General features: G+C 37.3%; 7 protein-coding genes across 8 annotated transcripts in view; 4 read left to right on the top strand and 3 right to left on the bottom strand.

The window, feature by feature from the left end:
* LOC121368987 (NACHT domain- and WD repeat-containing protein 1-like) overlaps positions 1-10,696 on the top strand; it is a 17,307-nt gene extending 6,611 nt beyond the window's left edge. Inside the window, exons 8-18 of one of the 2 annotated variants that reach the window (XR_005957535.1) lie at positions 411-647; positions 1,402-1,759; positions 2,242-2,371; positions 2,871-3,054; positions 3,922-4,034; positions 5,151-5,367; positions 6,186-6,341; positions 6,693-6,859; positions 7,618-7,771; positions 7,878-8,099; positions 8,938-9,069. Coding sequence is in view for 1 of the 2 variants with exons in the window: in XM_041493772.1 (XP_041349706.1) it covers positions 411-647; positions 1,402-1,759; positions 2,242-2,371; positions 2,871-3,054; positions 3,922-4,034; positions 5,151-5,367; positions 6,186-6,341; positions 6,693-6,859; positions 7,618-7,771; positions 8,938-9,233 (2,012 nt within the window). In the remaining variant the exon portion in view is untranslated. Of the gene's footprint in view, positions 1-410; positions 648-1,401; positions 1,760-2,241; positions 2,372-2,870; positions 3,055-3,921; positions 4,035-5,150; positions 5,368-6,185; positions 6,342-6,692; positions 6,860-7,617; positions 7,772-7,877; positions 8,100-8,937 lie in introns of both variants that reach the window. The other variant, XM_041493772.1, reaches the window with a different exon arrangement.
* Positions 10,697-25,217: 14,521 nt separating this feature from the next.
* Positions 25,218-30,893, top strand: LOC121392082 (G protein-activated inward rectifier potassium channel 4-like). The gene is made up of 2 exons (XM_041523466.1): positions 25,218-26,671; positions 29,949-30,893. The coding sequence occupies exon 1, from the start codon at positions 25,358-25,360 to the stop codon at positions 26,657-26,659; it is 1,302 nt and encodes a 433-aa protein (XP_041379400.1). The 5' UTR covers positions 25,218-25,357; the 3' UTR covers positions 26,660-26,671; positions 29,949-30,893.
* Positions 30,894-36,063: 5,170 nt separating this feature from the next.
* Positions 36,064-39,861, bottom strand: LOC121392093 (G protein-activated inward rectifier potassium channel 3-like). The gene is made up of 2 exons (XM_041523468.1): positions 38,163-39,861; positions 36,064-36,245 (listed from the first exon to the last, which is right to left on the bottom strand). The coding sequence occupies exon 1, from the start codon at positions 39,644-39,646 to the stop codon at positions 38,165-38,167; it is 1,482 nt and encodes a 493-aa protein (XP_041379402.1). The 5' UTR covers positions 39,647-39,861; the 3' UTR covers positions 36,064-36,245; positions 38,163-38,164.
* A 2,780-nt stretch (positions 39,862-42,641) lies between these two features.
* On the top strand, positions 42,642-45,423 carry LOC121392105 (G protein-activated inward rectifier potassium channel 3-like). The gene is made up of 2 exons (XM_041523474.1): positions 42,642-44,005; positions 45,262-45,423. The coding sequence occupies exons 1-2, from the start codon at positions 42,720-42,722 to the stop codon at positions 45,284-45,286; spliced, it is 1,311 nt and encodes a 436-aa protein (XP_041379408.1). The 5' UTR covers positions 42,642-42,719; the 3' UTR covers positions 45,287-45,423.
* A 14,311-nt stretch (positions 45,424-59,734) lies between these two features.
* On the bottom strand, positions 59,735-94,844 carry LOC121392117 (protein UBASH3A homolog). Its single transcript, XM_041523481.1, has 12 exons — positions 94,713-94,844; positions 85,597-85,650; positions 81,525-81,711; positions 78,021-78,219; positions 73,704-73,873; positions 72,699-72,907; positions 71,409-71,511; positions 70,044-70,182; positions 67,885-68,001; positions 66,856-66,948; positions 63,908-64,150; positions 59,735-60,859 (listed from the first exon to the last, which is right to left on the bottom strand). The coding sequence occupies exons 1-12, from the start codon at positions 94,826-94,828 to the stop codon at positions 60,624-60,626; spliced, it is 1,866 nt and encodes a 621-aa protein (XP_041379415.1). The 5' UTR covers positions 94,829-94,844; the 3' UTR covers positions 59,735-60,623.
* A 183-nt stretch (positions 94,845-95,027) lies between these two features.
* LOC121392127 (kinesin-like protein KIF22) lies at positions 95,028-121,647 on the top strand. The gene is made up of 16 exons (XM_041523489.1): positions 95,028-95,073; positions 100,742-100,892; positions 101,265-101,392; positions 105,521-105,675; positions 106,560-106,705; positions 108,898-109,071; positions 111,400-111,475; positions 112,622-112,666; positions 113,091-113,247; positions 114,917-115,091; positions 116,072-116,295; positions 117,049-117,195; positions 117,661-117,729; positions 118,683-118,807; positions 120,324-120,383; positions 120,903-121,647. Exons 2-16 carry the CDS (start codon positions 100,750-100,752, stop codon positions 120,927-120,929), a joined length of 1,851 nt encoding a protein of 616 aa, XP_041379423.1. The 5' UTR covers positions 95,028-95,073; positions 100,742-100,749; the 3' UTR covers positions 120,930-121,647.
* A 4,805-nt stretch (positions 121,648-126,452) lies between these two features.
* Positions 126,453-135,594, bottom strand: part of LOC121368988 (coiled-coil-helix-coiled-coil-helix domain-containing protein 10, mitochondrial-like) — a 10,807-nt gene continuing 1,665 nt past the window's right edge. The window contains exons 2-4 of the mRNA XM_041493773.1: positions 133,696-133,840; positions 129,590-129,812; positions 126,453-127,197 (exon numbers count right to left, since the gene is read on the bottom strand). Of these exons, the coding sequence (XP_041349707.1) occupies positions 127,181-127,197; positions 129,590-129,812; positions 133,696-133,840 (385 nt within the window). The 3' untranslated portion in view covers positions 126,453-127,180. The remainder of the gene's footprint in view (positions 127,198-129,589; positions 129,813-133,695; positions 133,841-135,594) is intronic.

Raw genomic sequence — 135,594 nt, forward strand, 5'->3', positions numbered from 1 at the left:
TTTATTATTATTATTATTTTCTTGATAGATTGAAGACATTCCATTTAAAATTAAGGGCGGATTTAGGATTGGACAAGTGGGAAGAATGTCAGGCTGGGGTTTTTTTTTTTTTTTTTTTTTTTTAAGTATTTTTTTTTTTTTTGCTTTTTTTTTTGTGTGTTTTTTTTTTTTTTTTTTTTTTTTTTTTTTGCTTTTTTTTTTTTTTGGGGGGGGGATTGGGGGAGTTTGGGTGATTGTAGGTGTGGGTGTGTGCACGTTTTGGGGTTTGTTTTAACTGGACTTGAAATGGTTTATTCATAACTAGTAGTTAAAGCAAATCTGTGCAACAAAACAGGGGGTTGTGTGCGTCCCTACGCCTGCAGTTGTTCTTTCCCTGTATCTGAGATGTTTTAATTTTCCATTTTGTTTAGGATGTAACACAATAATAGCCATTTCGGTGGGCAGCAGAGTTATCCTGTACGACTTGCCAGCGACCCAGTTCTACGAGGACACGATTCACATTCCTGAAGTGGACGAGACTATTAAGGATCTAGTGACCTGCATGGCGTTCTGTGCGTCTGACAAGCGCATTGTCATTGGGTGCGGAGTCTCCGTGACCTTTTACGTCATTGATCTTGCAGACAAAACCATTATACAGTCACTTCCAGGTATGTGGAAATAACTTGAAAAGAGTTAGTTTGATTTTGGGGGGGGGGGGGGGGGGGTGTAAGTTTTACTGTATAATCAATCAGTCAATCAACAATTTGACATGAGCTTACATTTACTGATGGTTCAATATGTCCAAGACAGGAACTAGTTAGTCAGTCTCAGCATAACGCCTGCGGTACCAGAGATCGCGATTACCTGGTTGTTACCCCCGTCCCAATCAATGTGTCAGTTGGCAATTCAAAGGCTGTATTATGGGAAGATGTGTCATACAGATTAATTTCTTAGGATTAATATCACGACTGATATATCAAAGGCCGTGGTATGTACTAAACTGTCTATGGAAAAGTTGGTATAAAAGATCACTTGCTGGTTTATCGGTAGGAGTCGCTTATATGACGGCATCGGGTTCTCTCTCATTCTTTCTATGTCTATATATAGCTGTTTCTCTCTCTCTCTCTCTCTCTCTCTCTCTCTCTCTCTCTCTCTCTCTCTCTCTCTCTCTCTCTCTCTCTCTCTCTCTCTAACTCTCTCTCTCTCTCTGTCTGTCTATGCCTCCCCCCCCCAACTCTCTCTCTCTCTCTCCTCTCTCTCTCTCTCTCTCTCTCTCTCTCTCTCTCTCTCTCTCTCTCTCTCTCTCTCTCTCTCTCTTTGTCTGTCTGTCTGTCTGTCTGTCTGTGCGTGTGTCACCAAATAGCCATAGTTTAAAATGTGCTGACTGATCGTTAAACAAACATTCCTTTCCTTTCCTTTCAGGAGTAAAACATGACCGCATGGCATCCTTTGTACGCGTGACCAACGACGACCGGTACCTGATAACGGCTAGCTGGGAGAAAATCGTCATCTGGGATTTAAAGACGTCATCTCGCTACCCGGTCCTCAAACACCCGACTCGGGCCGTCACCAACGTGGCGTCGGTCGACGGCAACATCATGGCCACCATAGCGAGCGACGCCGTGGTCAGACTGTGGGATCTCTCGCGCGATGACGCATCCATTCATCCAGGCAACAACGGCTTCATAACTCCACGTGACGAAAAAAGACATTCCGCAAGCCCCATTGATAGTCAGCTAGTTACGCCGATTCAAGAGATAGATGACGATTTCCATATTAGGTGAGTCAGTCGTCTTTGTATCGTGTAAATTTGTCTACTAATTCAGGCGCGTGTGTAAGAATTTATGCCGGGTGGGGTCTGGACTGTGGCGAGTGAAGTTTCTGAGGATTGAGTCATGCTCCCTTTCATCAGGGAGGTCGGCCCCCCGAACACCTTCCCCCTGCACACGCCCCTGCAAATACCTGTTGAATTTAAACCTACATTGTCACAAGGCTATTTGACTTATTATGAAAGCATTTAAAGGTATCCTGTAATAACATTTCAGAAGCTAAAGTTAATATTAAACATTTTGTGTCATAGTCATTCAAACACCATCACTTATTGAGCCTAAAGGTAGCACTGACCCTTGGTTGGTGGTGATGACATAGGCGTCGGGTGATACTAGCAACGGAGAAGGTGGGGGGGGGGGCTTTTTTTTCTATCTAGATCCTAAAATATTAATGTTTGCAAATATTAATGGTCGCATTTGTTTTCCTTTTTAGTGAGATCTACGTCACCACAAACCCGAGATATGTTCTACTCTATGGTAAGGTCGATCGTGATGGCGTAAAGACACAGATTCTACGAGTTTACGATTTGGGAACATGCAGACCTATAAGACAGCTGAAACTGGTGAGATTAATAGTTTTAAAAATACTCTGCTTCACCGTAAGCAAAATTTGTCAGATCCGTAGAAAGCGTATTTAAAACCGAGCTCATTCCGGGGGCATACGGTATACATTAAGCAGCTGCATCATGTAATTTGTAGTTCCTTCACAAGTCCCTTAAGCAAAAGAGTGTTACATAATACTGACAGATTTATTATCATTGTCAGGCATGGGGCGAGACGTACCCCAGTGGTAAAGCGTTCGCATGATGCGCGGTCGGTCTGGAATGGTGCATATAAAAGATCCCTTGCTGCTAATCGAAAACAGTAGCCCATGAAGTGACGACAGCGGGGTTCCTTTCTCAATATCTGCGTGGTCCTTAACCATATGTCCGACGCCATATATAACTGTAAATAAAATGTGTTAAGAGCGTTGTTAAATAAAACATTTCCTTCCTTCCTTCCTTGTCAGGCATAGCTAATTATCCTTAACAAAACCAATGTCTGCCTTACATTGTATTCCAGGACGAAGGTAAATCCAGCTACCAGGTTGTCATGGTTGGAGACAGACAGACGCTGGTGGTGGAGTGGACGGGAAGAGTCCGACTCCTCGATCTTTTTATTGCCAAATATGTGGGTCAGCTTTCAGAATACATTCCACAAAACTCCACCTTGCCTCAGGACTTGGTTGTCCTTACAAATACTTCAGGTTAGTTACATCTCTACAAAAATGTAAATTATTAGTTACTAGTTATAGCAAAAACTATTGACACACGTGGATTCATGAAAGGTAGGACATAGATTCAACTCTCCTGTGGGTTAGGCTATGTTCACCTTTTCGTAAAAACCTAATACCATCATTATGATTAATGAGTTTATTATCCACATAGTTCAAGATATACAGGGAAATATAACCAATATGATACACGTATGTCATAATGATTTGACGTGCACAACGAATGACGTAATTTTCGGAAGCGACGTCATAACTTAGTACAGCTTCCCCAGTCTTAACTTTGAGTAATCGCTTACCAACATGACGTCATTTCGTCGTCGTCTTATAGTGTGAATCGCACTGATTTTTCGAAATGAGTGTCAGGATTCGTGTATTACTTTCGCTCTCGCTTGCGCAATACAAGAATCCTGACACGAGTTTTGTAAAATCGGTACAACACACATAAGCTCGTGTATGTTATCACAATTATTTAAATGTCCGGTGATCTCTGTCTTATACAGGTTTAGTTTATCAAAAAGGCATAGGAACAATCATGGCACCGTGAAAAACGATTTTGAATGATGTAATGGTTTTTCTTTCAGATGTATCAGTATAATATGAATTGTGAACACATACGATGGTAACACTAAAACTCCAGAAAGTATTTTTCTTTACGTTTTAGTACCAGTCCTTTCTCTGGCAGACGGATCAAGGGTTCTTTCAACTGGGAAATAAGAGGGTTTACGAATTTAGCATTCATTGTATTTTTTAGTACATCTTTCAAAGCTTAATTGGAAACGTCTGGTCTGGTAACATGCAAACTGTTAGAATAAAATCAAGATGTTTTTGTTGCTATTGTAGAAGTTCTGAGTTTATCTGAAAACCGGCTTAGCATCAAGATCTTCTGTCTGAAAACATGCAAATGTACTGATACAATCGATGCTGGGAAACCAAAGAAAATAACCGGATTTGTTGTAAGTATTCATATGTTAATTGAAGACAGCGTGCTTAACTTGGCACGACAGTAACAGTAACTGTTCTTTATGAGACCGGCCTCGGTGGCGTAGTGGTTAGGCCATCGGTCTACAGGCTGGTAGGTACTGGGTTCGGATCCCAGTCGAGGCATGGGATTTTTAATCCAGATACCGACTCCAAACCCTGAGTGAGTGCTCCGCAAGGCTCAATGGGTAGGTGTAAACCACTTGCACTGACCAGTGATCCATAACTGGTTCAACAAAGGCCATGGTTTGTGCTATCCTATCTGTGGGAAGCGCAAATAAAAGATCCCTTGCTGCTAATCGGAAAGAGTAGCCCATGTAGTGGCGACAGCGGGTTTCCTCTCAAAATCTGTGTGGTCCGTAACCATATGTCTGACGCCATATAACCGTAAATAAAATGTGTTGAGTGCGTCGTTAAATAAAACATTCTGTTCTTTATGAAATGATGTCAGTTTGTGTTGTGGACTTCTTTTTTAATGGTATGTCTGTTTCGCGATTTTTTACTAGGCATAGGCGCCTGTACGGGCTCCCATTTGTGGGACGCGGGGGGGGGGGGGGGGTCAGACTGGTTTTTGCCCGAATTAAACGAAAAAACATTAATCTGGATTTTAAAAAAAAGCATGTATTCATACTAGCATTACCACCAAACAATTATATAGGGTTGCTAACGAATCACTACGCATTTCTGTATGGATTATAAATAATTGTGCGGGTAGAATGATGGAAATACATGATAAAAAGGTCTTAGGTTAGCATATTTTGTCCGAATATCTCGATAACTTTTGCACGAATTTAAGGATTTGCCAAATGTCATGCGAATCGGTGCAGTAGGTTCGAATCCTGCCAATTGACACTTTGTGTTTGTAAATATTAAGACACTAATGCTGTTTCCTGACTGAATTAGGCCTATAAAGGTGTCCCTATTTTTTTGCAATGTAATATAAACAAAAAACACCACAACTAAAATCCCCACCTTCCGACTCACTGCAGGAATGATGTGTAATAAACTACCATTTTGTAAGGATGGTCTAGGCTCCAATCAAATTGAACTGTATTTAATTTTAGTGTAACTTCTGATTATAATTTATGCAGAAAAACGCCGCCGAGAGCACTCTAGTGGCAGCCACGTTGAAGGGCCCCTATCTAGTGTTCGACTTGACGTCACGACGGTTCATCTACCATTTCGATTCAGCCAGCATGAACGTGAAGAACTTTAACGAGTCCAAATTGACAGATGACGACAGGTATCTGGTGTGTCGTGAACAGTCTGGGGACGCCTCACAGCTCGTCGTCTGGGAACTCAAAACACGTGGGTGGTAACTGAAATCCTTACTTTAGGACCTTTACACTTGAATTTCAAATCACAGACTTGAATATTATGCGTTTAAATGTTTGTGTGATACAGAAGACACTAATTAGGTAAAGGGCTAAGGTGCCCGAGCCCTCTGTTTCTATCAGTCTTTATAAAGAAAAAAGGAAAAACATGATGCACTTAACACAATTTTCTTTACCGTTATATGACAACGGACATACAAAGGACTAAGGGCTACTGGGTTTTTGTTTTCGATAAGCAGCAATGAATGTTTTATATAGCATCCCACAAATATGATAAAAACATCCGTTGTGGATCACTGGCTGGACGAGAAATCGTCCAATGCGCCCAACGACGGGTGGCGATCCTAGACAGATCTTGCATCGAGCGAGCGCTTTAAATATCACTGAGCTACGTCCCAACACGTCTTTGTATAAAGTGATGAGTCTTGTCTATCAACGTCCCCTATTGAAAACTCTAGATTCACGTATGTAGTTTTAAAAACCCACAATGTTTTAAAACATCATTATGTTCAATGCTGGAGAGAGAAATTTTATTGAAATAGATTGTATAACTGGGCTGTTCTTAGCTAAAACGACGTATGGTGACACTATAACAACAGTTAGGACAAAGTAATAGATACTTTTATCCAGGTAGACAAAACGGGCACTTCTAAACTAAAAAGGGAATTGTTTATATTGTTTTTGGTGGTGCAATTGTCATCCTTGCTCCCACATACTAGATATGGCCCTAAATCAGTCTCAAATATTGCATACCTTGTCATGACTACTACATGTTACCTGTCTTTGTTGTAGGTCGTGTCCACGTTAGGCTAGCCACAGACGCCTATGAGTTGGACAATAACAACATATCAAATACGATTAGTCTAAGAAAGTTTGTCATCGTTGATAACAGAACCGTGCTGGCATCTTACAGTGACGACTCGCTACGATCACATGACTTGAGATCAGGTTTGGAATGTTTAATTACGGGAACAACAGAGCCATTTAGTCTAGAAGGCCTCAGATGTTTCAGTTGTTTCTGTAGTAAATGTTTTGTATTTTGTAAACCAGTAAACAATAAATTGTGAAAATGCATAAACATATGTAAAAAAACACACACTCTCTCTCTCTCTCTCTCTCTCTCTCTCTCTCTCTCTCTCTCTCTCTCTCTCTCTCTCTCCCCCCCCCCCCCCCCCCCCCATTTTCGCACATTTTATTTCCTTCTCTCTGCCTCTGTTTTACTTTCCTTTTCTATCACTTACTGTCATCCCCTCTTTGTTTGTTTTCATTATAGTTACCTTTTTAATGCATATTTCCTAGGACAACTGTTGCAAGAGGTAAAGATTCGAGGTGGTGTCTTGTGGGTCAGTCTGCGGCCAGACAGTCAGTACGTCTTTACCTACAACAACGTCATCGACGACAACGTCATGAGGATCTGGGATAAGACCACACTTCAGTGTCTCGCTTCATATTCTCCTGACTTCAGGGTAAGTACAACCAACTCAAAATTGTATTTCGGCACTATACGTCCGAGGGAGATTTTACAAATAAAAGCTTTAATCCTAATGTTCTGTGCATATATAGTAATTGGTGCTCCTCATAAACTTGCTCTGGGTTTTGGCGGATGATCTGCTGCCAGAGATAGCGCGTGCTCAGTTTGGCTTTGAGCTATAACTCCTACCAGCCAGTGCATCACGGCTGGTGTCTCAAAGATCGTCGTATGTGCTATCCTGTCTGTGGGATGGTGCCCTTGCTACTAATGGAAAAATGTAGCAGCTTTCCTCTCTAAGACCATATATCAAAATTACCAAATGTTTGACATCCAATAACCGATGATTACTAAATCAGTGTGCTGTAGTCGTTTCGTTAAACAAAACAAACTTTAACTTGAGCTGTAACTGTATATAGTGTTTTAGTTCAAAATTGTAATTATATTTGTTTATTCCATCTCGTTTTGTTCAACTATTTATTCCGTTGGTCAGATTGCCATATGATATGATAAGACGACAAGTCAGATTGTTCTCGAGCCCTTGACTTCCAGCTCCTGAAAACACCAATTGCTTTAGATCTACTGACAGATACCTAAAACTAGAGTGGCCCACAGGGTCAGGATCCGTAGTTTTGAAACTAGTCGTGATGTCATTAATGGACTTAAAAATGTGTGTAAACCTATGTCCATACTTTAAAAACATTTTGTACGTACGGCACGTGATAACTATAATGAGTTGTTCACTTTCTCTTGCAGCCTGTCGCGATCACCATGAGTCAAGATGGACACTGCGTGCTGGCCAGTTTCCGGCAGATGTCCACTCCGATCATCTGGCGCATGTACTCCATGCCACGTCACACATACAAGGCGGTAGACTGGATGAAATACCCAGAGATTTATGGGACCACTGGTACGAGTTTAGCAAATGGTTGGGATAAATTTATCAGACATACTAAAACATATAAATATGTTACAGACTACCCACGTGTACTCTCGATTGCTCTTTTGGTTTTTAGATCGGGCTGCCAGTGCTCTCTTGCGCTTTTCGGTTTGAGTATGCGAACAGTGGTCTCCCCCCTCCAAACTTTCCTCCTGTCTTGGAATGTGGAACTGTCCCACGCCAGAACTTGCGCTCAAGAGAGGCGTGTGCTACAACAGCTTTCTCTGAACGACCATGTTAAATCATTTTCCTCATCCTCATTATCATCATCATCATCATCATCATCCCACTATGTCGGGTAATATAGATAACTTTGTAGGGTTATTCTTATTATAATGTGTTTCTTCCTTTCGTGAACCTAAGGCTTTTATAGTAGCCTAGAAATATCAAAGTTGCTTACAGCCAACACTATTTTTTTGTTTAGAAAAATATATATTACCTGCTGAACTGTATGTCCATAAAGCATTGCAATCAGATAATTTCATTTTAAAATAGAAACAAATTATAGTTAAATGACTATTTTTAGCGGGCGACCAATAACTTAAATGTGTATGTGTTTTGCACACAATCCTTTCCATGTGTGCAGTAGCCTAAACATTTCAGCAGGGCTATACAATAATTAGGAGGTCAGGAAGGTAGCAGTGATGTAAATAATCTTGATTTTCTTCTGACATTTCTAGGACAAACAAGAACGATCTCCACGGCTGTTTGGGGCTAGTATTCATGGTTCCCTGTAACCAATCAACTGGTCATTTCCCTTTCTTATTAGAATTTTGAGTACAATATTATTTTTGTTCCATTCATGTTCACTTAATTTTTGCTTTATCCAATTACTAGTCAAGCACGCTGTCCTGGAAAGACACAGCTTTTCTGGGCAGTCTGTACGGGACAGTGGTTTTTAAAAAGGACAACGAGAGAGAAATCGATGTAGTGGACATTGTTGTATTATCGTCATAATTTATGCAGGCGCGTATGCAGGAAATTATACAGGGGTACTAAACAATCGAAGTTTCTAGGAGGGTTCAGTTATGTTCCTCTGGAAAACTATATCAAAAAAGGAAATTTTCTGTAAACAAGGGGGTTCGACCCCCAAAATCGTCACCCTGCACATGCGCCTGTTTATGTTATAATTTCAGACATAGAGACTAATTTGAGTGCGTCGGAAGTGGAAACCACAGTTACAACACCCGTGTCTTCAGTAACTGACGTGTCTTCCCAACAGACGGAAGCTACAACATTGGTCGCTGAAGATACCGATGCGGAGACGGAACCCAAAACACCACTTCCTGATGACAATATTACCCAGACAGAGACCAAATCGACGACTACTGATGAACGTAACACAAAGACAGAAACCAAACCAGTTGCTGACGAACCTACCGAACAGCCAGAAGTTGGTGCTAATAAGCCAACTGACTGTAAAGCTGAATAGACAAAGAGTCGTGTTCAAAAATTTGAGCGCCAGCAGACATTCGCTAGTCTGGTTTAGGTCGCAAGTGCTCGCCCTCTTGAACAGTGCACAGGCAATCGATTGCTAAACTGGTTTTGTTGTTCATGTTAAATCGAATGACTGCATAGACAACTAGTCAAATCTGTCACTAACGTTAGCGTTGCTCCTTATAAGTGCCTACAGGTCTGATAAAGATATTATGATAAATGATATTAAACGTCCTTTAATATTAGTCATTAAAAGGACTAATGGGTGTTGATATATACATATGTAAATATTTTTTCTTTACTTCTGATAGAATTGTTCGCTTTAGTGACAGTTAACCATTGAAAATATGAATAACTTGTGTATTTATTTACACAGTTTTTCAACTGAAGGTGGTGCTTCACAAGTATCAGGTTTTGGGTCTCATGGTGAAAATAGAACACCAACAATGTTGGCCACATAAATATGTATATACGACTTTATTAAAACAGCTTTTGTTTGTAGTTTACATTACCAAACGATGTTATAGCATGATGAAGCGATCCAGTAGTTTTATAAAGCTGAAATGAAATTAGTATGCATATAGTGTAAATGTTTAGTCGAATTCAGTATTTGTAACACTAAAACTGAACAGCTTTTACAGCTTACTGAAGCACTTTTGATTTAAATATATTGTTTTGGTGTATTCGTGCGCCAGCTCCTCTTATAGTCAATGAGACAGTTGTGATAATACGGGTGTATTTTAAAACAGTTTGCTGTGATGTACTTGGTTATGAAGGTACTTATAACTTGTGCCAATTTTTAAATACTTGAGTGATACTTTTCTCGAGGAAAAGAAACTGTTACTTTCATTCTGTACGTATTGTAAATACCAGTATTTATCTTTTATATTGTACAAAATATGATGTACAAATATATATTTTTAATATTAGTATATATAGATTGTATTAATATAATGATCAGGAAATATATGTGATTTACTTCTATATTCTGCTGCACGTGTCATATCTAATATAATGGATAAGGTCTGGCGGCAGGGGCGGATCCGGAGAGGGTGTTGGGGTTCACTTCTCTGTCGGAGCTTTGAAATACTCCCAAAATCTAGTGAGTAATGGTCGAGTATAATGAATTTATTTCTTTTCAGTAGGGACGATGTAAAATGTTGGTCGGCTAGGTGTTAGCTTGGAACGCAAAACCAAATTGTTTTAAGCTATCGCCCAACCCACCCCGATTGGTCCTATTGTCATTTATGCCATATTACTTAATGTTTATTCTTGTTCTTTTATTTCCGACGCCATATAACCGTAAATAAAATGTGTCGAGTGCGTCGTTAAATAAAACATTTCCTTCCTTGTTCTTTTTATTAGTGGTAAGCAAAACTGTGATAACTTGTTAATTTATAATCAGTTAGTTTACATGTATGTTGTTTTCACTGATAATAAAATTCATATTTTATCTTTCGTGTCTTCTTCTTTCGTTTTGTTTTGAGGGGGTTGGGGGTAAAAAAAACAATCGAGGGGGTCTTTAATCAGTTATTAGCCTTGTCTATCAGGTTAAGTTATGTCTGAAAAATGATAACATTTTTCTGACAAGATGCTAAGACATGGGTCATAACGTATGTCGTCTTGATATATACTGAGAATAACTGAAAGCGCTCGAGCTATTTTTACTATGTGTTTTGTTCTTTCTGTGGTTTTATATTTTATATATATATATATTTATTTATTTATTTATATATATATACTGTGTATATATATATATATATATATATATATATATATATATATATATATATATATATATATATATATATTGTGTGTGTGTGTACATACATACACATACATACATACATACATACATATATACATTGTATGTATGACTTTTTTAATTATTCTGAATAGTTAAAAAGTTAAAGGGTTTTTTTTTTTTTTTTAACGACAAGATAGCCTTTGATATGCCAGTTGTGCACTGGCTGGAGCGAGAAATAGCTCAATGAGCACACCGACGGGGATCGATCCTAGACCGACCGCGAATCAGGCGAGCGGTTTACCACTGGACAAATTCCCGCTATCAGGTGTATAAAATGAATAGCTTCTAAAACTGAAACATGATCTAAAAGGATACGTATAAAGCGATTCTAGTGTTCTAATAAAAATACAATAAATTTTTTTATGTTCGTGTATTTTTGAAACGCGTTTCTCGGTAATGTATTATAATATTCTTTCACTAAGGCTAGCAGTTGTATAAACTAAGGAACATTGTTGGATAGTCGAGAGTTGTGATCAAAATTAAATGGTTTAATATACAGTGCCGGATCCCGAAAATCCATTTAGAGTGGAGGGCAATGATACGAGGCGGAATGCCAACGGAACTTTGTGGGAAGTTTGGAGGGGGATTGAAAATTAATATAGGGCCGCTTCTGATATCATTTGTCCTCTCTGGGAAAATACTGAATACTGAATCCTGAATATCAAAAATCCATTTCTTCAAATCCTTCCATATCAGTTTTACATTTTACGTGTTCTATGGTTTCTTCATCAACTTCATCACGTAATCCAGTTGTATATAGATAGATGTTTGTAGGATCAGACTGTCAACTGTTACGACGAAGTTTGCCAACTCGACGGTTACGATGTAATTTTCCCCCAACTCCCAACTTAAGACGGGCGCGCTCAGATTAACTAACAACTAATGAGCTATACGACGAGAATCGAGTTGTAAGAGTGCTCAGACAGTCGTTAAAGTCGTGACAGTAGAAAGTTGGTCAATTTTGTGCTGGCAGTTGGTAGTCTGGATCTAGCATTATGTTTTTATTTTCCATTCAGCATAGTTAGATTGCAATATGTTGTCCTGAGCAGGAATCGTAATTCAATGAACGCATTTATATGTCCTTTTGTTTACGGAAGCTGAAAAAAAGGTTAAGGGCGCCTGTACTGGCAGTTCTCCTACAGACAGCATTGGCACCATACACCTTTGTCAAGATCAGCTCTCTTCTGTAGATAAAGCACCTGACAGTGAGTCACGGCTTCCGTCATAACTTCTTTTGGTGTCCGTCTTGTGTAGAGAAGAAGGAAAGAAGGAAATATTTTATTTAACGACGCACTCAACACATTTTATTTTACGGTTATATGGCGTCAGACATATGGTTAAGGACCACACAGATATTGAGAGAGGAAACCTGCTGTCGCCACTTCATGGGCTACTCTTTTCGATTAGCAGCAAGGGATCTTTTATATGCACCATCCTACAGACAGGGTAGTACATACCACAGCCTTTGATATACCAGTCGTGGTGCACTGGCTGGAACGAGAAATAGCCCAATGGGCCCACCGATGGGGATCGATCCTAAACCGACCGCGCATCGAGCGGGCACTTTACCACTGGGCTACGTCCCGCCCCCGTCTTGTGTAGAGATACAATACTGAGTTTTTAATGGAAGATCCATAAGATTCGTCATATTAGGTTACAACGTGATCTTGCCCAGTCGGTGGAACGTTTGGGTCGAAGGATCAAATCCCCTTGGTGGATCCATGCTCAGATTGGGTTTACCCGTCTCAGCCAGTGCCCCACGACCTGTAAATCAGAGGTCGTGGTACGTGCTGTCCTGTCTGAGGTAAAGTGCATATGAAATACTCCATGCTGTTAATGGAAACATGTTGCTGGTTTTCCTCTGAAAACGTGTTGCAATTATCAAATGTTTGACATCAAACAAACAATGCTTAAGTAATCAATGTTCTCCAGTGGTGTCGATAAACAAAACAAATTGTGATTCTACAACACATATAACTGACGAAATCAGATATGACGTTAAATAAAACAAAGTTTTTAATTCAGATATGGGTCCCAGAGGTCCTGTGATCCCCACCCCGCCTGCTTGAAAGTGCCCTTCTTTATTTTTTTTATTTTTTTTTTAAGGGGGAGGGGAATTCACAGTCCACAATATACTCATTTGACTTCGACAATCTCAAATTGCCGTTTTTAGAATTTTGTGACGCCCAGTTTAAAAAAAAAAATGTTTAACGCAACCACTAGAGCACATTGATTTGTTGATCATCGGCTATTGGATGTTAAACATTTGGGTATTTTGACATATAGTCTCAGAGAGAAAGCCCGCTACATTTTTTCATTAGTAACGAGGGATCTTTTATATGTACCATCCCACAGACAGGATAGCACATACCATGGCCTTTGATATACCAGTCGTGGTGCACTGACTGGAACGAGAAATAACCCAATGGGCCCACCGACAGGGACCGATCCGAGATCGACCGCGCATTATGCGATAGCTTTACCACTGGGCTACATCCCGCCCCCCCCCCCCCCCCCACCCCTTTACAAATTCCTGGATCCACCCTTGCTATTTAAAAAAGATATATATTGTTTTGGTGTCTAACTGGTAAGTAGATTATAGCACATTATCGTAAATTTTCTCAGAAAAACAAATACCTTGGGAAAATCGTTAAACTGTCATTCTATCATAATTTTTCTTAATTTAATAAATGAATGATGCTGGGCTGTCCCAAGTGATAGGTAGTTTGGCTTTTTAAAATGTCATCAACACACAACAGACAATTGTACTTTAGACAAATCGGATTTATATACATGTAGGTGGGGTTTATTCTTTGTTCTGTCGTTTTTCTTTTTCGTATAATCTGGTCTCTTTTTTCGGTGGAGGATGTTTTTTATTGGTTTTAATTTTTATTTAATTATACTAGTCCTGGCTCTGGAGGGTAGTTCGCATACATTTTTCTTTTAGAGAGTTAACTGAAATTTCCTTGTTCTATATGCCAAGGCCTTCAGAAAAAGTTTGGGTAACAGGTTAAGTACGTTTTCTCAGCAGAGCTCAAATGTTGTTTTTGGCTGGCCACCAAAAGGCTATAATGATGATATTGGAGTTTCATGCAATAAATAATTATTTGACACCATTAGCTGATTCATTTTAATTTATTTCAATTGTTTGTGTGTTACTAACTATGTTTTAGCATTATTCATTGCCATAAACGTGGGTTGGGGGTACAAAATTACCATATTGTACACAATTTTACTCGGAAATCGCTTTCAATTTGAAAGTAGCTCTAAGTCCACCAATACTGAAAATAGAGTTCCACAAATTGGCCAAAAGTTTCTTCATTAAATGCTCAGAGCAATACTGTTTTCATTTTGAGACCTAGGCTTACTGGATGATACCCATGGGACCCACAGTTTTATGGCATTTCGTCAAATAACCATATCTTTTGAAGTAAGTGTCATAGGAAGTTAATATTTGTGTCTATAAATATGTTTTTGACACCAAAGAACTGATTGGTACCATTACTGTGATTTGTTGGAGTTGACTTAATTAGCATAATTCCAAGATGGCGTCCAAAATGGCAGCATAATACTGAATTAGACATCTTCGCATACAAAAAAAAAACCCAAACATTTCAAATAACTCTAAAACAAAAATCAAATACACAAACTTTCCACTCCTCATCCTGCCCGTCATACCCCAAATAATAATGTTTAAAACCCCATCCAATCAAAAGTCTACGTTAATAAAGAATGATGTTCATTCATTGAAAACATCAGGCCTATACATGGTGTTTAATATAGTACCGATGAACTCATCATAAATTATCACTATTTATCGTTAATAACTCTCCTAAATTCTACTATTTAAAGATTACTACACTATGAGTACAAAAGTTTCAAACATACCAAACTACTGCAGAACTCAAGTTCACCTTATTAGTTGATTACATTTTTACAGGAATTGGGTGATGTTTTCTTACACCGGCAAAATTTGCAACATTTGACCTTAGCTTTCCTGCAAATGCGAGATGACCTGGTACACTTATCACATGAGCATATGACTGACCTCGAGGGTTTTCCACGATGTTGCAGGCATTAACTGACCTTGGTTGTGCTCATAGCCATACTCTTGAGGCTTCAGTAATTCGACAGTTTCAGGGTCGAGGTGGCTCTCCAAGGCATGCATGGTGGTATGGGCATTATAGAATGCACGCTGGATATGAGGCAGGATACCCTGGCTGGTCGGAGGCAGGTTGTGGAGAGAGCTGCCTTTACTGAAGTGAAAAACCTCTGCTCGAAGTTCACAGAAATTGGTGGTATCACTTCCTCTTCTCAGCACCTTAACCAAAAAATGCTCAGCGTTGCGAACCATGGCTGTAGAGAGGGCTGAATATCTTCCAAAGTTTTTGAGAAAATTATCTGGTTCCGCTTTCAAAGCTGCCTTCTTCGTTCCAACTTTGCTGGTGATGTCACACCCTGTAAGGCTGTGCAAAGCTGGCAATACTGCACAGAGCTGATGGCCCGGCGTTGAAACAGAGTATGAAGGGGCACATACCGAGTGGTATCTCCCACTCCAGCTCGTACCCACAGCTCCTCAAGGTGGTGTTGCAAAAATACGGGGATGTGGTAGAGCAGGGCGACAATTATATATGTATCATTGGAAATAACGATACATACTTTGTGTCCTGCTTCAAGAGAATCCATGACATGAATGGATATATGAAGGTCAGCTTCTTCAAATGATGACTGAAGGTGGGCAAGATCTTTTTCTTTGCCTTTGTAAACCATTTTACACTGCCAGTTCTCATCTTTTCGTGTTACCTGGCCGATTACAGTGGGGTATTGACGAGATTCACAAGTATTACCACGAAGATGGTGATAGATTAGTTTCTCCAGAAGACGTTTGTTGTTGTTTGAAGACCAGAACGTTTCCATCTGTTTTGGTAGAGGTGTTCCTGATTCGATGGAACTGTGTTCGATTGGTACAGTATTGGTCTGCCTCCTACTCTCATTATCATTTACTGATGGGGCATCCGAGTACATGTCAAACACATAGTCACATCGGCCAAACTGATGACAGACATCAGAAAATGACATGAAAACTGAGAGGAGATCCTGAAAGTTGGAAAGGCCAGTAACACGAACCTTACGAACAGTAGCCATGGTGTCTATGACAAATGACGAGTTTCTTCGATGTGTATATTCATAGTCCTCAGGCTTGAGATGAGTCTCTAACTTTTTGAGTAGCTGGCTTTTCTCTGGGCTGGTCATCATCCCGTTGTCACTGAACAGGAGAGGGGATGGTGCAACATCATATTCCAAAAGATCCTTTGTTGTGAGGCTACGATCACGGGCGATTTCAATTGTTTTCTCAACAATATTCATCTCCTTCACTATCTTCTTGATTGTTTGCTGTGGCTTGTTTCTGATAGTTTTCATTGTTTTGATATTCATTCTGGGAATACTTTCACCGAGTCTTGAACTTTTCTGAACAAATATTTTGAGCCGAAATGACAGGTACTTTTCTTCTCCTTTGGCAAAGGCATTCAGAATATCATTTCCAATGTTCTGTATCATGATCTCTTTTTTCACAAACTTTTGCAGTGTTGTGGAAACATTCAGAGACAGGGGTGAGCCCTTCTCCTCGATGAATTTGATCATTGCCTGGATATAGGACGCTTTGCGAATTGTAGTGGCGTGGGATGACTCATGGTGGTTATATGAATCATGTGTGCTCTCCAGCATGCCAGCGTATTCACGATGCAGATTCTTCACTGCCATCTTTGCATGGTAAATCGGGTCCCATTGAGCAACAAACTGCTTCTGCCTGGCGTGTCCGATTACTCCGTCACTGCATTTAGATGAAAGTTTGATGCTCTGCTCTAATTTCTGGTCACCACCTACAGCAGTAAAGCGGCCAGTTTTGTTTTTGATAGAAACATTCCCATTAGAGAAGTTCTCATAGACAGATGATGCAGTTTGAGGCAGGCGTCGCATGTCTTCTAGATATACAGAGCACCAGATCAGGTAGTTGGTACAATCAAATGCAGCAAACCGATAAAGAGCACGTTGCACAGCATCAAGATGGAGCTCCCATATCCCTTCGCGATCAGCTCTCAACAGATCGTGTACCACATCCATCATACGTAGGAATTCAGTCCAGAATTTGAAGTTCTCATTTGAAGCTGACCGCGTTTCGATGAAGCTATTCAGATCTGCAGTCAGTTTGCTGGATTCAGTTGCAAACTTTGCCATATACTTCTGACTGTCACTTACCTTGTTATCTATGACACTTGATTTGAGCTTTGTCATGATGGCAAGCTCTGATGCATATGACTCGATACCTTTCTCAGTAAAGAATTCTTTGTAAAGAAGACGTTTGAATGTTTCAGCAAGATATTGCATGCCTTCTAGAGAACGGCTATAATGACCTCCATTGAGAATTGAGTTTTGGATGATGGTTGGACCAAAGACACCAGCCTGCAACCAAATGATGTCAGCTCCACTTCCATCTAGTGCTTTTCCGTTGCATTTAGAACAGTTTTGAGTAAGTGAAATGTTCCCATAACTGGGACTAAATTGCATAATGTTTGAGGTAGCATCATTTGAATTTCCCTGACAATACAGTATACTGCCTCGTCGCAATACATTGGAATTTCTGTTTGAATTAACTGTGAACCAATTGCCATAACATTCTTCATTGCAGAATAAACTGTTGCATATTCAGTGACAGGATAAGGCAGAACAGGCAAGAATGCAAGAATCTTCACTGGAATGTTCTCTTCAGTCCAAACAGAATTGCTTGCACCCAAAAATGGAATCATTTGTGATTGAGGATAAATGGTGACTTCATTTTGCGTGAGATCTAGGCGGGTCAGGGACCAGGTGGTATCCTTTAACTTAGCTGTATCAGCTTTTACAGATTTGTAGGAGTGGTCATTCACTTTGTATGATGCAGCGATGTCAGGATGACGTGCTGATCTGTGGAAATCTGAGAGCATTTGACAAGGTAGGATTTCCTTAAAAGACTGTGACCCATGTGAGACATTTGTTTCAGATATCTTGGGTTTTCATGTCACTGAAGGGGGTTTATCTTGGTAAAGCACAGTCACTGTATCATGTATTGAGACACTTGACCCCTCATGATCCCAGTTGTCAATGGCACCAGAGGTGAACTGCTCAGGATCGAAGTGACTTGGTAGTGCAACACGATTTTGATTGTGCTGTACTGTGAAAGATGCGAGGTCATGTTGGTATCTACGCAGCTCTGTATAGCTGAGTGCAAGTCCTTCGTGGTTTAATATTGTGGTAACAATTTTGCCTCCACGTCCAAGACGATGAATAGATTCGGCATTCATAATGTGCATGGGTGTTCTCTTTTTCCCACAGTGGTGCATATAATACATGACTTGTTAAATAGACTGTACCTTTCTGCAACGTCGTGTAGAGAGGTTTCCATTTGCTTCTCTGTAGTCAATTCCATCTTCATCATCATCTTCTTCTTCCCGGTGAGCAGCAAGCATGCTCTTTGTTATAACTGCTTCTGCTGCTTTTTTATAGCTTTCAGGATTGAAATTGTACAAAAACCCAAAAAACGTAAGTACAGGATCAGGGATATTCATAGAATTACATGCAAGTTTTAGATCTTGAGCATCACAAAAGCTATCTTCAAGACCAAAATTATAATCATCAAGGGACATCCTAATCAAGCTAGCACATACTTGTACAGGGTCAACAGAGCGAATACCATCAGCTAACACATTTGCAGCATTACTGACACTCTGAATACCATCATTGATTTGCGCGAAACATCAGGATATGTGAAATCAATCTCACTACCAAACTGGTTAATAAAACATATTTTCACATCTCTGTGGCGGAAGTTACACTGAGCATCAATACTATTCAACTTGTCAGCTCATAACACCTTGGCATTTTTCAGTCCTTCCTCCAGCTCTGGCATACTTTTACTCCAAGCCAGCTGTTTGACGGACACTTGGAGCGTGACTCATATTTATAGATGTATTTAATCATGCATTCATTGTGGTAATATAGATTTGCTCCAAACACAGAATGTGGATCTTTAAGGTCACATGTTCGGATGAAGACATCATCTTGAAAGAAGTTAGTTGCAGCAAGAAACGTTGAAGCACGTTTGAATTCACTGATGCGAAATTTGGTATACCGTTGTTTATGTGATTTGTTATGACAGATAATGCAGTTCATATCTCGCAGTGCCGTTGCTGTCATACTAATAACCTGTATTAGGGAGATGGCGGACAGCATGGAAACGAGTGCTTCTATTATCTGTTTTGTTCTGCAATCTACAATTTTCTTAATTTTGTAATTTCTTCAATTATTGTATTTCGGTGGCCATTTTGGCAGCCATCTTGGAATTATGTTAATTAGGCCAAATCCCAAAATTAAAAACAAATGGTGCTAATCAATTCTTGAGATCAAAAGCATATTTATAGACAAAAAGATTAACTTCCTATGACACTTATTTCAAAAGATATGTTCATTTGATCAAATGCCATAAAAAAATGTGTATTTTAGGGGGTAGGGATACTATGGGCCCCATGGGTATCATCCAGTAAGCCTAGGTGTCAAAATGAAAACAGTAATGCTCACAACACTTAATGAAGAAACTTTTGGCCAATTTGTGGAACTTTATTTACAATATTGGTGGACTGAGAAGCGATTGGACTTTGAGCTACTTTCAAATCGAAAGCGATTTCCGAGTAAAATTATGTAAAATATGGTAATTTTGTACCCTCAACCCAGGTTTATGGCAATGAATCATGCTAAAACATAATTAGTAACACCCAAACAATTGAAATAAATCAAAATTAATCATCTAATGGTGTCAGATAATTATTTATTGCATAAAACCTCAATATCGTCATTGTAGCCTTTTGGCGGCCAACCAAACACCATATTTGGGCTCTGCTGAGAAAACGTACTTAACCTGGAAGTGTTACCCAAACTTTTTCTGAAGGCCTTGGCATATAGAACAAGGAAATTTTAGTTAACTCTCTAAAAGAAAAATGTACGCGAACAACCCCCCAGAGCCTATACTATACTATTTTCCCCTTTCTTTTATTGTTTTCTTTCTTTTTGTTTGTTTGTTTGTTTGTTTGTTTGTTTGTTTTGTTTTGTTTGTAAACACACTGTTTTGGAGGGTTTTTTAATTCATTTGAAGCAAGTTTGTATTCACAAACATTTTTAACTCCTAGCGAACAATTTACAGAATCGAATTGAGAGAGGAAACCCGCTGTCGCCACTTCATGGGCTACTCTTTTCGATAAGCAGCAAGTGTTCTTTTATATGCACCATCCCACAGACAGGGTAGTACAGCCTTTGATATACCAGTCGTGGTGCACTGGCTGGAACAAAAAATAGCCCAATGGGCCCACCGACGGGTGTTTTGGATGGGAAAATGTTTGTGTACATTTAATACTGGTTCTAAGTAGAGCTTTATACTAATATTTTAATATGACGTAGTTGTGAAATAATGTAGGACTACGTCACTAGCGACCACTCATAGTAATAATTAAGTTTGATAAGTCACTTAAAATGTCCACTCCACTCTACTGCACTCTTAATCCCATCCCCACGCAAAATAAAACCCTCTAAATCCTTAATGTGAATGTTATTTTTGTTTGGCCTTTCGGAAATAAAACAAACACTGAAATTCAAAGCATGGCTGGGGTTTACTTGATTGAGATTAACCTGTCGTCGCGATTGGTGATTTCCAAGTTCTTAGCCTAAAACATATGTGCGAGATTAACTACCACGTGAGTGTCCAACCAATCAAAACACGCATGTCATTAGACTTATTTCCTGTGCCAGAAACTTGAAAGGGAAAGTAAACAAGACACGCTTAACTGTGACGATGTAGAGATAGCATGTTACTGCAGTTTGCAGACCTAGCTCAAGTGGATTATTATTATATACTGATTGCGTTGTTGATATTATTCGATGACAAACGTCACAATCAAATTTATTAAACGGGCTAGTGGTTTTGCATTTCTCACTAGCCCGAACTTAAAAACCACTAGCCACGGGCGTCGGGCTAGCGGATTTGTCGAACTCTGCCTTTCCCAAAATTCACGTTAGCAGTCACACAATATGAAACGGATATGAAACAGTATTACTGTCCATTTCTAAAATGCATATTGCAATGATATAATGATATGTCACTAAAACAGAAAAAAGAAAGAAAGACGCACTCAGCACATATTAATTGCGATTATATGAAGTCGGACATATGGTTAAGGATCACAAAGGTAACTAGAGAGGAAACCCGCTGCTGCTACTCCACGGGATACTCTTTTTTATTAATTAGCAGCAAGTGAACTTTTATACGCACTATCCCACAGACAGGATAGTACACACCACGGCCAATGGTACGGCAATTGTGAAGCAGTTGCCGAAACTATCAATAACCCAATGTGCCCACTACAGGAATCGATCATAAACAGACCACGTATCAAGGCAGCGCTTTACCACTGGACCCAATAAAACGGGAGTGAAGCAACACAAATATATGAACACATTAAAAACTTCTAAAACAAACTGCAGTGAGACATTTAGAAGCAGATGGCTTTAATTAACAAAACGGATAGAGGGCAGTGGCGGATCCAGAAAATATATATATATTTTTTTTTTTTAATGTTTTTTTTTTTTTTTTTTTGGGGGGGGGGGGCAATGACATGAGGCCAAGAGAACTTCGGGGGGAGTCTAGAGGGTGATCCTAAAAAAAAACTGAAAATGAATATATAATCATATTAGGGGGCGTGGCCCTCCCCCCCCCCCCCCCCCCCCCCCCCCCCCCGATCCGCCTCTGTAAATATAACACACGCAAATAACTTCAATACAAGATGTCAGCAGCGTGTATATTAATGATCTTATCTGCATTTAACACTGCAGTACATATCTTCGTAGAGAAAATATTAATCACGTGACGACAGCCTGGGAAAATTGATATCATATCTTCTGTCAAAGGAACCCATATTAATGAAGATTACTGTGTGATGTTTTAGCGAAAAGCTTCTTTCGCCTTTTATTCCAGATACCTCCATGACAGGTCAAGACAGAAATAATCTTGGTAGGACATAGAGAGTACTATATGAGTGGTCATTCAATACCACTTAATTATCTTTATAACGAGTTGTTTCAAAAACACACATCTAACGAGCAAAAGTGAGTTGGTTATGTTTCTACACTGCCAGTTGTATGAGACATCCATGGTATTTAACGGACACGAGTGAAGTATTGTTATTCCTGCATAGCTTCAAAAACCAGGTTCAATTAGGAGATAAACATATCTCATTTCATTTTTGAGGTAGGTTAACGTGCATTTAATAACGCTAATTGTCATTTAAAACCGAACGCGTTCCATATCGTCCTCAAACCATTCGGGGTGGATCCCCTATATATGAATAGAAAATTCCATTAGCGTTCTAATGTCAAACGTAGCTGTTACCGTTGTTCACAAACAGATTCATATTCCTAACGCGAGTAAAGCGAACTAATTAAATTAGAGGTAGGTTAACGTAGGTTTAATAGAGCAATCAGGATCGAGTATTTTTTAAAGTCATGGTAGAATATCTTTTAAACGTCTTTGCCATCTTATTTAGGTTGCATTCGTGCTTGAACAATTAAGTTATATGTCATAGAAATACTTGGTTTCGGTTGCATTCATTTCATTGGTCCGTGTGGATTTGGCGTCCGGAACATCGCCGTGAGGCAACTAATCGGAAGTTCTTACCTTAAACACCTACATGTGTGATATTGCTATGTTGTATAAAAAAAATAACACCGTGTTCTCTCCAACGAATGTGTAACATACAAAAGGCTTTCTGCTATATAGAGTTCGTACTTTCAGACTGTGTTGAACAGTATAGGGTTGTATTTTGCAACGTGTGGCGACGTTGATATCCATAATGTAATGTATGGGTTGTAACACAAAGAAAACGGGTGGAGGCTCGGTGTTCTGTCGTGAATACTAATCCCTCCCCACTCATATAACACTTCTGCCACGCCAGACGGTAATTTGCTGAAAACAGTAATCAGCGTAACATTCTCCACGTGAACGCTTAAACAGATATCCGCAAACTACTTTTGAAACCATATTTCTATGTTAAACCAAGTACATTAAAGTATAATAAATTAATGAATACCCACAGAATTAGTTATTTAAAAAATACATGCAAACTAATAAAAGAAATCATGAATAGATTTAACAAGCCGTAAGTTTATATGTAACAAACATATAACATATTATTTATTACATCATAAGCTATATTTATATACCATTGATAAAATATCACATTTACTGATTTTCGCATTTGTATTATATCTCTACTACTACAATTTTTGCTCCTGTAAACCATGTCCTACCATTGAACACATGTCCTCATATGCCGTAAAGTCCGGCCTGAGTGTAATAAATTCTTGTCTTGTCTTGATATCAACTCTGCCCTCTGCTCGATCCCCGTCGGTGAGCCCATTGAGCTATTTCTCGTTCCAGCCAATGCACCACGACTGGCATATCAAGGCCGTGGTATGTGCTATCCTGTCTGTGGGATGGTGCATATGAAAGATCCCTTGCTACGAATGGAAAAGTGTAGCGGGTTTCCTCTCCACGACTAAATTTCTAAATTACCAAATTTTTGACATCCAATAGCCGATGATAAATAAATCAATGTGCTCTAGTGGTTTTGTTAAACAAAACAAACTTTAACTTTACTTTCGTCACTATGCCCTTCGCCATTGCCATATCAATATCTGTGTAAATATTGGATCAATGTTTTTGTAATCATCGATTCCTTAATCGACGTTGTATGTTTTTTCGGACTGTTGAATCATGGGCGTACGACCCCCTCCCCCCCCCCCCCCCCCCCAAATTCGGGCAAAACAGTGGGAAAACAGTGGGGGAAAATTCGGGCAGTTTTTATCTGTGTAGAATTTCGGGCAAATCAACCCCTCCAGCCCCTCTAAATCAAAGAGTCCCCATACGCCCATATGTTGAATTCCCTTGTTCCACGAATGGTGGCTTGTGTTCATATTACTGGATGGAAACTTTCCGCCAAACGTATCAGGTATATATGATGACAATGAATAGCGGTCGAAACACATGGTCTCACGTTAGTTGCCAATTTGCTGAAAGCGTTCTGACAATCTGACAATGGTGGAAGTGTGGCAATTACATGTGAATGTTTTGGCCACTTGGCGTGTGGACAATTCATCATTGAGAGATCCTGTTCCTTTTAGCTGTGAATAACGCGTAATTGTGGCGTATGAAACTTGAAGCAGCTACTTCAAATCAAGAAGAGTGATTTTGAAATGTAATCTATTGCAAAATATATACCAAATCGTGATTTTGACAAATGCAGAAGGAAGGAAGGATTGTTTTATTTAGCAACGTACTCAACACATTTTATCTACAGTTGTATTGCTTCGGATATATGGTTACGGCCCACACAGATAATGAATCGCAATAGGCTACTCTTTCCTGTTGGCAGCAATGGATTTTTCATATGCACCATCCCACAGGTAGGATACCATGGCCATTGTTACACCAGTTGTGGAGCATTGACTGGAACGAGAAATACACCATATTATATCACGTTCTGATGTCACCGGTCTCATATTTTCAGTACAGTTCAGGCACGGCAGAGCTGGGGGGCTCTATCCTCCCCCTCCCCTCAATAATTCTGAATAAAAAATATTATTGGTATCAAATATTAAGGCAGAGATGCATTTTACTTGTAGAATGCAGGAAATTGCATTTTAAGACATCTAATTTCAAAATTTTACGAGGGAGCATACCCCTGAACCCTCTAGAAACTTTGCTTTGCGCTCTCGATCTCAGTTAGCCCCCTCCCCCGAATACATACATCATCACATATAGCCAGGGGATAATGCGTTTCTAATGGCTGTTAACATTTTGCCCCAGGATCTGTATCGTGTCTGTTTAGCGTGAACAATGGCTCGATCAATCAAGGAGCGAATAGGCGGCTCATCATCACGTCCAATTGGTGGTACACGATGATCTAAGATATGTTCACAGGTAAAATATAATCAGTCATTATGTATTATTTTGTGACACGTTTTGTGTCTCAATTTGAAACGCCGGAAGCCATTTTCTCAATCACTCCAGAAAAGCAGACGACATCTGGACACGTTAATCGGCTGCATGTATTTCCTTTACGGAAATTAGGTCGAAAACAAAATCTAGTTTTAGCAATATCGTTCAGTGATGATGAAGCAACAGTAGAAAAGTAGTTTAGACAGACGATAAGAATAGCTGTAAAAAAAACAAAATGAATGTGGAATTTGCAACAGAACCTACGCACGTGTTATCAAAAATTAAGGCTGAGCGCCAACAAAGCAAATTCATGAACTGTTTTAAGAATGTTTTGTGCTGTCGTGGAGATGAGAAAGAAGACAAACGAAATGCGTTGATGAAGAAGGCAGGAGGCTATCGCGTAGATTACCGGGGTCTTAGCGAATACAGACAGAGGTACTTTGCAGATATTTACATCTCTCTCGTTGATCTACCATGGCGGTATGCGGTAGCTGTGCTTTTCAACGTTTTCCTTGTCTGCTACTTGATATTCGCCTTCCTGTGGTGGTGGATGGCTTACAACAATGGCGATTTCGACAACATTGGCAACCCTCACCACGAGCCGTGTCTGATGGGCATCGATTCCTTCCCAGCCGCTCTTCTCTTCTCCATAGAAACGCAGACGACCATCGGGTACGGATTCGCGTACCCAAACGCGGAGTGCGTGGGGAGTCTTCCCCTCATCTATCTCCAAGTCACCATAGGCTTCTTCTTAGAGACTCTGCTTCTCGGGTTCATCTTTGTCAAGTTGGCTCGACCGAAGTACCGCGCCAACACTATCATGTTCAGCAAGCAGGCCATCATCTGCAAAGAAGATGGCGGGCTGTGCTTGCAGGTGCGTATTGGCGACCTCAGAAAGAGTCATCTCGTGGACGCTCACATCACGGCGATGCTAATCCGGAGGCACAGGACCGAAGAAGGATACACATATCCTTTGTATCAGCATGAACTAGAATTTGAAGCCAATGGAATGGGTGATAGGATCTTCCTGCTTTGGCCGTTGATTCTGACCCACAGGATCACGGAGGAGAGTCCTCTCTGGGACGTGAAACCAGCGGACATGTGTTCTGAGAACTACGAGATCCTCGTCTTCTTGGAGGGAACTGTAGAAGCCACTGGCGAGTGTTGCCAGGCCCGGACATCGTACACGCCGAAGGAAATCCTCTGGGGACACAGGTTCGAGAGGGTGGAGGAGTATGATATTGGACTAAGGCGCTGGCATATTGATTTCTCGGGCTTCAATGATGTCATTTATTGCCAGAATTTACGCCACAGTGGCCTGGAACTATCAAAGTTGGAAAACGGTGAGACGGAACCTGACAATCCCGACAAAGTTCGAGCTGAAGCGAAAATTAGGCAGGCATTGACGCCAAACCCGAGATATGACCTGCATTTTAATCAGTCTGCTGAAGAGGGAGCCACGACCACCCATCGTCTGCCAGACAGCACGAGCGGAGCTGCACTTTTAGCAAACGAGGAAACAGAGGAGGAGGTCTAGATACGAGGCTATGTAAGTTTAAAGTTTTACTTTTTAGCGTTGCGGTATTTGTTCAAGCGCGAGTGCAAGGAAGGGTGCAGGGGCTCTAGACAATGACGAGCGACTTTTTTAAGGGGGGTCTGGCTATGCTCCTCCGAAAAAATATATTGAATAAAAGGAAAATTCGATGGGAGTAGGGGGATTTCGTTCCCATCCTCCCCAACCCATATGCGCCTGTTATTTGCTGCTTTGTTTCATCAACTGATGCTGTGTATCATTTAAAGGAAGTACTTTGAGCTTGTGGTCATTGAAGTAGACAATGGATTAATTACTTGTAATCCATATATGTAAAGAAAATTGTTAAATATTTTATATTTAAATACAAAACATTATAGCGATAAATACATTTGGAATTAATTTTGACACATTTTTTATCAAATAAACTGATATGTTCGAAATCATTACAAGCAAAATAAACCAATTATCTACTGGAAATATAGAATGACATTAAGATTAAAAGAAACATCAGAAATACAATGAACATATTACTATTCTAAGCAAGAAATGTAAATGTGTTGTAATTTTAATAATTATTTGCAAAAACATATGTTACCATGGCTACAAACTCGGAATAGTCCCAACAACTTGGGTTTTTTTTGACAAGAGTTCTGAACATGAGTGGGGTAACTGTATTATACTTTGCATGAACCCGTCGTGGCATTTTTATATAACTGTACTATTCATGGCGAAAATTTAATATTTATTATCCCTACAGCAATATATCACCTGCTGAAATCTAAAGGAATCTTAATAATAAGAATAGGCTAATAATGAGCAGCGGATTTCTAATCGCATGCTCTAGTTTGGTTTGTTTATCAACACCACTAGAGCACATCGATTAATTAATCATCGTCTGTTGGATACCAAACATTTGATAATTCCGACACGTAGTTCAGATGTAATAGCAAGACAAGACAAGACAAGACTTTATTTACACTCGGGCCGTTACACAACGGCATAGGAGGAATATATACATAAACATTTTGTTATATACACGTGACAAGATGGTTGACAGTAAATACATTAATAACAATACATACACAAACACATATACAAACATATACAATCACGCACATCAATATATTATGTAATAATACAGATATTTAATACAAATATACGGGTATTCAAGTACTTATAAACGAATAGATTGTTAAACTTATATATGGTGCAGTGGATAATGATAGTATTTTGTTAATTATGTTTGGTTTTGATGGTGTTTGTAGTCAAGGGCGTTTGAATTCATTAGTTATTATATTTATGAAATATGATAATTTCTTTAGGGTACTAATTCGTTTATTCTCCATTAGTTCTCTAAATTTATAAGTACTTGGTCGCGTATAATAATATGGGTGTAGCAACTGGACTCTTGAATTATGGAAAAAATGGCAAATAAAAAGATAATGGAACTCGTCGCCAATGTCTATTACATTACATAATGTGCAAATTCTATCTTCTATGAGTATATTATTCCAACGTTGAATTTCAACGGGTAGGTAATGGTTAGACGTTCTAAATTTTAAGAGTGCTGTCCACAGTTTTTCTGGTAGTTTATTGATATAGCTTTCGAGAAATAGTTGTTCTTTGTATAATCGGTAAGTGTTGCCTCTCGATGACAGTGATATGTTATTTTTCCATGTTTGTAAATACTGATCGCATTGTCTTTGTTTAATTTGTTGTGAGAGACAATTTACTGATATGAAAGATTGTCTTATCCAGATATCACCCATTCCCAAGTTATTCAGTGTGTTTTTAACAGTATTAATCCAGTTTAGTTAGTTCCGTTAGTACGGTGGTCATTTAACATAATTTTGTATAAAAGAGTAGACAATTTTGATTGTTTTCCTGATATCAGTCGCGCCCAGTAACATACCATTCTTCTATATATAATTAACTCGACAGGCGTTCTCCCTAACTCTCCATAAAGCATAAATATTGGTGTTGCGTTCTTAACGGGTATGATGTGTCTTAGAAAGTTTATTTGTACAGAACTAAATAAATCAACTTTTTTATATCCCCATATTTCACATCCATATAATAAAACTGGCAGAACCATTGAGTCAAACATTTTAAGTTTACATTCGGTTGATAGATAGTTGTCCTTTGATTTTGATAGTACCATGGCCTTTGATACCAAAATACCAATGACGGGGGGGGGGGGGGGGGGGGGTGATAAAAGAAAGGGTGCGCTGAGTGGGCTCGATCCTTCGACCCAAACACCGTGAGCGAACACTCTACCAATTGAGCTAGATCTTGTCCCTACCTATTGCAAATACCATGTGTCAGATATAAAAAAATATAAAAATTAAAAAGGTTTTTTGTTTAACGACACCACTAGAGCACATTGATTATTAATCATCGGCTACTGGATGTCAAACATATGGTAATTTTGACAAATAGTCTTAGAGAGGAAACCCGCTACATTTTTCCATTAGTAGCAAGAGATATTTTATATGCATCATCCCACAGACAGAATAGCACATACCACGGCCTTTTATGTGCCAGTCGTGGGTTAGATATAAATAATGTGATGGTACCGGCGACTCATAGGGTAGGTATAAGGCCACTGCGCCGACTTTTCGCTCACTAATAACTAACAAATAATCACTAACCCACTGCCCTGGACAGACAGCCCAGATAGCTGAGGTGTGTGCCCAGAACAGCGTGCTTAAAACTTAATTGGATGCAAGCACGAAAATAAATATAAATAAACCAATGAAGTACACATCCCTACCTATATAGATACCGTTGGGATCAGTGATTTTTTTTTTAAGACGTCTAATTTCTAAATTTATTGTTCAGTATTTTCTTGACGAGTTTGCATTTAAAGTTAAATTTTAAGTGATATCATAAAACTGTTCTTTTATCTCACTACTTCGTTTTCCTGTAATATTAGAATACCGCTGTTTCATTTTTTATTTTTTTATTTTTTTTATGTATTTGTTTGTTTGTTCTTTTGTTTGTTTTTTAATGTTTTGTTTGTTTGTTTTGTTTTATTTTGGGAGATGGGGGTAGGCATTTTTCTTATTTATTTTCTTTTAAATCCTTTTTTAATTTTCTTTCTTTCTTTTCCTTTTTTATTTTTTTTATTTTGTTTGTGGTCAGCATATATGTTTATCTTCTCATTAAAAACAGACGCCATATAACCGTAAAATAAAATGTGTTGAGTGCGTCGTTAAATAAAACCTGTCCGTCTCATTAAAAACAGCGAAAGTACACATTATGAAATTAAAATATGTTTTCTTCTTTACAGGTCATGAAGAGCATGAAGAGATTATAACTGGATTTTGCCGACGCGGATATCTGAAGATAGTAACCAAACCCTAGATATCTGAAGATAGTAACCAAACCCTAGATATCTGAAGATAGTAACCAAACCCTAGATATCTGAAGATAGTAACCAAACCCTAGATAGCTAAAAGCAATCATGATTTTATGCACGATTTTTGGAGCCGGTATTCGAACACGAAACCAGTACACTGTCATCTTCCTATCCCCTCCCCCCCCCCCCCCCCCTCGCTCCCTCCCTAGCCTTAAGTCAGGTGGTTTACCCAATGTGTCTGCCACTACATATTTAACGTATTCTTATACAGGATGTCAGTATTATGCAATATTCATTACTCACTTTCTTCAAACAACTCATCTGTTATGTCTATCAATGTGCATTAGTATATACTCAACAACGAAAGTTTAGCAAATATTTCTTATGACGTCTAAATGTGCCATGGTTGAATAAACTTAAAAGAAAACCAGGTCCTCCTGTTGTGTTAAGGCAAAGGTTGATGAGTTTATGTTGTTTGTAAATGGTAAACATTTCAGAATACTAATTAATAAAAATAGGTTAATTTATAAATGCTATGCCATTTCTTTTAACATTAGCTAAACTTTCGTTGTTGAGTATATATGTGGCGGTGGATTTAGACCTTCTTTTGCTGGCGAATTACATTTTACCATCTTGGCCTATCGCGTATTTTACTACCAATATTCCAGTCAGCACACGGTTTGCGTCATTCCCTTTCCTTGTACCGCCCTCCTTTTTTACAAAACACTACATCCATGTTAATTATTAAAAAATAAATATTACTTTTAATTAAGTAGGATGATTCTAAATTGTTCAGTAAATAGGTTAAGTTTGGTTTGTTAATATGTATGATGTGTTAAATGTATGAAATATTATGAATAAAGCCAATTAACAGATTCTTGTTGTTTTGCCTTCCTCTCTACAGCAAGAAACATAAGCGTACTAGACAGGGGGACAGGGGGACAGGGAGACAGGGAGACAGGGGGACAGGGGTTGAGGACAACTGCCTCCTAGTGCTGGAGCAAAACCTCAAAGTCGGGCAACAACATTTTGACAAAATTGATTACTCTTATCATTACTGTATGATTTTCTTAACTCTAACCCTAAACTTAACCCATTTTCTTTCTAGGGGAGGTCCTCCATACTCCCTGTTGACTGTGATTGCATTCAATTCCATAGCGCCATACCCAAACATTTCTTTCTGGCAGAAACACTGGTTTACACTAGAATGTGTGGGTACGGGATTCTGGATTTTACAAATGTCCAATTCCCATGCCACTTTGATCAAATCTTCCCCAGCTCTAATGAGTCTACTCATCAAATCTGCCGAAAGGTCTTGCTCAACAGTCTTGAATTTCGGACTGCTCTACGCAACTGCCCAATTACTAATACCTAAAGTTTGTTTTGTTTAACGACACCACTAGAGCATATTGATTGATTTATTAGTCATCATCTATTGGATGTTAAATACTTGGTAATTTTTACATATAGTCTTAGAGAGGAAACCCGCTACATTTTCCCATTAGTAACAAAGGATCTGTTATATGTACAATTCCACAGATAGGATAGCACACACGACGGTCTTTGATATTTACCAGTCGTGGTGCACTGGCTAAAATAAGAAATAGCCCAATAGGGCCACCGACGGGGATTGATCCTATACGGATCGCGCATCAAACGAGCATTTTACCACTGAACTGCGGCCCGCCCCGTTCTGCTACCTAAAGTTAGTCGTTCAAAACTGATTTCCCAGTCTGGAGCTCCATGCGGTAAGACGTGTTTGTTTCGCGTGTGTACACTGCACATGCTTTCGTGTGCTCGACTTGGGGGTCCTTCATTTTGTTGTTTTTGTCAGCGAAATGAAGTTTTGTACTGGGATGTATGCGGCCATTGGAACTGATCGAACGCTGGAACGCTTCTCGTTTCGACAGCCTGCACCACCAGCTTGGATTCTTTTTTAGCGAGATTCCTTGCCTCCACGTCATTTCTCCGTCTGACTGTCGACTTGGGGTTTTTTCGTGACTCGTATGACGGCCATTCTGCAGAACGCCACGGTTGTTCGCGTTTAGTCTCTACATGCCCGAGCCTGTCCTAGCAGCACTGGAAGATTGACCGCCCCACTCAAAGAAGAAATAGGAAGCGGGGTCGGCCCCTACTACTCTTTTTCTAGACTTTACCTTGCTTTATAGTGATACCATCTCGTATCCTCCGGAGTCAGGCCCATCCGCACCACTATACCAAACCATGACGACTGGACTATACCCTAGTCTGATACTCTCTCTCGTTCAGACGGATCCGGCTTATCAAGATCTGTATTTCAGCACAGCACTACACCTTCAACGTCTATCGACTGTCAATCTAGGGGTTTTCTTGACGGGATGCAACCCATCTCGTCCCTTTAAGCTGTGCACCCAAACGGCCTTAACGAGGCCACTCGCGTGGACATATCGATCGGACTTTAAACTTTTAGATCTGCGTTCAAAATTTTATGTCGAAATTACTTCTTTTTTTTAAATATTATTAAATAGTCCGATCCTCTCTTCTTTCTCTTATTTAATTTTGGACTGTCCTTCTAAAATGCTCCAAATTATATAAATATTCGGCCGAGCAGTCAATTCTTTTTATTTTTGGCTTGTAACCTTTTTATTTTTTTATTTATTCTATTAACTTTTTTACTAATTGCTATTTTAAAAATTCTGCCCATTTTCACACACACACACACACACCTTTAATGCGTTGCACCCCATCCTGAAAAACCCTGCATCCACTCCTATTAAGCGTACTCGGATCGAATACGATTTAAAATACTTGAATATGCTGCTTTCGTGCCCTCAATGTTCGATTGAACTGACGCATCGAGATATCATCAAAGAATGTAGCTTGAGCAAACATATTTTGTTTGACCAAGAACTAATTTTACACAAAGCAAATAATGAAGGAAATATTATTTCGTGTGATGTAAGTTTGCCTATTGGCATTTTCGTTCTGCGGCGTATTTCTACCAAGCACAATAATGGACAGGCAAACCATTAAAGGGGCCATTCTGAGTTTGTAACCATTGTTAAAAAGAAAGAAAGAAATGTTTTATTTAACGACGCACTCAACACATTTTATTTACGGTTATATGGCGTCAAACATATGGTTAAGGACCACACAGATTTTGAGAGGAAACCCGCTATCGCCACTACATGGGCTACTTTTCTGATTAGCAGCAAGGGATCTTTTATTTGCGCTTCCCACAGGCAGGATAGCACAAACCATGGCCTTTGTTGAACCAGTTATGGATCACTGGTCGGTGCAAGTGGTTTACACCTACCCATTGAGCCTTGCGGAGCACTCACAGAGGGTTTGGAGTCGGTATCTGGATTAAAAATCCCATGTCTCGACTGGGATCCGAACCCAGTACCTACCAGCCTGTAGACCGATGGCCTGCCACGACGCCACCGAGGCCGGTCCGTAACCAAGTTCAGTTAATCTACAAACCTGTAACACATTTGGATAACGTTACAACGCAGTGAAACAAGAGTCTGTAACGTTGAAACGGTGTAATACACTTTGAAATAGATTAGAAATATATCCATAACCGTTGCTTCTCAGACGCACGTGCGTTTCTAAACATATGAAAAATGCATTTTGTGATATTAAAATCACCAGGATGACCATAAACACTTCGGATGTACGGAAATGGATAATCTAAACAATAAAATCTAAGTAACTTCTGATTTCAGTTGTCGAAAACGGATCTAATAGTGAAAAATATGCCTTAGTGTTTAAACACTAGGGTTTGTGACTTTAAAGGTTTTCGGAAAATAGAACGTTTTTACATGATTAAAATTGCAATTTACTTACATTCCGTTTCTTAGAATATGAATATCTTTATAACCAATGCAGTTTTGGGCGTCGTAATCTTTTGTAGTATTCATCATCGATGTTTGTGTAAAATATTTTTGCGGCCAAACGAAATTTGAAATAAATCGGCCAAAAGTCAATAAAAATGTATTTATCCGTATAATGCTTTAAATTTAAAACATGTTAAAGAAAGATAGTCTTTAAAAAATGACAGAAATAACCCAGGATCAGTGTTTATTTTGTTGTGGGGGAGACAAACGAAAATCTTGTTAATGCTGAAAAATTAGGATAGTCCCTTTAAAACGGAAGAATCTCGCTCAGAACGTTAAGAGCTGGAATCTGTGAATTCAACATGGCCGCTAAATTGACTCAAACTGATATGTATTGCGAATAAAATAGGGCAATATATTTATGTATGTGTGCTTTCGTAAAGCCCAGACCCATTAAGATAATCTTTCTTAGTCAATATTTCATTGCTTATCCAATTTAGTCTCCACATTAATCTTAAGAATGGCTGGACCGGTTTTTAAAACATGGCTTGACTATCTTTTTTTAACATAATTGTTTTTAGTTTCATTCCTAGGCGTATGAAATCGGAGGGGGTGTGGGGAGCTATTATCTCACACGTTTGTTTTTGTTGTTGTTGGTGTTTGTTGGGGGTTTCTCTGGGTTGGTCTTTTTTGTTCTTCTTTTTTTTTGTTCGTCTTTTTTAGGGGGTGGTGGTGTAAAATTATCAATTTGTCAAATTCTGGCCGAGTTCAGCCAGACCGAGCAGAAAAACCAAATGGCTACATCGGGAACTAATCAAATAGTTCGCGAATATTAGCAAAACGTTCGCTGGCTGAACTTGGGGCAGGTCATCCCGGTGTTTGTAATGGCTGAAAATATGTTTTATATGAAACAGAAAAGATATATACCCCTGAAATCAAGACCAACGACTTTGTATCTACATGTTCACTCCCCCAGTCTCGTTATTAAAACGACTCCCATGTTTAGTTTGTGTTTTATTTATCACTGTAAAGGTAGACCAAGCAGTTTGAGAAAACAAGATGTGATTGCGATATATGTATACAACATTTAAAAAACGAGACGTAATTTCGATATAAAACATTTAACAAATAATATTAGAATGTTACTAAAATTTCTAATCTAAATTAGGGACCGGATTTACCTCAGTCGGTTGAGTGCTCGACTGAGGTGCTTTCGTCGCAGGATCGAACCACCTTGGTCGATCCATCCAACCGATTGGAGTTTTTTTCGTGACAACCAATGCACCACAATTGGTCAAATATCGTGGTATGTGTTTTCTTGTCTCTGGGATGGTGCATATAAAAGATCCCTTGCTGCATTAGGAAATATGTAGCAGGTTTCCTCTAATGACTATGATTCAGAATTACCAAATGTTTGGCTTCCAATAGCCGATGATTAATTAATTAAAGCGCTGTCATTAAACAGCACAAACTTTAACTTTAATCTAAATTATACAGAACCATTTTCGGGAAAATCCACCGAAATGAGAACACGAAAACTGAATTACAATGATTTGCAGCGGTGTCTAATCGATATCATCAGTTTTATAGTGTTTCATACTGTCGGTGTTTGGACGTGTTATTTTTATCAGATTGACAATTTTTCATCAACAAACAGGTCACCTCAGTGGCGGATCCAGGGAAAATTTTGCGGGGGTTGAATAATGGGAAAACGGCACATGGACCAACTTGTCCAGTGGCGGATCCAGAAACTCCATTTAGGGGGGCCCCAGTGACATGAGGTGGAATGACAAGGTAACTTTGGGGGAGGTTTGGAGGGGGATCGTAAAAAAATTCAAATTAGTATATAATAAATTCATAACTATCGCAAAATTTAGGGGGGGCGGGCCCCTGCCCCTCCCCCTAGATCCGCCTGTGTTGTCAAACTTGAGTCCCAGCGAAAACAAAAATTAAAAGAGAAAAACATTTGGGCACTTGAATATTTTTAGCCTCCTACCCCCAACCCCCCATCCCCCACCCCCACCCCCACCCCCACCCCCAATCACACACACATACATACATACACTTGAATCCGCTTCTGCGTGTGTCTGATACTTATTGTTTGAATATAGCAACAGGTCATAGTAATGCTAAATTGTTTTTCTCTCTCTCATTTACTTCACCTTTTATTCTCTCTATTTACAATGAATCGGGTTCTTGTTGGAGCTTAAAAATAAATAATACTAATACAGTTTACAAGTTTTATTTTTTTATACGTTAATAACACATATTTAAAATGTCAAACATAAAACGACATTCACATTATAAATAATTATTAGTGTTCTGACATTTTAGTCACGTAGCTGGAGCTACAAGAGATTTTCGTCATCTTCAGCAGGTACCAAAAGTACAGCATGTCAAACGTGATTTCCTGGAACAGAAGAATAAACAACTCGTTAAATATATCTATAGAGAAGGTTTGAAAGAAAAAAATGTTTTATTTAACGACGAACTCAACACATTTTAATTACGGTTATATGGCGTCAGACACACAGATATTGAGAGAGGAAACCCGCTGTCGCCACTTCATGGACTACTCTTTTCGATTAGCAGCAAGAGATCTGTTATATGCATCATCCCACAAACAGGGTAGTACATACCACGACCTATGATATACCAGTCGTGGTGCACTGGCTGGAACGAGAAATAGCTCAATGGGCTCAACCGACGGGGATCGATCCCACGCCGACCCGCGCATCGAGCGAGCGCTGTATCACTGGGCTACGTCCCGCCCCAGAGAAGGTGGGAAGAAATGTTTTGTTTAACGGCGCATTCAGCATATCATGTTAAGAAAAAACAGTTCAGCAATTTGGCACTACTGCATTGTGCATGAACCTCCAAGCAACATTCAATGAAGTGACTGTTACGCATTTCATTTTTGTAGGATCCCCGTCAGTGGGCCCATTGGGCTATTTCTCGTTCCAACCACTGCACCACAACTGGCATATCACAGGCCGTGGTATGTGCTATCCTGTCCGTAGGATGCTGCATATAAAAGATCCCATGCTACTAATGGAATTTTTTTTAGCGGGTTTTCTCTCCAACACTACATGTCAAAATTATTAAATGTTTGACATCCAATAGCCGGACCGGCCTCGGTGGCGTCGTGGTAGGTCATCGGTCTACAGGCTGGTAGGTACTGGGTTCGGATCCCAGTCGAGGCATGGGATTTTTAACCCAGATACCGACTCCAAACCCTGAGTGAGTGCTCCGCAAAGCTCAATGGGTAGGTGTAAACCACTTGCACCGACCAGTGATCCATAACTGGTTCAACAAAGGCCATGGTTTGTGCTGTCCTGCCTGTGGGAAGCGCAAATAAAAGATCCCTTGCTGCTAATCGGAAGAGTAGCCCATGTAGTGGCGACAGCGGGTTTCCTCTCAAAATCTGGGTGGTCCTTAACCATATGTCTGACGCCATATAACCGTAAATAAAATGTGTTGAGTGCGTCGTTAAATAAAACATTTCTTTCTTTCTTTCCAATAGTCGATGATTAATAAATACATCAATGTGCTATAGTGGTGTCGTTAAAAAAAAAACTTTATTTTTATTTTGTATGGGCGGGATGTAGCACAGAAGTAAAGCGTTCACCTGTTGCGCGGTCAGTCTGGGATCGATCACTGTCGAGGAGCCCATTGGGCTATTTTCCAGCTTTAACTATAATTCATTCAACGATTCCATTTTTGACAGAAAAGGAGAGGAAAGGGGGTAAAACGTGTTTAACGATGGCTATTTGGTGTCATGTGGTAGTTTTGTCACTGTAGGTACAAATAATAATGAATGTATTCGTGAACAGTGAACGACCTTTTCCACCGACAGCGAATTCGTATGGCTTTTTGTTTTAGAATTCTAGGGAAATGTCTCCACTTCAAGAGGAAATGGGCATAACTGCTATATTTGTATATGCCGTGCTTAGATTACGGTCGCTTTAAACGTCAATAATGATCATATTAGACCTGTTTTTTCACGATACGAACCCAGCACCCAACATCCTTTAATTTAATGGCTTAACCACTAAGCCATCGGTAAAAATATATAACAATATCAAAGAATTTTAGAGTTATTAAATTCGTTGTTGGTTTTGGATACATTTTCTTTACTTCAACTCATCGCCTCTTTCTGTTTATATCTGAAATATTCCTCAAGTTTCGGGACAAGTGATATAACACTCTGATGAGAATACCTTTCTGGTTTAAACATATGTTTAAAATAAAATAATTGCACCAGATATATAGGGTTTGCTCTATATTATTTAAAATGACACATAGATTAGAAAGTTATAATGCATACCATTAGAAAACGTCTTCTCTCTCTAGTGGTAACGGTTTTCTTTTGCCACTCTTTGATTTCAGTCCCTCTGACTTTTTCCCTCTTTTTCCTCGTTCAGACTTCGTTGGTGGTTCTGTCGCAGTCGTTTCTTCTTTCCTTCCATCATCCTCAGTCGTAGTTATCTTAGAAAAGACTGTTTCCCGTTCCGGGATTCTTGCATCCTTCACGTCTGATGTTGATGCTCCTTTGTCAATGATCTCAAAGCCGTCCTTACTCGCCGTGCTTTCTCTTTTTTCGAATAAGGACCAGGATACACGTCTTTCGTTAAAACTGATGTTTTCTGGAGAGTGTAGTCGGATTGTGAATTTCTGTTCATCATCATGCCTCCTGGATTTGTTGTCGAAATAAAGCGAAAACTCTTTCGCGCTGTGGCGTATGTCCTGGCAGTGTCTGACGCTGTTGAATTTCGAAAAGTCGACTTGCCAGCGCTTTCTGTTGGGATCGAATCTCTCTATGCATTCAAATCTACGACCCCAAAGGATTTCGTCCGGGGTGAAGGCCGTTCTGGCTTGGCATACTTCTCCAGTGGCTTCTAAAATTCCTTCCACAAACACAATCAGCTGGTATTTCATTCTGGTCCTTTCCTTTGGCTTTATTTCCCACAAGGGACTGTCTTTTGTAATTTTATGAGTGAGAACGATTGGCCAAAGCATGAACATCTTGCTCCCCATACCATTGGATTCAAAGTCTATTTGGCTCTGATACATCGGGTATATGGCGCCTTCCTTCGTCGTGTGTCTGTGAATCAGCATCCCCGTGATGTGAGCCGCAACAAGATGTGTTTGTCTGATATCGCCCAGTCTGACCTGGAGACACAGCTCCCCGTTCTCCTGGCAGACGACCGCGTAACGAGACCATATCAGAGTTTTAGATCGATACTTCGGTCTGGAGATTTTCATGAAGATGAATCCAAGCAAAACGGTCTCCAGGAAAAAGCCGAGCACTATCTGAATGTACATGATCGGAATCGTGCCAAAGCAGTGGGCGTTGGGCCACGCGTACCCGTACCCGACCGACGTCTGCGTCTCGATGGAAAACATGATGGACATGGCGAAATTGTTTATCCCGATCAGGCAGAACGTGTGGTTCTTGTTGCCCAGGTTTTCGAAGTCATTGTTGTTGTACGCCATGAACCACCAGAAGAAGCCGAACACCAGATAGGTGATTCCGAACGTGCCGAACAGAATGAGAATCACGTACCTCCACTGGGCGTCAATAAGGGTGATGTACAAATCGGAGAGATACCTTCGCTGCACATCGCTGAGACCCGTCATGAGAATTCGGTAGTTTCCGTCCCTCTCGACTATTGCTTTTCTGTTGGCATCAGGGTCGTGTTTTTTACAGCTGAAAACCAGTTTCAGTCTCTGGGAGATCGACAGTCTGGGCACTCTCTGTGGAAGAATGATCTTTTTGGGCGGAATAATAGAAACTCCTGGATCATTCATACTTATCTTTGTTCCTAAGTCTACAAACCAGACTTAAGTATTTGGTCCACTTTTATCAGAGTTCCGTGTATTGTTTCAATCCTTTTTAGTCTACAAACCAGATTGAAATATTTTGTTCACTTTTTGCTAGATATTTCCGTGTTGTTTCGTTGATCTTTTTTCCCCCAATCTGTTATTGTTCTAACTCTACAAATCAAATTTAAGCAACTGATCCTCCTTGGCTGTGGTTCTTTAGGGTTTTGATAATTTCTACGTGGTTTTTTAAATAATATTTTAGCACCTAATTTTTCTTTAAAAGATAATCTTGCGATTACAGAAAAAACAAAAACACAAAAGAACTAAATTGCCGAAGCACCTTTTCTTAGCTTATGTTCTCACAGTCGTGAGACTAAAGATAGTTTCCAAAAGAACATGCCTAGGGCAAGTTTACGGGTATGCTTGTCGATATTTCCTTAAACTTGAATTATGATGTACCTCAACACATCAATCGTAGTTCGCACGTAATGACTGGCATTGTCTTTATGTCGTTAACTGTGTATTTATTACATGTGATGTGTCAGTGTCATTATTGGGTTACCAGGACCGTTGCCAAGAGCAGTAATAGTGCATTAACCACGAATAAAATGTAAAACAGTTTACGATCAGATTAATTTATGACCAGACTTTGGTCCGCACCTCCATATCTGTCTATCCAACTGTCTTTGTCTGACTACCGGCCTATTGGACTATTGTTCGTTCCAGCCAGTGCACCACGACTGGCATATCAAATGCCGTGGTATGTGCTATTATGTCTGTGGGATGGTGCATATAAAAGATCCCTTGCTACTAATAGGAACATGTAGCGGGTTTCCTCTCTAAAACTGTATATTAAAATTACCAAATGTTTTACATTCAATAGCCGATAATTAATAAATCAATGTGCTCTAGTGGTGTCGCTAAACAAAATAAACTTTTAGTCCGACTCCCTGTGTGTGTGTGCGCGCGCGCGTGCGTGCGTGTGTATGTGTGTATGTGTGTGTGTGTGTGTGCGTGTGTGTGTGTGTGTGTGTTTCTCTGTATTTGCCATGGTATGTGCTGTTAGAAAATGTGTAGGGGGGTACCAAGAGTGGCAATTACCATTATGCCAGGGTGTCCGTAGTCTTATTATGTTTTTGTTTGAGAAGGGGGTGATTTTGTTATTTTTCAAGTTATTCATTATTGGAATACGCTTGCTCTTTCATTTCTATAATCAGCTATATTAATACACAACTAATCAAGTTTATCTGACATTCCACACATATGATCCATACAACGGCTATTACATATTAATAATTCAACATCGCTGTCCTACTTTCAATAGCGTTGTTGTAGCTCGGTGAAAGTGCATTCTCCCAGGATTGTATGAGTGGTAGGATCGCCCATCCCCGTCCCCTTCTCTCCAACCCACCAAGCTACCACCGTTTTTAATGGATCAAACGCTACCCGTTCTCTAAAATGAACAGTTTAATCCCCACTTTTTTTTCTGATTCACTTTAAGGGTGAGGGGTGGTAGTATTTATATCTGTGGTGTATATTATGTCGATTGATACACTGCAGGTAGGAGTTTTAGCCACATATGTTACAATTGTCGTCTATGGGATTTGATTTGGTGGTATACACCCTCTTATGGATCAATGGGCTATTTACAAAGTATACTGAACTCCACTCAAAACGCACCTCTCGGATTTGTAGTTGTCAAAAAGGATATGAGAATAAATAATAATACATTTAACTGTTTAACTGGATTAACTAGATGTATTCTGGGAGGCAAAAAATATCAAAAGAAAATTGTATACAGGGGTTAGGGTTATAGTAACCTCACACATGCGATAGCAATAACAACTTCTTTATTTCTTTTAACGTATTTCCGTGTTTATATCCAATTAAGGTTCAAGCACACTGTCCTGGGCACACACCTCAGATATCTGTGCTGGTTGTCCAGGACAGTGAGTTAGTGTTTAGTTTGTTAGTGGTTAGTTGGAGAAAAGAGGGTGTTGTTGTCTTACGCCTACCCAAATGAGTCGTCAAAACTCACTCTGGGTGGGAGTCGGTAACGGGCTACGAACCCTGTACCTACCAGCCTTATGTCCGATGGCTTAACCACGACACCACCGAAATGGGTGGTTCGTTTTCATTGAAGTTCTGTGTCGCTAACTGAATAATACATTAATAAAACAGACAAGCGTTTTCATACATCTTTCAAAATGTATAGTCAGAGGCGGATCTAGGGGGGGGGGGGGGGGACAGGGGCTATAGTTATAATTTTATTATATATTTTTTTTTTTTTTTTTTTTTACGATCCCCGACCAAACCTCCCCCAAAGTTCCCTTGGCATTCCACCTCATGTCACTGGGGGCCCCCTAAATGGATTCTCTGGATCCGCCACTGACAGTATATATATGGGGCGTATTCTTTTTTCCACTTGTTCATCCTAAACTTGAACATCGAATTTTAGTGGTTTGTTCACCGCGTATAATTGAAGGGCAATTGGTATATTGCACATTGCACAATGAATTACTTAAGGTTTTTTATTAGTATTATTATGCATTATTAATGTTTCGCAATTTGGGTCTGATCATTGAAGGAATTGACACATCCCCACCCTACTCTAACCTCATCCATGTTATACGTTTATGCAAGCTAGTGTCAGTTTTTATGTTTTCGACTTGTAAAATATGTCCGGAACCTCGTGTTACAGTTCGAAGAAGTTATAACTAAATCTCACAAATTTATGACCGGTTTGAATGACAGCACATGTAAGGGTTGGTCGTAAGTTACTTATGATGATGCATCGATGATGTGTTGACACGAGATCATGCCACAAGCCATTATTGTCCTTTTGAACGTTCTGCCTCATTATTTCAGGGCTTTGCTTGTGTCAATCACAATGACGTTTTTATAAAGGTCATATCATCATTTTAGTATGGAACTATTGCTCTTCAGTGAACTAGAATTAGTAAAGTAGAACAAGTGGTCGTTTCGTACGATAAACAATTCAAAAATAATTCATATACGCAGACAAAAATTTAATCTTTTTAAAACATTTTTTATAATAATGGACAGAATGAGTTCGAAGCATGGGACTTCTAAACGTTATCAGAATGTCGACATTGTCAACGATCACCCGAGATGGGAAGAGTACAAGTTTGATAGACTGGACACTTCCCATAGGGTGAAGAAGAAGTATTACCAACGCAGATCTATAATGCGCAAAGAAGGCCAGATGAACATTGCATTCAGAGGACTGTCTAAAAAAGGAAAACGTTTTCTCAAAGACGTTTATTCTAACTTGATAGAAGTCCCGTGGAGATACGCGCTCTTTGTTTTCTTCGGCGGGTATTTCGCGTGCTATTTCGTCTTTGCGGTTCTTTACTGGATGCTGGGCTATATCCACGGAGATTTCCACAACCTGCAGAACGCGGACTGGGTTCCGTGTCTAGTTCATGTGACGTCATTCTGGGACTGTTTTCTACTTTCCATGGAAACCCAGTCGACCATCGGTTACGGAACGCTTTACCCCCACCCAGACTGCGGCGGTTCGGTTCCTCTGGTGTTCCTGCAGATGACTATAGGCTGGTTTTTGGAGACGGTGCTCTTGGGTTTTATTTTCGTCCGTCTAGCGAAGCCAAAGGATCGGCGGCGGACCCTGGTGTTCAGCAAAAGCGCTGTCGTCTGCAAAGAAGATGATGAAATCTGCTTGCAGATCCGCGTCGGTGACTACAGGGAGACGCATCTGATTGATGCCAGTCTGTATGGAATGCTGGTAGAGAAACATGTTGCGAGCGACAAGTATGTGTATCCTTTGTACCAGAAAAAGCTAGAGTTCAGTGCGCACGGAATGAATCAAGTGTTTCTGATATGGCCATTGGTATTCAGGCACAAGATCAACAAGGACAGTCCAATGTGGTCCGTCAGGCCAGATGAACTACTGCTGGACAAATTTGAGATCATCATTTTTCTAGAAGCTACCATCGAGACCACGGGAGAACTCGTTCAGGCCAAGACGTCTTACACAGCGAAGGAGTTGATTTGGGGTCACAGATTTGCGAGGATTGAAGAATTTGACGAAAGGAATGAAATTTGGTGCATTGATTTCGTACGATTTGACAACATTGTCCCCAGCATCACTCCCAAATGTAGTGCTGAAGAATTGCAACGGTCAAACACTGAACAAGATTCTAGTACTTCAGAGGGTAATGAGACAAAATATGGTAAAAAGGACAAACCCATACAACCGCTTTCTGAGATTGACAATGTTGACAACACATCTACGATATCCCTGACGTCCGATGGGTCAGGTTTCAGTACGGCATCCGACAGCAGCAACATTGCCAGTAACAGGTGATACTGTTATTTATTAGTGGGGAAAAAATCTAATTAAAGTCCAAACACACATCTTAGTTACCGAGTCTATCCAAGATAAAGGTTAATGATTAATACCGTGGTATGCCTGTGTGCCAACCCATTACTTTAAGCCGTAAAAACTCTATCTAGATGCCGGTACCGGGATGCGAACCCAGTACATTCCAACATTAATGATATAATACGATGCTGTCAGGTTTGTAGTTTTATCGAATACACCAGCGGCTGAAATGGGTATGGGTTTAGGGGGATCAGTCTATAATATAGGTAATGTTATTTATTTTGTTTTTATAGTTCTAAAATGTTCAAGAACCCCCCGGAGATCTAGCAACAACAGTCGTCGTATATGTCAAACCAAATACTGGTACAAACATAGTTATCTTAATTTGAACCCTCGCTTGAAGCAAATTCTTAATCGTGATTATACTAGGCGGAACCTATCCTAAAATAAGTGGGGTGGTGTGCAAAAAGAACCATGGCACAGTAATAGCGGGTCGGTTTTCTCTATTGCTTAAAAGAGCACTTTTTTCATTTCCCTCGTGATGCAACTACCCCTACCCACTCCCTGCTAGGTACGGCCTTGGTATAGTTTTGTTGCCCCATTCCATGTACATTAGTTTACATATTATATACTCTTCAAAAAAAAGTAGGGGACCCTGAAATATTAATGTTAATATCAACTATTAGACCGAACATACGTTTTGACCACAGACATCCTAGTAAAGAACGTTCAGATCTATGTATCAACACACCGAAACACATTCCATAGTTTGCACATGCATCACGCAGTTGTCCCGTACACGTGTGTGGGGTGTCATTCTCGATTTTGACAATTTCCAGGAAGGTCCATTAATCACTGTGGAACATTATTTCTGTCAATATTTTTCATTCTGTTGATCATACAGTTGTTATTGTTTTGATTTTAGTTATTGTTTGAATTTTCGATTTACTGGTAAAAAAAAAACCGTCAACTTTCAAATTTCACTTCTGACCCCAATCGTCCTTCAAGATCTTTGGTGGTCACAAAACCTACTGTAATACTGAACTACCAGTTGTAATGTTTGGCCAATTAATTCACTATTATCATATAACCATTCCCCACAGCTAATATACCTTACAATTTTGGCAGCTGTAAATTCGTATTAGAGTTCCTCTACTTTCTTTGAAGAGTATATAATATTAAAAAAAAAACTACTTTCAGTACTGCAGTGTTTTGAATTTTGGTTTATTTTCAGGAGAAAATCTACTTCGAGTGAATAACCTACAACAGATGGAAAGTGGTACAGAATTAAGACTTTATTTCATATATAATGGACGTGAGTTGTGGATGGAAATTGTTTACAAAATTCCAAAAATGTGTCATATAATTAAGTATATGTAAACTATACACTATATGTAACTGTTGTGCGTGATACATGGCCAAAATTTGAAGAAGAAGAAGAAGAAGAAAATCATATAATAAGTATATGTACGTGACACAAAAGCCTGGTTTTCATAAAGTCTGTAACATGTCGGCGACCGACGCAGACAGGTCTGTGTTCCCATAATGGAATGAATGAATGTTTAACAACACCCCAGCACGAAAAATACATCGGCTATTGGGTGTCAAACTAAGATAATGCAAACAAATAAGGTGATGATCAACATCAATATAAAAATTCAAGATTTAAATAAAAACAGTGTAAAGAACTGTGCCAAAATACAAATATCACAGATAGATACTGACTTTTACTCAAAATTTCAATTTGTGCTGTATTGGCCATTCTCAAAGAGAATGTTACACCCCTGCACCACGGTGAGGTTACAGCACGCACAGGGGTGTGTTCCCATAAATGTTTCTTTGGTCTTCAGCGATCTGCATAGATCTGCATTGTTTGCCAACATGGTACACTGTATGAAAACCAAGCTGTATCGCAACGTTCACTTTGTTTTCTAAATGTTACTTCAATGGACTGGCGATATTATTTGCTGCATTTTTGTATATACATGTATATTTGATAGTACTATTACCATATTTCATCTTAGAAATAAATTATGAAATATTTTCCGACGTCTTGTTTTTTTTCCCTCATTACATATTGTAACAGTGTAAAACGTTGGTGTACATAGCAGCTTTGCAATAAACAATGCCAACTTGATATACACACAATTAAAAAATATTGGCAATTGACTGGAAGTTTTCTTTATTATTATTATTATTATTACTATTACTGTTAATCTAAAGTCATTTTAGGAACTTTAAGGCACCTACATTATTTTAAATTACACTAATATACAGTACCTTTCCAAAGAACACCAAGTTCATCAAGTATGGCTCTAGCCAGTGCACCACAACTGGTACATAAAGGCTGTGGTATGTGTTATCCTGTCTATGGGATGGTGCATATAAAAGATCTCTTTCTGCTAATCGAAAAGAGTAGCCCATGAAGTGGTGACAGCGGGTTTCCTCCCTCAATATCTGTGTGGTCCTTACCCATATGTCCGATGCCATATAACCGTAAATAAAATGTGTTGAGTGCGTCGTTAAATAAAACATTTCCTTCCTTGCAAGTTCATCAAGATATTATGTCATTCTGTTGGCTCAGTCTATACTTGCTTGAGGTGCTCGGGGTGTTGGATCGAATATCCATGGTAGAACCAATGGGTTGGTCATATCCCAACCAGTGCCCAATGACTGGAATACCAAAGAAAAAAGAAAGAAGGAAATGTTTTATTTAACGACGCACTCAACACATTTTATTTATGGTTATATGGCATCAAACATATGGTTAAGGACCACACAGATAATGAGAGAGGAAAACCCGCTGTCGCCACTTCATGAGCTACTCTTTTCGATTAGCAGCAAGAGATCTTTTATATGCACCATCCCACAGACAGGGTAGTACATACCACAACCTTTGATATACCAGTCGTGGTGCACTGGCTGGAACGAGAAATAGCCAAATGGGGCCACCGACGGAGATCGATCCTAAACCGATCGCGCAACTGGAATACCAAAGGCAGTGGTATCTGCTGTCATATTCATGGAAAAGAGCTTATTAAAAAAAGAATCCCTTGCTACAAATGGGAAATTGGAGCAGGTTTCCTTTGAAGATTGCTTATTACCAAATGTCTGACATCCAACAGCCGATGATTAATTAATCAACATGCTCTGGTGCAGTTGTTAAACAAACTGTTAAGCACTAACCCTAACCCTGAGCATCATCCCCTTGGACACACTCCTGCCATGTACATGCAGCTTTCAAGTTGTAATTAAAATAAACCATCGATCTCTGGGTGAAAACACGCCGGACAAAAGCAGCACATTAATCATATACAAAAAAAACCAGAGACAATGTTGTATAAACAATTTTTTTAATAAAATTACACTGATGCACAGGTCAGACTGTTCTATGCTAGAAGTTAACAGATTTAGCTTTCATTAACAACTATGATAACAAGTAAAAGTAAATGATGTTAGTAAACAAAAATGGCACAAAAATTAAATATAAAAATATAAAAATGTATCAAAGTGAACACAAATTAATGAAGCTGTATCAGGTCGGTTGCTAATAAAATGGTGTACTTCTGGTAAAAGTTACACCCATTATCCTATCCCTACTCTCTTACCTTAATCAGGATACTACAAATTCACTTAGCCTCAGTCCCGATTAGTGAATACTTGATCTGGGCTAGTGGTGATTAGCGACTGTATTAGTGACTTCCGCAAACATTTGTCAAACACTGGTTTCATACCTCATGGGAAATTTCATTTCATTGCTGGGAACAAGGGGCCTAATTCACAAAGCTCTCTTAGGCTCTGTTAGACAACAAAGCATCCTCTTTGCAAGTATTTTTGCACTGCACTGCGAGATCGCAAAGTTGTGAGAGTTTAGTGAATTAGGCCCCAGAACTGTAATGGAGTTTGAAGCAGTTGTGCCCTTGTATTGTGGTCTGTTTCTTTAAAAAAAAAACAATGGAATATTTAACAATAACAAGAGAGGAACAATATTTTTGGTGGGTTTCTTAGCGAGTAGATGGGATTCACAGGTAACTTTCAATGATATAGTAATAGTAGTAGTAGTAGTAGTGTAGTAGTAGTAATATAGTAGTAGTAGGTAATAGTAGTAGTGATAGTAGTAGTAGGTAATAGTAGTTTAGTAGTAGTGTAATAGTAGTAGTAGGTAATAGTAGTAGTATAGTAGTAGTAGCAGTAGTAAATAGTAGTAGTAGTAGTTGCGTTATTTTTTAACATGCTCATATACCACAGAGGTTTCGCGCATGTAGTCAATAGTAGCAGTAGCTGTAGTAGTCATAGTAGTAGTAGCAGTAGTAAATAGTAGTAGTCACTAGTAGTAAGTGTAGTAGTAGTAGTAAGTAGTAAATAGTAGTAGCAGTCAGTAGTAGTAGTTGCGTTATTTTTTAACATGCTCATATACCACAGAGGTTTCGCGCATGTAGTCAATAGTAGCAGTAGCTGTAGTAGTCATAGTAGTAGTAGCAGTAGTAAATAGTAGTAGTCACTAGTAGTAAGTGTAGTAGTAGTAGTAAGTAGTAGTAGTCAGTAGTAGTAGTAGTTGCGTTATTTTTTAACATGCTCATATACCACAGAGGTTTCGCGCATGTAGTCAATAGTAGCAGTAGCTGTAGTAGTCATAGTAGTAGTAGCAGTAGTAAATAGTAGTAGTCACTAGTAGTAAGTGTAGTAGTAGTAGTAAGTAGTAGTAGTCAGTAGTAGTAGTAGTTGCGTTATTTTTTAACATGCTCATATACCACAGAGGTTTCGCGCATGTAGTCAATAGTAGCAGTAGCTGTAGTAGTCATAGTAGTAGTAGCAGTAGTAAATAGTAGTAGTCACTAGTAGTAAGTGTAGTAGTAGTAGTAAGTAGTAGTAGTCAGTAGTAGTAGTAGTTGCGTTATTTTTTAACATGCTCATATACCACAGAGGTTTCGCGCATGTAGTCAATAGTAGCAGTAGCTGTAGTAGTCATAGTAGTAGTAGCAGTAGTAAATAGTAGTAGTCACTAGTAGTAAGTGTAGTAGTAGTAGTAAGTAGTAGTAGTCAGTAGTAGTAGTAGTTGCGTTATTTTTTAACATGCTCATATACCACAGAGGTTTCGCGCATGTAGTCAATAGTAGCAGTAGCTGTAGTAGTCATAGTAGTAGTAGCAGTAGTAAATAGTAGTAGTCACTAGTAGTAAGTGTAGTAGTAGTAGTAAGTAGTAGTAGTCAGTAGTAGTAGTAGTTGCGTTATTTTTTAACATGCTCATATACCACAGAGGTTTCGCGCATGTAGTCAATAGTAGCAGTAGCTGTAGTAGTCATAGTAGTAGTAGCAGTAGTAAATAGTAGTAGTCACTAGTAGTAAGTGTAGTAGTAGTAGTAAGTAGTAGTAGTCAGTAGTAGTAGTAGTTGCGTTATTTTTTAACATGCTCATATACCACAGAGGTTTCGCGCATGTAGTCAATAGTAGCAGTAGCTGTAGTAGTCATAGTAGTAGTAGCAGTAGTAAATAGTAGTAGTCACTAGTAGTAAGTGTAGTAGTAGTAGTAAGTAGTAGTAGTCAGTAGTAGTAGTAGTTGCGTTATTTTTTAACATGCTCATATACCACAGAGGTTTCGCGCATGTAGTCAATAGTAGCAGTAGCTGTAGTAGTCATAGTAGTAGTAGCAGTAGTAAATAGTAGTAGTCACTAGTAGTAAGTGTAGTAGTAGTAGTAAGTAGTAGTAGTCAGTAGTAGTAGTAGTTGCGTTATTTTTTAACATGCTCATATACCACAGAGGTTTCGCGCATGTAGTCAATAGTAGCAGTAGCTGTAGTAGTCATAGTAGTAGTAGCAGTAGTAAATAGTAGTAGTCACTAGTAGTAAGTGTAGTAGTAGTAGTAAGTAGTAGTAGTCAGTAGTAGTAGTAGTTGCGTTATTTTTTAACATGCTCATATACCACAGAGGTTTCGCGCATGTAGTCAATAGTAGCAGTAGCTGTAGTAGTCATAGTAGTAGTAGCAGTAGTAAATAGTAGTAGTCACTAGTAGTAAGTGTAGTAGTAGTAGTAAGTAGTAGTAGTCAGTAGTAGTAGTAGTTGCGTTATTTTTTAACATGCTCATATACCACAGAGGTTTCGAGCATGTAGTCAATAGTAGCAGTAGCTGTAGTAGTCATAGTAGTAGTAGCAGTAGTAAATAGTAGTAGTCACTAGTAGTAAGTGTAGTAGTAGTAGTAAGTAGTAGTAGTCAGTAGTAGTAGTAGTTGCGTTATTTTTTAACATGCTCATATACCACAGAGGTTTCGCGCATGTAGTCAATAGTAGCAGTAGCTGTAGTAGTCATAGTAGTAGTAGCAGTAGTAAATAGTAGTAGTCACTAGTAGTAAGTGTAGTAGTAGTAGTAAGTAGTAGTAGTCAGTAGTAGTAGTAGTTGCGTTATTTTTTAACATGCTCATATACCACAGAGGTTTCGCGCATGTAGTCAATAGTAGCAGTAGCTGTAGTAGTCATAGTAGTAGTAGCAGTAGTAAATAGTAGTAGTCACTAGTAGTAAGTGTAGTAGTAGTAGTAAGTAGTAGTAGTCAGTAGTAGTAGTAGTTGCGTTATTTTTTAACATGCTCGTATACCACAGAGGTTTCGAGCATGTAGTCAATAGTAGCAGTAACTGTACTAGTCATAGTAGTAGTAGCAGTAGTAGTAGGTAGTAGCAGTAGTAGTAACTGTTTAATTACACACAGGGTCAAACGCAATAAAACTGAAAACAATCAAGCATGACACATGTGCATATCCAAAACTAATTAACACGTGATCAATGGCTCTATGGGAGGCATGGCATATAATTATAAAAAATTAAACTGTCTTAAAAAAATTAAAAAAAAATTAAAAAATCAAACCAAATAAACAAACTTCAATAAAGTCACTGAGAATACATTTATGAGCAAAGTCAGAATTCACTAAGCAATACAACATAATGAAAACATTTTCATCTTCCTAATAATTAACTTTATCTTTGCTGTCCAAAATCCCTTTCGCTCATGCATTTGATAATTTTATACCACGCTTAGTTGTAACTCGTTTCACTAGCTATATTACACAATGTGAGTGATACATAATTTTCTGTCCCGATGTAAATACTGACTAAAATGTCTGATCCACTATTCTTTAATTAGTTTTCTGGTAGGCAAGAAACCCATGTACGTACCAGCAAGGTTTGGCATTTTTAACACAATAACAATAATTTTAAAACAATACCAAAATGCAATATACATTGTGTATATGCAAATCTGCAAACTGGCACACAAAAAAAATTAACCGATTAAGCACACCTGTTTCCATCATCATTCCATCATCCTAATGAAAGCAGCTGTGATAAAAGGTGCAAGTACCTCTTAAAAATAAATAATTCACAAATCTTTACACCGTTGTTTTTTTGCTGAATATATACAAAACATAAGCAACAAAACTGAAGAAAAACAATTTAACATCCATATGTAACAAATATTATAAACTATAATTACACTTGAACCTGTTACAAAGGACACCTCATATAACAAGTAAACTATTTATTAAGAGCACTTGAGATAAATGTTTGTTCATTTCCGTCACGACATGGATATGAAAGGAATGTTTGTTAAACTGTGGCTGTCAGGCATCTAATGCTAGGTTCAAACTACCAACTGTCAGCAGAATGTTGGCCAACTTCCTGCTGTCACAACTTCTATGACTGTAGTTGCTAGTCTGAGCGTTCTTACAACTCAATTGTCATAGTATAACCCATTATTTGTTAATCTAAGCACACCCATAATTACAACGCAACCGTCGAGTTGACCTTCCCAATAGGATCACATGGACATTAAGGTAATACCTATATCATGTGACTTTAATGTGCATTTGGTAGCATAGGTAGTCTTTATAATGAGGCAATGGTGTAGCCAGGATTTTATGGGGGGGGGGGGGGTGGGTGGAGAAGAGTGGAGGCACCCACTTTGGTGTGAGCCACCCACACTGTCTACGAGTTGAGTTAGGAGAGACGACAGAAAAATATAAAATAGTGGTGGGGGAAGGTGTGATTGGCCCCCATCCCCCCTCCTGTTTCGCCAGTGTAATAAGGTTCAACTGTATAACATTTACAGCAATTTGAGCTGTGAGTAACAATAAACATACAACAGTACAAAGATAACAGTTTTAACAAGCATTAATTACATAACTTGAATATAAAATATACAAAAGCTATTTCTTAATAACAGCAATAATAGGCAAAATATATGGAGTATTTATGTAGGAAAAAAAAAAGTACCGTGCAACAGATATTCATTAATATAATAAATGTGCTGCATATGCATATACCCCAGATACAAAACCAGGCACATGTGAAGGGGTGGGGTTGAATCTCACCCACTCAAGCAATTTTTTTTTTTTAATATACTAACGTCCAAAAGAAACTTTACAAGGCTTGAAATTGTACTATACAAAACCAACAAATGTAATGGTGGAATATGAAAGTATCATGCAGTTCAACATCTAAACGTCACGATGCACTCCATAATACATGCAAAGTGTTTGTAAGGTGGTTTCTAAATTGGTTTTTTCGGTTAGCAACAATATTTATCAAATTATTCAAATTTTATATACGTAAAGTTTCTTTTGGATGTCAGTATATATTTTCCGGAGCATCATGTCTAGACCCTTAGAAACTTCGATCATTACAGTCTAGACAGTCCCCTGCATAAATTCCTGCACACAGGCCTGAAAACATGTAATAAAAGTTGAAAATACAACAGAATAAAATACAAATTCAGAATCTAAGGTGTTACAATTTTTAAACATGTATGCTAGTATTTAAGCCTGGATGTAAGTGTTTTGGCTGAATTTGACTGAAAATAAAAATATACACAAAAAGTGATACAAAACTTCACTGATCCAGCAGTGATACTATTATAATTTTTACAAAAATATCAGTTCCGGGTTACAACTACAAAATTAATGTGGATAGAACTGTTCTAGAAATTATTACACTGTGGAATGAGGCAATCAAATTAATTTGTTTTGCCAATTAAAAATTGTTAAATAATAATAGTACTAAAATTATTTAATTTTATTTAATGGAGACTGAACAAGCAATGCCTTCCCTTCATATGCCCTCCCACCAACCCTATTCTCAGGTGATAATTTCTAGAACAGTACTTAATCTCAAAACCTACATAGTGTCATAAAATTATATTTATTTCAGTCTGTCATTTCAAGAAATACTGCACTAGGACACTAAAATATAAAAATACTTTAAGATTTAACATTAAACAGTTAGTAACAAAGCTCAACTTTAAGTATTCACTTTAAAATAAAATTCTATGGCACAACTCCTATTATGCATATGAAATATCAAAAAAATATTTACCACAATAAATAATTATTCACTGGACAATATTGCAAAATCTATGGAAACCAGAAGTCGGTTTGCATTATTTTTACCAGATTGTTCAGTTACATGAATTAAATTTGCATACCTGGTCAGTAACCTAATCGTAACACATATGTACTACTGTTCTGTATCGCACTGACATTATAAATGTATTATCAATAAACTGATTTTGCAAATGACACTGACAGTATTTTTCAAATGTCCAAAATCTGTTTAGAATTTTTGTTTTGTTTTTAAAATAGTTTGAATTGTTAATTTTACAGACCTAGCAGTTCACCACATAACCGACTGACGGTTCACATGAATTTAAATTTGCCTAACCGACACATGAACAGACCAACGATTTGTGTGAAATATTGTGCCCTGATTACTACATACATGTATAGTCTAACTACCAAATATGTTCAAACACCACAGCCTTCAACATCCACCGCAATTTTTTTAATCAGTGAAAATATCTTCCACATATTAAAACTGCATTATCACCTTGCAGATTATTTACTTTTATGGTGATTTACGGTAACTCAAACCAATCAATACATATAACACAAATATACTGTAAGTCGTAATATTCCACATGGTGGAATAAATCAACATTGAAAAAAAAAGTTAGTTTGTTTTGTTTAAGAACACCAGTAGAAGACATTGATTTATTAATCATTGGCTATTGGAAAAGAAAAGAAAGAAGTGTTTTATTTAACGACGCACTCAACACATTTTATTTACGGTTATATGGCGTCAGACATATGGTTAAGAACCACACAGATTTTGAGAGGAAACCCGCTGTCGCCACTACATGGGCTACTCTTCCGATTAGCAGCAAGGGATCTTTTATTTGCACTTCCCATAGGCAGGATAGCACAAACCATGGCCTTTGTTGAACCAGTTATGGATCACTGGTCGGTGCAAGTGGATCCGAACCCAGTACCTACCAGCCTGTAGACCGATGGCCTGCCACGACGACACCGAGACTGGTCATTGGCTATTGGATGTCAAATATTTGGTCATTTCGACATATACAGTCAAACCTGCCTTCGCGGCCACCTCCATATGCCGGCCACCTGTCCATGGCGGCCACCCTGAGGTCCCCCCAATGAATTTTACTATATATTTTACCTCTATATGGCAACCACCTGCTCAACGCGGCCAGCGGCCACACTTATGTCATAAAAAAGCGAAAATGAACCTGCTATTGTGGCCACAATTGTTTTTTAGTGCAAGTTATAAAGAAATGTCGGCAATCGTAAAAAAAAAAACGTAAGATGTTTTTGTTGATATAACCAATTGGCTTGATAAACAGCGGTCCTTTAAAAGTCGTCGGTCGCTTAGCTGTGTTCATTAATTAACAAGTGTTTTTAATCTGGATTAACGGTGCGATGTACTAGTCATCGGAGGTGGTCATTAAACGCAGTTGATAAGAGGGTATCTAGCCTAAAACTGGAGTTAAACGTGTCAACTCTAGAAGGAATTAAATACTGCTGCAGTTTATTTCTGATATTTATTTTTAAAATGCCACCTAAACCCAGTAAGCCGATCGCGTTAACGTTGGAACAGAGAGTAGAGGTCATTAAAAAATCAGAGAAAGACAAATTGAGTGCCAGAAAAAAGATAATGTTTTGTCTATCCAACACCTAAATGAGAAAGAAACCACCTTATTGGTGAAGATAGTCTTCCAGTTTCTGTCTCTCTACACATCTCTTTAGCATCCAACACCTACATGAGAAAGAAACCACCTTATTGGTGAAGATAGTCTTCCAGTTTCTGTCTCTCTACACATCTCTTTAGCATCCAACACCTACATGAGAAAGAAACCACCTTATTGGTGAAGATAGTCTTCCAGTTTCTGTCTCTCTACACATCTCTTTAGCATCCAACACCTACATGAGAAAGAAACCACCTTATTGGTGAAGATAGTCTTCCAGTTTCTGTCTCTCTACACATCTCTTTAGCATCCAACACCTACATGAGAAAGAAACCACCTTATTGGTGAAGATAGTCTTCCAGTTTCTGTCTCTCTACACATCTCTTTAGCATCCAACACCTACATGAGAAAGAAACCACCTTATTGGTGAAGATAGTCTTCCAGTTTCTGTCTCTCTACACATCTCTTTAGCATCCAACACCTACATGAGAAAGAAACCACCTTATTGGTGAAGATAGTCTTCCAGTTTCTGTCTCTCTACACATCTCTTTAGCATCCAACACCTACATGTGTAAAATCTGTAACTTTCTTTAAAAAATCACTTTCTTAGTACAGTGAAACTCCTCTAAACTGGACACCCTCGGGACCAAGTAAAACGTCCAGTTTTAAGAGGTATCTGGTTTAGAGAGGTTCCCTTCTATACTGATAATTAAAAAGGGGCCATGAAAAATGTCCCGTTTTGAGGGAATTCTGGTTTACAGGGGGTCCGGTTTTAAGAGGTTTCACTGTATATATTAATGTCTACCATTTATAGCTGGTTACATGATCAAAAGTTCCATAAAATGTACATTAAAGTACTTTTTTCCTAAGTTAGAGAGAAATAAGGGAAACACTTGGTATTATAGACCAAATTTAATTTAGTATTAATGTCGATAACGGTCACTTTTCGAACCCTTGTTTTGGTATCGTACACAATAAATAAAAAATATCCAACGGTAATTTTTTTATATGATATATTTGACAAAAGGTACTTTTTATTTCTTTCATCTTTTAAAACTAAAAATTAATATTTTGTCCAGAATTATGAAAAATGAAAACATTCCGACCTGTAAACAGCGTTGTCTGCTTGTTATAGAAATTTGACAGGGGTCAAAGTTAGTAGACCAGTTTTTATTTTAATGCGGCGAAGCATTGTAATGATATAGCTAATTTTTAATTTGAATGGCGTCACTTTGCATCTCCTTACAATAACACTAAACTGGGTACATGACGTTTCCGTATTAAGAATTCTGGAAAAATTCCAATGCAAAATTGCTATTGAAATTCTTTTGTTTGAACATTACTAATGTACATGAATGTGTTTGAGGAAAATCTTGTGATAAAAAAAATGTACCTTTTACAACATATGGATTTCAAGTGAAATTACGGTAAGAGATGCTATATTTATTGTCAACGAAGCCAAACAAGGGTGCAGAAAGTGACTGTCGTTGACCTTAGTGTAGTACTAGTAGTGTCATTATAACATACGTACAAAGATGTAATCGTGGACAGTAACACTGTTAACTTCCTGACACTACTGATGAGGTTGCAGTTATAATTTATATTTAGTAACAAATACAACAATAATAAATAAATGCATGATAACCAGATCTAAATAATTTAGCCTATCGTTTGTAGTATACAATTACTTACTCTACAGCTTTCCAATACAACATATAAAACCATGACCATATGGATGGAAAGACATATGGTTGAGGACCAACATATAAAAAACCATAGGGATGGAAAGACATACATGTATGGTTGATAACCACACAGATATTGAGAGAGGAAACCTGCTGCCACCACGCAATGGGCTTCTCTTTCCGATTAGCAGGAAGAGATCTTTTATATGCAGCATCCCACAGACAGGATAGTATATACTACAGTGAAACCTCTCAAGACCAGACACTCTGTAAACTGGAATTCCCTCAAAACAGGACGTTTAACAGAGTCCCTTTCTAAAAACCAGAACAGAACTTAACCTCTCTAAACTGGATCCCTGTTAAACATTTGACTTGGTCCCAAGAGTGTCCGGTTTAAAGGGGTTTCACAATATAGCCTTTTGTTACACCAGCTGTGTGCAGCACTGGCTGGAACGAGATATAGCCCAATGGGTCCAACAACTGGGTCGTACTTTACCACTGGGCTATGTCCCACCCCTACTAACCACAGGGATGCATGGGTGACTACTGTTCAATCCATTACACAGTGGCATACTCTCTACATGTAGGCGTGACACTGTTCAATCCATTACACAGTGGCATACTCTCTACATGTAGGCTTGACACTGTTCAATCCATTACACAGTGGCATACTCTCTACATGTAGGTGTGACACTGTTCAATCCATTACACAGTGGCATACTCTCTACATGTAGGCGTGACACTGTTCAATCCATTACACAGTGGCATACTCTCTACATGTAGGCGTGACACTGTTCAATCCATTACACAGTGGCATACTCTCTACATGTAGGCGTGACACTGTTCAATCCATTACACAGTGGCATACTCTCTACATGTAGGCTTGACACTGTTCAATCCATTACACAGTGGCATACTCTCTACATGTAGGCTTGACACTGTTCAATCCATTACACAGTGACATACTCTCTACATGTAGGCGTGACACTGTTCAATCCATTACACAGTGGCATACTCTCTACATGTAGGCGTGACACTGTTCAATCCATTACACAGTGGCATACTCTCTACATGTAGGCGTGACACTGTTCAATCCATTACACAGTGGCATACTCTCTACATGTAGGTGTGACACTGTTCAATCCATTACACAGTGGCATACTCTCTACATGTAGGCTTGACACTGTTCAATCCATTACACAGTGACATACTCTCTACATGTAGGCATGACATTTTTCATTCTCAAAGAATTTAATACTGTAGATTTGCATTTCTGGATATTCTAGACCTAGGATTTGTATTCTTAGGAGAAAGAGTCTGGGGAATACAAACTGATGATATTTTTTCTTTCTTTTTTGTTCATTACGCAAACTATTACACCAATAATTTTACAAAATCAATATGAAACTGATTTAAACAACACTTTTTGTTATTAATGTCAAATAAAAAATAAAATGGCATGTATTATAATTCAATGGCAAAGTTTTTCAAACCGATGCATCTGTACCAAAGGGTGACAACACATAAAAATCATGTAAATTATATTAGTACCCTGTTTAAGCTATAGTTTTGATTGACTGACAAACAAAAACAAACCTACACACGGAACAAGCATTGATTTGGTATTTCAACCATATACTCGTAAAATGAACATTTACATGTATTGTATGCACTAATTGGAATGGATTTAGAGAATAACTAACAAGCTACAAGGAATTATTAATTATCTGTTCCGAGTGAATGAATGTTGTAAACCCGAGCCTTCATTCACGAGGGAAAGATAATTCTTAACTCCTCGTAGCGAGTTGGTTATTCTCTTTATTATCCATGGTCAATTTTAACTGATTTTTAATGTAAAAATTCCTCTGCAGTCTACAACAAAGCCATCAGCCATTACGTCATATAATCTTACGCACATTACATGATGTAATGTAAGTGACGTCATAGCATAACGGCGTTCTTTTTACAGCCAAATGTTTACAGTACAAAATAATACAACTGTATTTGCATTTGAAAATAATTATTTTTATATATTACTAAAGCCGCTGCTTATGAAAATACACCATTTCATGTTTACGAAACAAATGAGTCCATTTGTTTTTGTAAATCTTTGTAGATCGTATAACATATGTGTAATCTGACTCATGAATGGAAACATATGAATGAAAGTGAAGTTACAGTCATGGCAAGCAACCAACCAAACGTACAGATTTTTAAGCCAGCCAATCAGTGGCTGTAGAAGCAATCTGCACACTGTGCAGAGATCGATAATATATTACCCGGTATATTTGAGCCCATATGGGTAATAAATGCCTATTTCCTTCACACATGTATTAATTTAAATATTTTGCGGTTATATCACATTAGATTGTAATAAATATGCTCTCCTGACAAACAAAGCTCAGCTATCTGTATTGTATACCCAGGACAAAGGTTAATGTAAAAACAGTTAGTAAAAGAGAAGCTGATATATGGTTCTGCACCTCATCATTAACATGGGAAAACTCACTGGGTTGAATAAGGCACTGAAATATACCAAATATTATTACCGAGGGTTTCAGGGAAGATTAGCTTTTGCTAACTGTGTTACCCTCATTAAATAAAGAATTTATTATTATTATTATTAAATATTAAAGGATTTAAGAGTTAATGACAGTTAAAGAAACTTTAATCAAACTGTAAAATTAACGTTCAAATAACCTTGACCTGGACGTGGGGGTCATATCCATTCGGCTAGGGGTCAGCACTTGGTGAATATCCATACCCAATATGAAATCCATCCATTAAATAATTTAGTCAAATGCATTCAGAATTTTTTTTTTAACCAAATTCCAAATGACCGTGACCGTGTCCTGGGGTCACATTCATAGGGTTGGAGGTATGAGTTGAACAACTTTTCTAAGTTGGTGAAAAGTCATAATAAATGTCAAAGTTATCCATTAAACGATTGAACATTTCCAAAACACCATATACACCAATTTCCAGATTTTGGAGTTGCCCATGAAGGTGTACTATGTTACTACAACTCATTAATATGAAAATAAAGTTTATGTCAAAATGCAATACAATGTTAAAACTGTGCTTCTTTGATATTCACTATGTCATGTTGCAGCAAAACCATGTTTTTCTCAAAATGACACAAATGGATATACTGCGTTTTGCAAATCAATTCTTCAGTTGTTATTCACATATTTTCAGGGTTCCAACAATGGCACCAAATTGCTGTCGTTAAGATATAAATTGCCGTAAGCAGAGACCATCACCGACAGCACTTTTGTTGGTAAAGCTCCTCAACAATGACAAAATGAATACACCTGGTGTACATTATCTGCCAATATTTAACATTTACACATTTAAAATATGTCTACATACAGTAAAATAACCTTTCAGACCTATTTATTTGCTGCAAATGTCACTTTTAAAAACATTGCCATATACAGGATCAAAATTGCCATCGGTGGGCTGTTTCACCCACGACAATTCTTTTACAAATTGCCATGGTAGACAAATTCTTAAGTTCGAGCCCTGTATTTTAAGCATAATATTATGTTCTACTTCAATTAAATGAAAACTTTACATAACTTTACCCAACCAGGAAAAAATTTGCGTGCATATTAATTTTGCATCATTCTCGCCTAACCTCAATTCGCAAAATTTATACACACACATTATTTTCACACAATTTTTTTTTTTTTTACAGATGCCAACGATCATTCGCGAAATTTAAATGTCACAAACATGCACCAAGGTGTGTATTCGTAGAAAAAAACATGTTGCAATATTAATCCGGTTTACAGTATATTAAAACTTTTCACAAGTGTAAAGTTTGTAACATGTACCATATAAAGCACTACAGATCACTGTGGTCAACGTAAGCTATCACAGATTTCTACACATCCTTCCAGTTGAAAAGCTTGTTAAACCCGTGACACAGTGGAGTGACGGGCGGCTCCTTGAAGGCCCACCTCCTGGAGACAGGGTCCTCTTCAATCATAACCACGGCACAGAAGGAGACATTACATAAATCCATTTGAAACTGGGTCTCAGATTTCACCCGCTTCCCACACAGTTTGTACGTGCAGGCGTCATGATTCCCCGCATGAGCCACAATCAGAATGTTCCCACCTGGATGAAAGCAATGAAAGGTTTTATTAAAATTTATTTTTGGGGAGGGGCGTCAAGCAGTTTTGGATTAGGAAACAGGCAAAATGACTACGTTGAAGTTTGGACCACATGGCAGTTTACCCATGAAAGGCCAAGTTGGACACGTATTGAAATAATCACACATGTAGTGTTTGGTTAAGAGTTTGTTTTGTTTAACGACACCACTTGAGCACCTTGATTAATTAATCGTTGGCTATTGGATGTCAGACGTTTAGTCATCAGAGGAAACCTGTTACATTTCTCCATTAGCAGCAAGGGATCTTTTATATGCACTTTCCCACAAACAGGAAAGCACATACCACGGCCTCTGACCAGTTGTGGTGCGCTGGTTGGAACGAGAAAAAAAAACAATCAGTTGAATGGATCCACCGAGGTGGTTCGATCCCGCACTACAAGCACCTCAGGCAGGTACTCAACCTTGAACTAAATTCTGCCCAAAGACTACATTAAAGGTTGGACCGCATGACAGTTTACCAATGAATGGCCAAGTTGGACAGGTATTGAAACAATCATAGATGTAGTGATTGGCAACCCATGTACAGGTTACCATAAAATACGAGCCTGGTAACTAGTGCTCACCTTGCACATTGCCAAATTAGCTAATTGCTAAGTGGCTACAAAATTTAGTCTTTGGCTGACAAAATGTTCTTTAATTTAGCCACTTTTGAATAATTCTCTTGAAAATACTCTACATGATATATGAAAATACTCTACATGATATATGAAAATACTCTACATGATATATGAAAATTACCTACAACAAAATCTGTTCCAGTGTGAGCCTTGTGTAACCAATAGAAAGAAAGAAAGAAATGTTTTATTTAACGACGCACTCAACACATTTTATTTACGGTTATATGGCGTCAGACATATGGTTAAGGACCACACATATATTGAGAGAGGAAACCCGCTGTCGCCACTTTGTGGGCTACTCTTTCCGATTAGCAGCAAGGGATCTTTTATATGCACCATCCCACAGGCAGGGTAGTACATACCACAGCCTTTGATATACCAGTCATGGTGCACTGGCACATAACCAATAGATTATAAGACATTTATCAAGGTCACAATTCCTATTATTTTTAGTATTAAAGCTACGCACAGACACAAAAATAATTGATTATAAAATAATATCATTGATTTAATTTTACCAATACTTGTTTCTTCATAATCTATTTGAATAAAACAGCTGATCCAAATGCTTCAGGTATTGTGTTTGTTTAACCATATTTTGTCAAGAATGAACTACCATTCTAGACTTGCATTTCTAGAAAAGGACATATTACATTATTTGGATTGTCATTTTCAGTATGAGATAAAAAAAAAAAAAGAGAGAGAGAGAGAGAGAGAAAAAAAGAAGAAGAGAAAGTTAAATCGTGTTTTATTTAATGACACAACTTGAGAACATCAGCTTTTTGGATGCAAACAGTTCATAGTTACTGTAACTGATAAGCCAGAATGATAATATGATATGCTAAAGGTATGTCACTATAATACATGATCACGCGGAATGGAGTGGTGGTTGGGTGAAGCCACCAAATATGTGAAGGGTCCAACAGGAATAACCTATGATGTCCAATCAGAGAGTCAGTATTATAACAGCCGTGTATGTCAAGGTCACAGTGACTCATTAAATTAAAAACCTATAATTACGGTAGGTCATTAAAAGTTGTCAGTAAATTATGCTTTCTTAGGTATAAAATAATCCATGATTGCAGAGTTGTAAACTTTAAAATTAAAAAATATCACCTTACCAAAAATGTGACATCATAGGTTAAATCCCGTTGACCTTTCATATGTCATACCTACTACATTTGCTATACAGGTATTTTTTAAGTGCAAATAAATGCAAATTATGTATTTTCTATCAATACAGTAAGTAACTGCATCATCAGGGATTCATTAGTCACAGGCAATTGGTAATATTTTTTGGCCTATTTAATAAATGGATGGACAGATGGACGGACAGACAGACAGGATGGTCGGGATGGACGGGATAGGATGACATGGGATGGATCGTTTAAAAACGCCTCCCATTTCTATGAACTCTTTTGATGTTGATAACCCTGTCAAATGCATTTGAAGCTTATTTCTGGTTGGTCAATATTATTCAATATTTAATTTATCATATCAATATTTAAGATGAACCAACAAAATCACATCTTTCTTGGACTTCAGTATTAACTGAATATGTCAAACGAAATTTGTAGTTATAATTTCATATTTACCTGCTGGTTCTAAGTTAAAGTTTGTTTTGGTTTAACGACTAGAGCACATTGATTAATTAAACATTTGGTAAATCTGACTTGTAGTCATCAAAGGAAGCCCGCTACACTTTTTCATTAGCAGTAAGGGATCTTTTATATGTACTTTCCCACAGACAGGACAGCACATACCACAGCCTTTGACCAGTTGTGGTGCATGGTTTGGAACGGGGGAAAAAACCCAATCAGTTGAATGGATCCACCGGGAAGATTCGATACTGTGATGCAAGCACCTCAGGTGAGCGCTTATCCGACTGAGCTAAATACCCCTCCGTTGTTGCTATTGTAAATGTTGTCCGTAAATCTCTCACCTCCTCTTCACCCCCCATGTGCGTGCTGTAACCTCACCGTTGTGCAGGAGTGTAACATTCTCTTTGAGAATGGCCAATACAGCACAAATTGAAGTTTAGAGTAAAAGTCAGTATCTTATCTGTGATATTTGTATTTGTATTTTTGCACAGTTCTTTACACTGTTTTTATTTATATCTTGAATTTTTCTGTTGATGTTGATCATTACCTTGTTTGTTTCCATTACCATAGTTTGACACCCAATAGCCGATGTATTTTTCGTGCTGGGGTGTCATTAAATATTCATTCATTCATCACTCTTTTTTTCCCCATTACCATAGTTTGACACCCAATAGCCGATGTATTTTTCGTGCTGGGGTGTCGTTAAACATTCATTTATTCATATTCATTCCTCTTCACCAACCAACCACACGACCATATTTCAAACACCCCTCACCTTCTTCCTCATGCTTCCGAACCATATAGTTGGTGAAGTTCGAAGACCTTGCATAATACTCTTGATGACTTTCGTCCGTGTTGAGATTCCGAATGTCCATGAAAGGCGTGTACGAAGGATCAACGTTGTAACCGAACGACGCCAGCTTCTCCACTGAGATCCACTTGGGGACGTTGGGCTTGTACCAGCCAAGCCACTCAAACAGCGTCGGTTCCACGCGTATCAAAGCCGAACACCCAATACCTGTAACAATAATACCATTTTTATTACTATGCTGGCGTCTAACATTAACAAATCGTTATTTTGTTCTTTGGTCAATAATTAGAGGAAACCTGCTGCTTTAACATAGGCTATTATTACCCATATGGGCAGAGAGAAGTGGGGAAAGAAAAATTATCTTTCGCAAGGGAAAGAAAAAAAGAAATTCCCCCTAGATATGTTTTGATGTCATAAACAGTACTTCACTATAGGCGGTTAATTGTGTGTAAGAATAGTTTCCATGGTGGCAGTCATGTCAACAACTAACTTACGTCATCAGCGATATGTACGTCACAGCTATGATGCAATGCTGTCTCTTGTTCTCAACTTGCAAACTTATTTTCAACAACAGTATCATTTGAAAATCTTCCATAAAATGATAAATATTGATAATGGGTAATAAATAGAATACCCAACTCACAACTCGGCAGTACTGTTTATCTTGCACTCGTGAATTGATGTTGTCCTTCCTTCCCCAAAGGCTTGGGAAGGACAACATCAATTCACTTATACAAAATAAACAGTACTGCCTCGTAGCTCGTTAAGTATTCTCTAATTCCTACAACACTGCAACAAGGGATCTTTTATAAGCAGATTTATATTTTACAATTTGAAAACACTTGTTAGGAAGTTCTCTGAAGAAACATCTGAACTTATGAAAGAAAAGGAACATCTATTTAACGACACCACCACTAAAGCACATTGATTAATCATTGGCTATTAGATATCAAACATTTTGTCATTCTGACATATAGTCTGAGAGGAATCCCAATACATTTTTATATTAGCAGCAAAGGTTTTTCTTATTTTTGCAGTTGTTTACTTTGAAAACATTAAATATCAGTAATAAAATGTACAAAAATTAACCCTTTTCAAACATAGCACCTGATCCAAGCACTCTACCACTGAGCTACATTACATCTGCACACTGTGAGAAACTCACTTTTTACAACCGCATGAGCTGTCTGCACACTGTGACAAACTCACTTTACACAACCTCATGAGCCGTCTGCATACTGAGAAACTCACTTTACACAACCTCATGGGCTGTCTGCACACTGTGAGAAAATCACCTTAGACAACCTCATGGGCTGTCTGCACACTGTTAGAAACTCACTTTTATACAACCTCATGGGCTGTCTGCACACTGTTAGAAACTCACTTTTACACAACCTCATGAGCTGTCTGCAGTTAGAAACTCATTTTACACAACCTCATGGGCTGTTTGCACACTGTGAGAAACTCACTTTTATACAACCTCATGGGCTGTCTGCACACTGTTAGAAACTCATTTTTACACAACCTCATGAGCTGTCTGCACAGTTAGAAACTCACTTTACACAACCTCATGGGCCGTCTGCACACTGAGAAACTCACTTTACACAACCTCATGGGCTGTTTGCACACTGTGAGAAACTCACTTTTATACAACCTCATGAGCTGTCTGCACACTGTGAGAAACTCACCTTTCACAACCTCATGAGCTGTCTGCACACTGTGAGAAACTCACCTTTCACAACCTCATGGGCTGTCTGCACACTGAGAAACTCACCTTTAACAACCTCATGAGCTGTCTGCACACTGTGAGAAACTCAGTTTACACAACCTCATGGGCTGTCTGCACACTGTGACAAACTCACCTTTCACAACCTCATGAGCTGTCTGCACACTGTGACAAACTCACCTTTCACAACCTCATGAGTTGTCTGCACACTGTTAGAAACTCACTTTACACAACCTCATGAGCTGTCTGCACACTGTGACAAACTCACCTTTCACAACCTCATGGGCTGTCTGCACACTGTGACAAACTCACCTTTCACAACCTCATGAGCTGTCTGCACAGTTAGAAACTCACCTTTCACAACCGCATAGGCTGTCTGCACACTGTGAGAAACTCACCTTTCACAACCTCATGAGCTGTCTGCACACTGTGAGAAACTCACTTTACACAACCTCATGGGCTGTCTGCACACTGTGACAAACTCACCTTTCACAACCTCATGAGCTGTCTGCACACTGTGACAAACTCACCTTTCACAACCTCATGAGTTGTCTGCACACTGTTAGAAACTCACTTTACACAACCTCATGAGCTGTCTGCACACTGTGACAAACTCACCTTTCACAACCTCATGGGCTGTCTGCACACTGTGACAAACTCACCTTTCACAACCTCATGAGCTGTCTGCACAGTTAGAAACTCACCTTTCACAACCGCATAGGCTGTCTGCACACTGTGAGAAACTCACTTTACACAACCTCATGGGCGGTCTGCACACTGTGAGAAACTCACCTTTCACAACCTCATGAGCTGTCTGCACACTGTGAGAAACCCACTTTTACACAATCTCATGGGCTGTCTGCACACTGAGAAACTCACTTTTACACAATCTCATGGGCTGTCTGCACACTGTGAGAAACTCACTTTACACAACCTCATGGGCTGTCTGCACACTGTGAGAAACTCACTTTACACAACCTCATGGGCTGTCTGCACACTGTGAGAAACTCACCTTTCACAACCTCATGGGCTGTCTGCACACTGTGAGAAACTCACTTTACACAACCTCATGGGCTGTCTGCACACTGTGAGAAACTCACCTTTCACAACCTCATGAGCTGTCTGCACACTGTGAGAAACTCACCTTTCACAACCTCATGGGCTGTCTGAACACTAAAAAACTCACCTTTTACAACTTCATGGGCTGTCTGCACACATCGGAGAGAAGGGGATGAATAAACATGGCTTATCTGTACTGAGCCGCATTTCAGGCCATCACCTGTTACAAAAACAATATGATACCAATGTGAAACAAATGTTATACAAATTTTATACAAAATTAAGCATTGGCACTCCACTAACTCAGAAGATAATAAATTGCCACCCCCACACTAAATGAAAATCAAATTAATATAGAGGTGGTCCCTCTGTCCTTGTCATCTTCAGCAATCTATGGAATGATAATGGGTAGTAAATAGAATATCTAACTGGCTACTTGGCAATACCGTTTCTCTTGCACTCATGAAGGACAACACCAACTGACTTGTGCAAGAACTGTCTCTTAGCTCACCGAGTATTCTTTACATATGTTTGGGCAAATTCTATTTTATAATTATATGCCAGCCAATATCTGTGAGATACACTTCAATAATATCAATTATGTATGGTTTGGCAATACCTTTTATATAACTATTTGCCAGGCAATATCTGTAACATACATAGGTGTACCGGCTACAACTAATTTTGAGGGTAGAAGGATGGAAATACATGGTAAAATGGTCTCGGGTTAGCACATTTTGCCCGAATATCTCTCTATTATTTTTAAATATATGTTCAGATTTATTATATTTTATTTTGTATTTTGTTATTAATATGATTTTGCTGGTCAGTGTCTCTAATTTAATTTTTATTTTGGTAATGTTTCAACGGTTTATTTCTGCATTCCTTTGCTTGTCATACGACGTCACAGGATTACATGACGTCATTAAAGCTCATCTATCAGAACGCATTGCGGGGAAATTATAAGAATTTGTGTAATTCGATTCTGATAACTGTACGAGTTTATGGATTTTATTAAGTAATAAAATAATTATTCATCTTATTTCAGGCAATATCAGGTTTTATGGACCGAATAAATTGATATTGACGGTCAATAATTGATAAATATTTGTGATATAGGTTGGGACAATAGCTGTCATATATGGTTGGACAATACCTGTTATATATGCTTGAACCTTTCCTATCTCAGTCAGAGGGCAGTCATGGCGATATTCTTCTACATTTCTGGGAAGCATAGTTTTTGGTAAATTAAGATTAATTCTCCTGTAGTTGCCTGAAAAGTAATATCAAAAACTGTAACAAAAAAACAAGTTGTGATCACAAGCATATAATGTACTTAAATTATCCTCATAAATGTAATTACAGGATTTGTTTTGGCTGGGTTGTTTTTAAAGATTATAGTTAAAAATATATTCACGTATACAGATTGGATGTAAAATGTTAAAAAATGTATAAGAAGAAAGTGTTTCTAACAAGGTTTACATGTAACTTAAAAAGACTTGATAAACAATATTTTACTATTTGGGATTCTGAATTCAACAACACTAGTTGGTTCAGTGTTATGGTTCTATAATAAATAGACAGAACCACATACCAGTGGTTTTGTCACAAGACCGTGTAGCAGTCGAGTGGTATAAATGTAATACACTACAAATGAGTGCAATAAATAACATGGCAAAACAACTGGTATGTAGTTCTGTTTTAATTACATTCCACCTTTCAATATTATAATTAACAAAAGTTTAATTAAATAACACAACTTGTTTGGAAAGTTGGTTTAATTTTATGGAATTGACGAAACGCCGAGTGTCTGGACTAGAAATATGAAGTAATTCCTGGCTAGGGACATGGTGTCATTCCCTGGCTAGGGACATGACGTCATTCCCTGGCTAGGGACAAGACGTCATTCCCTGGCTAGTGACACGTCATTCCCTGGCTAGGGACACGACGTCATTCCCTGGCTAGGGACACGACGTCATTCCCTGGCTAGTGACACGACGTCATTCCCTGGCTAGTGACACGACGTCATTCCCTGGCTAGGGACACGACGTCATTCCCTGGCTAGGGACATGACGTCATTCCCTGGCTAGTGACACATCATTCCCTGACTAGGGACATGACGTCATTCCCTGACTAGGGACATGACATCATTCCCTGGCTAGTGACATGACGTCATTCCCTGGCTAGAGACATGACGTCATTCCCGGACAAGTGACATGATGTCATTCCCTGGCTAGAGACATGACGTCATTCCCTGGCTAGAGACATGACGTCATTCCTGGCTAGAGACATGACGTCATTACTGGCTGGGGACATGCAATCATTCCTGGCTGGGAACATGCCATCACTCCTGGCTGGGAACATGACGTCATTCCTGGCTAGAGACATGCCGTCATTCCTGGCTGGGAACATGACATCATTCCTGGCTGGGAACATGACATCATTCCTGGCTGGGAACGACATCATTCCTGGCTGGGGATATGACATCATTCCTGGCTGGGAACGACATCATTCCTGGCTGGGGATATGTCATTCCTGGCTGGGGACATGACACCATTCCTGGCTAGGGACATGACGTCATTACTGGCTAGGGACATGACACCATTCCTGGCTAGAAAGAAATGTTTTATTTAACGACATACTCAACACATTTTATTAACGGTTATATGGCGTCAGACATATGGTTAAGGACCACACAGATTTTGAGAGGAAACCCGCTGTCGCCACTACATGGGCTACTCTTCCGATTAGCAGCAAGGGATCTTTTATTTGCGCTTCCCACAGGCAGGATAGCACAAACCATGGCCTTTGTTGAACCAGTTATGGATCACTGGTCGGTGCAAGTGGTTTACACCTACCCATTGAGCCTTGCGGAGCACTCACTCAGGGTTTGGAGTCGGTATCTGGATTAAAAATCCCATGCCTCGACTGGGATCCGAACCCAGTACCTACCAGCCTGTAGACCGATGGCCTGCCACGACGCCACCGAGGCCAGTCCATTCCTGGCTAGAGACATGTCATTACTGGCTAGGGACATGACACCATTCTTGGCTAGGGACATGACGTCATTCCTGGCCAGGGACATGATGTCATTACTGGCTAGGGACATGACACCATTCCTGGCTTGGGACATGACACCATTCCTGGCCAGGGACATGACGTCATTCAGGTGAACATGTAAATGCTATGCATGCGAGATTTTGTATCAACGTACATTCAATAAACATTTTAAAAATTATTGCACAGTCAGAATTGTCTTTATTACTGTAGTAAGATTAAATGGGTATGTAATAAAACCACCTATCAGGCAAGTACCTGATGAGTCGAAGGCATGACTGCACCAGTCTTTTCTCCCAAACACATAATCACAGCGCTCCCCATGTCGCATCACGAACAGCTGTCGTGGTTTACGGGGCTCGGCTGTCAGTTCCTTAGCTTTCTTCTTCTTAACAATCTGAACAGTTACATATGTTACATAAACATATATAATAACACTATCAAACACCCAGAGTAATTCAATAAAGTTATCACATAAAAATATGATCAAGTGCAAACAACAGATTTGATAGCAATAGTGATGATGATGATGATGATGATGATGATGATGATGATGATAATAATAACCTTCCGACTACTGCAGAGCTATCTCGCTCGGCATTACGCAAGTCGACACACTGTATACAGTGCATTCCCCAATTTATATTTCCCGCCGTTTTGCACACAACACTCAACGGAAATATATATTTAACAACAGGAAACAGTTGAGTTTAGACTACCAGTATGTTTGCTTTTGTTTTTTGTTTTTCAATGGAAAATATCTTGGAACTTCAAAAAGTGATTTTCGTCAAGTATTTTTGCTTGACAACAATGGCGGCACATCACGGTAATTTTCAGGGATCGATAGCTGATTGTGACAGCTAATTTGATAATACATTTAATCATTTTACCAAACAGAAATCACCAAATATTGGGATATGAATTGTAGTCCATTGCCCCACAACTGGTATGTCAAAGGTGGTCGTATGTACTGTCCAATTTACTAGAAAATGCACCTACAAGAAACCTGTGAGAGTAGTTTCCTTGTATATTACACCAGAAAACCACTGTTGTTGGGAATAATGGACATAAATTATGGACAGCTGGCCACTAATTACTGTAAGTAAAAGCAACTTTTTAGATTTATTGCCTAATTTTAATTAACATTAACTGATCTAAAATATCATTAAAATTTGAAAAACCCACGATTACTTACCGATTCAAATATGAACTTTATTTTATGCATTTATAAAACATTTATGTGAATATATGTGAGTAAAATTATAAACTTGTACCCACTCAACATGGTTTTTGTCAAAAATGTAACCAGTAGTCTAAAGGTTAATAATAATAACAACAATAATAATACTATGAAATGAACTTAAAAAGGTAAAAATGCAGAAAACGTAAATCATTTTCTCTTTTTTAACAACAGAATTAAATTTAATGGCAGATAAAATACTAATAACAAAAATATTAGTGTTTTGTTTTGTTTTTTTAAACACCAATTTGGAAAAAACCCAACTTCTTTACATGTAGTAAAAGTCACTTTCTGAAAAATATTCAGTTTAATAAAATAAAATAAAAATATATTTTTAATAATTTAATGGATTTCAAACTACAATTTTTTTTTTACATACACACCTTTGCATACATATCCTCCATGTTATCATTATTCCACAAATTGTCATAGTCTCCATCACAGGACCCATTCGTTATCACCTGTTGTTCAACTAAAGGCAAGGACCTGATAAGAAAAAAAAAAAAAAAATACTCAATACATAGTTACCAATCTACATGCACATGTACATGTATGTACGTCACCCTTAAATTAACCTGTAACTAACAACACCTATTTAAATATAAAAGCTAAAATGATCTTTATACCAAAGTTAAATAATGGTTATTTTTCAGCATTACACATAAAATTCCATCTACTTTGTAAATATCTTTCACTAAAAACTACAGGTAGTTTATGCAACCAAAAATGAGAGCCGAAATTAGATTTAAAAACTGCTTAAAAATCACATTCCTATATAACACGAGTCTCAGCTAACTGTTGGGCACTAGTTTTGAAACTGGAAAAAGCCTGGAGAATCCAATGACGAAGATCACAGCAACAACCCCACTGCCCACAGCCCCCTCCACCCCACCTACCCCCCCCCCCAATCCTTAAACAAGTACACATGAGAACAGAAAGGAATTTATTACTCATTTGGTTAAAAATATTTTAGTTCATATCTAAGCTAGCACTAAGCCATATTTTTCTTACTTAAAACGACTTTTCACACACAACCGAATATGAATTTTTGTAATCGTTCATCACATGGGTAGTGAAAACAATCAATGTTGTTTATTACAATCGATCACTGGCACATCACTATCCATCACACCTTAGACAAGACTTCTACCACTGAGCTACGTCTTGCTTTGAAGAAAGCATATTAAATTTGTTCAAACATGATTTTTTTTTTACTTGTGTAGAGTCCATGTTGAGGGGTGCAGAAATGGAAAATATTTCACTAGCCCGCCAAAGCAGAACCAACTAAAATTTACTAGCCCACCAGCCTATAGCCTATATTTTTGGAATTTTGCACTTGCGCAGTTCGGAACTCCGAAGTTGTCTATTGTCAATGTGGTACATGTATTTTTGTGCATTTTGTCATAATTCTGAACCATATGAATGCTCTGGAATTCTGGCATGGCTAATGGCCAATATGGATTTGCGGATTCAATGCAAAAAAAAAAAAAAAAAAATCAAAATACATATATATTATTGTCAGTCAGAAAAAGACAGATTGCCCGTCCGACTAGTAGTTGCATTTTTTAATGTGTCTGTCAGAATTTTCACTAGCATTTGGCACCCCTGCATATCTTTTATATATATTTTATTAGAAGAATGCATATTAAATCTGTTCAAACTTGAGTTTTTACTTGTGTAGAGTCCATGTCCATGTCTCGGCCGTTTTTTGTGTGAAGACGCCGGGAAACATCCCGCTTGACCCGGTCAGCCACGAAGTGCCCCGGTACCACCCGTCCTGACTCTGCTTCAGTTCGTCCGGCTCCAGGAAGATGTAGTCCCCCTCGATCAGTTCCAGCTCATCACCCAGCTTCGGTGGATAGGCCTTGACAACTTTACGAACCTGCAAAAAGAATAACATGGTGTTAACGAACGTATTATGTAATTTTGTTTATCATACTGGGGTGTTGTTTGAGAGTTTCATCGATTGACTGATTGATTTGTCAATTGATGATTAGTCGATTCATTGGTTCGTTCATTCATTCATTCATTCATTCATTCATTCATTCAATTATTCACTCATTCATATCCATCAATTATTCATATTCATTCATGCTTTCAATCATGCTTTTGTTCATTCTAATGAATACTGGATGCAACAGTAATCACAAATTAATCATTATCAAGAAAGAAGCAAAAGGTTAACTACAACTGCCTTCATAAAACAAACATCTCATACGTATAATACAAAAACATTTCTCCATTACGTATTACCACTCTCGAAATGGCCTGTGGCCAGGTCGCCAAATGTGACCAATGTCCCGTTTGGGTGACTTAAATATTTAAAAAATAATGACGTTAGTGGCCCAAATAATATTATGTAGGCGATCTTCTTTAGAGCTATAACATATGAGACACTATTAATATTTGTATTCCACATTAAAATCTTGCTCGTGGTTCTCTTAACATAATTTGCCAACATCCATTATTATTTTTTGGGACCACCATATTTTTTGGTGAGTTTCGAGCCCTGCTGTCACCATCATTATCATAAGATAACAGCAAGAGAAGTGAACAGTTGTACAACACAACACTACTAACATCAGATACATTTCTAGCAGTAGGTTTCCTTCATCATTATCCATGTACCACCACCTCCCACTATCATCACCACTATGATGATCACTGTGAATGCCTACCTCACACATTCTCGTGCGAGGGTCTCTGGAGTAGAGCCGCATGTCCCAGCGACACGTGGCTGACAGGTCGATCTGTTTGGCCAGGGACACCAGCTCTTCATGGTGCTCGGGTGGGTACTGGTGTGCCAATGTCAGGTGTAGCTGTTTCTTAGGTAGACCAACAGTAATCCCTGAAGAAGTTAAAATTAAAATAATAATAAATTAATAAACATCCAAGAAAAGAAGGTGGTCGTGAGAATATATATATACAGTCAAACTTCAATCACTCCACCTTCGATCTCTCAAAAACTTCGATCTCGATCTGAAGCGACGGTCCCGGCTGAGTTGCTATACAAACTAGTAATAACGACCTTCGAAATCTCAAACTTCAAAAACTCGATAACCTCGATCTCTCGACCTAATTCTTTGGTCCTGCTATAAAGATTTAATAGAGTATGCACCTCTAAAACTTGACATGTGTGGATTGATCAAACTGTTGTTGCCGATAGTATTTTAAAGACGAATGTATTGTCAATCATGTCAAACAAGCGAAGCGCGCCTGTCTCGGGTGGTCTTGGCTGTCGAGGATTAGGGTGATAATTACAAAATAACAGATTGCCGACTAAGCGGAACGAAATGATCCTATGTTTGGTAGTCGGTATTCGTCCGTTGTGGAGAGCCTCGCTACGTAATACTTAATTACAGACACAGTCTGGTTAACTTCAAAGAGCATATGTAATAATTGTTAGCGCGGTTTGTTTTTGCTGTCAAAGGCATGAATCGTGTCAAACTTTAGCTTTTTTATTTATTATAAGTTAATGTTTATCAATTACCAGTCATTTAGTTATGATCGAGCAATCTGGGGAAGGACCTGGTAATGTGGTGTTTGCCAGATTGGTTTTAAAAAGTTCTGCTTTCTTGTCATCCATCCAATCTTGCAGTGGGTGGCTAGATTGGAGAAAGAAAGTAGAGGTGCAAAGCTTAAATAATTTTGTGTAAAACAAATGTACTTATAGTATTATTCGGCATTCAGTATTTGTTAGTTACGTTCCGCCATGTTTTGACATCTGTAAAATATGTCAACGTTATTTTTTGTTATATATATATATGTGTATGTAAATGCCTACCTTTTTCGGGGGGTTTTCTGTCAATAAATACATGTAGCCTATATGCCAAAGCATATATTTCAAATTCATCTGGGGGATCCTTTTTGTACGCTTCTTACAATATTAAGCGAAATAAACTAGCTGCAATGCTGCAATCAGCTGCAATACAGTTTCAAATTTGAACTCTTATATATTAATTTCGAAAACTCAAACTCCCTGAAACTTGAACTATTTCCCCGTCCCCATCAAGATCGAGTTATCGAAGTTTGACTGTATATATACATATATATATATAGAGGTTATTACCAGAATGTTTTTTGGTATCGTCAATATCATATATTAGGAATAAAAATTGTATTATGCGAGCCTCTGGCGAGCATAATACATTATTTTTATTCCTAATATATGATATTGACGATACCGAAATACACGAGGGTAATAATCTCTTTATCATATAAGCTCAAGCTTAATACAATGTGTTTTTGTAAACTGTACATGTAACTTTAATTCCAGTCCGCCATTACTAGATATTCAAATGACGTAAGAATATGTGGCGCAGTGTATTTTTGAATGGAAATGACGTCAAACTCAAATGACGACATTTTGGATGTCCTTACATCAAAATAAAGTTATGCCAGAGTTCGACAAATCCGCTAGCCCGACGCCCGTGGCTAGTGGTTTTTAAGTTCGGGCTAGTGAGAAATGCAAAACCACTAGCCCGCAGGGCTAGTGGTTTTCCCCCTCCTCTCATTATCGCTCGATCGTGGGGGGTTTTGGGGGGTTTTTTCTTGCTTTCTTTTTTCTTTTTCTCTCGGCTGAAATTTCATTTAATAAATTTGATTGTGACGTTTGTCATCAAATAATATCAACAACGCAATCAGTATATAATAATAATCCACTTGAGCTAGGTCTTCAAACTGCAGTAACATACTATCTCTACATCGTCACAGTTACAGCATGCCTTGTTTACCTTTCCCTTTCAAGTTTCTGACACAGGAAATAAGTATAATGACATGCATCTTTTGATTGGTTAGACACGTCACGTGGTAGTTAATCTCGCACATATCTTTTAGACTAAGAACTTGGAAATCACCAATCGCGACGACAGGTTAATCTCAATCAAGTAAACCCCAGCCATGCTTTGAATTTCAGTGTTTGTTTTATTTACCTATTGTTTTCTAATTTAACACTTCGCTAACATGTGGTTATCGGCAATCAGGAAAACAATTTACTGTAACCGCATATGCAATGACTCGGCTTGGATAATACGTCACAGCTGCCGATACAAGATAATACCTTTTTTGTTCATTAATTAACAACGGATTAGATGTCGCCGTTATATTCTTTTGATATCGGTCTGACACTGGAGAATGCCCTGTATTTGAGCAATTGGCATCACCGTTCCTGGCGACATAAATAGAAGGCCCTAAATATATAACCAACTACCAAATACACTGAACCATCTATTACCGTGTGTCACACTGTCGTACCCTCATTTAAATTTAATTATTTTGATAGTGTCTTTAGATACCAACCAAGAGTTTGCTCAATTATTTTTCCCCAGGGGGAGGGTAAAAGCGGAAACCGGACAATGACGATGGATCACACTTGACAAAAGACCAAACGTACGACACGACAAAAAACTGAAAGTTACAACATGATTTAAGTGTTTGTTTTATTTTACTGTTATACTCGTAAATGTGTAATGTTACAAAATTATATAAAAATCCAGTTATAATTGATCCGGAATTTGGGCTAGTGCTTTATCTTGGTGGGCTAGTGGTTTTCACAAACCCACTAGCCCTGTGGCTAGTGACTTTTCAAAATATTTGTCATACTCTGGTTATGCCTATGCCTAACGTTTTTTGTTTTCTGAACGCTGGACAGCTTTCAGTGTCAAATTGCCATTAAAATGTTTTTGATGACTATGAATGCATACGTCAATCATGGAGTGTCACCCAAGTACGTTTGCTTAAATGTCAATAAACCTAGTGCCGAGACCTTGACTAATTTACATCTAATTTGCAAAGTTATCAAATTCTTAAAGTATGTGATCTGAAAAACATCACATACTTTGATTGCACTGAAAATGTAAGATATTATATGATATATATATATATATATGTTAACATGACTTGACACATCTAGAAAGTTCACTCATCATAGTCTACGTACCCTCCACATGTATTCCTGCATATGCATCTGCTTACATTTGCAGTTACATGTATGTTAAAAACAGAAAACTAAAAATTACAATGCACTATTTTCAAACTTGCCCATTTGAGAAAGTCAGGTACATGATTAGCAGAAGACAGCCTATAATAATAAATGAAGAATGTACAAAATGTATTAAATACTGGAAAGAAGGAAATGTTTTATTTAACGACACACTCAACACATTTTATTTACGGTTATATGACATCAGACGTATGGCTAAGGACCACACAGATATTGAGAGGGGAAACCCGCTGTCGCCACTTCATGGGCTACTCTTTTCGATTAGCAGCAAGGGATCTATTATATACACCATCCCACAGACAGGATAGCACATACCACGGCCTTTTATACACCAGTCGTGGTGCACTGGCTGGAGCGAGAAATAGCCCAATGGGCTCATTGACAGGGATCGATCCCACACCAATCGCACATCAAGCAAGCACTTTACCACTGGGCTGCGTCCCGCCCCTGTATTAAATATATAGTTAAACCAGCCTCTTTTTAACTAGCAGTAGGTGTGCTATTACTATTGACATATTTTCAGAGGCTTGGTTCAAAACACTTCTAAGATGAGAGTAAAAAGTAAAAAGTTTGTTTTGTTTAATGACACCACTAGAGCACATTGATTACTTAATCATCGACTATTGGATGTCAAACATTTGGTAATTATGACTCGTAGTCATCAGAGGAAATGTGCTACATTTTTCCATTAGCAGCAAGTCATCTTTTACATGCAATTTCCCACAGACAGGAAAGCACATACCACGACCTTTGACCAGTTGTGATGCACTGGCTGGAACAAGAAAAAACCTGCTGAATGGAACCACCAAGGTGGTTTGATCCTGTGACGCAAGCACCTTAGGCGAGCGCTCAACAGACTGAGCTAAATTCCACCCCTTGAGATCAGAGTAAGGTCTGCTAAGCAATAGAAACATGAATCACGTCTCTCAGATGTAAAAAAAAAAAATATATATCAACTTAATTTCAAAGTTTCAATTTCAATCACAGTTCTTACCAAAAGGAGCTACTTCTTTTCCAAAATGCAGCACAGTTTCCGAGAGAAATCTAAAATGCTCGCTGTTTTCAGACAGAAAGAGTCCAATAAAAGATGGGTTGGTAAAGAAATCTAGATTCAGTTTGCCTGGGGCTTTGTTGAGCCTCGCCTCAAGTTTTGTAAAGCAGTCTGTGAGAAAAGACACCTGGGTGTCTTCAGCCTGAAAACATGAAAAATAAAACTTGAATACATTGATATAGGTAATTATTACACGACTGTTTTATAACGGCTTACTGGTAATATTACAGTGCACAGTATATCATATTATGGGAGAAAGTCAAAGATAACAAGAACATGAAACCCTTCAAAAATGGACTGCATGTAAACCAGAATTCCTTCAAACATTGTTCATGGTCCATATATACTCTTCAAAAAAAGTAGGGGAACTCTAATAAGAATTTACAATTGCCAAAATTGTAACGTATATTAGCTGGGGGGAATGGTTATATGATAATAGTGAATTAATTGGGCAAACATTACAACTGGTAGTTCAGTGTTACAGTAGGTTTTATGACCACCAAAGATCTTGAAGGACAATTGGGGTCAAAAGTGAAATTTAAAATTTGATGTTTTTTATCAGTAAATCGCAAATTCAAACAATAAAAATTACTAAAGAACAAAACAATAACAACTGTACGATCAACAGAATGAAAAGGATTGACAGAAATAATGTTCCACAGTGATTAATCGACCTTCCTGGAAATTGTCAAGCATGTGTACGGGGCAACTGCCCATGCAAACTATGGAATGTGTTTCGGTGTGCTGATAAACAGACCTGAACGTTCTTTACTAGGATGTCGGTGGTCAAAACATATGTTCAGTCTAATAGTTGATATTAACATTAATATTTCAGGTTTCCCTGCTTTTTTTGAAGAGTATATAAATACTACATGTATTACAGAACAGATCCTCTTTAAGGAGATACCTTTCAATCAACTAAGTCAAATCAACCAAATTAGCTCCATTTTCAATTTTGATGACCCATTCTAAATTATGCGTCAAAATTACCTTCAAGAAATTACTCAACATTTTCTATTCAGCTTTAATCCTATGAGAATTTGCAAATATGATAGCACCAAAACCAACCTTCGCCGACTACTGACCCTGGGAAGGCTGCTTGTGCTCCCTTGCATATATGCCAGCACAGGCGACCCCCTCTCCCACCCACCCCAAACCTTTTCCTGTCCCAGATGGAGGAGCAGTCAAAAGTCGACACCTGCACCCATGACAGGTGTGTGCTATGACAGCTTGTTCTGAAAGTGCACGTTAAAACCTGTCTAAACCAGACAATCATTAAAACCACACTTTTTACTTGGTCCTGTGGGTGTTTGGTTTTAAGGGAAGGAAGGAAATGTTTTATTTAACTAGTGATTTCCCTAGAAATTTGGCAAGGCATGGTAGACCAAACACTTTGGGGGCATTTTCACCATTTTCGGGGCATTTGTTTTTCATTAAAAATACACAAAAATTAATTGAAATAAACATTAATGTAATTTATGTGCTTGCTTTAATAAATGAATGGCAAAAGATATAAAAGGCATATTTTATTAATAAATAACACCTTTTTGGGTGTTTTATAAAGGCAATTTTAGAATTAATTAGTGAAAAAGGCTTGTTTAATCTCAGGGCAGCATGGTGCTGATTAAGGCAAGATGGTGCTAGACTATTGAGGCAAGGTGCTGCACCATGCTAAAACAAGCTTGGGGAAAACACTATTAACGACGCAATCAGACACACCACGGCCTTAGTTACACCAGTTGTGGAGCACTGGCTGGAATGAGAAATAGCCCAATGGGGCCATCGACAGAGATCGATCCTAAATCAATCGCACATCAAGCGAGCGCATTATTTCTGGGCTATGTTTTGCCCCATTTCTGAGGGATTCCACTCTATGTACAAACAAACAACACCTTCCTTGTTTTAAATAATATGTTCAGCAAAGTTCAAAACCACAATTTACATGCAAGTAGATTTTCAGTCCTGCTAAAGCAATACATGTCCCCTACCGGGCCAAACAAATGTTTGTATCTCTTAAATTCAAAAGCCATAACTCTGTGAAAAATTGCAACGAAAGTCAAACGTGATCTGTAACAGAACATGATAAAGCTATACACAGACATTTCACACACAAAAAAGGTCTGGAAAAAACATTTATGTACCTCCTAAATTCAAGGGCCATAACTCTGTCAAAAAGGGGTAAATAGACATGAAAGTCAAAATTGATCTATAAAACTGGCCTCGATGGTGTTGTGCTTAAGCCATCGGACATAAGGCTGGCAGGTACAGGGTTCGCAGTCCGGTACCGGCTCCCACCCACAGCGAGTTTTAACAACTTAATGGGTAGGAGTAAGACCACTACACCATCTTCTCTCTCACTAACCACTAACAAGTAACCCATTGTCCTGGACAGACAGCCAAGTTAGCCGAGGTGTGTGTGCCCAGGACAGTGTGCTTGAACCTTCAATGCATATAAGCACGAAAATAAGTTGAAACGAATGAAATGTTGAGTCCACACTCAATCTCAAATGATGTCACACGAAATAAGTTGAAATGAAAATTATCTATAACAGTGCATGTTATAGCTATACAAAACACTTCAGCTCAAGGCATTGTTAAAAAAACAAAAACACATCCAGAATACTATATGTGGGACATATGGACAGACAGACATACATACATAAGGATGGAGATGAAACCTACAGGTATATAGTCCCCTCCGGTTGGACCGGTAGGGAACTAATTTAAAAAAATGCTTTTTGAGTAGTGACTTCTTCAATTTAAAAAAGAAAATGAAATGGGCACCATGACAAAAGTTTTAAAAGGGAACAGCAATTAACAGGTATTCATACAAAGCAACTGTCACTTGCACCAACCATTAACATGCTAATCATGAAGCACTAGTGGGAACAAACAAAACCCAGTGAGTGTTTTATTTTCAAATTGGGACACTGTCTCAGTGGATAGACCCATTTGGGATCTTCCATTTTGGTCGTATAATCTGAATGACAAAACCACCAATGCATTCAATTTGTTATTGTCTTGATCAGTACTGGGTGTTTTCTCACATTCTCTATGCCAAGTGTTACAAATACCACATTCAAACACCTAATAGCAGCAGGGGGCGCATTTTAATTTGGGGAGGAGCACTGTAAGTGTTCACTTCAGTTTAATAACAAAAACTAGGGCACCAAAGCATGTTGGAGAAGGAAGGAAGGAAATGTTTTATTTAACGACGCACTCAACACATTTTATGTATGTTTATATGGCGTCGGACATATGGTTAAGGATCACACAGATATTGACAGAGGAAACCCACTGTCATGGGCTACTCTTTTCGATTAACAGCAAGGGTCATGTTGAAGAAGCACAAAGGAAAAACTGGCTGCAAGTTTGTTTAGCCTGTTTAACTATATTTTATTATCTTTTACAAATGAAATATTTTAAAATATAAAATGAAAGACATACCTTGAAAAATGAGCAAAGTGTTATGTGTGGGAAATATGAGTGTGCTCCATTCCACCCACATTTTGACATGGAGTTGTCCCAGAATTTAGCAACTTCAGACTGAAAGGCACCAACAGGGCACAGGTATAAAATGTACTCCCTCGGTATGCTTTTATCGAGCAATGGGTCGTGTACATGAGACAAAAGCCTAAAATAAAAATTAAAAACCTTGTTTATAAAGTTCAAATATTTCAGAACCAATCTGCAATCAATTAAACACTTTTTTGTTATGGATAGTCATTCTGAATGCATAAAGGTACTGGCATATTTATGCCATCTAGGTTTTGATAAAAATGTATGTGAACATTGGAAATAATGCATTTGCTATGACCTATCAACCACAATATGTCAAACAGGGAACATTTTGTTTTCTAAATCTCGATTAGCAGTATTTCTAGTCAACTGAAAATTTATTAGCAACTACTGTTTAATGTTTTAATATTGTGTAGCGATCTCTGAAACTTGCATAGTGAATCGTGACGCGATACTGAACATAATGTTCCCTGTCCAAGATTGAAAAATACAGTCAAGATCTGATTTTAATGACACTGCTTTCAGCACAGTATATAAGATGACTCAATTAATAATTATTAAATTAAGACAATATTTTCATACAATGTACAAATATTTAAATATATACTTGTACATGCACTTAAAAAGATCATGTTGTGTGTACTTCAAATGATCATGCATATACCCAGTAATTATTATAAGGGTATTGCAAGTTGCTGACACTGTTGACTTCTGCCAAGAATTTCAATGGACGTCACATATCCTTTGTACACACTACCAAGGTAGCACCAGTACATTAGCCATATAATGATTTTAGTTTTTGTTAGAACAGTCAGTTGGCATTAACTGTCACACGAACAATGCTTAATTAGTGACAGAATGTTGAGAGCCAATACCAGTGTCTAGCAACCAGCGAGCCAACCTGGCTTACCCAGAGATAATGACAATAGGCCAGAGATAATTACAGTGGAACAGAAATAATGACAGTAGGCCAGAGATAATGACAATAGGCCAGAGATAATGACAATAGGCCAGAGATAATTACAGTGTACCAGAGATAATGACAATAGGCCAGAGATATTGACAGTAGGCCAGAGATAATGACAGTAGGCCAGAGATAATGACAATAGGCCAGATATAATGACAGTGGGCCAAAGATAATGACAGTGGACCACAGATAATTACAGTAGGCCAGAGATAATGACAGTAGACCAGAGATAATTACAGTGGGCCAGAGATAATTACAGTGGGCCAGAGATAATTACAGTGAGCCAGAGATAATTACCATAGTCCAGAGATAATGACAGAGTGCTAAAGGTAATTACAGTAGGCCAGAGATAATTACAGTGGGCCAGAGATAATGACAGTGAGCCAGAGATAAAGACAGTGGGCGAAAGATAATTACAGTAGGCCAGAGATAATGACAGTAGATCAGAGATAGTTACAGTAGGCCAGAGATAATTACAGTAGACCAGAGATAATTACAGTCAACCAGAGATAATTACAGTAGACCAGAGTTAATTACAATAGGCCAGAGATAATTACAGTGGACCACAGATAATGACAGTCGATCAGAGATAATTACAGTCAACCAGAGATAATTACAACAGGCCAGAGATAATTACAGTAGACCAGAGATAATTACAATACGCCAGAGATAATTACAGTAGGTCAATTACAGTAGACCAGAGATAATTACAATAGGCCAGAGATAATTACAGTAGGCCAGAGATAATGACAGTAGGCCAGAGATAATGACAGCAGACCAGAGTTAATTACAATAGGCCAGAGATAATTACAATAGGCCAGAGATAGTTACAGTGGACCACAGATAATGACAGTGGACCACAGATAATGACAGTCGATCAGAGATAATTACAGTCAACCAGAGATAATTACAATAGGCCAGAGATAATTACAGTAGACCAGAGATAATTACAGTAGGCCAGAGATAATGACAGTAGGTCAGAGATAATTACAGTAGACAAGAGATATGACAGTGGGACAAAGATAATTACAATAGGCCCGAGATAATTACAATAGGCCAGAGATAATTACAGTAGACCAGAGATAATTACAGTGGGCCAAAGATAATAGACAGTGGGCCAGAGATAATTACAGTGGGCCAAAGATAATTACAGTAGGCCAGAGATAATTACAGTAAGCCAGAGATAATTACAGTGGGCCAGAGATAATTACAGTAGGCCAGAGATAATTACAGTAGGCCCGAGATAATGACAGTGGGCCAGAGATAATTACAGTAGGCCAGAGATAATTACAGTGGACCAGAGATAATAACAGTGGGCCAGAGATAATGACAGTAAGCCAGAGATAATTACAGTGGGCCAGAGATAATTACAGTAGGCCAGAGATAATTACAGTAGGCCCGAGATAATGACAGTAGGCCCGAGATAATTACAGTAGGCCAGAGATAATTACAGTGGACCAGAGATAATAACAGTGGGCCAGAGATAATGACAGTGGGTCAAAGATAATTACAGTAGGCCAGAGATAATGACAGTAGGCCAGAGATAATTACAGTAGACCAGAGATAATTACAGTGGGCCAGAGATAATTACAGTGAGCCAGAGATAATGACAGTGGGCGAAAGATAATTACAGTAGGCCAGAGATGACAGTGGGCCAGAGATAATTACAGTGGACCAGATATAATTACAGTAGATCAGAGTTAATTACAATAGGTCAGAGGTAATTACAGTGGACCACAGATAATGACAGTCGATCAGAGATAATTACAGTCAACCAGACATAATTACAGTAGGCCAGAGATAACAGTAGACTAGAGATAATGACAGTAGGCCAGAGATAATTACAGTAGGCCAGAGATAATTACAGTGGACCAGAGATAATAACAGTGGGCCAGAGATAATGACAGTGGGTCAAAGATAATTACAGTAGGCCAGAGATAATGACAGTAGGCCAGAGATAATTACAGTAGACCAGAGATAATTACAGTGGGCCAGAGATAATTACAGTGAGCCAGAGATAATGACAGTGGGCGAAAGATAATTACAGTAGGCCAGAGATGACAGTGGGCCAGAGATAATTACAGTGGACCAGATACAATTACAGTAGATCAGAGTTAATTACAATAGGTCAGAGGTAATTACAGTGGACCACAGATAATGACAGTCGATCAGAGATAATTACAGTCAACCAGACATAATTACAGTAGGCCAGAGATAACAGTAGACCAGAGATAATGACAGTAGGTCAGAGATAATGACAGTAGACCAGAGATAATGACAGTGGGACAAAGATAATTACAATAGGCCAGAGATAATTACAATATGCCAGAGATAATTACACTTTACAGTAGACCAGAGATAATTACAATAGGCCAGAGATAATGACAGTGGGCCAGAGATAATTACAGTAGGCCAGAGATAATTACAGTAAGCCAGAGATAATTACAGTGGACCATTGATGAAGCTGCTGAGGTTCCACAACTGGTCTACTAGCAGCATGTCACCTGTACATGTATCTTGGACTGTGCTTATAAAACTTGTTGAGTTCACACTTTGCCGGCCTCGGTGGCATTGTGGTTAAGCCATTGGACTACAGGCTGGTAGGTACAGGATTTGCAGCCCGGTACCAGCTCAAACCCAGAGCGAGTTCTTAAGGGCTCAATGAGTTGGGCCACTACACCCTCTTCTCTCTCTCACTAACCACTAACAAACTAACAACTAACCCACTGTACTGGACAAATAGCCCAGATAGCTGAGATGTGTGCACAGGACAGTGTGCTTGAACCTTAATTGGATATAAGCACAAAAATAAGTTGAAATGAATGACATGTTGAGTCCACACTCAATCTCAAATGATGTCACATGCATGCAAGTTGTATGGTGCTGCCATGACGTTAAAGTCCCAAACTCTATTAGAGTCTTGAGTCTGGACTTTAAAAGTTTTATAAGCACTAGGCCTGGACTGTGATTAAAAGTGCCATAATTGGTAGTACAGTTTGGAGGAAAAGAAATCTAAATTATATAAAAACAAACCAGTCAGAAGCTAGCTGAATACCACGATCCCCAGTTGCAGCAAGAGCTTTCTCACTGAAAGAGAACAAGAACGGATTCATAATTTTCACAATTAAACAATTAAAACAAAACACATGCACAATTGCACATATATATTTATTCCATTTGAAGATCACTAATCCTTTATATACAAAGGTCCACATCAAACTGAAATGAATAATTTGCACCCATATAACTATGTACACTGATATTGCATCAAAGCAATCTGGATTATTCATGAATGTAGATATTCATACAGAATATACAGAAATACATTCTAAGTGGGTAAAAACGCTGATGGGAATCAAGATAGATGTCCTCTAAAAATATTACCCCCAACAAAATAGTGTTACGTTAATTGGCTTTTTTAACAATTTTTAAGCTGAAAAAAAAAGAGGTTCGAAATGACAAATTTAATTTTGGAAACATATGGTTCAGTGATGACATTTTCTGATTGTAAAACTGGATGTATAACGGTAATGGACTGATGATAATGCAACAGTTTGCTATAGTTTGACCAAGTGGAACTTACTGCCATTTTCAACAACAACAAAAGTATTTTTAAAACAATTTAAACAGCAAAATATTTGTGAATATGTGACAACACCACAGCTTATAAACCATGTATCGTACCATCACACAAACTTTGTTTGTAATTGCATGTATCGCAAGATTATCCGCGATATTACATCATTATCAGCCTAAACGTAAACAATGAAGTGTCTTTTTTTCAAGCTACCAACTTTATGTTTTAATTATAATACCATAAATATTGTCAATCTTATCAGTTTTTGCTAATGCACATTTTGGTACTAAAGAAATGCCTCACATAGCAAAATCCAATTATTAAAAATCCCAGCAAAATTATTGTCTGCTATGCTGACATCAGTCCTGTCATCAAAATTAGATGATATACCATGTGATCATTATACTGAACAATAAAATTGATGGAAGGAAGGTATTGTTTTATTTAACAACACACTCAACACATTTTATTCACGGTTATATGGCATTTGACATTATGATTATGACCACACAGATACTGATGGAGGAAACCCGCTGTCGCCACTTCATGGGCTACTCTTTTCGATAAGCATCAAGGGATCTTTTATATGCATCATCCCATAGACGATAGCACATACCATAGCTTTTGAATTACCAGTTATGGTGCACTGGCTGGAGCGAGAAATAGCCCAATGGGCCCAAACTGACCATATATCAAGTTATCACTTTACCACTGGGATACGTCTTGCCCCTAAAACTGATGGAAAGCTAGTTATGTTATCTCTTATTTCGTTCACAGCAAAGTTCTTTTCAGTAACTTCTGGTACAGGCTTGTTTACATTTAGTATAAATCAAGGTGGTTTGGTGGAATTAAGATACAAATATAGTTTTGTACGTGTCGTAGTACTTAAGGTGGCAATCCAAATATGTGGAACAAGAGGATTAGACATTAAAATTATTAATCTATGACAAGAACATAATGTAAATATGTTTTCAGTTAAACTGTTCACTGTTCAATATTTTTTTACCAGAACTTTACAAACATTCAGGGCTAGCTCTGGGTCAGCATAAGATTTTTCCAAATTATCTATCAAAATTCACAAATGGTGAATTTGGTGAATGTCAGACTATAAGCCCTGATATTGTATGATGCAGTTTGAAAGGTAGAATTTGATGTAAATTATTACATGGAGTGTAGACCATACACAGTCAAATATTCTACCATTACCCACCCACCCACTCCTATTGTTAGGGTTAGTTTCATGGTTACAGCTAGATTTAGGGTTAGGGTTGTAGTTTTGGGGTTATGGTGAGCTTGGTTCCCTCTTTATACATGTATCAGTATCATGGTGGTAACAGGCAGATATGTTTCCGTCTACAATACCATAACAAGGACAAAAATAGACAGCCAATGGAAAACATGATATTTGTCAAAATATAAAAGAAACACCTGTACGACTTAGTCACGTTAGTGGCTTGGTTTCTACAGAAAAATATTGATGTTCATGGAAGATTATCAGTTTTTTTTACAATCAACTAATGTCACTTGAAACAGGTAAAGTATTATTGTATATACAAAGTACAGGGTTTCTGCCAGAGGCTAAAACGGGTATAGCGACATACCCAGAATGTTTTGCAGATATAATTTGTTTAAGTTTACCTTTTGACAAAATTAATTACTCTTATCATTACTATATGATTTTGTTAACTCTAACTACTAAATCTAACCAATTTTCTTTCTGGGGGAGGGCCCCATACCCTGTCGACTGCGGTTGCATTCAGCACACACATTGTAAATAGTCAATTCCATAGCACCATTTCCAAAAATTTCTTTCTGGCAGAAACTCTGAAAGCAGTATTTTTATTATGTTTTATTGTTTTGCTTATTGTATACTTACATCAAAAAGGCATGACGACAACTATAACTGGTATAAATGACTAAACAATGACATAAGGAGCTATATTTAACAGCAGCAGTTAATGTTTTTCATTTCAGTGACTTTGAACTAAAACATGTCTTATGACTAAAAGGAAATATAAAGTATTCAAACATGTCTATAAATATTAATATACAGTTTCAAAACAAGTCTGTTCCATGATTATGTAGGGCCTATGTAATATAGTTATGTTAAAGGGAGTCCTGAGTTTGCTACAATTTTTAAGATGTCATCAACTAGCAGAGACTTTTAACGATTGTAATTTGGGTTGGGTACCGCGAACAAAACCATACCGCAGTTTTTTTTAATGTACCACGGTATACTACAGTAATGACATCATACTAATCACTGCAATTCAGTGATACAATAATTGCTCAATATACAATGTCATTTATGTGCCTTTGAACTTAGGGGTCAAACATATATGATATACTACAATGAAATGCCTACCAGTAAAGATTTTGACTGACTTAATTTACACTCTATTTCCTTTAAAGTTGAGTAAGCATTAAGCAGGGCTAAAAATCTCATTTAGAGAATAGCCAATACTTATAGGTAGAACATAGTTGTAGAGCCTTGTTGTATTTTAAGACCGTATAATGTAAATGAAATAAACATAACATATGAATGAATTCTGTAGTTAACATTTCACTGAACTGGAAAAATAATGAAAATGACAAAGTTTAAACGAATGTATTCTATTATCACCATTTTAATTATACCAGTAGCTATTAACAACCAGTAACTTTTATATAGCTACTTTTCAGGTGATGACCCAGGCAAACAGGTCCCTTTATGTTTTCAGTTTGCTATAATTATTATTGTTCAAGTTAGTTCAAGTTAAATCGTCTTAACATCAATTTAGTTTTAAGAATAAACAAACTTCATAAACCTATAAATGTCTGAATAAATCATGTAGTGTGTCAATTTCAGTCATTATTATCTAGATTACTGAATTTATTTTATGTTCTTGTTTACAAACATTAGTGCATTAGTGATTAATATGTGAAATATTTGTTATTGCGAACTCAAATATTACCATTGTAATGGTATTTAACGTCAAATATAGGATCATTGTGGTATTAGAGCAGGAATCTTTGCCTGGCCGGTGGTAGGCAGAAATTCTGTGCATTCGTTATCTCTGACTGAGAGAGCGGCTGTAACTGTCCAAATGTCCGTCTAGTTCTAGAACAGCAGTGTAGGCTTTCTTGGGCTAACCATTATGATGGAATGAGTTACTTGAGAACAGGTCCAACCAAACCATCACTGCCTACAGAGTGACAATCGGACATTTGGGACATACGTTTTAAGCTAAGTTTACTAGCACAAGTATTTCAAATCAATTTATAATCATTGTTTTGTGTTTTCAACTAGCTATTACTGCTTACGTTATGTTAAAGTTTAAACAGTGTTGCCGTGGCATAGCGTTTATGACAAAATAAATAAATAAATAAATTAATAATAAAAAATTTAGTAATAAAAAATAGTGTTTTACATAATGCTGTTCAGTACACTTACCCACCACCTGTAATGCTACAAAACGTTTGGACATGCACCCACCCACTCCTCCAGCGCTACGTAATATTGGAATGGCCCCCGATGTCTAGGATGGGTCGTATAGCTATTTTGTTTCTAAATTGTTTTTCTTCTATAAACATGAATTTATTGCCAAAGAGATTAAAGATACAGGCACATAGCACATAGCCTATATATATATATGGCCCAATGGGCCTGTGGATATGGCACGATATCTGAAGGGTTGGGGCCGTATGCAGAGCCTCTAGAGGGGTGGCACAGGTTACATTTTTTATCTTTATATAGAGCAGAACAAAAACATCGGCTGCTGAATGTCAAGCGTTTGGTAATTTTGATATATAGTCTTAGAGAGGAAACCCACGACATTTTCTCATTAGTAGCACATACCATGACCTTTGCTATACCAGTCGTGGTGCACATACGTAAATGAGAAATAGCCCAATGGGGCACCGACTTGGATCGATCCTAGACCTACCACGCGTCCAACCAAGTGTTTTATCACTGGCCTAGGGGCGGATGGATGTATCATGTCAGTGCTAATATTATATCAGTAGACATAGCATCAATAAATTATAATTCCCCCACTGAATATGTTTAAAATTAAATCTGTTAACTTTGAAAGTTTTAAATAATAATGGTTGTATATATGTGAGAAAAAAATATGTAATCCTCATCAACACACCCACTTCAGTAAAATGAACTCAACTACGTGACCTAGATTTTACATTATCTGATACGATAAATCGCTAGAAACATGACAAATAGAAAGTAAACCTTGTTGTAGCTAGTAATAACACATTTAGTATCAACAATGCAATATGTTTGGAACAGTATTTCACATTATTTGATCCAATTTTGTAGCTTTAAATTACGAGAAGCAGTTCACTATTGAATAGTAGACTGGTCCCCCGGACATGCAAATGACGCTTATTCATACTGCGAGTCATATCTGTTGAACACAATTGGTTGAAAGCATGTTTGGTGACTAAAAATCGACATTAAAAAACTCTGAATTTTTTTTGCCAAATCGAAAATTCTTTTGCTACTTTGATGAACAACCGGGTGAGCCCTGCAAATGTCCAATATCGCACATGTGTTGCGAACAACAAACTCATCATCTATGACCTACCATGTTTTTGTTAGTGGCAATGTTTTGAGATTCTATATACTTTGGGAAATTCCGTTATGTTTTTTTAAAGATTTGTTAATGGAACACAAACGATCATTAACATTGGATGCTTTTTAAATAATTTTTCGAAATTATGTATTTTGTTTCATGACACTGATAATTTATTTCTCGAAAATTTCTGTAAAGTTATCGTCCACGGAAAGTCCCAAAGTATACCGGTACAGTACAAAACGTACCACGACAGAAAAAAATACTGGTATACCAGTAATACCGCACACCTCTAATTGTAATTATATATTAAATATATTTTTCTGCATACTATATTAGTGGCTGTATATTAAACCTGTTTCTGATCGTTCTAATATTTGTACTAGGTTAAATTTCATTTTATTTACTGAAATATATTTTTTCGTACGTACGAAATTATTTGAAGACAAAATCCAGTTTCGGCTTCTTACAAATATTAAGATGACCAGAAACACATTGAATATAGAGACACCGATATTCTAAACAAGAAAATATATTTAATATGTAAGTTTAATTGTAGAAATATTTTATTAGTCGGAAACATCTTACAATGCAGCAAACTTGGGAATGTCCCTTTAATTAGCGACGAGCAAGCAAAGGGCTGCTACTCTAAACGTATTTTTCCGTTTTGACAAAATCGCGTCTCAGATTACATGCATTTTTCTCCAGCCTTACGTACATTAACAACTGGGGTAATAATGGGAATTGTGCCAAATATGTAAACTAGGGTGATGAATGCATTAAATCACATGACTCTGCCATTTTAGTGCGAAGTAGATATTGACGAAATTGATTTTACAAATATTGATAAACACTTTAAAGGCATTTAAACATCCAGACGCAACTTCATATGTTTATAATATGATGGGAAATACTTTTAACAAATGATATTCACCAGTGACATATTTTAAAACAACCGTATTCATAGTTTGTTTATTTATGAAATGTTGGTACCAAGTAGTTATGGTGACCGGACATAACTTATCTGGACGTACATTAATGGTAGTTGTGTTTCTTGATAATAGCGCGCATACTTCCGTAAATGATATATAAATAACGTGGTAGACGTTCAATAAAGCTTTTATAGGTTTAATTAATACCAAATTAGTTTGTTTCTGAAGAATAAATCACATTGAAAATGTATTGAGCCATTGAGGACCAAAATGTTTTTGTATAGTGTTCAACAGAAGTAAAAATAATATAATATACAGCCATTAGCCAAACGTTTTCAGTGATACATTTGTAGAACACAATTGCACACTTTCGTTCAAAGTTTACTCGGAGAACTTTTTTTTTCTCTCTCCTTTTTTTTTCTTTTTTTTTGTCGGGGGGGGGGGGGCTTCTTTGGAACATATTTAGTCACCCAGTGTGAATAAAAGAAATTGTAGAATTTTTTTTACATAAATTAAAATACAATATAGTAATTAGCCAAAAATTTCAGTGTTACATGTACAGCCATTTTTGTTGCATTTGTATACACTGACAAATTATTGAGTGAGTCACTGTGTGGCAAAAACATGTATAGTGTTTCAAAAATTGATATGTAATACACCAACATGGCCAAATGTATGTCTTTTATCATACCGTACTCAATGATCAATGATCATGAGATACTCGTATGATTTTTGGTTGTAACAGACTGATATGAACATTTTGTTATTGATCATCAGGGATTCACTGCAAATTTCTCAAGCAACTAATAATTAAACAAAATATTTCTATATTCAAGATTACCTTGTATTATTTTGTTTGTCATTGTTGTACCTGTACTTGTATGTATTTTGCAAAATACAAACTGGTGCTTTTCAAACAAACTATTTAAGTTATGAACATCAGGAATATAATCATCATATTTAAAATGACCAATCAAAACCATTTGTTCATACATAATGTTAGCCAATACTAATAAAACTTTAACAACACCAATCATGTTTGGGTTTTTTTGTTTCATTTGTGTTTATTACTGAAAACATGCTTGTTTTATTTAGGTGTTGAAACTATTTCCTCTTTCCAGCCAGTGCACCACAACTGGTATATTAAAGGCTGTGTATGTGTTATCCTGTCTGTTGGAAAGTGCATATATAAAAGATCCCTTGCTGCTTATGGAAACACGTAGCGGGTTTCCTCTCTAAGACTATATGATAAATTACCACATGTCTGAAATCTAATAGGCGATCATTAATAAATCAGTGTGCTCTAGTGGTGTTATTAACCAACACAAACTTTAAACTTTGAAACCATTTTTCTTTGTTCATCCAGTAATGTTGTTTTAAGTCATAACTTGGACTTTAAAATAATTCTTATATCAAAACTCGATTCATAATCTTGTAACAAGATGCTTTCATAATCAACTGCTGCATGTAATCTGCCCCGGATTGGGGCCCTGGCTTCCCAGAGACCGAACCCTGGGGTTGACATGCTCGAAACCTTTGTGGTATATGAGCATGCTAAAGTATACCGCACCACTGTTGTAAACGGTCTTTCAGCAAACTGAACCAGCTAAAAACACTGCAAAGAAATAGAATGTCACAGGACACTCTTCAATCGGAGCTCTGCATTATGCATCTTGGCACTGAAATAGAAAGTTTTGATCCAGAAGAAAGTATTCAACACTAGACTGAGTGTGCAAAAGGTACACACCATGTAAATGGACACAGTCTTCCTACTGTGAATTCCTGTGGTGGCCATGTGGAAGAGTTGGTGGAACTTGATTAATAATTCTTGACCTTTTGACAAATTTAATGACATGGTTTATATTATTGTGTGTTTTATGCTCTTGCTTGTCTGGCCTAAAATTAAAGTTACAACATGATTTAATTGTTTCATTTCACTGTTATATTTGTAAATTTGTAATGTTACAAATTATATAAAAAATCAAGTTATAATTGATCAGGAATTTGGGCTAGTGCTTTATCTTGGTGGGCTAGTGTCTTTTGCAAACCCACTAGCCCTCTGGCTAGTGACCTTTCAAAACATTTGTCATATTCTGTCTTATTGTTTAATGAATGTTTTATCTGTGTGTGTGTGAATAGCTATATATAAATTACTGTGTGCAACTGAATTGCAAATAAATATGTGTATTGTTGTAAAATGTTGGTGATGAGAAAGCCTTTCAGCTCAATAATAACATACATAAACATTTGGTTTGTATCATAGTATGGTTTCATATTACACAGACATATATACCAACAAATAAACATTGTTTAGTAAATTTGTACGAGTATTAGTAAATTTTATCACCAATTATGTATATATCCTTAGTAGAAATAATATAGATAATTTGACTATTAATATGTAGCAACACCATAAGAAGTTTTCACTTTTTGACATTTCACATACACAATTTTGGCAGATGGGTTATGTTTGACAGGAAGTTAAAAATACAGGGAGTGACTAAACATATTGAAATTGTGAGAATAGTTTGGTGAGATAACAAGTAAAATTGTCATATTTTTTGTTTTTTGTTATACTGCTTCATTTTAGTGTGATAAGATGAACTCAAAATGACGATGAAGACGTGTTTTTGCCAAATACCTGCAATACCTGTGAAATCGTCATTTTTCAGACTATAAAAAAAGTTTTTTCTAAGAAAAATTAAAACTTTTTTGTTTATTTTCCTTCTAATTAGGTCCATTTGCTTCAGTTTACATAAAAAAAAGTTTTTAAAAAAGTGGTTTAAAAAATGCTTGCTCTATCATCTATGCTATTTTAATGGCTGAAAGGAGATAAGCTAGTTATCACGAGTCCCAATAATAAGCACCACGATCATAGTCGCATGACTGATTCCCTGCACCTCTGACCTGTCGTGACTGTAAAGTGTCAAAAAATGGCAAGTCACAATGAATGACGCAAAGCCAACGCGGAAGTAAACATAATTTACATACTACATAGTACATTACATAGGCTTGCTTTCATTCCTGAATATAATTTTTAAATATATCATTGCTTGTAAATACTATACGTACGCTCTTTGTATAGAAAAGCCCATTTGAAGCAGAGTTTCTAATGATGATTTCTCGATCTGTCGGTCCTCGAAATCATGTAGATGTAGGCCTATCCGAGGAGGGGCTGCCGCTGCCATTTTCCTACTTATCCGCTCTTCGTAACTTCCTCCTTCTTGCTTGGTTTCTGTGGTATCTCTCACCTATTTTGTAAAGGCGACCAGTTAATTTCAGCCGTCCGTCTTTTAGATGGTATTCATTTAATTCAAGGGCAAGTTACTTGTGATTGACTGCTTTTATGCAATTTCATTGGCTATTTATTTTGTGAGCCATTTTCAAAGAAGGAAATGGGTGCTTTGTAAACATTCTTGCTCAAGATTACACCGTAGGTTAAATAATAATGATTTTAATTGATATTTAGAAGCAAGTTATGTTTGGTTAAAATAAATTAATTGCATATTGTAGCTCAGGTGTAAACCAATGTGTTGCATGATCGATCGCTAGTGATGCACTGAGACGGCGAGATAGCCGTAAATCCTATTAAATAGGCTATTTCCTACTGGGCGAACTCGCCGTACATTTTATAAAGGATTGGCACTGTTTAGAATGTTTATATTATTAAAATTAATTAATGTATAGACTTATTCTTATTCAGTGCATGTTGGTGTGGGGTTTTTTAAAATGTTTTTCATTGATGATTGTGTTTATGTTTACACCTTGACGAGATTGGGCGAGATCTCCGACATGTTTTTCTTCTGTGTAAAAACTGGTTATGATGTAACTAGATTGTATTAATAATATTTAAAATGTATATATTATTAAAATCAATTAAAGTGTGCATGACGTTGTTGACTGGATACTTGTTTCAAGCTGAATTTTTTTTTTATTGGAATTAAGTCATAATAATTGTAAAATGGTTTCGGTCCACATGTATTAAAACAGTTTTCATTTATTATTGCATTTAAAAAATATATTGTTTTGATAAAATTTACATATTGAATGAATTAAAAAAAATATATATAATTAATGGAATTAAGTAATAATAATAATATTGTAAAATGGTATCTGAGGTTGCACCCATGGCATATTATTTTAATAGTGAACACAGACGATTCATATTAAGTCGCGGGTCTAGGGTATGTTGCATATCACAGCGATCAGGGCTCACCCTGTACATTGCCATATTAGCCAATTGCTAATTTTTACACAAAATGGCTAAAAAAAATTAGACTTTGGCTAATAAAATATTCCTTAAATTAACCATATTTTAATGATTTTCAAGGAAATACTCTACATTGGTGAAAATTGGCTAAACAAAAAAATTTCCAGTGTGAGCCCTGAGCGATGCCCTACACCTTGTATATATATGGAGACGAATCTGAGTATTACATTTAGAATTATCACTAAAATCAATCAGTTCATTATTAAACTTTTTATTATAAAAAAAGTCTAAAAACAGTTCATATTTTGATACGTATACTACACAGACTCAGTGTGAAACTAGTTCATAAAAATAAACTCGAATGTAAATGCACATTACATTCGAGTTTATTTTTATGAACTATTACTAAGTGTGAGACTAGTGACACGACAGTAGTGTCTTGTTTAATGACACCACTAGAACACTGATTTATTAATAATCGGCTAATGGATGTCAAACATTTTGTCATTTTCATGTATAGTCTTAGAGAAGAAACTCGCTACATTTTCCATTAGTAGCTGCAATGAATGCTGGTCAAGTCGCCCCAAAACCAATTCACCCCAGTGTTTGAAACTCTGCTGTTACTATTAGTTACGACCATTTATTAAATGGTTTATATTATCATTATGGAGATCCTAATATCAGATACATAATAATTATTATGTAGGGCCTCCACGATTCCAAAATATTGGTACGTTGGACTCGAGTACTCAAGGGTCAAACTCGACCTGGACCCGAGTACCCAACACTTAGGCTATACTAGATGATGATGAGATTAAGAAATAAAGTAAAATAGTATTATGCATCTTAATTCCAGCACATGGATGCCAAATCATGCCATTGTATTGCATTTAGAAACCGGTTGATACGTTTCAGTTTTGTTACAGACGGTCAGTTTAAAATATATCATTGATTATTATTTACTGCTGAAATTATTGTCCTACTGTTGTTCTGTTCGTATGTCGGTTACGCAACTTTAAAATCTCGAGAACCGCCAATCGGTTACGTGGTGAACAATTAGATTCTAAAATTAAAAGTACCATATATCGGTAATGAAAGTGAAAATCAGTTTATGTTTTTTTGTACCACCAATGTGGCACAGAACCGTAGTTCAAGTGTTTGAGTATTAGGCAAAAAAAATAAAAAAGTTTGTTTCAGGTAACATGGCTAAAAAAAAGTAGGGTAGGTAGGTAGGATTTTTTTTTTTTTTTTAGTTCAAAGAAAGGTTACCCTACCTTAAATGTGTTTGCCAGAGAAAAACTCAGTCTCAAGATGAAAGACATGAAGGCAAGCTGTCTGAAAAATCTTAGTTTACTCTTTGCAGCCAGAGAGAAATAAAAACAATCTCACTGTCAATGTCAGTTTTAAGTTTCACATGCCATTTTCAAAAGACAGGAAAACAAAAAAAGTTCAAACTATTCCTTTCACCAATAAAAGTCAGTAGATGACTGCACAGAAACTTCACAGCTTTGTCCAGTTTTGTCAGAGGATGACTGCACAAATTTGTCCAAGTTGGTCAATAGATGTTTGCACAAAAAGTTCACAGATTTATCCAGTCAGTAGATGACTGCACAAAAACTTCACAGATTTGTCCAACTTGTATTGGAAATAAAAAACAATACTAATTTTGTGTGCAATTTACAAATCAATCGGCTTAGAAATGAATAACTTGTAGGAAATTTCATAGTAATAAAAAAGGCGTTCCTAGCCCGAGTACTCTGACTGTAAGAGAGCTAGACGGACATTTGGACATAAATAATGAGAGCGTGTTTATGTTCAAATGTCCGTCTAGCTCTCTTACAGTCAGAGTACTCGGGCTAAGGCGTTACCTGTGGAACGGACTTATAGTTTTAATGTTTATTAGCCTATTGAACGGACCCATGCTAAAATCACCCAAATTAATTTATTCCCAATTAACTGAAACACTGAAATAAATGTGAACTGTTTAATGTTTGTGGTTATTCTTGAATATTCCGTTTATTTAATTATTACCCATGCTCAGAAGTTGATAGGCCTATCTACATCACTGGCGTAGGAAGCGGGGAAGGGGGTACTTTGTAGCAGCATCGATGGTTTATATATTAATTTTATACGTGTGTGTGCCCACCCACCCCACTTTTTGGTATCTTCCTACAGGCTACACCCGTGTATATTAACAAATTCTGGGTACTAGGCCTATCGGCCTCCCCCACCCAAACCCCCAATACTTGCTGCTGGTAATAACTTGGTACTTGGTGATGCCTTGACCAGAAGCGGTCAGGCCCTTTATAAGGGCCCTATGGGCAACCTAGGGAGACACCACAGCATCGTAAAGGTCTAAAATTAACTAGCTACTCTCGATTCACTAATATCTATATTAGCTCGGCCATTTACCTTTCAACCGACCGTTCAAAATTGCGCCAAATTCCCTCAATCAAAATTGCGCACCCTTTTCTCTTTGGCATTTAACTGCTCCATTCAAATTCCATAGCACCACCACCACCCCAACCCGATTTTATCGGGCTGCTGGTGCTCCCTTGCACCTGCCAGTGCATGCAGTCCCTCCTCTCCCCTACCCCCACCTTTCCTGTCATGGAACAGCTTGTTCTGAATGTGCACGTAAAACCCTATGACATGACATGACTAGGTCTAAGCAGTAGCCAACAACGAAAATTGTACCACGTCTTCTTCTAATGACCTTCACCTTTGCATGCGGAAAAAACCGCAATGACTTGTAGTCTGTGCATGTGGTATCGAGAAATCCTTGATTGTTTTGTTGAGATCGCACGTTGTTTTTGGAAAATAAACCTACAATGTATGAGATGACTGGAGTTACGATAATACGATATATTTTCCTCTATAGGCCTACAGTATTTAGCAGTTTGTAATAAAAGCTGTTTAATCACCACACATGTTACCGTACTGTCATGCGATCTCGTGTGTCACCGATTACCGTGGTACCTAATAAGAGCATGTGTTAATGATTCCAATTTCAAACAAATTAGTTATGCTTATATCCATTCAACGTCCAGATGTCTAGTCTGGGTCCAGTCTCTAACAACGCCAGTGATTGAGCCCAGGGCACGGCGTAAGAAGGTGCCAAAAAGTGGGGTGGGGGTGTATAAAAACCATTGCTACTGCCCCCCCCCACGCACACACACCCCTCAACCTCCATTTAACACACACACTGACGTGTAAGATTTATCCTACTTGATTACTTCTGTCGTCTGCTTTGTCGATCCGCGACCACAACTTCTCTGTGTGCTTCCCCCACAAAATTTAGGGTCGGTCGGGTGACCGGAAACAAATTTTTTTTGGGGGGGGGCCTTAGGTAGACCTAACTCATTGGTTACAAGAACTATATTCACGTAATCGAACAATCGGTTACCTAAGTAAAACTCACGTGAACTGATCTCAGGTTACCTAAGATTTTGAAATATTGTCCCCTGCAGTGTATTATAATTGATCATTGTATTCCACCATGTACGGGTAGTCTTGCTAGTCTCGACCCATACCTGAGTACTTGTGAAGACCCTACTATTATGTACAATGAACTGTCAAGCCTATTTTAACAACGATTGTAAGTTTGTCACTCATTTCCTTAAAGTAATGATCAGGCAAGGCTTTTGGACTCGACTGGTGTGCATATATTCAACAATATTTAAATTTTATTGCTTTTAAAAAATATTGGTATATTAATTGATATGAGTTGACTAAACAGTGTGGGGCGAGTTGACCTACTCCCGCTGCAACTGCAAGGGATCTTTGCACCACAGGGAACGCCTATTTTTCATGTTATGAAATTTAATACAACTTGCAGATTGTTTTTTAAATTGGACACAAAAATAGTGTATATTTTTCTTTGTTTTCAGAACATTTTTACTTTTATTCTTACGTCAAACAAACCTGAAATTATTTACAAAAAACATTTTTGTAGAAGGATGGGACAGACTATATACTATGGTTCATCAAGATAAACCTCGATTGCAAGCACAACCTCGAATCAAGGCGCCCATCCCACAATCAGGATAGCACATATCACAGCCTTTAATATACTAGTCCTGGTGCACTGGCTTGAACCCAAAATAGCTCAATGGGCTGACCGAATGGGATTGATTCAAGCCCTAGTACTCTGCTGTTCAAGAGCTAGACAGACATTTGGATGGTTATGATCACTCTTAGCCAGAGATACATGTAACAGTATATATAGCAAAACCACTGAATTGCTGCTTACCTCAAGGTAGGCAAAGCTTCCTGCTCTAAATTCTAATACAACAATAACCCTATGTTTGACACTAAATACCATCACATTGATTACTTTCGAGTTTGCCATTAACAAGTATTTCAAATATATATAGGAAGAAACCCATCAGCACCTACATATTTAACCGGAACATTATTGAAAGCGGGTGCTGTCGGGTGATAATGCATGTTTATTTCTGTTGTTTAAATTAGTGATGCTTTTATCTGATTTATGAACTGCTTGTCAGCATTTATGACCAAAATAAAATACAAAGCATATTGATCATTGTTACTATTGTTTATATCTGGTTCAATTTCCATGTGGAATTTATTTTCACAAATTTTATTCATACGCAAATTGTTTTTTTTAATAAATTCCACACAAAAGTAAAGTATTTTACTGTAAACAGTATTAACATAGCAACAGATGTCTGCCTCCTAAATGAAAAGACCAATTAACCAATGAAAAGGATGCATTACCATCTAGGGATAGGTGCTCTAGACATATTTTTCTAACATGGCTTTCTGGCACCTTTTACCAGTTGATTGTCAAACTAGAATTTATATGTAGGAACACCTTATTTATTTTATAATAAATTAAATGCAGACTTTTAATATAAAATCATTTCAGAAGACAGGATGGAAAAAAAGCAGTCGAAGGTAAAGGTCATTGTGAGAGTCCGACCCAGTCTGAACGATGATGCCAAAATATGTGTCAGTACAGATGCTAATTCAGTAGAGATATTCAACCACAGAAATGTCAATGAAAACATCAAATATGAGTAAGTCTTTCTTTGTCTGTCTGTTCTGGGTTTTTTTAGAGATCTTGCAAGATGTATACATGGTAAAAAGAAAATCCATGTTATGTACATGTATAACATGACACGTTTGTTGTTTTTGTGGATTTGTTTTTTCAGGTAGGACAGTGCTGGCTCTGAATGAGCAGACAATTTCGATAAACATTTCAGAAACCCAGTTTTATTTTGTCCGAAAAATTCACCCAATTTTGTGTGCTGTGTTGGTACGGTTAAATGTAGCCATGCAAAGATTATGATTATACAATGTGGATGAAACTCTTTACATACTTGATAATGATAGTTTTAAGAACACTTGTTTTTTAATATGTATTGTGGGTTTGTTTTTTGTTTTTTCAGATTTTGTTCAGTGTTTAATTCTTCCAGTACACAACAAGAGATTTATTTCCAGTGTGTTAAAGATATAATTCCAAATGCCCTGAGAGGAGAAAACCTGTCTATCTTTGCCTATGGACCAACAGGAGCAGGTAAAGAAATTAAAACATGTACTAGTGACTAGTCTATTATTAGCATGCTGTGATTCTGCCAAAAAGAAATGTTTGGGTATGGCGCTATGAAATTGAATATTTACAATGTGTGTGCTGAATGCAACTGCAGTCGACGGGTTATGGGGGGCCTCCCCCTGAAAAAAAAGGGTAATGGTTAAGGTTGAGAAAATCATACAGTAATGATAAAGTCATTAATTTTGTTAAACAGTCAACTTGAAAAAATACAATCTGCACAAAAAGATGGGTATGGCACCCACCAGAGTTAAGTTCTTGCAATATAGTGATCAGAAAATACCAATGTAACCAGCCTCGGTAATGCAGTGGTTAAGCCACCCTCTTCCGTGCTAACCAACTAACAAACAACTAGCCCACTGTCCTAGACAGACATCCCAGATAGCTGAGGTGTGTACCCAGGACAGCGTGTTTGAACCTTAATTGGATATAAGCATATAAGTTGAAATGAAAAAAAAATACCAATGTAAATAAAACCCGTCATATTCGCCAAATGTTTGAACTGTGTAAGACATCTGTGGAAGTAAGGCTAAGCAATGCTACCTACACCCAGGGGTGCAGAAATGGGAAATATTTCACTCACCTACCGTACCAGAACCAACTAAAATTTACTAGTCCGCCAGAATTTCTACTAGTCTGCCAGTCTATAGAAAATATACTTTATATATACATATTATAAATATTACAGATATTTTAGCCATACATTTTTGGGGGAGTTTTGTTTTAGCCAAATGGCAATAGATTGTGGTTCTGTTTTGTCCAATATAGTTCAATTTTCGTTTGGGGCCGTTTTGGCATGGTTCCGTTTTGGGTATAACCCATTTCCGGAATTTCGCACTTGCGCAGTTCAGAACTCCGAAGTCATCTATTGGCAATGTGCTGCATATATTGTGTATTTCGACATCATTCTGAGCAGTTTGTTTGAATGGTACAGAATTATTGCATGGTTTATGCAATGTCGCAGATTCAGTGCAAAAAAAAAACAATTAATAAAAAATAAAAACAATTATAATAGTCAGTCAGAATGAGATAGATCGCCGTGGAACTGGTAGTTGCATTTTTTAACGCGTCCGTCAGAATTTTTACTCGCATTTGGCGAGTGGGCGAGTACTTTCTGCACCCCTTTACACCCGTTACAGTTCGTTTGGTTCATTGTTTATTAAGCCTTCAAGAGGAGCAATTGTTTCACAATGCTTTGGTGTCCCAATTTCTGGGGAACTGCTGCCATTGTTTAAAAGGTGACCACTTGCAGACAGTAGAGGTATAATCGCATGCCGGTGTAGACAGTAGCGGTATGATCACGTGCCTGTATAGGCAGAGCTAATCATGTAAACCCAGACCTGTCAACCATCCCAGATTCCGCGGGAGTCTCCCGGTATTTGAGTAAATCTCCAGTCACCTGCGCGGGAGACAATTTCTCCTGTTAAATGACATTTTTGTAAGCATAAAAAAATCAATCACGTTTTGCCAAAATAACTCATTCTCATTCGGAAAATGTCGACTACTTTCGGTTTCCGAGAATGTAACAGGCCGAATTGTCCCGACTGTTTAACCTTTGCCGAAGTAAGACTTGTGGGATATTTATATTGTTAAAAAAGCACATGGAGTTTATAAAATGACATGTTATTATAATCATAATGTTGTCATCGTAATGGCTACGAAGCGTGTTGCCACTAATTGAACAGGCTGTGTATTGCCATTCAGTGTTGCCATATATATAACTATCCAATTTATTCTAATGACGCTTCTGAATTGTAAAATGTCTTCCCACTAGATTACATAATGCAACTATGACAAATCTGAAGTGCCAGACTCTGGCCCAGAGTTGACAGCGGTACACACAATGCATGTTAAAATCACATGTCACAGCAAGACAACGAAAAGACCAATTAGCTATATAAACATACTTGTGTCAGTTAATTTTGTATGTTTGCGCAGTAAAATGTTGGTAACATGGGGTACACTTCAAGAGATTATTTTTGTACAATTAATAAATGTTGTGTTTGACATAAATTTACTCATAGAAATGGGTATAATTCCGGTAAATTTTACTTTTTTTTGTTTAATTTTTTTTTTTAAATGCCAAGATCTAAGGTTAACAAGTATATATGACATTATGTAGTGTTCATATAACTTATTGTAATATATATATACTCTTCAAAAAAAGAAACGCAAAAGGGTACAAATGGGTTATAACTCCGATTTTATGTTTCCTACCGGTTCATGCTTTGTGAATATAAGGTCATTGCATGTCCCAAACACATTCCCACGGTTACATTCGATAAAACGCAGCTACTGTACAATAAAGTTCCAAAATGTGAATATTCGCAAAAACGCAGCCACGTGCAAACCATGTCACCACTGCACGTGCGTTGTCTGCACGTGCAACATGAACACCGACAGTATAAAAGTGCAGGGTGTTCGCTTGCCTGGCCTCTGTATCTGGCCGACAGTTGACAATCCAGGACATGCCACGTCTCAGTGAACCGCAGAGAAACAATGCCATCGGCCGACTAGACGCAGGCGAATCCAGAACGGCCGTTGCCAGGGCATTCCATGTGTCCCCAAGCACCATCTCCAGACTGTGGGACCGTTACCAGCAACATGGATCAACACGTGACCTCCCTAGATCCGGTCGACCACGGGTCGCTACCCCCGGGCAGGACCGCTACATCCGGGTACGCCACCTTCGGGAACGATTGACTACTGCCACCTCCACAGCCGCAGCAATACCAGGTTTGCGCAGGATATCCGACCAGACCGTACGGAACCGCCTACGTGAGGTAGGAATTCGTGCCAGACGTCCAGTTCGAGGTGTCATCTTAACACCACAACACCGTCGACTCCGACTGCAGTGGTGCCAGATTCATCGACAATGGCCTCAACTGCAATGGAGACAGGTGTGGTTCAGTGACGAGTCCCGATTTCTGCTCCGACGTCATGATGGAAGATGTCGCGTGTATAGGCGTCGTGGTGAACGTTATGCGGCAAACTGCGTGCAGGAAGTGGACAGATTCGGCGGGGGTAGTGTCATGGTGTGGGCAGCCATCTCACACACTGGCAGAACTGACCTGGTCCACGTGCAGGGCAACCTGAATGCACAGGGCTACATTGACCAGATCCTCCGGCCACACATCGTTCCAGTTATGGCCAACGCCAATGCAGTGTTCTAACATGACAACGCCAGGCCTCACACAGCACGTCTCACAACGGCTTTCCTACAGAACAACAACATTAATGTCCTTCCTTGGCCATCGATATCACCGGATTTGAACCCAATTGAGCATCTATGGGACGAGTTGGACCGACGCCTCCGACAGCGACAACCACAGCCCCAGACCCTGCCCGAGCTGGCAGCAGCCTTGCAGGCCGAGTGGGCCACCATCCCCCGGGACGTCATCCGTACTCTGGTTGCTTCAATGGGCAGGCGGTGCCAGGCAGTTGTCAACACACGCGGAGGCCACACCCGGTATTGACTCCAGATGACCTTGACCTTGGTGGTGTGTCCTATCACTTACTCACAATGGACTAGAGTGAATTGTGAACAATCCTGCAACATTTGGTAATTATCGGACTCACCATTCAATAATTAAATCAATTCTCCAAATGTTACGACAATGTGGTTTTGCGTTTCTTCTTTTGAAGAGTATATTTTTTAAATCTTGTGATTTTGGGTTAAATTGTGTTAATTTAAAAAATCTCTTCTTTTTTTTTTACAAAATCTCATGCTTTTTCAACATACACCTCTTGCTTTCTCTTGATTAAAGGTTGACAGGTCTGTGTAAACCATTATTTTGTTCTTGAATTTGCATCCGAAATCCAGAATAGATAGCATCAAGTTTAGGCAGAGTTTTATTCATAATAAATTAACAGTAGCTGGACGTGACTTTAAAACTCACACAGAAATCCAGTTTAAACAAGAGTCCAATGTATATGTATACACTACAACTGTTTTTTCAGTGCTTTAATATTGTTTTGCAATCACTAATATTTTGTGTTTTAACTTTTTCTTCTTTTTTTCAGATCTCTTCTGTATGCATGCAAGCAGTATTTAACATTTGGGGGAATAAACCTATGTTCTTCTCTCTTTTTCAGGCAAGACGCATACAATGTTGGGATCTCCCAGTGACCCTGGTATCATAACACGTGTTATTAATGGTCTCTTCAAGATAATAGCAGAAAACAGTGATAGTGTTGCACAATACAAATACTCTGTGTCATTTTCCTATCTAGAGATCTATAATGAGAAGGTAAGTCTAGTAATTGTCACGTGAAATGTATAGAACTCAACTCAACAATAAAGTCGGCCAAAAGCACGTGGTTGATTTCTCTCAATAAGTACCCAACAGCCCTCTGAAAATTGTAAGAACTATCATTTCATTCACACGTCTCACACAAATCTAGTTTTGCATAACATATTTTTCTTTTGCATAGTAAATTTAGGCCTCTGAGAACTGAAAAATGTGTGTCAACCATTTATGGTATGGGTTAAGAAAAACCAAATTAAAGTAACCCATTTAATTTTTGCTTAACCCATCAGGACCATGTAAACAATGTGTTATTTAATGATCAAATGAATAATGGGTTACTCAAATCTAGACTTGCATGATGGAATTATCGTTTTTGCAATTTTTAGACGTCTGCATTTACTTGGTCACGAAGGGTAACATAAAAATGAAGCAGGGTAGCTGAATTTGTTTTTTTCATAATCCATAATTTTAAAATAAGAAATTCCTACGGTTTAATCACATTTTCCTTTTGACCTGTACTCGTAAACTCTATTAACGTGCCTCTATCCAATTAATGTTCAGACACGTCTCTCCCACACACAATCTCTGGCATGGCCAGTCGTCGAGTGTCAGACAGAATGACTTGTACTTGTAGGAAAGTGTAGCATTAATTTATTTGAAGCATTTTGAAAGATTCTGAATGTTTTAAATTGTTGGCATGGTGCTGCTAATTGTGTTTTGTTTGGTCGGTTAAAATGTCCATGCTTTTAAAAGATCCAAACTTTAGTAACATCTGAACTGCTGTATGCACATCCAATAGCCGATCATTAATAATCAGTGTGCTCTAGTGGTGTCGTTAAACAAAACAAACAAACGGATGTGAATCCGATTGTTTATCTGTTCAGGTGCAGGATCTGCTGGAACCAAGCAACAATGATCTGCCCATTAGAGAGGATGGGGAACACAACATCTTTATTGCGGGACTAGCAGAGAAGACAATTACAAGTTTTGACGAGTTTAAGCTCCTTTTTGGTCCTGCTTCAAATAACAGGTAAATGTTGCCAGTGCCGTTTGATGTACTTCACATAATATGATTCATTTATTATGCCATTTTATATTCCATTTTGAACATGAAATAATATTATACCCTCAAATGTACACTATTTTTCTTTCTCTATCCACTTTTCTAGGTACAATTTTTTTTCTCAGTTTTGTCAGTTTGCATTGGGGGGTTTTGAAAACCTTGAAAGTACTTTTAAGTTTAAAACATTCAGGCTCATTACCTTTGAATACATTCCCAGTTTGGAGCTCCACGTGGTAAGACATGTTTGTTTCGCTTGTGCACACTGCACATGCTTTCGTGTGCTTGACTTGGGGGTCCTTCATTTCGTTGTTTTTGGAAGTTTTCTACTGGGATGTATGCAGCCATTGGAACTGATTGAACGCTGGAATGCTTCTTGTTTCGACAGTCTGCGCCACCAGGTTGGATTTTTTTTTAGCGAGATTCCTTGCCTCCACGTCATTTCTCCGTCTGACTGTCGACTTGTTTTTTTCGTGACTTGTATGACAGCCATTCTGCAGAACGCCGCGGTTGTTCGCGTTTAGTCGCTACATGTCCGAGCCTGTCCTAGCAGCACTGGAAGATTGACCGCTCCACTCTAAGAAGAAATAGGAAGCGGGCTCGGCCCCTACTACTCTTTTTCTAGACTTTACCTTGCTTTATAGTGATACCATCTCGTATTCTCCGGAGTCGGGCCCGTCAGCACCACTATACCAACCCATGACGACTGGACTATACCCTAGTCTGATACTCTTTCTCGTTCAGACGGATCCGGCTTCTCAAGATCTCTATTTGAGCACAGCACTACACCTTCAATGTCTATCAACTGTCAATCTAGGGGTTTTCTTGACGGGATGCAACCCATCTCGTCCCTTTAAGCTGTGCACCCAAACGGCCTTAACGAGGCCACTCGCGTGGACATATCGATCAGACTTTAAACTTTTAGATCTGCGTTCAAAATGTTATGTCGAAATTACTTCTTTTTTAATATTATTAAATAGTCCGATTCTCTTCTTCAATTCTTTTTATTTTTGGCTTGTAACCTTTTTTTTTTCTTTTTTTGTATTCTATTAACTTTTTTACTAATTGCTATTTTCAAAATTCTGCCCATTTTCAACCACCCCCCATCCATCCCGAGTCAGGCCACCGATCTTATCGGAGGTCGGACTCGGGATGGGCGTGTTCGAAACCCTAGTGGTATATGGGCACGTTAAACTAGTTATCATCATCACCTTTGAATAATACTAGTTCATTGAACATAGCTAAGAGAGTGGTTTAGACCTCCCATAAAGGTTGGTATTTGCATATTTTGTTGTATGACATACAGTCTATTAACTCCATTTTTGCAAGATTACCAACTATCATTTGCTCAGCGGTGGAGCGTTTGCCTGAGGTGCAATGAATAATTTTATATCTATATATTAAAGCTGGCTCACACATTCATTCATTCTTTCTCATCTATCACACTCTGCCTACCATTCTCATTATCTTAATACAAAAAACTTTCCAATTTCTTCTACGATTTCAATCTGTTTTGACCCTATCTGTCAGTTTCCTCCAACTCTGTCTTCTGAGCTGTCCACACAATTGCCCACCTGTCTCAACTTCCTCCACAGGTGCAATCTCTGTGTACTTCCCTGCACCCACCTGGCATCCTCGTCCTCTGCCGCTAATAAAGCTGGTCTGAACCACGGCACTAACTAACGACTGCAGGTAGTAGGGGAGCATAGTAGGTAGTTACAAGTGCCTCTTAACAATGCCCATAGCTAAGCCCATAGCTAAAAGCTGATGGGAAATGACAGGTGTGTGGCATGGATAGCCACAAAATACAAGCACTTGTCACAGTTGGAGAGACAAGGACTGGGATGTGGAGGTGGACAGTGAAAGAAGTTGAAAGATGGGGGGAGTTGCCAGATTTTGGTGGATAGTTTAATACTGTAAAAATATGACATTATACATATATATATATATATATATATATATATATATATATATATATATATATAGATTAGTTTAATAACGTGAAATATCTCTCTCTAGGAACCAAACGTGTTTGTTGACTTCTTGCACTTGTTTCCTTTTTCAGTTGTCTTTTTTAATTCTTACATGCATATATATCTGTTAATGAGTAATTACATTCATTATAATATCTGTTGTTTTTCTTATTTGTATCTTATTCTCAGAACTGTAGCTGCAACAAAGCTGAATGACCATTCGAGTCGCAGTCACAGTATCTTGATGTTAAAAGTGCATAAAGTTCAGCAATGTCCACCGTACAGAGAGTACAGTGGTAAAATCTACCTTATTGATTTAGCTGGATCCGAGGATAACAGAAGGACAGGAAATAAAGGAATAAGGTAAGTAATGGATACTTTAAAATGAATTCCATGTCTAAATAAATTATTATATTTGGTAACCATGTCACACATGTAGTAGTTAGGTGAATGGTTCTTATTTGTTTTTGTTTTTTTAATTATTTGTTTGTTCCAAGGCATACTTATATTGGTTTTCCCTGCCTGTGTAATTTTAAAGTTTAATGTTTGTTTTGTTTAATGATACCACTAGACCACATTGATTTATTAATCATCGGCTATTGGATGTCAAACATATGGTAATTTGACATAAAGTCTTAGAGAGGAAACCCGCTACATTTTCCTGTTAATAGCAACGGATCTTTTATATGCACCATCTCACAGACAGGATAGCACATACCATGGCCTTTGATATACCAGTCGTGGTGCACTGGCTGGAACGAGAAATACCCCAATGGGCCCACAGATAAAGATTAATCCCAAACCAACTGCACATCAAGCGAATGCTTTACCACTGGGCTATGTCCTGCCCCATGTTATTTTAAAAGACATGGCTTGTGCAGTATTTAAACCCAACTTTACACCACTGATACTACAAAAAAATATGTTATTAGGTTTTTCATTTTAAGAGGTAAACAAATGAATGGATCTAGGGATTAATAGACTCCATCATATGTGGACATGTGGGATTGAAAAAGTACACCCTCAATGGGGGGAAAATCGACCCAAGATGAGGGCTGCCGAGTCCCAGGGTTGACATCCACCACCGAGGGTGTCCTTTTTCTATCCCACATGACCGCATATGATGGAGTCTTTTTCTCCCATTCATTCGATAAATAAACCATTGTTTTACACGAACAAAGAAAGATGGCTGAAAACATAACTTCTTTATTTGACAGTTTTATCATAAATAAACTACACTATCATATTTGCTGCGTCTTTTTCATGTGTTAAATATAAATTAACAAGATAGCTTTTATAATGAAAGTTTTAATAACAAAATATTGATCTAAAACTAACCAACTCTCATTGATATGATGTCACATATTACCAATACCGTAATACCATGCTAAATTCAATGACATCATAGTCCATGCAAGACAGATTTATTCCGCATGGGCAGACATTATTGCTAGGGATGAACAAATGAATGGATAAAAACAAAACCTACACTACAGATAAATGTTTATACTACATGTAATACTTTATGCCTAGTTACATTTGTTTGCCAGAGCCCATGGTCCCTAGAAATGCATGTACTTGTATATATACAAATATCAAAGTCATTGTTTTATGTATTGCAGGGTTGAAAATTAACACAAAAACCATGGTTGCCAGCAGGGCCAGTTGAAGAAAAATCTTACTGGCCTTCTCAAATTCAACTAGCCCTCCAATTATCACACTGAAATTCAACGGCACAGCCAAAATCAAAATATGGGTGGCAGTCCTCTTTGTATTGTGCAAGAGGGGGTAAAATCTCCAGTAAAGGATTTCCTCTGGAGTAGCTGTCCTCCTACAGACGAACCACACACACGTGTGCGTTTAATTTGGATATTGTAAATGCTACAGTAGTAGGCTACTAATAAAATAAATATCGAAAGAAAAATAAATCTGTAAAAAACAAGAAAAAACTATATTTTAACAAAATGCTCTATGTATTTAGTTCACATATTACAAAGCTTAAAAAACGTACCAGTACTTATAACTATTGTCATATAATAGCTCTACTAGATACTTATGGCATATCCAGTCCATTCCAATAAGCCGACGACTTCTTGATTTTAAAAAGAAGTACATGCAGTGTCTTTGATACGTTTTGACACCTGGCCCAAAGCCACAGAAGTTAAGTCTGGTGCTGTCAAAATATAGAGCATGTTCTTTGTCTTCTGCTGCCAGACGCCGTGCGTTTTGTCATATTCAGTTCAGTTTCAGTGTCTTTCTTTTCAACTCATCAGACCCTAAAATGGATGATCGTCCAACGGACTATCTTTGTAAACTTCTTAGTTGCCCGTAGCCAATAAAGGTCGCCACGGGCGACCAGGCGACTGCTAATTTTCAACCCTGGTATTGGTTAGCACTGGTTAACGATCTTAATAGATCTGTTTGTAAACAGCACACTTCAAACATTGCATGTCAATAACTTTATTCCGGAAATACCTGAACAACCAAACTAAAGGTCTCACACCACAATAAACATGTTCATTAGCAGGTCTCACTAAACAATTAAAAGTAAATACATAACACATTGTAAACAAGACATTTGTATTTGAAGTATTGACTCTTTTGAATACAATATGCAACCTAGCATATCATGTTACTTGGGTTATGACAAGTAATGTTGTATAAAATAAAATAAATTTATCACTGTTTCAGACTGAAGGAAAGTGGTGCAATCAACAAGTCTTTGTTTTCACTGGGAGAAGTTGTGGATGCCATTAACAACAATTTGGTAAAAGCTTCTTTTCTTCTCTTTGTTGAATAGGACTGACACTTTGGATAATACATATAGATATTTTTGCAGAGCAAACTTGATTTTGAATTCTTATAACAAGGAAACTGCCTAAAAGTAAGGATTACTACTTGAAAAAACTTGGCTGATTATAAATTTAGTATGCAGGCCCTAATCTAGAATGGAAAAAGTAGGAGAAGTGACTTCTCCCTTCCCAGAGGAAAGGGGCGAAGTTTGATAAAAATGGGCGAAGTGAACATTTATCGGTACATTTCGTAACGTTTCGCCAGTTTCCATGTTCAATCAAAAAAATTGCAAATTTTACACTCGATTCTAATCGTAATAATTCAGTGTAAAATACTACTTCTGGTAATAAAGTTTAAATAAAACAGTTATATGTTTCCTTACAAATGTGATATTATTAAGTAGTTGATAATGTGCCATTATGCTAAAATTAAGTATTAATTAGTATTTTCTGGCTGTACTGAAATGAATGTGGCCGAGGATTAACAACGCTTGACTGGTCACAGCACTCTGCGCACACTTGAGAAACAATAGCCCAGTTACGGGTGTTTCTGAAGAATTTCAACATTACACGGCATTAATCTCTTCACAGCAGCAACTGGCATTAGTATTAACATTTGTTGGTTGATGTTGATAATAAATTGATCACGGTAAAACATTATTTCATCAAATCAATCAGCCATTACAATGCGCATGCGCAGAAACAATTTCCCATTAATAGGCAGGTTCGCGATTACTCGGGGATCAGTCTGATGCCAAAAATAAGCACACATATGGCAACAAGTGAGCTACATGTATGACAATAAACAAATCAGGATCTTGACATCTGTTGTATGATTTCATTTTTGAAATCGGATTGAGTCCAAAATATTACAGACTCACTACTGCTAATAACTCGGCGACTTGAGTTGACTTTCGCTGAAGAAAACGCTCATTTCGCCGGCAAGATTAGGGCCTGGTATGTAGTCTCTAAATTTATATTAATTACAGTGATACAGTTAAATTGTTTTGAATATGTACTGAAAATATTTACATGTGCAGGAAAAATATTATTTTATTTAAAAACATTCCATACAATTATTGATTATGTATTTGATATTGTTATATTATTGACTGTTCCAGCCTCGAATCCCTTATAGAAACAGCAAGCTGACTAGACTACTTCAGGTACCCGTATATTTTTTAATCAAAAGTTCATATTTTTTATTAATTTTGCTAATGAAATGTTGAGTGAATATGTCACATATAGAATGATTTTAAAACATTACAGAAATTTGTTGAAACTTAAAGAAAAACATATGTTCTACATCGGAGTTCATTGAAATCCTGTTTTTCGGGCCTGAAATTTTTCTTGGGTTAGAAAAAACTTGATAATTAATTTGTTCCCAAATAAAATAACTCAATACAAGTTGTGTCAAAAGCTGTAATAATATTTGATTATTGTGTTGATGTTCAGAGAAAAATTCTGAAAACTTATTTTTATTTATTTGCTTAAGTTAATGGAAAATGTCTCTTAAAAATCACGAAAGGTCATGAAATATGGGTGATTGTGGGAGAGTAATATGTCAATGTCTGGTTTGTTTTCAAACAGGATTCCATCGGTGGATCATGTCACTCAATAATGATCACAAACATCGCCCCCGAGGAGCACTATTACTACGATACCTACTGCACACTGAACTTTGCCAGCAAATCTAAGAAGATTGTCAACACAACCACTGTATCTACTTGCATCAGAGAACCATCAAGTAAGAAATCTGTTGTAATATATTTTGAATGGAGGGAAAGGGCATTGGAGGACGGGGTTGTTTGTGGGGGTTGTTTTTTAATGTTTTCAAATCCTTTTTTTTTTCTTTTTTTCTTTTTTTTAAATATAATAATAATGGAAGTAATATTGTAGGAGCTATGTTGAGATATGTGGTTCATGTTTTGACGGTATACAGGTGACCTTGAATGTAAAGGTGTGCTTACATTATTATGCATTGAACAAGCATGTGGAAAACATTTTGTAATGTCTAAATACAAAACGAAATCCAATATTTATTAGGTAGCAATTATTTGGACTAACAGTAAGGGGAGATAATTTGTTTCCAGCTTCTTTTTCCTCCATTAATTCATGTAGGTAAAGTACTACAGGCAGGCAACAAAATAAGTCGACAAAGGTCATTCAGGTTACCAAATCAAAAAGGTCCAGAATGGTACTTTGTTTTCACAAAATTTTATTAAACAAACAATAATATTAAAATATTTATCAGTTGTGTGTTATTCAAATATAAATGAAATCTTTATGCTGTTATACGACATAGTTGATTCTGATTAGCTGACGTTACCAAAAAACTATTCTTTGATATAATGCAGAAAATGACATCATCACATAAAATAGGACATCATTACATAAAACAAGTCATGGAAAGGATGTTAGAAACTAAGTGATATGTATTTTGAACTAAATAAGTGTTGTTTGCTGTTATGAGAATTGTTTACAATTTTTTGTTAATTTATCCATTTTATACAATTTATGATTTAAACATCAATAGAAAAAAAGTGAATCACTTATAGCTTCTAACGGGCCCATTACTCGACTCATTTTTGGGACTAGTTGACCTCTAAACCTCTACATATTATTTTATCCCCTGTAATAGTGGAAATTGTAAACATGATAAATGTGCCACAATCTATAGGTTAACAGGTCCGAAATTTGTTATAACCTGTACATAGTTTATATAAGTCACCACAATTTATTTCGATGCCTACACAGGTATCATTGAAGCTTTGTTATACACTTTTTACATAAGTGACAGCTCTGTGTGCCTTTACTAAATGGACAATACTAAAGTGACAGACCCTTGTTTTTAAACAGACATATTTGTCACTATTAGAGCCGTTTTTGATAATTGAAATCAGACATTACTTAGATGTATTGTTTAGATTGTCCATTTCTGTACATCCAAAGTGTTTTTGATCATCCTGGTGTTTCTAATACCACAAAATGTCTGAGAAGTAACAGTTACAGAGACAAGCTCTTGTTTATTTTTAAGGTTATTTCCCCGTTCCCTTGTCACAAACTGTTATTTTCATTCTGTTGTAACAGTATCTAGATGTGTTACAGGTTTGTAGATTAACCAAACTTATTTCTTTTCAATATTACCTGTCCTCAAACAAGTCTGTTTTCACGGGTTGAAACTAGGGTCTGCGATTTTAATAGTCTTGCTTTCAGTAAGGATCCAATCGTAGGAAATACATGTAGAGTATGTTGTAATCATTTTGACTGCCTCATGACTATTGTTGTGCAGCTACATGTAATGTAATTTATGGGTTATTGGTCATTATTGCCCGGTGTACATGCAACATGTTACGGTTTTTTCACTTACTAAATTCATCATGCCTTTTCTGATCAAGCTGTTTGTGTTTTGCCAGTTTGCAGGCCATCAACCACGAGTCTGAAGAGAGCCTACTCGGTACCAGCAGTTGGTGATCCGAAGAAGCCGAAACTTTCATCGAAATCATCACTGCGATCTCTGACCAGTCTGCCGTACCCTCCACAAGAATCCACAGACATGCCTGTACTCTGTGATCCCGCACCTCTCCTTAGGTAAGAGATGACACATTTAAAATATATCATTTTTGTTATTGGAATTTGTTTAGGTTTAAAAAATTTGTGGATATAATTTTGGGAGGGCAGGGAACATTTAGTTTACAAAATTTTGGTAAGCGACATTTCTTGTTAATTAAAAATTGATTCATGTTTTAAAATTGTGTAACGATCTCTGAAACATTAGTACTGAATTACCATGGTTCGCACGGTCTTGAAAAGTGCTTGAATTTAGGAGTTTAAAATGAAAATTGCTTATTTTCACTTTTTTGGGAAAAAGTGTTTGAAAAGTGCAAAAGTGCTTGAAAAGTCCTTGAATTTCATGTGAGTGCGACTAGCGCGTCATTTTAACCATAAATTACGGAACAATCTTGAGAGACATTTAGCATTTTTACTTCCGTGTTCGCACTTTCATTCGAGCACTCGCGACATTCCACGACCCGAATGTACTCGGCCCATTCCGGAACAAATGCTATGTTCCAAATGCCTCAGCCGAGATTTACCGATTATTGACGAGCGTAATAGCCTCGTTTTGAGAACTGCAAACAATAGTCAGGCGAGACGACACGGAATCACTTAGATTTTGAAGTTTTTGCAAGCACATGTTCAAATTTAAACATGCCTAGTGGAAAGTGTGTTTTTAACAAAACGTGGTGTCGAAAATATGCGTGGATCAGAGCGAGTAAGGACGTGTCAAAGGCCTTGTGTTCCTGTTGTCGCAAGGATATTAACATTGGCGCCATGGGCGAAATCGCATGAAAACATGTTTGTATTTATGGTCCTTGAAAACATAAGGTAGGTCCTTGAAAAGTGCTTGAATTTTATGGGTCCTTGCCTGTATGAACCATGATCATGATGCAATATTGAACAAAATGTTCCCAGCAAGGTGCAAAGAAATTATGGTTTTAACAAATTGCACGGAGCCTATGCAATTATGCGGAACCCACTGTATTTGGTAATAATATCCTATTTGGTTGCAGTCCTCTCCTGAGAAGACAGACCAACTTGGAGAAAACTGTGGATTCCATTTTGCAACACATTCGCCAACAGGAAACAAAACAGAAGTCTGCTGTTGTTCTTAGCCCGTCTGCTACAGCCGACATTCAGAAGCAGTTGGCAGTCTGCCAGCAACATCTGATGAAGCTTTACAAACAGCAAGAGTCCAACAAGCTCAACAAAGATGACAGTCGACAAGTACTGAAAGGTGGAGTGTAGAAAGAACTTGAATTAACTAGTGGATTCTGCCTTTCAGTTTAATATTTGTAAATGCATCACCTTAATAATTGTAACTGCTTTGCTGTTTAGTTTCTTTCATTTGTTTTGTAGGCATTGGTGGGGGGGGGATGTCAGGATATAAACCGTGCATGCATTTATAGTCTTTCCTAGCAATGAATGTCATTTTCATACAATGATATGTACTATAATTTTATGTATTTCTCAACTGATTGATTTTTAAATGGCACACAAAAATAGTGTTGTTATTTCCAAAACACCTTTATTTTCTTCTTACTGAAATTATTTATGAATTTACATTGTTTATTTAGCTGGGAAGGACTATTGTATGATTACTACTTTATACTAAACATTATCATGAGGTTTAGCATCATTACAACATAGTTGAGAGGTGCTTTGTTTAGTAAATGGTAATTAGTTATATGCATATTTGTCTGTCGGTTTATTCTTATTTTTGTGCTTATATCCAATTAAGGTTTAAGCACACACACAAGTCCTGAACACACACCTTAGCTATCTGGGCTGCTTGTCCAGGACAGAGAGTTAGTGATAGAGAAGTTGGTGTAGTGGCCTTACACCTATCCACTGAGTATTAAACTTGTTCTGGGTGGGAGGCGGTACCAGTATGCGAACCCAGTATCTACCAGCCTATAGTCGATGGCTTAATTACTTCATCATCGAGGCCGTTTTCATATTTGACTCTTCTGTTTTTTGTTATGCTCAGATAAGACAAATGCTAAACCGGTGCACAAGCCTGTAGTAAAGAAAGAGATAGATGACAGTGATGGAATTACGTGCAGTCCTTTGTTTGCTACGACCTCCAGAGTCTTCAAGAAAGGCTTCAAGTCAACTGCAGTGAAAACAGAGAATGGTACAGAACCTACAAACTAGCATGCTCAATTCCAGTTAAAAGAGCTCAATAATCTTGGAAAACATTCAATTTGAGAAAATAATTTAACAAATAATTTGATTTAATCTAGTTTTAGATTGCTTGTTTGTATTTCTATTCTATGTTTGTCTGTTTCTATTTTATGTGAAAATCGTTCACCACAGTCATACTGTACATATTGTATTTATTATGAATGCTGATGAGTTGTAGAAGTTACGGTAAGCTGCCTCGTATCAAGAAAAACAATACAAGAATCAGAATTGCTGTTGATGTAAATTTAATAAGAAGTCCTTTCTTTTACCTAACAAAGGAATATGATTGCAACTTGGACTCCTAGGTAAGCTATTGGTGCTAATATTTCAACAAGGTTACATTTTATAAAAAAATATTTACCTCTGTTCATTTTATTCTAACCAGTCTTTATTCCATTTTATTTTATTGTGGCAGATGAATCTCCCAAGAACAGAATTAAAGAGCTGTGTCGGTCGTTCAATCCTGAGTTACAGAAGAAACACAGTATGTTTTTGTTTTAATCATTGAACATTATCTTTCACAAGGATGTTACACAGTTTTTCAGCGTATGGTGTTTTTGTAGCACCAGACATAAGTTTTTAATAATTGTAGATGATATAGTATTTGGGTCTGGTAAGAGATTGATGATTACACAGAATGCCATATGAAACATTCAGTCTAGGTTTCAAATCTAGCTACAAAAAAAAAATGGGTTAACAAATGAAAGGGAGGGGGAGGGGGGATCTACGTTCCTATTAGCCACTTGTCTAGAGTTAAAAATAATTGGCTGTATTAAAATTGTTGATGTTTAAATTTCCTATTACAACAATATATGATTCCTCTTCTTGTTAACAATCTTCATTTGTGTACATTTCGTTGTCCTAGTGTATGTTTGAGGATTTCTTGTGTGTACTCTTTGTTTTTTAGAAATGCATCTTTCTGAATGGTCAGGGTTTATGGAACATTCAAAACTCTTCGGCTGATCACAAATATAAGACTTACTCATATCCAGATAAAATTTTAAATTATGGTGTGGCAAATGCTCAACAAATGTATAGGCAGGGTTTCTGCCAGAATACAAAGCGTAAAATTAATAACCTAAAATCTTGGAAATTAATTAATACATTTTTAGAAAGATTATATTAAGATAACTGCTGTTTAAAATTTGTCAAAGTACATGAAATCAGTGTCCGGTTTCAAAAGATTTCAAATCCATAACTAATAATAGAGGCATTTATGATCTATTTTGTTTTTGTTACTTTCCTTCAAATTATTGTCTGGCAGAAAGCCTGATACATGATTATCCACTGAGAAATAAACTTAAGATGTGGAGAACTTGCTATTTTAAAGCAAGAAGCTTAATTTGTAGCCAGACATCACATACAGTGTTGTAAGAGGGTAGAGTACCTATAATAGTGTTTATAACATGACACAATTTTTATTTTTTTTTATTTCAGATGCACAGTTTCTGAATATTATAAATACTGCATCAATCAAAGAACTGCAGAATCTTCACACTGTTGGCAACAAGCGAGCCAGACTCATCTTCGAATGGAGGGAACTCAACGGCTGCTTCACAGAGGTACATAGCATTTGTTCAATAACCCGAGGTGCTTGAGATTTAAACCCCCTTGGTGAATCCAATTTGGCTTTTTCCCCTTACCAACCAGGTATATCACAGGCATCAAAAGATTCCTTGCTGCTAATGGAAAGATGTAAGAGGTTTCCTCGGGAAAACAGTGTTTTGGACAAAAAATTTACATCCACAGCTTATGTTTATGATTATTTAATCAGTGTGCTCTAGTGGTGTCATTAGACAAAACAAATTGTAAACTTTGTGTAATAGAAAATAACAGGATAAGTTTGGTCGCAGTTCTTGTCTGGGGAATGTGTTGAACACATGGGGAGTAGAGAAGTGAGTCGGGTAACAGCCAAAGCTGGTTAGGTTCACAGTATTTGTACCTTTGCAAAATGCAATTTTATTAATAATGTACTCTTTGTAGGTATTGGGTTGCTTTTCCCTGATTTCAAACAAACAAGTCCTATCCACATTAAAAAGGTCATCCAAGTATTCATCTACACATAAGCATACAAGACATGGGGCAACTGCCTTTCCTCCTCTCTCTCTCTCTCCCCTCCCCCCCCCCCCCCCAGTGCTGGAGCAAAACCTCAGATTTGGACAAAAATTATTGATATTCGGGGGCAAAATATGCTAACCTAAGACCTTTTTACCGTGTATTTACATCATTCTACCCTCAAAATTACTTGTAATCCATGCAAAGATGTGTAGAGATTCGTTTGCAACCCTATATAGCTGTTTGGTAGTAATGCTAATATAAATAAATGTTGTTATGCAGATTCTGGCATTTTCTTTTAATTCGGGCAAAAATCAGCCTGTCTCCCTACAAAAATGAGAGTCTATCAGCCCTATGTCATTACATAACCTCTTAATGCTCATACTATTGCATTTTGGCTGATTAATTTAGGAGATAACCATATGGAGTTTTTAGATTTGCGGGTGTTATTGTCTATTTGATCCCGCAAATGTCATTTGAATGAAACATTTGCGGGCATCAAATAGACAATAACATCCACAAATTTAAAAACTCAATATGGTTATGTCCATTGTAAACTGGATCGTTTTTCAATGGAACTAACTGTATATTTGGTATTTCTTGAAAAAAATACCTGGCTACAATCTAACTGTAGACCCTTGAATTGTCAACTTCGCCTGTTCCAATAGCTAATGACGTCATTAGCTTTCCGGGTGTTATTGTCTATTTGATCCCGGAAAAAGAATGCAATTAACCAATCACAAAACAGAACACACTCGCTTTCAGTTTACAATTTAAATTAGATCATTTGGAACATATGATGGATAGTTAATGTTACAGAGATGGGGTGACCACTGCATAGGTTTACGTTAAACATTAACTGAGCATTGCTAGACTATTTAGTCATCTCTGTATGTCTTTTACCATGTTAAATGATTTTTGGCAGGTCAGTTCTAATGTTCCATACCTCATCTTGCATATTCTTTTTCAATAAAAATACAATTAAAACAACCCAACTAAATGACTTTGTTATGTTTCTCACAGCTAGAAGATCTGAAGAAAGTCCCTGGTTTTTCAGAAAAGAAATATCAGACACTTTTACAAGTAAGTTATTTCTATCAGCTCATGCATTACGAAATGCTAGCTTTAGCACTAGTAAAATGATACATTGCTGGAGTATGTATTACATCCGTGTTTACAGTATAATCAGACTTTGTTATGATGACTATAAACATACATAGCAACCAATCAAAAGCTGATGTAAACAAATATGACTAGATACAAATGTACTTTTAACTTGCATACTTTGTTAGCCATTTTTAACAAAGGTTATGGCCCTTGAACTTAGGAGATATCTTTCATAATTCCTTGAGATATTGAGATGAAATTTTGTATATAGTTTTTTCTCGTACTGTTACAGATTAAGTTAGACTTTCATGGCAATTTAGCCATTTTTCATAAGCCCTTGAAATGAAAATGTGTTGAGACCCGTTAGTGGACATGTATTGCTTTTGCAGTACTCTCAGAATGCTTTTTATTAAACATTTACTATGACACTTACATGCTTTATTTTAAAATGTAGTAAAGTAATTTTATTTTAATTTGTTTTAATATTTTTTGTAGAGTAATCTTGTGATGCAATTCTCTTAAAATGAAGATCAGTTTACCATAATCTGGTTGGTGCTGAACACCCCAAAGACTTCTTACCAACTCCACAGTTCATCTGATGACTTAAGAAGAAAAATGGTGCGCAAAACAGAAATTAGCTGTCTGGAATGGTATATACACATAATAAAATGTATGACCATTCAGTAATGTGATTTCAAGCCTCAGGAAATTGCAAGACTGATCTGTTTCTTTGTGCATCATTCATGCAAATCTAATATTGTGTAAACCTGATTTTTTTTCGTTCACGTAGTAAATTTAGAACATTATTTCCATGGACATAATGGATTACACAAGAAGGAAACGGTTTACCTGAATTTAATAATAAATGGGTTATGCACATTCTCAGAGGCCTAGATTTCCACAGTGGTCTCTGCTAGTCGTTGGCAGTAACATGTGGTCACGGAAATCGCGACATTGTCTCACGGTTTCCAGCGTCAAGTGTTCTTGTTCTAAGGGAGATTCTGTATCTTAAGAAATGAACTAGGAGCTGTACACTTGTTGCTTAGCCTTGCAATTCAACAAATTCTGCTTGGAACATAATGGATGTTCCATAAATCACCGTGGGTAGGATTGGGGGAGGTGCCAGTTATTATTAAAGGGACATTCCTGAGTTTACTGCAAGTTTTAAGATCTTATCGACTAACAGAGACTTTTTAAACGATTGTAATTACATATCAAATATATTTTTCTGCATAAAATATTAGTGGCTGTATATTAAATGTGTTTCTGATCGTTTTAATATTTGTACTAGGTTAAATTTAATTTTATTTCCTAAAAAAAACATTTTTCATACGTACGAAATTATTTGAAGACAAAATTCAGTTTGGGCTTCTTACAAATGTTAAGATGACCAGAAACACATTGAATATACAGACACTGATATTCTAAACAAGAAATTATATTTAATATGTAAGTTTAATCCTAGAAATATTTTATTAGTCGGAAACATCTTACAATGCAGCAAACTCAGGAATGTTCCTTTAATGCCAAAAGTATAGCATTTGAATTTAAATGCTCTATAAAGAAACATTTCTAAGTACAGATCTGGACCCATATTCACAAAACATTGTTAGCCTAGTTTTACACGTAAACGTAAATCTACGACTGAAGAGCTATTCACGAAACGACGAAAACGTAAGTTACGTGTAAAGTTGGACGTAAATATAAGAGTGCCTCCAGTTACAACTAATGCTGCATGTAAGTCGTGTACATATAATAAATCAAGCACGATCGCCATTATTTACGAAAACTGGCAGCATTTCCAATAATTGAAGCAGTTTGCGATGGCGAACGCCCACGGATTTAACATATTTTTGTTGGTAATCGAACGGATGTTTTCGACTCGGCCAATTTCTCCTGAGTTATCTTTTCCTTTTTAAGAAATATCCTCAAGTTCGTACCAAAACGCGGATACTCACCAATACCAAAATGTCATGGTTCGCCGTTCGCAATGTTATTGTTAGCAGACTACAAACGAAATTGCGTTTTGCATATTTGTTATTTACCCGGTAGCCATTGTTTCTAATGTTGTTTTTTTTATTCTCCGGTGAGTGTGTTAAATCGTAGATTTACGTCCAACTAAGTTACGTTTACATTAGCAACCGTCTTTGAGAATACGGTGCTTCTTGCACGTAAACGTAAATCTACGGCAGACATAAGTACTAGTCGTAGACTTAAATTTACACTTTTTTGTGAATATGGGTCCTGGGGCCTAATTCACTAAACTCTTGCAACTTTGCGATCTCGCAGTGCAATGCTAAAAGACTTGCAAAGAGAATGCTTTGTTGTCTAGCAGAGCCTAAGCGACCTTTGTGAATTAGGCCCCTGTTCTTCTGTCTCGGACAATGCATCACACCATAGTGCAATCAATTTTGGCACAAGCATAACGTGGAAATTTCTGCTTGTGTAAGTTATTGGTCAAGAATTAAATAAGTACTAGTATTTTCAGATTTATTGTCGAGAAGTATGCCATGCTTTTTCTGGAATTTTGCCACAATAAATTGCATCATGTATTGTATCATAATTATAAAATATTAAACATTGATTTTGTCAAATTTATGTCAAAAGTGAAAATTCGAACTTTAAAATTCCTTAATAAAAAAAAAACATTCAATATTGAGAAATTGTTTTCCAGTACTGGAAAGTTCCAAAATATGGTGTGATTGGGGTTTTTTTTAAACCTTTGTGCTGGATTGCACTGCTTAAATTTTAATGTTTATTTTAGCTGCACTGAGTGGATACTATTGGAATTCAGGTGAATTTGTGCCAAATTTTGTCAGTTTTATTATAACACATCTGTTTCATTCCAATAGTGATTGCAGCAGGTAATTTTTATCATTTTCTAGACATAGTATCAGTATGTACTGGATACTGACTAAACAATTTTACACAAAACATGTTGGGCCGAATTTACAAAACCTGTTTAGGTCTTACACGCGTGTATCTATGTACATTTACAATGCTTAAACACCTGCGATTAAGAAAAAACAATCTTCGTAAATTCGGCCGCTCATTTTTATTTATTGTACAAGCATCACTTTTTATAAATGAATTAGATAAATGTTTGTTAGAAAATATTTGTTTAATCTAAATATGAATTTTTTATACAAAAATATCAAATTATTTTTAATACTTTTTTGTTCATGTATTGACCTACATACATGTGTGATTTTAAACCTGTTGGGACATAATTGTACAAAGCCTATCCAGTAGTAGTATTTTACATAAGAATCAGTTTACCAGTAGTATGGTATGTGTGACGGATTACAACCATTGTTAAAATACAGACAAACCTGTGTTAAACAGCCACCAAAGGGAGTATCAAAAAGTGGCCTTTTAAGACCAACGACTGCTTAATATGGGTCAGATTTATAGGATATTAAACAGGCTTCCATTTCATATCATGTTTATGTCCCGAGTGAAATAATTGTGACGAGTTTTAGCGAGTGACAATGAAAATTATTTCACAAGGGACATAAAACATGATACAAAATGGTAGCAAGTTTAATATCCTTTTTCTTACCCACAATCGATCTTAATTTATATCACTCAACTCTTTAAGATGACATTCCTGTAAGATTGTAGTGTTACATCCCACTTGGCGTTCTAATGGGACGTATCACTTTGATATGTACCAAGATGTTTTTAACCATATGAGTTATGTGGCCACTTAATACATTTGGCCATTTGAGCAAGTTTAACTATACATACTAGTGTATGTATTATTTCTATCGGATGCTGTTACAATTAACATAAGTTAGCCCTAAAATGAGATTCACTGTAGCTTTCTCAATTATGTTTACCTCATCTAGTAGGTACAAGACATTACTACATGAATGGCGTTTAGATACACATAAGCGAGTTGGATACATTTTTTTTACGAGATGAATAGTATGTACTACAAATTTTAATGTTCTCTCTTAGCAGAAAGAAAATAGTGTATTTCCTTAAAAATAAGCACATTTTGTAATAATACCCAGGGCTCGTATGTTCGAAGCTATCTTAGCGTTACAATATTGTATAACCATTGTTAGCTATGACGACATTGTGGCATGTGTTGTAGTGACGCCATAGCCTATGATGGTTTCACAATATCATAGCACCAAGATAGCTTCGAAAATCCCTAACCACCGCTTATTTAAAAGCTGCAGTTTGGTTCATACATGCAATATAATGACAGAATTATGAATCATATGTATATTTTGAATACTCAAACCTATCCTTTGAAAAATATTTAAAAACTAATAACTAATGTTAATTGTATGTACATGTACATATGTAAAATGCTTCTATAAATCTGAATAAATGCATTTTCAAAAATGTTTTGTTTTATTAATGTTTTTCAGCATAGACACACATGTACCATTGCTAATGGGATCTAAAGTACTGGCACTTTCTCCTGTTTGTAAATATATCAACAAAGTGATGCTAGATATATACTAAATGGTGCACACCATTTTATTCTTGGGAGGGCAGAGGTTAATTAGAGTACTTTAGTAGAACACCCATTCAAGGAATAATGTGTGCTTATATCAGCTCCCTGTCATATATTCAAACTTTTATCTTGTACATTTATTTTACCAGTTATCGAGCAGTGGATTTTAATTCTGAGAACTTCTTGATGTTATTAAGTCTCCTAACTAATTGAACCAGAGGGGACCATAGGTTTTTGTGTCTGTCCCAGAGTTTTTTTTTGGACTTTTTCTTTCACAATGCCTTAAAATACTAGTATTGAACTGAATTTTTTTATATAGCTTTATCATGTTTGTATTGCGATACGTACCACAATATTATGCCTAGACCCAATTCTCAATTATTAGAATTTATAAAGTGCTTTAATTTCATATACATTTTGTATAACTTAATAAAATGATACACTAGTCAATCAAGATTTGTTTTGAACAAGTGAAGCTATTCTTTTCTTGAACTTGTTTTTGTTTGAAAACCACATGTATCACATAAACATCCAACAAAAGTCTGAACATACCATAATAGATATATGCACCCTTTATCGATTAAAACACCAGGCCTTTGTGGGTCATGTTGTTGGGTACAGAATTAATATACCGTTACATGTCTAAACCAGTCGGTGCACCAAACTTAATGGTGAGAAATACACTAGTGATCTGTCTGGTTCATGAAGAGGGATAATCTACAAATGGACCCCAAAAAATCAAAGTGCAATCCCTCTATATTATCAAGTTTTCAGACAGTGGACACTCCAATCATATATAACCATCATAAAATGATTATAATCCTTGGTGAACAAGAACTATTAACAAAAAGGAAGACGAACAGTTATGTAGGAGGTCATACTGGTTAATTCTATACTTGTTTTTACAAAGCTCTACATTAATTTTTAACCATTTGTCCGAGACGTGTGGTTTTGGGTGTAGGGCAAGTAAAATCTAATAATTTGTCGAACAGTACAAAGTTTGTTTTGTTTAGCAACACCACTAGAACCTGCTACATGTTCCTATTAGTAGCAAGGGACCTTTTATATGCACTATCCCACAGACAGGATAGCACATACCATGGCCTTTAATACGAGTCGTGGTACACTGGCTGGGACAAGAAATAGCCCAATGGGCTCACTGACGGGGATTGATCCTAGACTGACCGCACAGCAGGCGAGCATTTTGCCACTGGGATACATCCTTCCCTTTCCAAAAATACAAGTCAACTGACAAGTACAATATACTGACAAAATTATCATTTATCAATTTAATGTTATGGCGTTTGAACAGTTTCTTTTAAAAAGTGATATTTTGCGGCTAAATAAGAGACCACTTTCATATGCTTTAACAAACATTTGAGTGGGACAAACACATTTCAAACGAGATCAAGTAAACAATTTTTTTTTTTTTTTGTTCTATTGGAAAAGCGGATGTTGAGAATTAATGTAGATCTCTCAATGTAGTTTTAGGATTACTTGTACTATACATTATTTTGCTTTTCCCTTGTTTTATTTCCTGAATTTTAAAATAATACCAACAAATCAGAGACAATTTTTTGTATACAACTTTAATGCCACATCTTATATAACTAGTAACAAGTATATATATATTTATGTATCAGTATATTAGTAAAAGAAAAAAAAACTGGTTTAAAAAAAATCTTGTGAATATTTCATGATCAAAAGTATGTTTTGTATCTTACAGTCACAAATATGTCGTAAACAATTTCGGATAGCAGGTGACCAACATTTTCATCATGCCCTAGTATTTAGTAACTGCAGATGTAGTACATGTAAACATAAATAAAATGCATAATAATTTATATTTTACTAAACCATTTAAAAAGCACATGTAAGATTAATCAGCAAAATTTTATCAAAACTCCTTTTTGTTGCTTGGTAATCAAAGTACTACATGTACTAAAAAGCTGGTAGACCAAATTCAAAAAGCCCTTAAAATGTTTACGATGTATTTTGTATTATATACACAAAGCACTTTAAAAACGAAACAAATATGTTATAAAGCTTTTAATAAATTAAAAAAACTATGAGAAGAAAACTCGACAACAAATTTCTGGCAAAAAAGCCTTTGTGCAATGCACCTGTAATAAAAAAGGGGAATTACAACTAGGTGGCGGACAAAACTCAAGTACAGTTCTAGATAATTTAATGTTCACTCATACTGAGATTAACTGTCAAAACACACACATATGTATAAGGCTATCTATGCCATGTATCCATCAACCAAGACCTTTCGTCATTCTTTTGTTCCAAGCTTTCACATCTGTGAACCACCTGTAAAATGAAAAGAAAACCAATATGTAGCAACAAAAAGGTCAATAAACACAACACTATAATTCACTTCCAAAAGAAGCAGAAATAGATTTGCAACTGGTGTTCGTTTTGTTTTGGGTTTGGGGGGGGGGGGGTGGCAGAGTGACATTTTTAAACAGAGTAAATATTTTATTTTGAATAAAAGATTTGTACTCATCAGTACATTAATTCAGAAGATTAATGTATAATTAGGATTTGACTGGACCAAATATCTTTAACATAATATAAAATTTCAAAGACAAAATGGGGTTTTTTTTAATTTTATTATACATATACAAATCCTTAGAACAGTCAAAATTCCGTACTAAAATAATTTTAGAGGGGCGGGACGTAGCCCAGTGGTAAAGTGTCTGCTCGATGCATGGTCAGTCTGGGATCGATCTCCATCAGTGGGCCCATTTGGGCTATTTCTCGTTTCAGCTAGTACACTACGACTGGTATTTCAAAGGCTGTGGTATGTGCTATCCTGTCTTTGAGATGGTGGATATAAAAAGATCCCTAGCTACTAATGGAAAAATGTAGTGGATTTCCTTTGTAAGACTATATGTAATTATTACCAAATGTTTGACATCCAATAGCAATGATAAATATGTCAATGTGCTCTAGTGGTGTTGTTAAACAAAAGAAACTTTAACTTAAATTTAGAATCTAGGTGCTAAGAATCTTGTTTCAAGCTTTCCAAAGTAAAAAATTTCTGATGAAACATGCCCCAGGACATCCTACACTTACACTTGAATATTCCAACATGACATCAAATTTAGACCAAAAAGCAATTATAAACATGTTCAAGTTTGCTATTCCTTAAGTTTGATTGCCTCTTACAATTCTGTACATCTCAAATATGACTACATACACCAAAATAACCTTTCAGTCATGTTTATTTGCAGCAAAGTAACTTTTTAAAAACTGCAGTAGACAGCAGGGGTGGGGAAAAGCCCTTTTCTCTCGGTCTGGGACCGATTCTCGATCTCTGAGACCGAAATTATTTTTTAAAAACGTGTGTTTGCCGGTCCCACTTTTGTCATTCTTGTCGGTCCGAAGCACCTGTCCATTTCTATTATTGGAACAAATTCTTATCCATCAAGTGGACCGGCCTGCCCAGACATCGGTATCTCATGCACGATTTAAAATAATAAATAAATAGTAGTCAATATGGCTAGTGGCAAGACGTCTGTGATTTTGAAGTCTGCCTAAGTATATATCGTCAGTCACTGAAGTCGGACCTACAGTAGTGTCAATCCACAGCCACTAGGCTAGACATTAATTTTGTCAAAGTTGCTGAGCCGGTCAAGAGATTAAACAGACGTTAACAATAACACCATTCTGGTGAGAGAGCCATCAAGGTATTACACTCCAATTAAAACAAAGGACCCAGAGTTTGCAACTGGTTACAATCAACACCCATGTACGGAGCTTTGTCGGGTCGAGTGTCCCAGTCCGAAGCAAGAGACTTGTGTGCAATACAAACTGCTTGAAATAGCATAAAATATACTGAAATAATCGATAAATGTATTTATTGTTGACTGTTCAATGTAGTCTATCCAATAATTATAAAGGATTTTAAAATTAACAAAAGGTTTCCACTTTTTTGTTAACAAGTAGCAGAACAGCTACATGTACTGGTTATCTCAAGAGCCAGTAGAGGTCAAATTTTGTCCAATCAGTGATGACGTTATTAATCTCTTTGTCTAAACATGTGTTAGCTCAGGCTGTCAAACGCTTCAACGGTGCGATCTTTTATTAATTTTCAGAACACAGTACTGAATACTCGTACTTTTTATACATATATGGGATTTAAATTCATAACTTTTATTCCTTTTTTAACATTATTTATTCCATTATGTAAAATATATACAATTTGTGGGGTTTTTTGTGTTTTTTTCACTGATGTGATAAAAAAAGTTTTTTTTTTATTCCTTTCTTCCCCCCCCCCCCCTCCGTTAATGACATCAAGCGGGACCGATTGACAATTTTATTTTTCCCCACCCCTGGTAGACAGGCTTAAAATTGTGGTCAGTGAGCCATTTAAAAAAAACAAATTCTTAAAACTTTTAGAAAAAGAAAGAAATGTTTTATTTAACAACGCACTCAACACATTTTATTAACGGTTATATGGCGTCAGACATATGGTTAAGGACCACACAGATTTTGATAGGAAACCCGCTGTCGCCACTTCGTGGGCTACTCTAACACTGGGCTAGTCCAGACTCGATCTTTAATGATGTCACACACATACAATTTGTATGGCGTTGTCATGACATTACTGTCTCAGACTATTATTAGAGTCTTGAGTCTAGGTTTATAAGCACCAGGCCTGGTCTAAACCCTGATCATGTTGGCTAATGTTACCCACCATACTGCTGTTTGCACTGCTTGAGTGCCTCGTTGAATCCATAGCACAGAGAAATATCGGACTGATTAGACGCACAATCCAGAAACTGCTTCAGCTCCACCGCACAGGGGTTGTTCATGTCTTGTTGGTACTGTCCTGGCTGTTGTGCAGGCTGCTGAGCTGGGGCAACCTCACTTCCACTTCCACCACCACCTCCTGTCATTGCATGACCAAGAGTGTGACCCTGTGTGGAAAGTAAATTAATACATCAAGCAGTGTTAAAGAGAAAAAATTAAAGTGTCATAAGGACATTGTTTGCCGATACATTGTTATCTACGAAGCAAGCCTCACACAAATCTAGCAAGAAATTAAGTACTTAAAAGTAATTAAAATAACTTTTCCTGTTAATATATTTACGGCTCTCGCACACTAACTTGTAGGTCATTGGTAGCAAGCAATATATGTAATGTTAATTTCACTGAACAGGTTTACGATTTGATACACATTATAACTGAGTAACTGCCAATCAGATATCTGTAAAGCCACATCCAACATATGTTGGATATCATTGTGATATCATAAATCTCACACACAGTTCTCTCCAACAGGAGTGCAAAATATGTAAAAACAACAAATGTCTATTATGAACATACTTGTAAATGACAGTTTACTATTTGTACAAGGTAGTTGAAAACGTAGACAGCATGTATCCCTCATTTAAAATTGCATTTTAATTTTACTAAGTAATTTGATTAAAGGGACACACCCTAGTTACGGCTAGTTGTTAACCATTACGGTGTTGTTTTTCGCTATTAAACCCATTTTTCACAAATAAAATTGCACTTTACTTACATTTTATTATTTAGAATATACATTTCCATTCACCTGAAGTGTTTTTGGTAATCCTGGTTTTTGTAATACCACAAAATGCATTTTTCGTATTTCATAAAACGCACGCACGTCTGAGAAAAAAAAGTTGAGCAGACAAGGTCTAATCTATTTTTAATGGGGATATTTCCATTTCAATGTCACAGACGTTGGTATATCACGTGACCGTTATTATTTTGGTTCGGTTTGTTTTCTCGTGCACGGTTCGCGCAATCAACATCTGATTTGTTGTTGTTCATTTGTGAGATTTTTCTTCACAGTTCGTGAACATTTTCAGTAACAATAAAGTTCAGACAAGTAAGTGTCTCAATACAAAACGTTACAAACCCTTAAAACCAATAATTTTGCTAAGTCTTACGATATCTGGAGAGGGGATACAACCAGGACAGAACAGTTGGAACATGTCCAGGAGAGGTGAAAGAAACGCACCCCAAGTCTGTGAAATTTGACGTGACGTAGGCATTGTTGTGCTTTGAGTGACATCTACCGGTGACATCAGAATACTAACTTTCAAAATTATTTCAAGCAATTGGGACATGGGGATTCCCATGGTATTTATCGATATAAAACCTGCTTTTTCACTCCATTTGATAAAAACGTGATCTAAGTGTGTTACAGGTTTGTAGATTAACCAAATTATAATTTATTTTCGCTGGATGGAACTAGGGTGTGCGGTTTTAATAGTTTTTTTAAAAACCTGTGTAAACAGATAGTAATTCAGTTTTACAACGAACATTCTGTTTTCAAAATTTTGACACAAATCATTTCTAAACAATTTTATAACAATTAATTAGCAATTAGTATTTAATGTTAATTTAGAATTATGTAGCTATCTCCAAAACATGCATAATAAATCCTGACGAGATACTGGGAAAAACAAATTTCCAATTTCTTATCTGTCTAGTGAAGGAAGGAAGGAAATATTTTATTTAACAACACACTCAACACATTTTATTTATGGTTATGGGCCATTCCGTGGTAATGATTTAAGCCAGGACGAGACATTCTGACTCTCATGATCTCCTTAACTAAAAGTCCTTTTAAAATGGAAATGCAGTTTTATCATTTATAGGCTCATTACATATAGTAGTATTAGCATGGCAGGCCTAATTTTGTTTTTTGTAAAAAAAATTGACTTATAAAGTGAAAAGTAAAATGTGCCAGGACGTGACTTAAATGGACATGACTTTTTCAACACTGCAGTCAATTCCAAAACTCTGCTCTCCTGGTAGAATGTTTGCTTATTGACACAATATCCAGTCTATTTCTAAATGCCATATATAAATTTACTAAAAAATATATTCTTTATGATGTAACATTTACTTTTCAAAATTTCAGTACGAGCGAGATGTGACTTTTTGTCCAGTTCACTTATATAACTAATAAATGATATGTATATCAAATACTACTAATGAAACACTGTTAGCTTATGAAACCAATGATATTTACTGGTTTTAAGTATTTTTATCATCAAAGTAAGTGCATAAAATCCTAATTAATTGAACTGTAGTGCAAAAAAAAAAATTCTCATACAATATTCATATAATATACTTTTATAACCAGTAACCATATCATTTGTCAACAAGATTGCTTATCATGATGTTGCTAAGTCTGGTGATTTTTGTCCTACCTGTACAATACATGTACAAACTAAAAAGGTGTTACTTTTTCATCGGCTGCGGCATCACTTTTGCATTAACCTCAACATTGATTGTACAAATATAGCTTCATTTATCACAAATTACATGTCCTGCATCAGTAAAGATTCATTTATAATTATAGCTATGAATGTTCTCAATGCACGTCAAAATTTGTTTTTCAACTTCCATTATTTTAATTTAATTTTTTGTTGGGACAAAAATCTCAACGACACAATTGATTTGAATTCCTCCAACCCAAGTTTTATTATCAACATGTATCTTTACCAATTACATCCTTCACTGGAGTTAAGTTGGTTTATATATTCTAATTCATGTTTGGATATCCATATCTGCCAAGAAATAAACTTACAATTTTAGCAGCACATTCTATTTGAACAATTCTTTGACACAATATTTATTGTACATGTATGTGTACACCAGTTTGGATTAAAAAAATGGAACATTTGGTATAAATACAATATTCCTTAAATTGGTAGATTATCAATAATTCACTGTTTGGTCAAAACATAGAAGCATAGAATTAATTGATAATAGTACTTTTTTATCTACATAAATCCACGAAAAATATTCAAACATGCTCCCCCGAACTTCCACTTTCTCTGTTTCCAATTCTTAATGGTGAGAGCAAAAATATTGAAAAATAAAAGTAATTTCTTTTAGGTACATGTGCATTATCTAGTCAGTTTTGCCAATTTCTTTATATACAGAGCTTTAATACATTTTTAATTTTTACTCAATTTAACCTGCCATCTTGAATGTCACGTCCTGGCTCAAAGTTTGAGGTGGTTATTTTAATCATTTAATACAACCAGCCATCATTATACCTTTTATTTATACTTTGTACATTGAGGAGGAGAAGGATTAAAAAGGATTTTTATTTCTGAAAAATAGTTTTTAAATAAAGCTAACTTTTATATATGTCAAATCAGCCAGGACGTGACATTATATATTTTGAAAAATAATTTAATATATGATATAAAAGAAGGCAAAGTAGTATTTTTATATGCAGTATATTTTAGATGTGATGTCCTGAACCCTAATTTTTAAATTTGACATAACAAAAATGAAATATTACCAAAAAACCAAATGTCACATCCTGGCTTACAAAAATTCTTTTTTCAAATAAAACCGTCATTAAAACCCATAAAACATAAGTAAATTGGCAATAAAAGTATATTTGTATGTGCTTAAGGGTATTAACTTTAAGTTATAATAAAAACTTAGTTTAACAGATCATTTTGAAATTTCCACACCCATGGACCAAATACCATGGAACGGCCCGTATATGGTGTTAGACATATGGTCAAGGACCACACAGATATTGAGAGGAAACCCACTGTCGCCACTTCATGGGCTACTCTTTTCGATTAGCAGCCAGGAATCTTTTATATGCACCATCCATAAACAGGATAGCACATACCACGGCCTTTGATGTACCAGTCGTGGTGCACTGGCTGGAGCAAGAAATAGCCCAATGGGCCCACTGATGGGGATCGATCCCAAACTGACCGTGCATCAAGCGAGTGCTGTACCACTGAGCTATGTCCCACCCCTGTCTAGTGAAAGAAGTATTCATACCACAGCAGATCCAACAGCAACTCCTGCCGCTGTAGTAGCCATCTGTGCCATTAAACCAGGCTGTCTTGGCTGAGCCTGCATGGGAGCCGGTGGCGGGGGTGGTGGAGGGCGGGCAACAGGAACACTGGAGCGAGCGGGAGGTGGTCTGAAAAACAGTTTTCATATTTATTTAAGTTAAATTAATCCTCGAAGAACATGCAATCCTTCAATCTAAAAATACAGTGAAACCTCTCAAAACCGGACCCTCTGTAAACCGGACATTTTTCACGGTCCCCTTTTAAATATCAGTACAAAAGATAACCTCTCTAAACAGGATACCCCTTAAAACCAGACATTTTACTTGGTCCCGAAGGTGTCCGGTTTAGGGGGGTTTCACTGTATCAGGTGAGTAATAAATCACCTCATAAGATCCAGGCAAGTGTTTGGCATTCTACAGGAAACATGTTGAGTAAGGGATGTACATTTACACTGGGCTTCTAGAATCTTTTTAAAATCCACTAGCCATAGGATCAGTAATTAGAAATTTTTACTAGTCACGATTAAAAATTCACTAGCCCTTACTTTACTTTAAGTTAATACAAATTTACTAAATAATAGTAATAATCAGATATGTCACCTAAAGAGGGAGATATAGCTTAAAAACACCAACATTGGGGGTTGGGTCAGGATATTCATATTTACAAAATACGTAACTGCAACATTTGACAAAAAAACAATTCACTAACCGTCGGGCATGGCAATAGTAATTATTTACTATCCCAACATTGAATATCACTAGCCATGAAAGTGGGGCTACCATAATCTAGAAGCCCTGATTTATAAAACATTTTGATTCCAGCACAAACATGTCAATGATCTCTTTTCGATTAGCAGCAAGGGATCTTTTATATGCACCATCGCACAAACAGGGTAGTACATACCACAGCTTTTGATATACCAGTCGTGGTGCACTGGCTGGAATGAGAAATAGCACATATGCCTGATTTTATTAAATCGTGAGTGCAAATGGAAATTTCGATCCAATGGATAAATGTTACGGCACAGCAATAAACATCACAAACATATTTTGATGAACTAGTCAGGTCAGAGAGTTTAATGTGCACATTCAGAACAAGCTGTTGTAGCACACACCTGCCATGGGCGCAAGTTCTTGCGAAGTAAGCCCTTGCATCCAAGACAGAAAAGGGATTTTTCCATTACAACCGCGTCCGGTGATTCGGCGCATTTGGTATTTTGCTGAAGTATGCTTAGGAAGTTGTCATGTTGTCGGTGTTTTTAACAAATTAAAGTTCAATTCCTTTTTCTATGGTTAATCAAGTATCAACATATTTATTGTTAAGAGTGCCATTAAAAAAATAATATTAGAATTATCAATAATTATATCATAATTTCAAAATAAATCATTCACCTGTTTTCGTGTATATAAACGCGAAGTAGGTCAGCCTTATTGATATTAAGAATGTTAAAACCAGTATAAAAAGTCTAAAAACACCTAATTATTTTTGTTTGGTTATTTTTATTTAAACTGAAAAGAAAAACATAGACAAATACAAACAAAACGGAAATTTTACACCTTAATTGACAGTCATTCCAGTTCACAATTGTCACATTGTTATCAAAAATAAAAGCGAAATAAGATCCACGTGTGTGCACAATCTACCCGAGAAAAATAAAATCCACGTAGACATCTTAGCCATGCATGACAATGAACATGTATGCATCTGCAGTACTGTGCCACTCAAGAAAACGATTCCGAAACTGATCATGAGATAGGTCATGTGTGATCGTTCATTTTCATACTAAGTAATATTTTTAACAAGTCAAAACAAAAAAGTACTAAAATAATTCTGGGACAATAGTGTAGCGTTTATGGGCTAAAAGTGAGGTTATGGACAGTCT

This window comes from Gigantopelta aegis, chromosome 3 (assembly GCF_016097555.1).
Source record: "Gigantopelta aegis isolate Gae_Host chromosome 3, Gae_host_genome, whole genome shotgun sequence".
Lineage (NCBI taxonomy): Eukaryota > Metazoa > Mollusca > Gastropoda > Neomphalida > Peltospiridae > Gigantopelta > Gigantopelta aegis.

What these genes read in the sequence shown, in the direction of transcription:
- LOC121392082 (XM_041523466.1), top strand. Translation starts at nt 25,358, where the DNA reads ATGAATGTGGAATTTGCAACAGAACCTACGCACGTGTTATCAAAAATT.
- LOC121392093 (XM_041523468.1), bottom strand. Translation starts at nt 39,646, where the DNA reads ATGAATGATCCAGGAGTTTCTATTATTCCGCCCAAAAAGATCATTCTT.
- LOC121392105 (XM_041523474.1), top strand. Translation starts at nt 42,720, where the DNA reads ATGGACAGAATGAGTTCGAAGCATGGGACTTCTAAACGTTATCAGAAT. An exon ending in AGCAACATTGCCAGTAACAG is followed by an intron (nt 44,006 to 45,261) that starts GTGATACTGTTA and finishes GTTTATTTTCAG; the next exon opens with GAGAAAATCTACTTCGAGTG.
- LOC121392117 (XM_041523481.1), bottom strand. Translation starts at nt 94,828, where the DNA reads ATGGCAGCGGCAGCCCCTCCTCGGATAGGCCTACATCTACATGATTTC. An exon ending in AAAAGAAGTAGCTCCTTTTG is followed by an intron (nt 73,874 to 78,020) that starts GTAAGAACTGTG and finishes TAACTTCTTCAG; the next exon opens with GGATTACTGTTGGTCTACCT. An exon ending in CTCGCACGAGAATGTGTGAG is followed by an intron (nt 72,908 to 73,703) that starts GTAGGCATTCAC and finishes TTCTTTTTGCAG; the next exon opens with GTTCGTAAAGTTGTCAAGGC.
- LOC121392127 (XM_041523489.1), top strand. Translation starts at nt 100,750, where the DNA reads ATGGAAAAAAAGCAGTCGAAGGTAAAGGTCATTGTGAGAGTCCGACCC. An exon ending in TTGCATCAGAGAACCATCAA is followed by an intron (nt 113,248 to 114,916) that starts GTAAGAAATCTG and finishes GTGTTTTGCCAG; the next exon opens with TTTGCAGGCCATCAACCACG. An exon ending in TGAGTTACAGAAGAAACACA is followed by an intron (nt 117,730 to 118,682) that starts GTATGTTTTTGT and finishes TTTTTATTTCAG; the next exon opens with ATGCACAGTTTCTGAATATT.